This window comes from Ambystoma mexicanum, chromosome 3q (genome assembly GCF_040938575.1).
Source record: "Ambystoma mexicanum isolate Mex_15411 chromosome 3q, UKY_AmexF1_1, whole genome shotgun sequence".
Classification (NCBI taxonomy): domain Eukaryota; kingdom Metazoa; phylum Chordata; class Amphibia; order Caudata; family Ambystomatidae; genus Ambystoma; species Ambystoma mexicanum.
The window spans coordinates 152,958,747-153,080,642 of NC_090926.1; the positions used below are offsets into that span (position 1 = coordinate 152,958,747).

At 45.2% G+C, this 121,896-nt stretch overlaps 1 protein-coding gene across 1 annotated transcript; it reads left to right on the forward strand.

Annotated features, from left to right (window-relative positions):
* Positions 1 to 4,714: 4,714 nt before the first annotated feature.
* Positions 4,715 to 111,945, forward strand: TSFM (Ts translation elongation factor, mitochondrial). The gene is made up of 6 exons (XM_069653358.1): positions 4,715 to 4,907; positions 30,818 to 30,970; positions 70,703 to 70,831; positions 85,152 to 85,274; positions 95,288 to 95,372; positions 111,418 to 111,945. Exons 1-6 carry the CDS (start codon positions 4,842 to 4,844, stop codon positions 111,825 to 111,827), a joined length of 966 nt encoding a protein of 321 aa, XP_069509459.1. The 5' UTR covers positions 4,715 to 4,841; the 3' UTR covers positions 111,828 to 111,945.
* The last annotated feature ends 9,951 nt before the right edge of the window (positions 111,946 to 121,896 follow it).

Sequence of the window (121,896 nt, forward strand, 5' to 3'; positions counted from 1 at the left end):
GCTGAAAAGCGACGAATCCTATGGCAAAAAAGAGTACCAGGCCTCTTAAAAGGATTCTGGGCAGCAGGATAAGCATGCACCTTTTGTCCTGCAGGGAACCGTAACACACAGTACATGCAAAGGATTAGGGCTCTTATTCCTCTTCTTTCTTCATCGGAGATGGGACCTCGTACCATGCTGATATGCATCGGGTCAGCTTCGGTCACTGAAGTCGGCGTCACAGGCCCAGGTGTGGTATATGGTTGGACAGCTCATTATCTACGCCGTGCTAACTTCCGTTCTTGAAGACAGTTCTTGAGTCCTTCCCAGCCCTAGTATCCTGTGCAGTGGTAAGCGGGGTCCTTCAGTATTTGGTGCCGCAGCGCCGCCGAAGAGCAGTGTTGAATGATCTGCACCGTATTTTGTTTTTTCTCATCAGGAAACTGGCATGTCATGTCTAGCCGGCGTAGCTGTGCGTGATACACATCCAACGACTCTGCTGGTTTTTGGTGGGCCTGCCTTAGGCAAAAGCTTTTGTAATCTCTGTTAACTAGCGGGTGGAAGTATTCCTGCAAAGTTTCTATAGCCACACTGTACGAGTTGTCACGGGCCGCAAAGTCTTGAAGATTTGGTGTACCTCGCTGCCCATGTAGAACAGGAGCATGGTCCTCAGAGCTGTGTCATCGGTTTCCTTGGTGGTGGCGAAGTACATTTCTTTTTTTTTTTACTTTATTTATTGAGCTTGACATAACAATAGAAGAGCGAGCACTACATAATAGTTGGTAATAACATCATTGACATAAACAGTAGGTATGCGGTATCAGCAATCAGACAAAGGGACCATCCCACCCAACAATATCTGAACCCCACATACAATACAAGAATTAATGCCCTAGTTCAGGTGGGAATGTTGGTAGGAGAAGCCGACGCAGATGATCCATCCTCGTCGTTGGCTGAAATAGAGGCAATGTAAGAGCGGAACGGGGACCAGATATTCCTGGGTTTGGACATCAAAGGTTGCTGGACCGCCCAAGCCTTCTCTCTGTCAGAGGCCCAGGTCATGGCAATGAGCCACTGTGAATGTACAGGTGCCCGGGGTCGGAGTCAGCATAGCAATATACAGCGTGCTGCGAGGAGCATGCAGAGCCCCGCCAATTTTTGGGAATCATGACCAAGACCAGGGAATTCATGAAAGAGCCACTTTAACGGGTATGGGGTGATATCGCGGTCAAGGATATCAGACATAGTGGAGCAGATCTCCACCCAGAATTGTGCCAGGCTAGGGCAGGACCAAATCATATGTATATATGCTGCATCCTCGGATCCGCACCTGGGGCACTTGGGGGGGGGGGAGTGGTCCTGTGACATGCAGTGCAGTCTAATTGGGGTATAGTGAAATCTGTGTAAGATTTTGAACTGAATTAGTTTAAAACGGGAATTAAATGAAACATTGTGGGTGCGAGCACACATACGATTCCAGCATTGATCCGTCATATCGATCTCCAGGTCCCTTGCCCATGAGCGTTTGAGTTTGTCAAACAGAGGAGTAGCTCTGGACTGTAATAAAGCGTACTTTCTGGATAGCTTCCCTCTGGAAGCAGTAGTATTCAGGATTTCAGCAAGTATATGATATGATATGATATGGCATTTGTAACGCGTCTAAACACAAGTGTTTCAAGGCGCGACGAGGCAGGGGGGGGACAAGGGGAGAACAGACAACGATCCTACTAGGCCAGGTGTCATTCAGATCGCGCAAGTGCAAGGGTAGGGGGACTGGGAAAAGTGCAAGGGGAAGGGGGAGAGGGGAAGTGCAGTACATGGTTAGTAGAATACAAAATAAGTAATAGGGGCAGCTGGTGGCAAGTGCAAGGAGAGTGCAGTACATGGTTAGTAGAATACAAGATAAATAATAGGGCCAGCTGGTGGCAAGTGCAAGGTAAGTGCCGGGAGAAGGGGCTGTAGGATACAGAGACAGTCCCGTAGTGCAGGTAGGCAGTGCAGGGAAGAGTGGCAGGGCCAAGGACCGAGATCGGTGAGTGGCCAGTTGCAGATTCAGTGCAGGTTCAGTGATTTTAGCAGGGGAGAGAGGGAGAGAAAGCGGAGGCAAAGAGGAGGGTTTTGAGGTGCTTCCGGAACTGGAGATGGTTCTCCTCAAGTTTCAGGGAGGCAGGAAGGCTGTTCCAGAGGGAGGCCCCTGCTGCGGAGAGAGATCTACCCCCAGCTCGTTGCTTCTCCAAGCAACGAGCTGGGCCTGAGGTAGTTGGAGGTGGATGAGCGAAGAGCTCGAGAAGGAAGATATTTAGGAAGAGAGAGTTGAAGGTATTTTGGCCCAAGGCCCCAGAAGGCCTTGTGGACAATGCAGAGAGTTTTGAACTTAATCCTCGCGGCCACTGGGAGCCAGTGTAGCGATTTCAGTCCTGGAGAGATACCGTCCCTGGGCTTGAGGCCAAGGACAAGTCTTGCAGTCCTGTTCTGGATGAGTTGCAAAGGGCGGAGAGTGGAGGCAGGAAGATTTAGATAGAGGCTGTTACAGTAGTCCAGCTTCGAGAGTACCAGGGCTCTGGAGACAGTGAGCTTCTGGGGGAAGGAGAGGAAAGGAAGGATAAAGGAAGGATACCTCTGAGGAGGTGTAGCTGGTAGTGTGACTTCTTAGAGACGTCAGATATGTGAGGAGAGAAAGAGAGTGTGGAGTCGAAGATGACCCCGAGGCCATCAGGAGGTATAGTGGGAAAATTTGGAAAATTCCCCTTTAGAAATTGGCAGAGGCCTGAGTATTGAAGCCAAACTGATGGTTTCTGCTGTAAGGCTTCTGGTAGATCCGTCCATTCTAGGAACTTACCTTGATCGAAGACATTTTGAATAGTTTCAAAACCTGCAGTAGCCCAATGGCGCACTACCGACGGGGGGTATACAAGGGGCTCCCGGGAGGAAGTTCCATAGAGGTAAGCTGCTGTGAAAGGGACGAGATACGCTGAGCAAATTCCATATTTTAGTCAGAGCCAAGAATGTGGTGCCTACAGGATCCAGTGGGTTACGTTTAAGACAAGGGGGGGGAAAGAACCAAGGAGCGGATATCCCGTTCCTCGACCGCAAGACGCTCAAGCCTAACATGTGGGGGAGGATTTGTGATGGTGAACCAGTGTGATGCGAATTGTGCCTGTGCGACCAACCAGTATCTCCCAAAGTTGGGGGCTCTAAAGCCGCCGCCTTCCATGGGATTGGTCAATGTGTCGAGTTTAAGGCGGACTGCACCGGAGAGCCATAGGAATGTGTGGATTTTGCATTGTAGTGATTGGAAAAATTGGAGGGAGGTCAAGGAGCCGATAAAGAAGTTGGGGAGCATGATCATTTTTAAAAGACCGACTTAGCCAGCTAGGAAGATTGGGATTTTTGCCCAGACATTTCCTGTAAAGCGTTTTTAAATATTTCTGATAGACTCAAACACTAAATCGGATTGGTGGGTGACCACTACCCCAAGATAGGTGATTTTGGTTTGTGACCAGGTGACCCCCATAGGGTCGGGGAGGGGGAAGCGTGGCATCCGTAAGTGTAAAGAGAGTTCATTTGGAACAGTTGACCTTGAGTCCCGATATTTGTCCAAAGTAGATAACGTCTTCCAGGATCGGGGCCAGGTTGTGTGCTTGTGACGAATCAAAAGTAAAGCGTCATCAGCATATAAGGAAATAATGTCCGGCGCCCCTGATAATCTCAGACCCCGGTGTGAATGGGTCAGTCGCCATTATCCACATTCAACAACCCCTCTAAATTAGTTCCATCCAACTCCCCTTCCTTAAGCCCATCCAATCCCTCATTCATTAGTCCCATCCGGTAACCCACCTTCATGAGACTCATCCGATCCTCCCTCTTCAATGGCTTCCTTAATTTGCCGCCTCCAATCCCATTAATAATTAGCCCATCCAACCTTTTCATGAGACCACACTAAACCCTCTTAATAGTCCTTATCTGACCCCATTTCATAATCCTCCCCCATCCAACCGCCTCTACTTTTGCCCACTTTGGGCAGCCTTTCAATTAGACCCGTTCCATACCTCCTCTTCATTAGTCTTATCTGATCTTCCCTCTTGAATCGTCCCATCTCAACCTCTCACTTAAATTGCCAATTCCGATACCCTCTTTAATCACTCCACCTGAAGCCCCTCCATGTTACCCACAGCTGTCTCCCAATAGCCTCATCGGTGCCCGTCTTGACTAGTGTGGTCTGATCCTCTTTTTCATTAGCCCCATCCGACCCCCATCCTATCTTTCCACATTAGCCCCATTCAACACACCATCTTTATTAGACTCATCCGATCACCATCTTCAATTGCCCCACCCAACCCCCCTCTAAATAAATGTCCATTTGACCCTATATAAATTACCTCTATCCATCTATGTCGTAAGACCCCACCAGAACCCTCTTAATATCCCCCATTAATCAGACCTTCTTTAATAACCCTAACCACCTTCAACAGAGCCTCCCTCAAATGACCCTTTAAATTAGACCACACCCAACTCACTTCTTCATTAGGCCCGATCCCATCCCTCTCTAACCCCACACACCTAATCATTGTCAGGAATCAACTTCAGTATTTTCTTTTCTAACTCTCTCGGCATTGTCCCTTCAAACTCATATCAGCGAAAATATGAGCAAATTCCCCAAACACTTTCCAGGCTTCTCAGTCGTCCACACAGTTCTAATGTATTTCATTAAAACTTTGTGTAGTCGTCCAGATCCATGAAGAACGCGCATACAAGCCCCTTCCCGGCCACTCACGAGAAAGTGCACTAAAGATAGTTCACGTCTCGAGCTACATCGAACGTAACGTGATGAGGGTAACGCGTTGCTAAGGTCCTTTACTCGAATGGGAACTAGCAGCCGCCACCTTTTTGCAATGGCAGCGTCCGTACGCCGGGTGTTGTTTCTGAAGGTGAGTAAAGTCTCCTTTCACGTTTGGCCTGAGGTTCGTGGCGCTTTTTATTCCCTGGCCTTCTGGAAACGTGTCCCTTTTGCCCCACCTTCTGACGTCGTTTATTCAATGAAACTGCACAGACGTGGTAGGCTAGGCGAAAATTCAATTTGCATAATTTTTTTTTTTAGGTCTGACTAGTGGTGCTCGTATGGTCAAATAGACTGGGTTGCTAGGTAAATCATTTTCTTGATCTTACACCTCTAGTTTATTGTAACTAACTCGTTTTTAGTGGTGCTATTAGTATTCACATCATTCATAAGATGCACGACTGTATTAAACAACGTTGAAGAACATGTAACTGACAGATGTATAACCCAGGAGAGAGACCTTAAAGGCATCTCCTTTTGGTCCATTTTAAGTGGGAGGTGGTCATCTACTCCTGACGTGAGCTAGACATCTAGGAATTGCAGACCATCCCAACCCTCTCCTAAGGTTTTTTAATGTAATATCTTAATGTTAAAGGATATTTGTACCGTGCACTATCACCACCGGAGTGGTCCCCTGGCGGCTCTGAAAAATGGAAGGGGGCGGGTGAGTTAGTGGGAATAAGCTGGAAAAGTGCAAGAGAGCAGTGATGTGCTGTTGGCAGCCTCAGCCCGATGGGTCTGTTGACTGGACTTGGGGTGTTTTACAGTCGGTAGTCGTGTGTGGTTTGTTTGTTGTTGCAGTGTAGTGAAATTTGTGCGGATCGTTGTGTTGTAGGCTTGTGGTTGTGTTTGGTTAGAGTTTGAGAGGTGTATGCAGAGGAGTGAATTTGTTAGTGGATCGGTTAATTGGCATTGCTGTCTTTGCAGTTATGTCTAGGTGTGATGCTTGCTATCATTCAGGATTCCCCCTAAGTGTGGCGTATGCTAACATTCACAATGCTCTCTAGATGCGATGCAGGCCAATCTTCACAGTTCTTTCTAGGTGTGGCACTAGTTAGCATTGGCAAGTAAGTTGGTGTGTAATGCAATGCAACATTTATAGTCCAGCCATGAATAGCTTTAAGCTGGTGGTCACTAATTTCTCTAAGTATGCATGGTGTAAGTCTATGGCAGTCTAGGTTATGGAAAGGTAAGGTAGAGTGGCGGGGGCTTTCTCGAGTAGAGTAATTGCTGTACACCCCACCCATGCCACACTTACAGTTTTGTTGGTGTCTGTTGACTGATGGCTTCCCCTGCTGACACGTGCAGACATATCTTGAAGCTGCCAATGTAGCAGCCGACCCTTTGCCTTGGGGTCCTTCGCCACGGGGGCTGCCCTGGAAAGGTCAGAAATGACCAGAGGGATGTACGAATCGGGGGATGTGGGCGGGTTGGAGGGGGATGGTGGGACTGGGAAAAGGCCAGACACAAAGGACTACACCCCGCGACTGCACCCTCTGGATGCAGCCCAGCACAGAAAAACAGGCTCAGAAGCTACAAAAACACTAGACAGACACACCAGATTGGCACACAGTGCTCACCAAAAAATATATGTATGTAACTGTTATGTAGCACTTTCGATATGTTAGTCATGAGTTCCTATTACCTGTATTACCATTGATTGAGCCACAAAACCCCCATCAATACTGCTTTTGTCCCCCGTATGTCCCCCCGTCTCTCAACCAATCGACTATGGCACCGGGGGGGGGGCACTACCCCAGTTGTGTCTGCCTTCAGGGGCATACTCGCCTTCATCCTCGGTGAGGCTGGTCTAAACCCCAAGCTTGCCCCTGCATGTATTACTTTTAGTTTATCGAAGCTCCTAGCGTTTGGCCACCTCCTGCTCCAGATAAGGGGGCATGAGCCACGATAGATTAAAGGCTTTGTCAACTCAACCAGTAAACAAACTTGTGATCTTCAGCATGCACTTTCTGCAATACCCACATCAACCAACAGAGGTACCCTACACAATTTATTTATCTGTTCTAGGGATAGGTAAAAAAAAAACAGTTCGACACATGTGAAAGAGTTGAACAAAAAAAGCAATGCATGAGAAGCTTTAATAAGCACAACTATTGCATAGCTCTGAGATGGCTTCCGTGCAGTTTAATCCCAGTGTAACTGCTTTAGGATCCAATAAGTCATGCACAAATCGGTCTTGATCCAGGCACTAATGGGAGCAGTCCAGTACGATGTACTAGCCATGTCCCGTCTAGCTGGGATTAAAAGCATCCCCAGATCTGTTTCGTTTTTTGGGAATGCTCTGATTAATTACCAGTAGGCTTCATTACTCCTAGTCTTCGTCGTCACAGTACTTAAATATGAGGCCCTGCCGCTCCACAGAAACGCCCGTCCTTTTATTTTTCTTCCTGGAGGTAGAATGCCTCCTATTTACCCATAATCCTCAGTTAAAATGTCCAAGTCAGATCATTGGATCCGCCACACCAAGGGTGGGTATGCAGGCGGGTAGGGTCGGAAGTACTCTCACAAGAAAGATTAGGACCTAATGAAGATTGTTATCTTGTGAATATTGAGTTTGAATCCTGCTGCGTCCTAACATTTTCCCTGGGGTAACTGTGATTTTACGATTGATATTTATGATATTATGTGCTTTAACATATTCCCTGGAGTCTCCTCTGTCACATAATCTCTTTAAGAAGTTTGCATTCTTGTACAAATATGTCATTGACAGTGCAATTTCTCCTAGCTCTATAAAATACACCTGAAGGTATATTATTAACGGTAGAATATTTATGGCAACTAGTTGAAGATAAGGTGGAATTTGGTTCAGTTGGCTTTCTGTAAGTCCTAGTTTCCAATTTGCCATCCTCTTTATAGATCTGTAAATCCAATAAGTCAATGTCTGCATCATCACTGTGCCCAATCATTTCAATAACAAAGGAATTGGCGTTCAAATAACTTAAATTCTATAAAGCGCTGTTCTGAGACACACACCAGATCACAATCACCTCATCTATATTCTGGTGAAGCTTCAATGTTACAAGCAGCTACCTCTTGCCTTCATTTCTGAAACGTCACACTTAAGGACTGCTGTGAGAATGAGATATCTCATGTCACCACTTCCCTTCTAATCACTCCCCTAGCATGCAAGTGGTAACCCCACATCACAATTACCTAAAAATGTATGGATATGAATGCAGGTGCTAACAGTGAAATTACTTCTCATGGTCATGCTAATCCCTATGGCAATTCTTACCCAGTTCTTGCCCTCCCCACCCAAAACACCTCCTCACTGGAACTCTTTGAGCTAGCTTTAAACATGCCTTGCCATAAAACGTTGCCCTCAATGTGCCTGCAAGTGTTTCCTCAAAGGAGTCTTCTGAGAATTCATGACTTCATTGGAGTTGTAAACACGTAACTGGTGTAATAAAAATGTCTTAATCAGGTCTGCCTTTGGCCAATCAATTTAAAAACACCCTGTGTGTCTTTCACTGAAGTTCTTTTAAAAAATAAGCATTGGCAAAGCCAAACGTTTTGGATTGTGTATAAGTATTAGGCATTTACCAGGCACTGCTATTTGCTCAGGTACTCAAACCATTTTGCACTGGCACTAACAATGGCCAGCTAATACCAATACAAAAGTGTCTTTCACGTGCCTACACGAATGCCCAAACTGTTAGCATTGCCAGTGCTCTTTTTGCTTTACCCTTGATGCACAGGGCTATGCATCAAGTTTAAAGCAAACATACTAGTTGGCTAAATTGACCCACATTGAATGTAGGCCAATCTAGCCAGTAATAACACTTATGGTACACAGTCAGCCTGGATATACTTTCTGTGGCATGGCATTTTTACTGGCTTGGAGTCCGTACATGGTAATAATGGCATATATTGATGCAGCCTGCATCTCGCATGGAAAGGTGGCATGCAATGTATTGGAAAATGTTCCTATGCACAATTTGTGATTTGCAACTATTGTGAATTTCCATGTGCTTCCGTACAAAACCAATTGCAAACTGTATAGATTTCTCCCCAATTTTGAAAAGAAAGTGCTGTAAAATGCATACTTTTAACCCAATGTTTCAAACATTTTCTTGGGAGTGAGAACCCCCCTCAAGCAACCCTTGTTTGGTTTGGGCTCCCTCACTGTGCTCTGTTGATCCTGCCTAATTGGCACAAACATTTAAGCCTCTTAAGTTGAGAAATGTACCAGCCTCCACTGTACATCATTTGTCACTATGTATGATGTGTTTTAATGTGCACACGGGGGCAGGGTGCTCCTTAATGATATGATATGGCATTTATAACATGCCTGTACACAAGTGTTTCTTGGTGCGACTAGGGAAGGAGGGAGAAACAAGAGTAGGACAAAACACAGGTCTTACTAGGCCTTGTGCCATTCAGATTGCGCAAGAGTAGGAAAGGGGCGAGGGGAGAAGAGCAGAGGGTGGGGTAGGATGCAGAAGTGCAGTAACAAAGGAGAAGCAAGAGTGCAGCCAACGGATGGCAAGTGTGGGTACTCATAAGTGCAGCCAATGGGTGGAGAATAAGAGCAAGAGCGGGGACTGTAGGGTTACAGATACAGACCACAAGTGCAGGGGAGCCAAGAGGCAGTGCGGGATTGCAACAGGACAGGCTGGGACCTGGGCCCGAATTCAGAGCTTGACCAGGTGACCAGTGCGTGGATCAGGCAGGTGATCAGCAAGGGAGAGGAAGAGAGAAGGCAGAAGCAAAGAGACAGGTCTTGAGGTGCTATCGGAACCGGAGATGGTTTTCCTCAAGTTTCAGCGAGGCAGGGAGGCTGTTTCCAGAGGGAGGCCCCAGCCGAAGAAGGAGATCTGCCCTCAACTCTTTGCTTGGAAAAGTGACTGACCCTCAGAGAATTGGAGGTGGCGCAGTGAGTTCATGCCATTTTATATATATTTATTCATATGATAAAAAAGTTAGCCTGTCATGAACCTTTCTTCAGTAGAGAAATCTAACTCTGCCGTAGTTGATTTGGAGTTGTAGTAATAAACCATGTTTGGCATCCTGCACACAAACTCAAGGGTAGATTTCTTGAGTCTCCTGTTTGCGGATGTGCCGCCGCTGGCCGAGTGCAAATAATTGTAAGGGAGCCTCACCAAATGTTTTGCCCCGGGCCTCACCACATCTTCTGACATCCCTGTCTATATTGGTCAAAATAGACCCAAAGATGAGCGAACTGGCCTCCTCAGAATCGTCAATGAACAATAAGGGAAAACTCTTCAGGGACTCATTCATTAAAAACATGGTGAAATTTGCCAATACATACGCCGCCATAGATAAGGCCCAGGCATCGCTGAAACAAGTATTTGGACAGAAGGATTAAGGTAGGGTTGGTAGAGGAAGGGGCAGATTGGCCAACTGCTACACTACATACAGGTCCAACTACAGCGGCAGAGGAAACTGGAGAGACCAGGAAGAGCGCAGCTCCAACCCCTTCTTTCAGTAGAGAGGAAGAGGTAGAGGCTGGCGAGGAAACGGCAGAGGCCAGCAAACTAACGCAGGTGAGACTAAAGTAAAGTGTGCCTGAAGACCCAGTGAAACCTGAAATCCCAGTAATAGGGGGGATGACAGCACTGTTCTTAAAACAGTGTACTCAATTATCACGGGTTGCTTGGATAGAACAGACAGTACAGGGATTCTGACTAGAATTCTATCAGAACCCTGTACAAATCACATACCCGAGACCTATAAAGTTCAGCGAAGAAGACCGAAACGTACTAAACAAAGACATTTTAGATCTAGACTAGAAAGAAGCCATCACGCAGGTGACAGAACTAACACCAGGTTTCATGAGCAATATGTTCTCAGTAAAAGGAAAGAGGAAACCGGGAACTGTCATAAGCTTCAGAGAATTAAATGCATTCATTGTATACAGACATTTAAAGATGCAAGGAATCCATCTGTTGAAGCATCTTGCAGGCGGGAGATTGGCTAGTGAGGATAGACCTCACAGACACCTACCACTGCAAAAAACACCAGAGATTCCTACAATTCTGGTAGGGAGGTTAGACGTGGGAATTTACATGCCTCCTTTTTGGGCTAGCGTCAGTATCCTGGGCCAACGGTAGTCGGCCACCTGAGCGAGCAGGGCATCCGACTGATGGCATACCTAGAGGATTTCCTTATGGGTCAGGAGAAGGAAAGGCTGGAACAACAGGCAGAAGTTACCCTCCTACTACTGAACCTGGGATTTTTAATAAACTGGGAGGAATCCCAATTTGCACAATCCAAATGATAGAGTTTCTAGGATTTGTGATGGACACTAGAAAGGCCACACTCGGCTTACCTATAGCGAGTGAACTTAATCAAGAAAGAGCTCAGGAAAATCTTGGCGAGGGATAAACTATCACTGAGAGAGCTTGCCAGACTGGTAGTGAGACTGCCTGAATGGATGAGGCTAATCTTCCCAGGGTCACTACACTACAGTGCTCTACAGCGCCTAAAAATCCAACAACTACGGAGAGGTCTGTCATACTAACAGAGGTTACCGATAGCAGCACAAATGCGAAAATAGAACTTCAATGGTAGTTCTGTGATATGGAGGGTTGGAATGGGAGAGCGATATTCGTCTCATCCCCGGACCTCATCGTAGAGTCGGATGCCAGCTGTTGAGGCTGGAGGGCCCGTTGCGGAGAAATGACAAAGGGAGGCAGTTGGTCAGAGAAGGAGCTAGAACTGCATATCAACTGCCTGCAGCTGATGGCGGGCTCATTTGCTGTGAGTTGTGGCGGTTCCATGTGTTAATATCTCCGCAAAAACATTGCCATATTTTTTCAGCGATATTAAGGAATGGAACCTGCGAGGGACACCCCTACATTATTTTTAAAGGAGCGGGGGACACCTCACTCCCAAAATCCCCCAAAAATATTGCCTATGGCCGTTCCAGACGACCATATATACAGCGATATTTTTGGTGGGGATAATATGTAGTGATACCGGTGTTGGCCCCAGGACAGAGTGAACTGTTGCATCCTTTTGAGAACTGACAATGTGTCGGCAGTTCGATACATAGAATGCTAGCAGAACTGGCAAAAGATTTTTGGCACATGTGTCTACGGAAATGAATCAGTGTAACAGCAGAATATATTCCTGGACTGCAGAACTCGAATTCGAGACACTTGAAGGATGCCAGTGACTGGCAACTGGACAGAGAGGCATTTCAGACGTTGATGGTAATGAGGGGGCCCATGCAGAACAGGTCTATTCTCATACAGGCTGACCACTCAGTTGGATCTATTTCATTATTTATTTTTTAAGTAATTTGTTTACTTTTTCAGCTTGAGACCAGACCCAGTGGCGTATGCGACAGATGCACTGGAAGAGCCAAGTGTGGTTCCCGAAACTTTTGGAATTGTCCATAGAATAACCATTACTACTCCACCCAAGTCATTTGGCACTTTCAGGGGTCACTTTTTACATTAACAGAAGAACTAAAACAAGCATCGGGACAGTCACGTATGCGACTTTCCCGGACCAACCTAGATTATGTCCGGTCCGCTGTCTGAAGGAATACAACAGAACGACAAGTGAACTAAGACTGATAGGGGTGACACAATTGTCCATTGCAATTAGGAAACAGTTCAAGGCGGTGACAGCAGCATCTCTTGCTAGATGGGTCAAATGGTGCATGACTGAAGCAGGAATTGACATTGGGGGTTATGGGGTCCGTTCAAACAGAGGAGCAATGGCATCAAAAGCCTTTAATGCAGGAGCTAGTTTAGAGGAAATCCTTAAAACAGCAGACTGGTCTAAACCAATAGATTATATGTCTACATTGGTGGTAAGTAAGCTTTGAACTAGCATAATCCGAGCCTCCGGTTTTGACATAGAATACTGATTTTACGGTCTGGCTCAAGTCTGAGGGGGGGCAGGGAGGCTGTTTCAAAGGGAGGCACCCACGAGTAGACAGACCTGCCCCCTTCCCCCCTCCTATTTTGCTTGGAGAAGCGTTTGACACCTTTATCGGCCTCCTTGATAACTATGCTTGTCTGGGAAAGCTGTGCTTAAAGACACATTTTCCCCTTTGGTAAGATTATGCTATATCCTATTTGGCTTGGCATATCTCTTATCAATTTGTTGATGGATTTCCATTGCTAGAGCCTTGTGAAAGGTCTCAATCGCGCTCTGCTGAAGATTGTGGTGTTGTGGTGTAAATTTGGATTGCGGTTTTAGCTCTTTAATTTCCAGATTCATAGGATAGACTCCTAGTCATTACATATCTGCTCTTGATTGGTAGTTCTATTCTGTTCTAAAGAAAGTAGCAGATGTGTAATTTCTATATTGGAAATGGTTAAGTCACGTTTAGACATGAGTGTTTCTGGGGGTTTAAAGGTTCTAACCTTGAAGACTTTCTAAGTTTTAGCTTTCTTGTAAACCAAAGAGATTCATTTGAAAATTCATGAAATTAGTCCCTACTTCCGGTGCAAACGAGAGCTCCTTATTAGGCACTGATAATTCAGTATCTGTAAGCATTCTATTTGAAAGATTAATTACTAGGTTCGTACTGGGCCCTTTGTCTCCTGGAGCCTGACTTTGTCACTCTTCTTGCTGTCTTGTTCTTCGTCTAGCCCCTCCTCCTCTTGCCTATGATAGTATTTTTCGTGTTGTCCTTTGTTCTAAGGGTACCTGAAACCTGATATGTTTGACCGTCGCTCTCTGATTTACTCTCCTGTATCATTTGTTTTCTTCTAAAAAAAACGTTCTCAGGCTGGTGGCTCCCTGTGTCCCTGAATCCTTACTAGTTGACTGTATTGATGTGTCATGTGTCACATTACTCCAGAGTACTGTCTTATAGGAATTCTTCAAGGGAACCAATTGGTCTGGAGAATCAAAAGTAGCCCGTGGTTGAGCTAACCAGGCTATTCTAGCGAAATAGCTCACAGCAATATCAAATCCTGTGCAGAGTTTTTGTAAGTGGCATGACTTGAGGAGAACCTCTGATAAGATCATACGTATTAGAGAAAGGCTAGCAACAGGTAAAACAAGTTGTATAAGGAACAAAATAAGTATACAGCAGCTGTTGTCCACAGAAAGTGGGTCAAAGAAGTTGCAAATTATTTAGTGGCAGGGGGTAAACATTTAAATTGCAAGCTACTTGCCAACCACAAAGTCACTTACCATCTCAATTATGTACATATACACAGCACACCATTTCTTACTTGCCAAGGGTCAAATATCACTAGCCATTGGCTAGTGGCGAGTACAAGTATTGCACCCTGTTAGTGGTGTAGAAACACTGGCACAAGACCCAAGTAGTAATATGCTAATGCATAGCAGTGGAAATTTCTTATCCATGTAGAAATATGCTGGAGGAAGCATTTTTGATGGAGATAAGTTGCGAGTTTGGGTGTGAGCATAGTGTAAATCGTGTCCAATCCACAAGTCGATTTTAAACCAGTTTGTAGCAGCTGCTTTGGTACTTGGTAGATCAACACATTACTCTAACTTGTGGTAAGGCATTATGTGTTTAATCCAACAATTTACCTACCATGGCCAGTATGTGGCGCCATTCAATATTTTCAGTACTTCCTGTTGCCTTTTATAGGCATCTCAATGCAAAAAATGCTTTTTTAAAACAGTTGTTTTGGGCATGGCAACATTGATGAAAGTTGGCAAGATCAGTTGAATGGTAAATGTTATGAATGAGAAGTGGGAGTGGTTGTGATTCAAGTGGAACATTTTTATTTTTTACTCACCTGCTATAAATGCTGTAGACATCCAAAATGGCATTACAGCTCACTGCGCCCTCACTTCACAACTGCAGGAACACCAGACTGCTGCCATTAGTGCATCCCCTCTCTAGGTATTGCGCTCAGTAGTTCCAGCTTTATGTGCAGCAAGCGCATGGCCATGCTAACTTGCTTATTCCTCTGGTAGCCTAGTGTAGGTGATGCTATGGTATCTCATGAGATGGCGTGTTGTGGAACAAAGAACTACATGTCCTTGTTTGTTCCCGGCTTCCACTGGTGGACAGAGTTGCCCTGTTACATGTTGTCTTTCTCATTCCAAGGTGGCCATCAACTTTTTTGGTAAGATGGGCTTTTCTACTATAAAAGATATTCAATGAGAGAAATGTTGTGTTGCATGCATCTGAACTGCTTCCTGAGCCAATATGCTTGCCATTTCCTTTGTTGGTTGGTTTACTTAGTCTTACTGTTTTTATCTACCCTTGTTTCTTTCTACCAGCTCCTTCCTGACCATCCTGTTTTCTCTACTCTAGTGTCTTCTGCCTGGCCTCTTGCAGATCCTCGGTATTCATGTTTTGTCATCAAGCTGGTCCATTCTGCTTACTAGTAAACAGCACCTCATGAGGTTTTTAACCTCCTGTAGCCTACATATAGCAAATTCGTTTGGCCTACTGACCCTTTATGACCGATTATTGATCAGTGCTCCAGATACGATCTTGTGGTAGGAGTATTTTACTCCCTATTTTTAAACTTTGAGAGTAAATGCAATTTCATATGAGTAATATTAGTTTTTTTATAATGTGAAATCTAGCCCACACATCCAAAAGGTTAAAACTGCATGGCATTGTACGGCAGCGGTCCACATGACAGAATATCATGTTTCTTTTAAATTAACAGATAAATCAGTGTGCAGTAGAATAAGCGCCCCCTCACACCCTCTCGTAAAATGGAGCAGATGAGCACTAACACTGAGGTTCCCCTTTATGCAACGAATAGGTACAAAAGCGCATGAACTTAAAATGCTTCGCTCACCTGGAACATCTTGCCAGGTCATCTTGAGTAGGAGTTGATCAGGCATTCCTCACACAAACGGAAAATGTGAATTTGGGCACCAACGATGCAAACTGTCCACATGTAGAACAGGTTGATTGGATCCATGCAAGTTAAACAGGGGTTGGAGATACTTACACAGAGAACAGGTAAGGAATGGGTTTATAGAACAGCTGCAACACAGGCTTCAGGAGTGCACAAACCCCTCCTACTATAGAGCAGGTATACCAGGGACCTCCGTATAACATTCTTTCCTCGCATGTAACATGAATGTCATGGGTCTCAACAGTACAAGATTACGACAGAGCAGTCTGTCACAAGCATAGAGGTTCCACTCGCATAGAGAAGAAACTGCATGGGACGGAGCAGTGAAAGCACCCCCAACCTGAACAGGTAAACAAAGGGCATCAGAAATGCAAACTACACTAGCATAGAATGGGAACAGCATAGGCATTAGCAGTCCAAACTCCCCTCACAAAGAACTTGGGGCTAAGGGATCCAAGCTCTCCTCACAGAGACAAGTAATAGCATAACCGCAGTGGAAGCACCACCCAGATAGAACAGGAACAGTTAATTGCCTCTGCAGTGCAAGCTCCTCACAGATGGAACAAGCGCCTAGATGCCTCAGGGCTTGGTGCACTATATGAATGTACAAGTAAATAAATAAATGGAACCAATATAAATTGAATAGCGACTAGTTCAAATGCACTAAATCTGCTTCCGGAATCAGAATCCACATAGTAGACGTTTTAGTAAACGTCAATTGGAAGAAATTAACCCTTGGAACAACAAATGATTTGTGTACCATTTACCTGCAAATACAGCCGGTTCACTTCCTAAAGCATGTTGCAGAAGGGGATGTTAATAATGCAGGAGGATGACACTCAATATGCCTTTTGTTTTTCCTCTACAATGATCTGCACGTTCGGTCTCTTCTGTGTATATATTTTAGTCGGTCCCAAACAAACCTTGCCACTTGTACAGTAAAGCAAACATGACTTGTATTATGTGTTTTGAGGTTTGAAAGCAGAATTGTCTGTTGATGATTAATGAAAGCCCATGTTTACTGGAACGGTTAGTGCTTAATGGTATGCCAGTTGTGATGAATCGTGGGATTCAGTCACTTCTCCCCAGAGGGGAGCCTTTTCTTGTGAGGCTAGTGAGGTGAGGCTGCTACGCAGTAATCCCCCCTAGGGGTTGCGGCATGCAGACCTCACAGGGAGAGACTTCCCTCTGGGGGGACAAGGACCCGCTGTTCTGCGAAGGACCTTCTAGAGCCCTCACTTTTGGAACAACAGTAACTTCAGAGACATCCATCAAACCAAGCCAGTGTTTGGTATTGTGAAGATCCAAACTGAGGAACAATATAGTTAAAATACTGTGAAGAAGAATGCGGAGTGAATGTGGATTAACTTGGTGGTTGGAACCAACACTACTGTGATGAAGAAGAATTAACAAATAAGGAAGAGTGCTCCACTAAATGGAGAAACTGACTATAATTGTATTATCCTGTTACCTTGCTCCCCTGGCGAGTTCTGCAGGTAACATTGCCTATTTCCAACTGCTCCATCTCGTTGTAACTGTGTTCGCCTATGAAGCTGGGTACCCCCCCCCCCCATGGTCACCTGTGTTGCCCCCTCCCCATGGTCGCCTGTGTGCCCCCTACCATTTTCTTTCATGATCAAAACATATGGTTATCTGATAGACTGTAATTCTTTACCTGCTTCCTTTGGTTTAAAGCCCCCCCCGTAATGAGGTGTGGCTTGTGTATTCCTGTAATGCAACTAAGTAATCTTGTAACTCAAAGTAAGTATTCTTGTAATGTAATTAAGTCCTTGCAATGTAACTAAGAAACTATTATTTTAACAGTGCCACAATGCCACAATGCCTGAGGGCTGCTGTGCGCCTTATGCAAAATATTATGCAAAATAAATAAATAATCCTCTGCTGTGGAGAACCAACCTATCATAAAAAGGTATGATGCTACTGTCAGTGAGAAGTGAGAAACCTGGGAGTTTCAAATTAGTTGTGTCGGGAGTGCTTGGGAAGACCGGGAGATCCTCCATAGAGAGGAAGCCACAAGTTGCAGTGGGCAAGAAGCACTGAGGAAGCCGAAAGCAGATGATGGAGGGGGAAGAAACCCCAGGGGATCTAACCAATCGAGGGTGGTGGCTTGCCCCAGGAGAGGTGGGCTCTTCAGCCTGGCAACAATGCCAAGACTGCTGGAGCACTGGTGCCGCGGAGAAGACACCAAAGGTGTCAGAGCAAGAACCAAAGCTTCCCTGACTACAAGGGGAGTCCCTATCCTGCGAGCAGACACAGTGATGCCAACCCGCGGGCACCAAGGTAACTGGGACGGCGGGAGACCCGAGAGGGAACACTGGGATGAAGAGTACCATCAGCCTACTTGTCCCAGTGAGTGGCCCGAAAATAAGAAGAGTAAGAAACACTCAGGGACGCAGCCTAATCGTCCCAGTGAGTGGCTGGAGATTTAAAAAAAAACCTTTTTTTTTTTTTTTTTTTTTTAAATATAACGCTAGCTCACTTGAGGGCATCAAAGCACTGTAATAACAGTTGATATTATTACCCACTGCATGGTACTCAATTTATTGACCTCGGGAAGATGAAGGGTTGAGTTGGCCCTGCCGTGATTCGAACGTGCATCAGCAGGCTAGGCACAGATGTCAGAAACGAGCGCTCAGCTCACAGTGCTGTCTGAACGGCTTTTTAAGAATGCCATTTTATATATATTTATTCATATGATAAAAAAGTTAGCCTGTCATGAACCTTTCTTCAGTAGAGAAATCTAACTCTGCCGTAGTTGATTTGGAGTTGTAGTAATAAACCATGTTTGGCATCCTGCACACAAACTCAAGGGTAGATTTCTTGAGTCTCCTGTTTGCGGATGTGCCGCCGCTGGCCGAGTGCAAATAATTGTAAGGGAGCCTCACCAAATGTTTTGCCCCGGGCCTCACCACATCTTCTGACATCCCTGTCTATATTGGTCAAAATAGACCCAAAGATGAGCGAACTGGCCTCCTCAGAATCGTCAATGAACAATAAGGGAAAACTCTTCAGGGACTCATTCATTAAAAACATGGTGAAATTTGCCAATACATACGCCGCCATAGATAAGGCCCAGGCATCGCTGAAACAAGTATTTGGACAGAAGGATTAAGGTAGGGTTGGTAGAGGAAGGGGCAGATTGGCCAACTGCTACACTACATACAGGTCCAACTACAGCGGCAGAGGAAACTGGAGAGACCAGGAAGAGCGCAGCTCCAACCCCTTCTTTCAGTAGAGAGGAAGAGGTAGAGGCTGGCGAGGAAACGGCAGAGGCCAGCAAACTAACGCAGGTGAGACTAAAGTAAAGTGTGCCTGAAGACCCAGTGAAACCTGAAATCCCAGTAATAGGGGGGATGACAGCACTGTTCTTAAAACAGTGTACTCAATTATCACGGGTTGCTTGGATAGAACAGACAGTACAGGGATTCTGACTAGAATTCTATCAGAACCCTGTACAAATCACATACCCGAGACCTATAAAGTTCAGCGAAGAAGACCGAAACGTACTAAACAAAGACATTTTAGATCTAGACTAGAAAGAAGCCATCACGCAGGTGACAGAACTAACACCAGGTTTCATGAGCAATATGTTCTTAGTAAAAGGAAAGAGGAAACCGGGAACTGTCATAAGCTTCAGAGAATTAAATGCATTCATTGTATACAGACATTTAAAGATGCAAGGAATCCATCTGTTGAAGCATCTTGCAGGCGGGAGATTGGCTAGTGAGGATAGACCTCACAGACACCTACCACTGCAAAAAACACCAGAGATTCCTACAATTCTGGTAGGGAGGTTAGACGTGGGAATTTACATGCCTCCTTTTTGGGCTAGCGTCAGTATCCTGGGCCAACGGTAGTCGGCCACCTGAGCGAGCAGGGCATCCGACTGATGGCATACCTAGAGGATTTCCTTATGGGTCAGGAGAAGGAAAGGCTGGAACAACAGGCAGAAGTTACCCCCCTACTACTGAACCTGGGATTTTTAATAAACTGGGAGGAATCCCAATTTGCACAATCCAAATGATAGAGTTTCTAGGATTTGTGATGGACACTAGAAAGGCCACACTCGGCTTACCTATAGCGAGTGAACTTAATCAAGAAAGAGCTCAGGAAAATCTTGGCGAGGGATAAACTATCACTGAGAGAGCTTGCCAGACTGGTAGTGAGACTGCCTGAATGGATGAGGCTAATCTTCCCAGGGTCACTACACTACAGTGCTCTACAGCGCCTAAAAATCCAACAACTACGGAGAGGTCTGTCATACTAACAGAGGTTACCGATAGCAGCACAAATGCGAAAATAGAACTTCAATGGTAGTTCTGTGATATGGAGGGTTGGAATGGGAGAGCGATATTCGTCTCATCCCCGGACCTCATCGTAGAGTCGGATGCCAGCTGTTGAGGCTGGAGGGCCCGTTGCGGAGAAATGACAAAGGGAGGCAGTTGGTCAGAGAAGGAGCTAGAACTGCATATCAACTGCCTGCAGCTGATGGCGGGCTCATTTGCTGTGAGTTGTGGCGGTTCCATGTGTTAATATCTCCGCAAAAACATTGCCATATTTTTGCAGCGATATTAAGGAATGGAACCTGCGAGGGACACCCCTACATTATTTTTAAAGGAGCGGGGGACACCTCACTCCCAAAATCCCCCAAAAATATTGCCTATGGCCGTTCCAGACGACCATATATACAGCGATATTTTTGGTGGGGATAATATGTAGTGATACCGGTGTTGGCCCCAGGACAGAGTGAACTGTTGCATCCTTTTGAGAACTGACAATGTGTCGGCAGTTCGATACATAGAATGCTAGCAGAACTGGCAAAAGATTTTTGGCACATGTGTCTACGGAAATGAATCAGTGTAACAGCAGAATATATTCCTGGACTGCAGAACTCGAATTCGAGACACTTGAAGGATGCCAGTGACTGGCAACTGGACAGAGAGGCATTTCAGACGTTGATGGTAATGAGGGGGCCCATGCAGAACAGGTCTATTCTCATACAGGCTGACCACTCAGTTGGATCTATTTCATTATTTATTTTTTAAGTAATTTGTTTACTTTTTCAGCTTGAGACCAGACCCAGTGGCGTATGCGACAGATGCACTGGAAGAGCCAAGTGTGGTTCCCGAAACTTTTGGAATTGTCCATAGAATAACCATTACTACTCCACCCAAGTCATTTGGCACTTTCAGGGGTCACTTTTTACATTAACAGAAGAACTAAAACAAGCATCGGGACAGTCACGTATGCGACTTTCCCGGACCAACCTAGATTATGTCCGGTCCGCTGTCTGAAGGAATACAACAGAACGACAAGTGAACTAAGACTGATAGGGGTGACACAATTGTCCATTGCAATTAGGAAACAGTTCAAGGCGGTGACAGCAGCATCTCTTGCTAGATGGGTCAAATGGTGCATGACTGAAGCAGGAATTGACATTGGGGGTTATGGGGTCCGTTCAAACAGAGGAGCAATGGCATCAAAAGCCTTTAATGCAGGAGCTAGTTTAGAGGAAATCCTTAAAACAGCAGACTGGTCTAAACCAATAGATTATATGTCTACATTGGTGGTAAGTAAGCTTTGAACTAGCATAATCCGAGCCTCCGGTTTTGACATAGAATACTGATTTTACGGTCTGGCTCAAGTCTGAGGGGGGGCAGGGAGGCTGTTTCAAAGGGAGGCACCCACGAGTAGACAGACCTGCCCCCTTCCCCCCCCTATTTTGCTTGGAGAAGCGTTTGACACCTTTATCGGCCTCCTTGATAACTATGCTTGTCTGGGAAAGCTGTGCTTAAAGACACATTTTCCCCTTTGGTAAGATTATGCTATATCCTATTTGGCTTGGCATATCTCTTATCAATTTGTTGATGGATTTCCATTGCTAGAGCCTTGTGAAAGGTCTCAATCGCGCTCTGCTGAAGATTGTGGTGTTGTGGTGTAAATTTGGATTGCGGTTTTAGCTCTTTAATTTCCAGATTCATAGGATAGACTCCTAGTCATTACATATCTGCTCTTGATTGGTAGTTCTATTCTGTTCTAAAGAAAGTAGCAGATGTGTAATTTCTATATTGGAAATGGTTAAGTCACGTTTAGACATGAGTGTTTCTGGGGGTTTAAAGGTTCTAACCTTGAAGACTTTCTAAGTTTTAGCTTTCTTGTAAACCAAAGAGATTCATTTGAAAATTCATGAAATTAGTCCCTACTTCCGGTGCAAACGAGAGCTCCTTATTAGGCACTGATAATTCAGTATCTGTAAGCATTCTATTTGAAAGATTAATTACTAGGTTCGTACTGGGCCCTTTGTCTCCTGGAGCCTGACTTTGTCACTCTTCTTGCTGTCTTGTTCTTCGTCTAGCCCCTCCTCCTCTCGCCTATGATAGTATTTTTCGTGTTGTCCTTTGTTCTAAGGGTACCTGAAACCTGATATGTTTGACCGTCGCTCTCTGATTTACTCTCCTGTATCATTTGTTTTCTTCTAAAAAAAACGTTCTCAGGCTGGTGGCTCCCTGTGTCCCTGAATCCTTACTAGTTGACTGTATTGATGTGTCATGTGTCACATTACTCCAGAGTACTGTCTTATAGGAATTCTTCAAGGGAACCAATTGGTCTGGAGAATCAAAAGTAGCCCGTGGTTGAGCTAACCAGGCTATTCTAGCGAAATAGCTCACAGCAATATCAAATCCTGTGCAGAGTTTTTGTAAGTGGCATGACTTGAGGAGAACCTCTGATAAGATCATACGTATTAGAGAAAGGCTAGCAACAGGTAAAACAAGTTGTATAAGGAACAAAATAAGTATACAGCAGCTGTTGTCCACAGAAAGTGGGTCAAAGAAGTTGCAAATTATTTAGTGGCAGGGGGTAAACATTTAAATTGCAAGCTACTTGCCAACCACAAAGTCACTTACCATCTCAATTATGTACATATACACAGCACACCATTTCTTACTTGCCAAGGGTCAAATATCACTAGCCATTGGCTAGTGGCGAGTACAAGTATTGCACCCTGTTAGTGGTGTAGAAACACTGGCACAAGACCCAAGTAGTAATATGCTAATGCATAGCAGTGGAAATTTCTTATCCATGTAGAAATATGCTGGAGGAAGCATTTTTGATGGAGATAAGTTGCGAGTTTGGGTGTGAGCATAGTGTAAATCGTGTCCAATCCACAAGTCGATTTTAAACCAGTTTGTAGCAGCTGCTTTGGTACTTGGTAGATCAACACATTACTCTAACTTGTGGTAAGGCATTATGTGTTTAATCCAACAATTTACCTACCATGGCCAGTATGTGGCGCCATTCAATATTTTCAGTACTTCCTGTTGCCTTTTATAGGCATCTCAATGCAAAAAATGCTTTTTTAAAACAGTTGTTTTGGGCATGGCAACATTGATGAAAGTTGGCAAGATCAGTTGAATGGTAAATGTTATGAATGAGAAGTGGGAGTGGTTGTGATTCAAGTGGAACATTTTTATTTTTTACTCACCTGCTATAAATGCTGTAGACATCCAAAATGGCATTACAGCTCACTGCGCCCTCACTTCACAACTGCAGGAACACCAGACTGCTGCCATTAGTGCATCCCCTCTCTAGGTATTGCGCTCAGTAGTTCCAGCTTTATGTGCAGCAAGCGCATGGCCATGCTAACTTGCTTATTCCTCTGGTAGCCTAGTGTAGGTGATGCTATGGTATCTCATGAGATGGCGTGTTGTGGAACAAAGAACTACATGTCCTTGTTTGTTCCCGGCTTCCACTGGTGGACAGAGTTGCCCTGTTACATGTTGTCTTTCTCATTCCAAGGTGGCCATCAACTTTTTTGGTAAGATGGGCTTTTCTACTATAAAAGATATTCAATGAGAGAAATGTTGTGTTGCATGCATCTGAACTGCTTCCTGAGCCAATATGCTTGCCATTTCCTTTGTTGGTTGGTTTACTTAGTCTTACTGTTTTTATCTACCCTTGTTTCTTTCTACCAGCTCCTTCCTGACCATCCTGTTTTCTCTACTCTAGTGTCTTCTGCCTGGCCTCTTGCAGATCCTCGGTATTCATGTTTTGTCATCAAGCTGGTCCATTCTGCTTACTAGTAAACAGCACCTCATGAGGTTTTTAACCTCCTGTAGCCTACATATAGCAAATTCGTTTGGCCTACTGACCCTTTATGACCGATTATTGATCAGTGCTCCAGATACGATCTTGTGGTAGGAGTATTTTACTCCCTATTTTTAAACTTTGAGAGTAAATGCAATTTCATATGAGTAATATTAGTTTTTTTATAATGTGAAATCTAGCCCACACATCCAAAAGGTTAAAACTGCATGGCATTGTACGGCAGCGGTCCACATGACAGAATATCATGTTTCTTTTAAATTAACAGATAAATCAGTGTGCAGTAGAATAAGCGCCCCCTCACACCCTCTCGTAAAATGGAGCAGATGAGCACTAACACTGAGGTTCCCCTTTATGCAACGAATAGGTACAAAAGCGCATGAACTTAAAATGCTTCGCTCACCTGGAACATCTTGCCAGGTCATCTTGAGTAGGAGTTGATCAGGCATTCCTCACACAAACGGAAAATGTGAATTTGGGCACCAACGATGCAAACTGTCCACATGTAGAACAGGTTGATTGGATCCATGCAAGTTAAACAGGGGTTGGAGATACTTACACAGAGAACAGGTAAGGAATGGGTTTATAGAACAGCTGCAACACAGGCTTCAGGAGTGCACAAACCCCTCCTACTATAGAGCAGGTATACCAGGGACCTCCGTATAACATTCTTTCCTCGCATGTAACATGAATGTCATGGGTCTCAACAGTACAAGATTACGACAGAGCAGTCTGTCACAAGCATAGAGGTTCCACTCGCATAGAGAAGAAACTGCATGGGACGGAGCAGTGAAAGCACCCCCAACCTGAACAGGTAAACAAAGGGCATCAGAAATGCAAACTACACTAGCATAGAATGGGAACAGCATAGGCATTAGCAGTCCAAACTCCCCTCACAAAGAACTTGGGGCTAAGGGATCCAAGCTCTCCTCACAGAGACAAGTAATAGCATAACCGCAGTGGAAGCACCACCCAGATAGAACAGGAACAGTTAATTGCCTCTGCAGTGCAAGCTCCTCACAGATGGAACAAGCGCCTAGATGCCTCAGGGCTTGGTGCACTATATGAATGTACAAGTAAATAAATAAATGGAACCAATATAAATTGAATAGCGACTAGTTCAAATGCACTAAATCTGCTTCCGGAATCAGAATCCACATAGTAGACGTTTTAGTAAACGTCAATTGGAAGAAATTAACCCTTGGAACAACAAATGATTTGTGTACCATTTACCTGCAAATACAGCCGGTTCACTTCCTAAAGCATGTTGCAGAAGGGGATGTTAATAATGCAGGAGGATGACACTCAATATGCCTTTTGTTTTTCCTCTACAATGATCTGCACGTTCGGTCTCTTCTGTGTATATATTTTAGTCGGTCCCAAACAAACCTTGCCACTTGTACAGTAAAGCAAACATGACTTGTATTATGTGTTTTGAGGTTTGAAAGCAGAATTGTCTGTTGATGATTAATGAAAGCCCATGTTTACTGGAACGGTTAGTGCTTAATGGTATGCCAGTTGTGATGAATCGTGGGATTCAGTCACTTCTCCCCAGAGGGGAGCCTTTTCTTGTGAGGCTAGTGAGGTGAGGCTGCTACGCAGTAATCCCCCCTAGGGGTTGCGGCATGCAGACCTCACAGGGAGAGACTTCCCTCTGGGGGGACAAGGACCCGCTGTTCTGCGAAGGAACTTCTAGAGCCCTCACTTTTGGAACAACAGTAACTTCAGAGACATCCATCAAACCAAGCCAGTGTTTGGTATTGTGAAGATCCAAACTGAGGAACAATATAGTTAAAATACTGTGAAGAAGAATGCGGAGTGAATGTGGATTAACTTGGTGGTTGGAACCAACACTACTGTGATGAAGAAGAATTAACAAATAAGGAAGAGTGCTCCACTAAATGGAGAAACTGACTATAATTGTATTATCCTGTTACCTTGCTCCCCTGGCGAGTTCTGCAGGTAACATTGCCTATTTCCAACTGCTCCATCTCGTTGTAACTGTGTTCGCCTATGAAGCTGGGTACCCCCCCCCCCCCCATGGTCACCTGTGTTGCCCCCTCCCCATGGTCGCCTGTGTGCCCCCTACCATTTTCTTTCATGATCAAAACATATGGTTATCTGATAGACTGTAATTCTTTACCTGCTTCCTTTGGTTTAAAGCCCCCCCCGTAATGAGGTGTGGCTTGTGTATTCCTGTAATGCAACTAAGTAATCTTGTAACTCAAAGTAAGTATTCTTGTAATGTAATTAAGTCCTTGCAATGTAACTAAGAAACTATTATTTTAACAGTGCCACAATGCCACAATGCCTGAGGGCTGCTGTGCGCCTTATGCAAAATATTATGCAAAATAAATAAATAATCCTCTGCTGTGGAGAACCAACCTATCATAAAAAGGTATGATGCTACTGTCAGTGAGAAGTGAGAAACCTGGGAGTTTCAAATTAGTTGTGTCGGGAGTGCTTGGGAAGACCGGGAGATCCTCCATAGAGAGGAAGCCACAAGTTGCAGTGGGCAAGAAGCACTGAGGAAGCCGAAAGCAGATGATGGAGGGGGAAGAAACCCCAGGGGATCTAACCAATCGAGGGTGGTGGCTTGCCCCAGGAGAGGTGGGCTCTTCAGCCTGGCAACAATGCCAAGACTGCTGGAGCACTGGTGCCGCGGAGAAGACACCAAAGGTGTCAGAGCAAGAACCAAAGCTTCCCTGACTACAAGGGGAGTCCCTATCCTGCGAGCAGACACAGTGATGCCAACCCGCGGGCACCAAGGTAACTGGGACGGCGGGAGACCCGAGAGGGAACACTGGGATGAAGAGTACCATCAGCCTACTTGTCCCAGTGAGTGGCCCGAAAATAAGAAGAGTAAGAAACACTCAGGGACGCAGCCTAATCGTCCCAGTGAGTGGCTGGAGATTTAAAAAAAAACCTTTTTTTTTTTTTTTTTTTTTAAATATAACGCTAGCTCACTTGAGGGCATCAAAGCACTGTAATAACAGTTGATATTATTACCCACTGCATGGTACTCAATTTATTGACCTCGGGAAGATGAAGGGTTGAGTTGGCCCTGCCGTGATTCGAACGTGCATCAGCAGGCTAGGCACAGATGTCAGAAACGAGCGCTCAGCTCACAGTGCTGTCTGAACGGCTTTTTAAGAATAGTAAGATACATTTAGGGATTCAATCTACTCATCCCAGTGAAGAGTCAGAAGTTAAGAAGAACGGGAACAAGTACGAAACATTTTACTTCTCTCCGTAATGTAAGAACTGGACAAGAGAATAAGAATAACTATTGGTCTGCTATAATTATCTCAAGGAGAAAGACAGTGAATTGGAGGAGGGGGAATCATAATATTCAATGTCTTCTTAAGGAGTTAAAGAACTACAGAAACTCTGAGAACAAGTAACACAAAAAGAGGTATTCAGTATCCCTAGTAATCTCAGAAGGAGAGACGTTCAGAGATGCTTAGAAAGACATTGTATACATGTTCTCAAAGCCCATACCGCTGAGGAGGAAAAGTCTACAAAGAAAACGAGAAGGGAACCAAAGACTTGGAAATGTCCCTAGAGGAACTAAATAAAGTTAATCCAAGAGATAGCCAAAAAGTATCTCTCAATTGTCTACTAAGACTGAGGAAACCCATCAAGGAGAAGTCATTCTCCTGGTATTATTTTTGTCTTAGTTGTAGGGTAGGGACAGAGTAGCTTAGCTTTGGACAGAGGACAGGCTGTTTACTTTGGACTTCACAAAAGATGACGAGCATCTTAGTTTGGTTAGGCAGGGCGAGTCCTTTGTCACTTATCATTTTAACAAGAATTTCAAGAACATCCAAAAATGTGCACTTGCTCCTAACCATTGGCTAGTGATACATTTAAGTCTTGGCGAGCGGGAAATAGTGTGCAGTATGTATGTGCAGAATTGAGGTGGTGAGTGACTTTTTGATGGCTGGCTAGTAGCTTGCAACTTGATTTTTTTTTGCCCCTGCCTCGGGGCAATAAAAGCGTTTGTCAATTCTTAAAAATATCAAATGGCAAACCATTAAGAGGTAATTCCTTTGCTAAAAAGGTAGGCTTCATGACCACCTTGGACATGAAAGATGCACACTTTTTCATTTTTCCATGCTCCAGGCGCATTGGCAAAATCTGCTCTTCGAGGTCAACCAACACTAGCACTTCATAGTGCTTCCCTTAGGGATATGTTTATATAGCGCTTTACACCAAAGCGCTTTACAGAATAACAGGTACAGTAATTAATGAAGCATAATTAGAAACATGAAACAAACCAGTGGGACAGTATCTAGTACAATTTACTCAGAGGAGGGAGGGGAAGGTGACCTCCTATGCACTATGGTGGTTACATTATCCAATATGAGGTCATCGGGAGGAAGGGGAAGGGGGGAAAGAGGGTAGAAGGGGGGAGAGAGGTAGGGAAGGAGAGTCGGGGGGGGGGGGGAGTGTAGAAGAAGGGCTTTCAGGGAAGAGCGGAAAGATGGGTAGGTAGGGGTGGAGCGGATAGAGAGAGGTAGGGAGTTCCAGTGAAGGGGGGCCAAGAGTTGGAAGGAGCAGAAGCGTGAGGAGGCACAAGGGGATGGAGGTACAGTGAGAAGATAGAGATCGGCTGAGCGGAGAGAGCGGGAGGGAGAGTAAAATGAGAGGAGGGAGGAAAGATAGGGGGGGCGAGGTCATGTAGAGATTTGTAAACAAGGCAGAGGAATTGAAATTTCAATTGTGAGAGGAAGGGGAGCCAGCCGAGTTGAGAGAGTGAGGTAGAAATAGAGTCTCGGGGCACAAGAAGACATAGGGCCTCATTACACGGAAGGCGGTAAGGGTTAACGGTCACCGGTAATGGTACCGGTGACCGTTAACCCTTACCGCCTTACTATGAGGTCCCTTTGCGGGACCCGACATTCAACGCCTGGTGTAGAACAGCCGTTAAAGTAGGGACCCGCAAAGGGACCAGGGTGAATTTGCGGTACCGTAATTGGCACCTTCCCCATTCCCATTATGCCCTATGGGGCAAAACATGGGAATGGGGAAGGGCAATGGAGGAAGGGGGAATTACAGCCCCGCCAACCTTGGAATAGGGCGGTAATTCCCCTTTCCTCCAAGGCGGTGCCGGTAATTTACCGGTATGGACCAAGGTGCTAATAGCACCTTGGTCCACCGCCTACCGTGTAATGAGTGCGGATAGAGGAGTGGTCTATGGATTTTAGGGGAGTCAGATGAGAGACAGGGAGTCCAAAGAGAAGGGAGGAGCAGTAGAAGAGACGGGAGGAGATTAGGAGTTTAGAAGCATGAAAGGAGAGGGAGGACCGGATCTTGCGGATGTTGAAGAGGGGGTTGCCGACAGGCATGAGAGAGATGTGGTTGGAGGGGGAGAGGGAGGAGTCAATATGGAGGCCAAGATTGCGGGCATGGGTTGAGATGGGGAGATTGGACGGGGGAAAGTGGATGAAGGGAGGAGGGGCATGTGAGAGAGTGTTAGGATGGAAGAAAAGCACTTCAGTCTTGTCTGTCTTGAGGGAAAGAAAGTTGGATGACATCCAATTTTTTTATGGCCGTAAGGCAGGAAGAGTGTGTGTGGTGGAGGTCAGAGAGGAAGGAAGAGAAGGCGAGAAAGAGTTGGGTATCTTCCGCATAGAAGTGGTGGGAGATGCCGAAGGAAGCGATGACGGGGGCGAGAAGGGAGGTATAGAGAGAGAAAAGGAAAGGTCCGAATACAGAGCTCTGGGGAATGCCATAGTTCAGGGGGAAGCTGGAGGAGGTGCGGCCGCCCCAGGAGACAGTAAAGCATCGGTTAGAGAGGTAAGAGGAGAGCCAGGAGAGGACAGCGCCTTTGAAGCCGAAGGAGGACAGAGTGCTAAGAAGTAAGGGGTGATCTACGGTGTCAAAGGCAGCCGAGAGGTCAATGAGGATAAGAATTGAGAATTGCTTAGCATAGCGAGCGGTGAGGAGAGAATTGAGTACATAAGTGCGAGCATTCTCAGTGGAGTGTTTAGGGCGGACACCAGACTGAGAGGTGGGGAGGAGGGAGTGAGAGGAGACAAAAGCTGAGAGTAGGTTAGGCGCTCGAGAAGCTTTGAAATGAAGGGGAGAAGGGAGATTGGTCTGAAGTTGGAGGCAAGAAGAGGGCTAGCAGAGGATCGCATATGTTCACAGAATGGAAACCATAGACCTAGTTTGAACACTTCAATAGGGTAGATGCTCCATTGTACTAACGTCCCAATGGCCAAGTCTGCTGCAAAAGGTCAGTTGTCAGAACAGTTTATTACTTCATTATATATTTTCTAAGGAAGAGTGAACTGTTAGCTGCTCTTTCCCTCTTTTCATCCTTTCGCGATCAATCCGCTATGTTTTATACATTCCAATTATGTGATAGCTGCAGCATGACTTGGGACAGGGGTAAAAATGTTGCAAGCTACTAGCCAGACCAAAAAAGTCACTCGCCACCTCAATTCTACCCATTCAAACAGCTGACCATTTCTTAGTCGCCCAGAGTCCGTTATCACTCACCAATAGCTAGTGCAAAAGTGCATTGCTGAGCAGAATGAGAAATTCATTATTTATATGGGAGCGAAACAAAGTCTAAAAGCAGTATCATTTTTCAAAGCTTTTCTAACTTTGACAATTATTTTATAGTGTTTACAGAAACTGAAATGGCTCTTGGCACAACAAAAATATTTATCCACTGCAACAATATTCATTTTAAGGACCTCTGAAATATTGCTCAGCTGTGATTGCAACATGTAATCTGCAAGTTACATACTTCTCTGCATTTCACATGCAACCCAACGAGCTGTTTTGATTACAAAATAGTTGTTGATGTATTTGCATGGTGGTTCAGTCTGTACTGTGCTCATTATTAACCCCTTTATATAACTAGTGACATGTGCAGAACATAGCATGCTAAATGTTGGTACCCCAGTTTATCTTTATAGGTGAATCCCACTGAACCTTATAAGAGCATTCTAAAACATCATTGTGGTTTTGTCCTCGCCCCTGTGTTTTTATTTATTTTTTAATATTTCTCTCGATTCACTTTTCACTTATGTTTTTGCTTTACTCTTACCAGATTGTCTCCTGGCAGCCGACTGCTTTTTTCCATTCCGGCTTCAGACTTCTGGCAGTTGACAAAGACCTCTTGGTGAAACTCCGAAAAAGAACAGGCTACTCTTTTGTGAACTGTAAGAAAGCTTTGGAAAAATTCAACAGCGATTCAAAGCAGGTGGGCGATTTCCAAATGCTCCAAGTTGCAATATTATCCACCCAGAAGCTGACCAGTGCATACACTGCAAGTTGCAAAGTACTAGACGTGCATGAAAAATAAAAATGCACTCGCCCTACTGAATTTTCCACATGCACACAACACACCGTTGCTTACTCACTGACGGCTTCTTGTGAGTGCACTTGGGGCTGCTGGACAAAACCTGAACACTGGTCCATTTGGCTACCTCAGCTGGTGGTCGGTGTAAATGGTACAAATTACCTGATTTTAAATTTTCTTTCTTTGTGTGACAATAAATGTCTTTAAAAGCAAAGTTAGTGACCGAGTCCTATCCCAGAGGTAGATCAAGGGGGGATTGCATAGTTTGCTTGTGTGTGTGGTTTTTAAAATTTATTTTATGTCAAGCAATTTTGTGCACTGTAGATTTGTAGGATTCTTTTACTGTCTTGTATTTCCAAGAACAGTCTTTTACTTGTGTTACAGTAACCAGCAGTGTAATGTTGTCCCCTTCCATGTCATTGTGGTAGTTCCTGCTGCTTAACAGTGCGACTTCGTTATCAGGCCACATTAAGCAGGGTAGAACAGTTATCCAAAGTCCTTGTAGAAGTTCATTCCACAACCAAGAGTTCAGCATGGTAAACAGTACATGTTAATATTTCTTTAAAGATTATTTCTGTGTGATATACTTTACTATCCCAGATGTGATGTACCTGTCCATTTCACTTCCTTATATCACGTAAAATGGGGAGTAAAAGTGAACAGGTATCTGCCCCTTGATGCCACCTGCACTGCTCTGTTGATGTGTTTAAACCACAAAGGGAAAATCCAAAAATGTTTCCTGATCTCAAGAGAGCTTTTAAGATCAAAATAAAACGTCTATTTACAGTAATTACCAAATTCAAAAAGTTTTGTTCACTAACCAAATCTGTTTTTAAAATTCTAAAATCTATTTTTGATTGATGACCGGAGTATTTTTAATCAATGGAAAACAACTTTTTACCCCCTTAGAAGTCAGTTTTGATCAGAAACTTAACAAGCGATTTTCAACTAGCATCAGTGTGCCCTGAGAATGCATTGTAAATGGCTAGATTGATGGAATATTCATTGTGATGCCTCACTTGTCAACGCATGTGTCTCAGAATCTACCCCTTGCTCAAAGATGCCTTCTTCTGTATCTTACTTGCGTTATGTGGTTCGCATCCAAAGCCTTTTGTATGGAACTGAAATTCACAGTCAGTGGAGTTTTTATGGAGTTAATAAAAACCCTATTTTTTCCATTTTGCTAATTTCCAATGTGTTCCTCTCATTTTTGCTTTGGAAAAGTTGGTTGCGCAATGAACTTTTAGTAAATAGAAAAACATTGTTGCTCATATTTATTAAATTATCGCTTTGCTTTTATTCAGAACCTTATTTAGTTCACGTAAGGATGCAAGGTTCATTTGAACTGTTTCTTTTCCTGTAACCTGTGTGTGTGTGTGTGTGTGTGTGTGTGTGTGTGTGTGCTTTTTATTGTGGCTTTTGAACGATTTGCACCACTGCCATTCAGGTCTCATCCAAGATTCATACCCTTTAAACCCCCTGAGATGGTTGGTCAAATCCTTTATGGAACAGGAGCACACCCGGGGACTTCAGCTGGTAACTGGTACTTCAAAGGAAGCCCAGCCATTACAATTGCCAGGTTTTACCTCGGTTTGTTATACTGGAGTGTTTTGATGTAGGCGGACCAATGAAAAGGGTGGGCTTAGAGTACCCTCTTGGATTGTGTTGGAACTCCCAAACGTCCTGCCCCTACTTGTACAGAGAAAGCATTCGGAGTATGACATCAGAAGGCCATGAACATTTCGGTACAGCAACTGGATTGTATTCTTAACAGGCTTACTCCAGATCAATCTGCTGTGGAGTTTTCTCTATATAGTGGGGGCTGGACTCTCTCCTAAATTGATTTATCTTTGGAACACTCTGGAATTAGGATTCACTAAAATCCTATTGGGATGGGACTACAGTCCATTCCAAAGTCCTCTGCCAGTGTGGTGATGTCCAGGAGTTTCAAGGAAGAGGTAAGCTGTTATCCTTAACCAACCCAATGTCCTATTTGTGATGACAACCTGGCTGGACAATGCCTACTATAACTGAGTCCCTGGCACGCAGTGCGACCTGACAGAAGCTTCAAGTGATCTCTACAAATCCTCCTAGTTGAGAAGGGCAGAGGAAAGTACTTGTCTTGTCCCTGAGATACCGGTCTGGGTCTACCAGTGTCTGAAAGGCTCAAAAAGGAGCCCAAAGCCTGCATACTACCTCGCAATGCTTTTTAAAAAAATATATATATTTTTATTGGTTTTACATAAACTTGTAACATTCCCAACCCCCCCTCCCCACCTCCGAGAAGATCCAAGTATCAACTCTGTTTTCCGAGATGTCTCTTCTCCTTCTTATTTAAAGAAGTCCAATCTCTTTATTTTGTGTGGGCACCACGGTTCCATATAGTCGCTTTGAAGGTATTCAAGGGTTTCGGCCCAATCGTCTCTAAATTTTTGGTTACTCCCCTGTAAGTTGTTCGTGATGTGTTCCATTTGTTATATGGGACCATACTTTTCTTATCCAATCCATTGCCAGGGGTGGGTGCTTCTGCTTCCACTTTTGGACTTTTTCCAACCATGCTCAATTCAGTAGACCCATAATGTTTCATTTCTGTGTTTTAGTAAGTTTCTTGTCTTTCGTGTCCCATATCCCACATAGCCATACTTCTTCCCCCCAAGTCACCCATGCCTGGGTACATTAGCTGCATGTGTGCCTTCACGTCAACCCAGTATTGCTGCAGGTTTGGGAGTCCCACCAAATATGCCGCCAATCCCCTTTCCCTCCAACATTTATTAGGGGAGCCCCGGAAGGCTTTCTGGTGTGTAATGCCATTGCAAGAGGATTTTCATTCACATTTCTTTCGTCTGTATCACCTTATTAAGTTTAGGTATCTCCCATGTGTGTTCCCACCGCTCCTTTGGGATTGTTCTTTTCAGGGTCTTGTCACATCTTTTAATGTATTGCTATTTTATTTCCTCCGCATAGGTGTTTATGTATCTACGGGTGCTTGAAACAAATGTTTTCGTTCCATCATGTGTCATAATGTATGTTTCAGAACGAGTTGGCTCCCTCGTTGCGGCTTCTTTTATTCTGGGCGTATCTAACCTGTTGTATAATTGATCATATTAATATCTGTTCTTAGCGTTCAGGTTTAACAGAGCAGAGCATTCTTCAAATGATCTTATCTGTTGGACTTGGAACATATCCCCAACCATTTTGCATCCTGCCTCCTCCCACTTCTGGAATGCCCTTTTCTCTAGTCTGGGCGGGAATTCTGAATTTTTGAATAGAGGCATATAGGGGGCTTCATCTTTTGTTAGTGTACCTTTCTGTGTTGCCTTATCCCATATTCCTAGTGTCGCTTTCATAATTTCGCTAATTTGTAAATTGGGATGTCTGTGTTTCCTCCCCACCCATGGCAAATGTCTTGTGGGTGTAGTTGCCACTGCTCTATCTTGTGCTACCAACAACTTCTGTGAGTTGTCTGCTATCCATTCATTCAATACCCATAATTGGGCCAGCTGATAATATTTTTTTAAAGTGCGGGAGGGCACACCACCTGTCCTTCCTTGAGGCGGTAAGGACCATGTTCGATACCCTCAGGGTTTTCCCCTGCCATATGTATTCCGAGGCGGCTTTTGTTAGAGATTTGAAGAAAGCTGGTGGGAGTCTTATCGTTTACGCTTGGAATAGATACATAAGTTTGGGTAGGATGGTCATCTAGATCACTGTTATCCGCCCCACCATGATATTGATAAGGGGTTCCATCTCCCCAAGTCTCGTTTAATTTTTTGTAGTAGTTGGGGATAGTTTTGGGAGTATAGATGTTGTATCCTGTCTGTCAAGGTGATTCCCAGATATTTGACCCCCATTTTTGCCACTTTTAGGTGCAGCTCAGTTGCTACGGAATGAATCTGCGTGCTATTGCCCTCCAGTATCAGGATTTCTGATTTCTGTCTATTGATTTTTAGCCCTGACAGGGAGACAAATGTTCCAATCTCCTGCATGAGGATTGGGAGGGAGTTCTCTGGATCCCCCCCAGAATCACCAACATATCATCTGCGTATGCTGCAATTTTGTGTGTGCTACCTGCCATTTCTATGCCCTTTATTTCCTGTTCGTTTCTTATCTGCACCAGTCGTGGCTCCAAAAAGATAACGTATAATAAGGGGGGATAGGAGGCATCCTTGTTTTGTCCCCCTCACGATTTGAATCTTGTTGGATAGGCCTCCGTTCAGTGCTACTCTTATGTTTGGAGAGTTGTAGTTGGCTTTAACCATTCTTATGAAGGAGTCACCTACCCCCATTCTCCTCAGTGTTTGAAACAGGAGTGTCCACTCTACTCGATCGAACGCCTTTTCTGCCTCCAGGGCCAATATTATTGCTGGGGAGTGTGTTATTCCTATTTTCTCCACTATGTGGAGGACCCTCCTGATATTGTTGTGCGTTTTGTCTTTCGGGGAATAATCCTGATTGATCCTGATGGATCAACTTCGGGAGTACTTGCATAAACCTGGTGGCTAAGATTTTGATATACAACTTTGCATCTTGATTTATCAACGCTATCGGGCAGTATGAGGATGGAAGCTGCGGGTCCTTACCCTGTTTATGAATGACCAGCATATTTGCCTCATTGATCGATTGGGTGATATTAGCTTTATCTTCAAAGAAGTTAAATAGTAGCGTTAAGACTGGAGTCACTATATCGCTGTACGTCTTATAGAATTGTGCGGTATATCCATCTGGGCCTGGGGCCTTATTCCTGGGGAGGTCTCTAATTGCTTTGCTCACCTCTTCCTGAATAATATAATTATCTAGTGTTTACCTTTCTATGTCCGATAGTACCGGAAGATTCACACCCTCTAGATAGGTCTTTTGAAGGTTCTCGTCTGGTTGGTCTGTTGAGTAAAGACGCCGATAGAACTGCTCAAATATGACCCCAATTTCCGTTGTTTGTGTCTTTCTAATCCCTTTATCATCAATCAACGCCATTACTGTCCTATCCTAAATTTTCCCCTTTAGTTGTCTGGCCAGTAATTTATCGGCTCTATTTGCCTTTATGTAGTACCAGTGTTTCAGCCGGATCAATTGTCTTTCTGCTTTTTTTGTGCGAAGAGTCTAGCTGGCCTTGAACATGTCTAAGGGCTTTTTGTATCTTCAATGTGGGTTTCTGCTTGGATTTTGCTAATCTTTGCCTCCAACTCTTTTTCCCATTGGAGGTTGAGTTTCTCCCTTTCGGCCTTTAAATCGATTAAGTGTCCTCTCGTGACCGTCTTTAGCGCTTCCCATTGGGATTCTATTGATATTTCTGGGAGGTTATTATTTGATAGATATTCAGTGATATGTTCTCGGAGGGTGTTCCCTAACACTGGGTCCTGGATTATTTCCTCTGGGAGTCGCCACTTCCACAACCTGGGGACCCTTGGGGTTAGCGATATCTCGGCCCACAGGGGGGCGTGATCGGAGAGTGAGATGGATCCGGTCTCTGCCTTCTGTATTTTCCCCAGGATACCTGTCGAGGCCCAGAGGTATTCTATCCTTGACATTGTGTTGAGGACATGTGAAAAGTATGTGAAACCTTGTTGATTGGTGTTGATATGCCTCCAGATATCTCCCAGCGCTAGGTTGGACATTTTCTGTTTCAGGGCATTCGATGGGGTACCCTGCCTCTGCTGTCTGGTACCAGATCTGTCTAGTGTGGGGTCCCACACAATGTTCAAGTCCCCTCCCAGCACCATCTGCCCTATAGCAAACCGTTCTAGTTTTTCCAGAGTGTCTTTGAGGAATCCCTCCTGACCCGTATTGGGAGCGTAGAGTGCCGCTAACGTAAGGGGATATCCTTCTATTTCTGTGTGCACAAATAAATATCTCCCCTGCTTATCCGCCTCAGTGTGAAAGTATCTGTGCCTTTAAGGAGTCCCGAAATGCGATCATGACTCCCGCTTTTTTGTCTTGCGCGTTAGACTGTATTATCTGATTATACCCTTTCAGCCAAACCTTTTTCTTGTCCTGCCCTCTTGTTTCCTGGAGCATTATTATATCATAATTCCCTTGTTTTAGAAAATGTTCCACCTTTTTCCTTTTAGCAGGAGAGTTTAGCTTTAACGGGAGAGTTTAGCCCTCGGATAGTGTATGTCAGTATCTTGGTCCCCATCGCATCTCGGAGGTATGTCTCTGAGTGTATGCCCTGGTATGCTTCAAGGGCCCTATGGTACTTCCCGGTCTTACCTCCCCTCCTGCCCCCTCCAACTATGCAACCCCCAACTTGCCTATTCCTCCCCACCCCGCCCCCCCCTGAACTTCCCTGAGGTGAGCTCTGGTTCCTATGATCGCTCAGGCGTTGCACCGTGTCCACCATGCCCATCTTTTCTCAGGGTAACTTCTAGGGTGTTCTAAAACCATTTGGGTTTCAATACGTGTCTCAAGTGCCCTCCTCCGCACCTGTGGTTGTGGAAGCCTCGCATTCTGTGTGGTTATAGACTGGCTGAGGTGGAGTTTCAGTCAGGCTCGAGGTCTCTCTGTTGGTATCGTACATTGCCTCCTCGTAGATCTTCCTATTCCTTTGACGGTAGACCCATTCCCTTTTCTATCGCTGCTCTTCTATTGTCATTCTGGTCTCTTCAGGGGTGGTCTGTCTCTCCTCTTTCCTTGGGTATCTTCATCTAGGTCCTGTATGCCCAGTATTTGCCTTCCTTCTTCGCATGTCATTACCCTCCTTTGTTTCCCTTCCCACGTGAACAGAAGCCCAAAAGGGAAAGTCCATTTATATCTGATTTGTTTCGACATAAGGGCTCTTACCACCGGACCCATTTCCCGGTGCTTCTGTAATGTGGACTGCGCCAGATCTTGATAGAATATCCTCAGTTCATTCGAATGTGGTCCATTGTCGGGCGTTCCGTAAGATTGTTCCTTTTGGGGATATGAGGAGAGAGCAACTATGGCATCTCGTGGTCTTCTACCTGGCTTTCCTGTTCTCTTTGGGCCCACCCGATGTACCCTATCTATAGCGACTTCCTCCTCCTCCTCCTCCTCCTCCTTTGCATCAAGAATATCCTTAAAGACCTGTTGAACTGTCTCTTTCCGGTCCCTATCCTCTACAGATTCCGCCATGTTCTTTATTATTATGTTCGATCTTCTTGAACGGTTTTCTAAATCCTTGCATTGTAGTTCGAGGTTATGGGTCCGTCGCAGCAGTTCCTGGATCTCTGTGTATTGTTGCGTCTCGTCATCTAGGTTTTGTTATTTTCTCCAGGGTGTCAGTCCTCTCCCCTAGACTTGTGATCTCCATTCTTAATTCATGTACTGCAGTTCTCATGTCACTTTTCATAGTCTCAAATTGGGTCTGAATCGTAGTCATGAACTGTTCCTGAAATTCCCCGAACCACGTTTTCATGTCTTCTCTGGTCGCCATTTCAGTGTTCGATAATTCCATGCCCGCCTTCGCGGTTTGTTCTTCTTGAGTTTTCTTTCTTGAAGTAGTTGTTGGAGTAGGTACTTCTGAGCCCCAAATTTGCGGCAGGCACTGGTCCTGCTTCTTCAGGGGTGTCTGTTGGTTGGATTGCGCTGATCTCCCCCTGGATTTTGACATAGGTGCTGTTGTCTGTCTGTGTACTTCTGACTCTGCTTCACTGCCTGGTCCCACCCCCCCCCCCGGTCTGCTCCTGCATTGTAGGACCCCGCCGTGTTATAGAGGTAAATGCCTTTTCCGGATCTCGCTGCAACCTTGGCTTCTGCGTGGCCTTGGGAGGGGACACCCAGTTGTTATGTTAGTGGTATTTTGGCTTTCCAGTTGTCCCTTTTCGTCTCCACTGTATGGAGAAAGATATACTGCCTGCGGACCGCGTTGTGTGGAAGACTGCTGCTCCCTCCTGGGCAGGGGGATTGCCGTTGTATGTTGGGCCTCTTTGTTATGAGCGTTACAAGTGGCCTTATGTTAACCCTCAGTCTCTCGAGCGTTGGGGTCGGGGGTCCTCTTTGCTTTGGGGGCTCTTTTCCCACAGCCAGTGCCAGTTCCTGGGCTGTGTCCTACCCGTGGGCAGGGGGTGTTCTGGCATCCTTCACGCAGGCTAGTGTGCTCCCTCCGTTTAAGGGAGCGTCTTTGTGTTGAAGGAGTGGGGGGAGCACAGCCCGTTCTCTTTTTGTGTCCTCTGAAGCGCTGTAATGAGATATTTGGGGGCGGGGGATGGTCTCCCCCCTTCGTGGATCTTCTTCTGTTATTCGTGGCATTGCCCCTCCCCCTGCTTGTGCCGTCATATTACGTGGCTTGTTTCCCTGTCTCCACAGGCGCCCCAGGTAGTTATATGGGCTTATAGTTTGGCAGCTACAGCGGGGGCCCCCTAGACTGCACCCCGGGGTCGGCGTACCTGTTGGGGCTACTGAATGTCCTTGTGTCGCGCTGTCCCGCTTCCTTCAGCAGTCCCGGCTGCTGCTTATTTCTTCACTGCCTCAGCGTGCGAGGGCGCCGTCCTCCTCTTCCTCTCCTCGGGTGTTCAGGATCGAACTGCCCGTGCCTCCCCTCCAGTGGGTGGCCCGTGTGAGTCATGGCCGCTTCTTCGGGGGGGTGTGTGTAGAACTCCTTGTTCCCCACAGATGACCATGACCTCAGGTGAAGTTCCAGTAACTTCTTTATTTAGTTCCAGTACATTATGATGGTCATATAATGTCAGGTACATCTGGGTTCAGGGCAACATACACCTGCATCCTCCCAGGTAGGCCTACATCTCCCAACTGACCACATAGAACCCCAGTCACACATAAACATTCTAACCCTTAACACTCCATTGTCAATCAATACACTGACCAAAGGTTCCATTAGGATGCAGGATAATACCAAATCCCTACATATCTCCCTTCCTTAGGGACATAAAAACACAAGTAGATAACTTAACCATAATGGCTAATAACAACACGCACACAAACAACCTCACGCTCAATGCACTTGCCTCATCACTCCTAACTGAGAACATTCTGCTAGTCTCATTACATATTCCAAAATAGTCCACACAGCCGTGGGACACAATTACAATCAATGCCCCTTCCTCTTTCTACCAAGTGAGGAAAAGGCACCCAACTGCTCAAACATCCTTACTAAAACTTTTACAAATAGAGGCACCCATACCTCTCTTCCTAAACTTGACTTCATCGTCCCACAAAAGAACACACACACATCTCCCTCACACCCAACAATGCAAACCGGTATGTACCTAAATACACACCACCTCCAACTAGACTGAGTATCCCAGATACCCGGGTAAATACTTCACTTCTTGTGACACCAATACCCCTAAATTGCCCATGTTGAAAGTATTCCTAAATACAATACAGCTCCTATTAGAGAAAACCACACTTCATTCACACCAGCATCATACCAACATCAATGAATCTACTATAGTCTTTTCTGTATCATCATGAAACTCTGGTTTCTAAACCAAACAACCAAACAAAAAACTTTGTTTGACACTTAGCACTCTAAACTTTAGCATTAAATAAGGTCTTAATACATCTGCATTACAAAAGTCCCACCTGTGGAAATAAAACATTAGTGCACATAACTATACTTCAGATTCCACATACCAAACTCTAGCAATGTTGTCAATGCAACCTATATTTCATTAAATGTCCATCTGTGGAAGGAAAAGCGTGTTAGTTAAACATGACCGTACCACAATTTTTTGCCTTTGCATCATAACATTACCAAGTATTTGTTGACAGAGGTAACAGAGGCCACGACTTTTACACACCCCCCGTGCACACCTATCAAACATGCTTACTACCACTTGCAAGATAACTCTCATACCAATGTACCTACAACATAAATACCAAATAGCATTTCAGAAAACACTATTACTACGCATATCTCAATCTCTTTCTACTAATATGCAATTTTAACCTACTTAATAAAACCTCACATTTGGATCACTTAATCCCTTGGTTGACTAATTACAAACACCCTTGAGACCTAAATCCAATCTAAAAACTATAAACTTTGTTCTCTGCTCTTAAGCTTCAACAACTTCCATGAAGTACCCCTATTACAGGACAACCTATCCCACAAGAAACTACACCTGACAACATACAGGTTCACGCTCTCATGCACTCACGCTGTCCAAATGCCATTCAGGCCTCACATGACAACAGATTCTGAATCAATAACTAATTATAACTACTTAACCAATTCAATGAAGGCAAGACCAAATTGCTTCCTTTACTTATGCTCGTGAAAGCATCATCTCTTAACTTAAAAGTACCTCTGTTATTCATTCCGGCAATTAAGATCATTCACAACTTAAGCTTTTTGAAAAAAAATTCCAACGGGCGGAAATGCAGCCGCCCGCAACAGAAATGGATTTACCAATCCATCTGCCACACTTCCTTTTGTAAATATCACCTCCCGAAGCGTTCCTTTCCTGGTATGTTCATAATGCTGCTTTTCATTGCTGCCAGCCGCCTGCTATAAAAATTGTACTCCCTTTGCCTCCTACCGCATCTCTCAGTTCTTAAGTAGGCTCCAAGCCCCTCAGGAACTACTGACAACATGCCCTCAAAGATCCTCATCACCTCATATAAGTGATAGCTCCTACATGCACCTCCTTAGCGCTGCTGCAAATGGGCCCTTGCCCCTCCAGGCACTACACATGTTGTCTTGGGCAATATTCTTTCATCTCTGCACATGGGCTCTAAACCCCTAAGGTGCAGCCACGGGCTACAAGTCTCTTAGGTGCAGGTATGGGCTCCAAGCCCCCTCAAACGCTGGAATGGCCCCCCAGGACCCTCCTCTGCTCCAGGCGCTTTTCACATTCGCCACCAATCTTCTATTTAACATATAGGCGCAGCTTAGGTTCCCAACCTCTTCTATTGCTGCTGCCCCAACTCCAGGCCTCAAGCTGTACAACATAACTCCTCACTGTTTCTTTTCCCGGCGCAGCTTAGGCTCCAAGCCTCTCCTGTTGCTACTGCCTTGGGCTTATAGTCCTCAGTTGCACAGCATGCCTCCTCATTGCTTAATATCCAGGCGCAGCTTAGGCTCCAAGCCTCTCCTGTTGCTACTGCCTTGGCTATATCCCTCAGCTGCCCAGCATGGCTTCCTCATAATTTCCAGGCGTAACTAGACCCCAGGCCTCTTCAAATTGCTACTGCCATGGGCACCAAGCCCTCCATGCTGCAGCCAGTGGTCCCAGACCCCTTAAGCAATCAGTCTCTGGGCCCTCAGTCCCTCCTCAGTCTCTTGCTTTCCTCTTTCCCTGACCTGTCCTTCTAGTGACAGGCCAGCTGGCCCCTGGCTCTGGCGCAGCCCCTTACTTTCTGCCCCTGAGCTCCATGCGCTGGGCCCTTCTGCGCCTACATTTTAAGCGCTCGCCCTACCTGGGAGGTCTTCTTCTTGGGTTGGGGGGAGGTGTATGTGCCATCTTCAATGCTGTCCCCCCAGCACAGACGGCATCCTCGTCGCCAATGTAGAACTCCTTGTTCCCCACAGATGACCATGACCTCAGGTGAAGTTCCAGTAACTTCTTTATTTAGTTCCAGTACATTATGATGGTCATATAATGTCAGGTACATCTGGGTTCAGGGCAACATAACACCTGCATCCTCCCAGGTAGGCTTACATCTCCCAACTGACCACATAGAACCCCAGTCACACATAAACATTCTAACCCTTAACACTCCATTGTCAATCAATACACTGACCAAAGGTTCCATTAGGATGCAGGATAATACCAAATCCCTACAGGGTGCTTCCTGTATGCTGGCCCTCTTCTCCTGGCTGCCCGCTCTGTTCGCCCGACGTCTGGGGATTTCTCCTCTTGGACCGCTCTATGGGGATCAGACGGGCACGGTTTCCCCGGTGTGCAGGTTTCCCTCCTTGAGCGCTCATTCTCCGACCTCCTGGCTTCTTGTGGAGTGCTTCTTCCGCTATGTTATGAAGCTTTATTGTTGCGGCCTGGAGGGGGGACGGAGCGCCGCTCGGGCACGACCTCTCCCAGTCGCCGCCATCTTGGAATCCCCGCAATGCTTTTTTTTTTTTCAGCTAGCTCGGCCATGCTCGACTCACTTGCTGCTGCTACAAGACCTGCAGTGCTTCCTTTGGCACTCGCAATGTCTGTGAATATGCTTATTTCCCTTTTGAGTTGTCTTGATACTAACTCGACCCATAGAAGAGCATCATCGCGCCTCAGCTTGAACACTAGCTCTACTCCCTGGAAGCCACTGGCACGATACAACAGAAGCGTTCTCTGGACATGACTCGACACACTGGAAGTCATCGACTCGTCCATCTCAAGCTCTGCCTTGATCCAGCAGAAGCATCAGCTCTGCTTGTTGGAAACCATCTACTCCGACCCATCGCAAAAGCGGACTCCTTGCACTGGGAGCTCCATGTTGCACTAGTCTCTGTGCCAACCCGTCGTTGTGACAACACGGTTTGACAGTCTCAACAATGGCTCTGCTGCATGAGGCTATGATGTCTACCTTTTGACAGTTGGCCATCCTCGTCGCCAAAAGCGTGAAGTAATGACAGGCAGTACATATGAAGTTCTTTAGATAAGTTTATTTATGCCCAACAAATATAAGGCCCCAATCGAGCAAAGCATCTACAAGGCAAAGGCAAGTTATGAAGTGGCAGTTGACCAACTATCAAAAGGTAGACGTCCCAGCCTTGATGCGCGTGATGACACCAAGAAAGGCAAGGGTTGCATCTCGCGCACTGAGGCTAAGGGTACTGCATACGTTCCTCCTTATAGGTAGCCATAACAATAACTGGTAAAGGAGTACATATGCAAAAGGAACAAAAAAGCATTAGAGCAGTAACACACTTTGAATGAAGGCACTGGGATACAAATTACTAGGCAGGGCTGAAAAGACACAGGTTGCAGGCCTGGTCACTTGTAAAGTTCATAGTCATCAAATTGAATTGGTCTTTTTCTCAGGCGTCCTGTATACCCATCACCATAAGCATGCCACTCTGCACCACTCTGTTCCCTTTCAATACTAGTAGGGTGACTGTCGGTGCTTGGTGCATAATCAAATGAGGTTCTCTGTTCCCCCATGGTGCTCTGTTTCCCATCTGACTGCTCATTGCACTCTATCCCATTGTCGGGTGAACTTTTCTTACATTACATACAGTAACAGTACAGTACATTGTGACTTGAACTCTCCACAACACGTTCCCTTATGTCCGGGGGCCTCACAATGGCAACACAATTCATGCACCAGCGTTTGCCATCATGGTCATTATGTTTCTCCCCTACCTTAATAACTTTAATGGGTTCAAAATATTGTGAACACCCTTTCGGTACTTCAAATGGCTTTTTGATTCTCACATCATCAGCCACACATTCCTAGCTTCATCCCTGAACCCTCATGCTTTTCCTCCGCACAGTTATCAGTCAACCAATTGGGGTATAAATCGCAGGTGCATTCTCCTTCTCCTCATCATTTCGAATGGTGTAACTTTCAACGTGTTGGTGTCGTGGTGAGCCATCAACATTTCACGTGAACCGTACTTTCAATCCACATCATTTGCTCGAAACAACTGGATAGACTCCTTAATTATCCGGTTGGCTTGCTTGACCAACCCGTTAGACCTGGGGTTATATAAGGCTATGCAATGGTTCTCAATGCCATTTTTTCTCGAGATACCGCCTCATTCATTCAACACTAACTGAACGCCATTGTCAGATATGATAATCTTGGGATAATCTCCCTTTGAAAACAGCCTTTCCAAATAATCAAATTACAATGCTGGTTGAGCTGTTTTTCTACAAATTCCACCTCTAGGCATAGTAAACCACAGATATACCACAAACACAGCTGTTCTCTCTCCCCACTATGCTCATCGGGCCCATGAAATCAATGGCAACCTTTTCCCACGCAAACCCAGGAATGCATACATTGCCAAGGAATGTCTTCATTGCCAATCTCCATCTTCAAAGTTTTGAGGGATTTGTCACTTGGAGAATAAGGAATGCACAACCCCACTTCGTCATCTTCCATGGCAACCATGCCCGGCCATCAAAACCCGCACCTCTCCTCTTAGTTAAGCTTTTGCCTAGGTGACCCTTGTGGGCTCTTTTAGTCAACTCACGATAGATGGAAGAAGGGGGGACTAATCTCTCGTCACAAGCTAAACCCCACCTGGAACAGCTTGATTCGTCCCTGAATTTATAGTACAGAGACCTCATGGATTGATCAGACTTCCATCCCTGCTTTCCATTGCTAACCCCATCTCAAGATCCTCACCTACCGTGTCCAGTCAAACATTTTTTTGAAAAGACATCGTAAACTGTAGCTTCAATCTGCTCAATCCACTCATTACATATATCGACTACGGAGTCGCACCCATTTAAAGGAGCTCTAGATAAACAGTCAGCTACAGGATTACATTGTCCAGGGACATACTAGACAATGAAATTAAAACTCTGCAGGCCCGCTAACCAACTAGCAATCCTGGGGGTCGCCAACCCCGAGTTTTTCATAGAAAACAAATGTGCCAAGGGCTTGTGATCACTTTTGAGCTTGTAAGCTAAACCCCAGATATATGTCTTAAAGTATATAGAGGCCCAATAGACTTTCACGTTCTATGGTGGAATATCTAGATTCTGTATCCTCCTCTTCGTGTCCCCAAAGAAACTGTTTCCTCTCTTTCAGCAACGCATGTAAGGGGGGACTCTTCATTGCAAAATTCACCACAAACTTGGAATAGAATTCTAACAGGCCTAAAAAAGAGTTCAACTCATCTTTGTTAGATGGGGATTTCACTTTTAAAAATGGAATCCACCATCTCGGGACATGGTTGCAAACCATCCTTGGTAAGCCTGTGACCTAAGTAAGATGCTTGGTGCACCTTGAACTGGCACTTCCCTATTTTGACAGTCAATCCCGCTCTTTCCATTTGCCGTAACACTTCATACATTCGAGCATCGTGCTCGCATTCATTCTTGGCACCAATCAAAATGTCATCCTGAAAGCATTTCACCTCAGGTACATGTCCCAAAAGATCCTCCATTTACGGTGGATGCCGATGCCATACCGAAGGGCATACTCTTGAACTGGTAGGCTCCCATCGGGGTGATGAAAGCTGTTAAAGGTCGTGATGAGGGATGTAGGTCCACCTGGTTATATGCAGATGAAAGGGCCAGGGTACTATACCACTCTGTCCCATCCATTGTCATGAGCATCTCACTAACCTTGGGCAAAGGATGCCTATTGACCCAAATAGACTTGTATAGGTCCCTTAGTCTACATATAGTTTAATCAGGGCATTGTGTCACCACAATGCGGGACAACCACTCGCTGCTCTCTATGGGTTCAATTACATCCTGCTCACACAACCCACGAAGCTCATCTTTCTCTCTGACCCTTAATGGGAGATTCCACACTTTGTGCACACACTGCCTTGCCTGCTAAAATTACTGGATTTTATGAAGGTATCCCCTCAATTTCCCTACACCCCGTCTAAATGCTTGTTTGAATCTGGACCCCATCTCCTTAGGGAATTTCTCTGCTCTGTTCACACCCACAGATCATGCATGTAGCTCTTTACCAGGGTGCAATTCAAGTCCCAGTTTCCATTTGTGGCGCCACCCCAATAAACAATGCCCCTTAATGGCAACATACATCTTTTTTCTTATGTGTTTGGCACCATACGCAATGTCACCCCAAACAAAGCCCATTATGTCAATTTGACCTCCTCCGTACGCTCTAGTCCTTATGCCAATCACGTGTAAAACATGACACTTGTCACCCCATATTTCCTTGTTTTATGTCTCAGAAATTATTGTATACAGGGAGCCCGAATCAGCTGATGCTTTTACCGGACATCCAGCTACTATGATCTCAACTTCTCCCAAAATATGAATTCTTTTGTTTCCCCATTCTCCCTTTTCCTTCCCCACAAACTGGATATGTCTTTCCCCCTACTGGGACCTGCTATTGAATTTGCACAACCTGGCGAAATGCCCCATTTTACCACACCGCCTGCCTTTGACTCTCATGGGCGGACATTCTTTGGCATTCATACAATGTTTTTCAAACCCACACCTCATACATTGCCTCTTGCAAATGTCTTGTGCAAATGTATTGCTCCCGCTTGCTGTCGGGAGCCGATTCCCTCCGTTTGACCCCATTCCTGCTTTTTCTCACTGCACACACCTTAGCCTCGTCGACCCTTAGTTCTTTTTTTACCTACGTTTTCAGCTATAGCATGCACTAACTCCTTGTTCACTTTCGAATTGACCTCCTTGAAACACATGCTAGTTAATTCCATACCTTTTTGGTTATTGCCAATATCTCCTGTAATGGTGGATGCTTAGCCTGCCACAAACGTTCCTGAATTTTTGAGTTTGACGTGTGCATCATAAACTGATCTCTAATATATTCATCCTCCCTGCCCTCCTTCCCCTCCCTCCCTCCCTTCCTGCCTCCCTCCCTGCCTCCCTCCTAGTGAATTCACAAGATGATAATAATATCCAAAGGTCTGCCACAAATGAGTCCACAGCTTCACCCACCCCCTGTTTCCTTGAGAAAATCTTGTACCTTTCCAACAGAATGTTAATCTATTTCCTAAACTGCGCCTATAATATTTTCATGGCCTTGCCGTACATCCCCACTCGTCACCTCTATCCCCATTTGCCTCGCCTTTTTCCAAGACCATAAGCAATTTTTTTATTATAACAGCCTCTCCCCCTAAACGCATCAATGTAGAACATTTTTGCTCATCATAATATATTTCAGCCCCAGAAGCGACTAAGTAAAATGTAAATAAATCTTTCCAGTCTTCTCAACGAATAGGTTGTTCACCAGGTGTGGCTAAAAACTTGGGTGGATGCTCAAGATTCTGCATGTTGGTGTCTCTTTCCCAAATGGATGCCCTCTGTGACTCAGCTGATTTCAGACATGATACTCGCCCTCTGCCACTTACTGATAAAGCGGAGGATGTCAAAAATGTTAAAATGGATCTAAATCCCAACAGAGGTTACCTTCCTAGATTCTGCTGTGCAAAGAAATAAATCTGTGTGTTCAAGTTCCCTTAATTGATGAAGCAGATGGAATGTGTCTGACTAAAAGATGGCATCCTCCTTAGATTGGCACAATGTGTCCCAAAAAACTGCCTGACTCCGAAATGGCGGCAGAATTATGCCAGATAATACACCAAATGTCTGTCTGAATAATGTCCTTGGTGACTAGCCAGCTGCTGCCTGTAACTAAAATGGCAGAGATCACTTTTTCTGCACTTGCCACAATAACAAAATTTATATGAATAAATCGTGCTCGTCATGTATATGCTGATGACCGCCACATGGGGGAGCTGGCGCACAGCACTGCCAGTTGAGGAGGACGCTCTCTCTATTGCGCTTGCTGGTGTCCACCCCTGAGAGGCTCACAACACTGCCTGCTCGGGTGAGTGCTCCCAGTAGGCTTGCTCCGCACGGGGAGGGAATCGCCCCACCATCCCAATTGGGTCATCCACTCCTCATCTCTGGAAGATAACGGACCTCACCTCTGGAAGATTACGGACCGCTTCCTCCACACTTTCCGATGCTGAATGAGGATGAGACCGCCCGCACCGGAAGACGGGCAGTTATGTTGCGGTGCGATGATCACCCCTCACAACAACTTCAACGGAGATGTATGGTATTTACCCTGCCACCACACGGGTACAATGACCACCACTGTGTTTCACCGCAGATCACTCCAGCTGCGCCCCGGTACCACGGATCACTGAAACCTCTCAGCTGGGTTGTGTACCTTGAGCCGCACCGCCAAACCTCTCCCTTGCCGATCCTTATGCTTTGGGTGATGGGAGTACAGGACACATGAGAAAAAGACAGATTTAAATTTGATGACTATGAACTTAAGTGACCAGGACTGCAACATGTCTCTCTTCTGCCCTGCTTAGTAATATGTATTACAGTGCCTTCATTCAAGGTTTGTCACTGTTTAGTGCCTTTTTTGTCCTTTTCCATATGTATTCCTTTACCAGTTATTGTTACGGCTACCTATAAGGAGAAACATATGTAGTATCCTTAGCCTCAGTGCGTGAGACGCAACCCTTGCCCTCCTGGCTGTCGTCACGCGCACCGAGGCTATGACGTCTACCTTTTAACAAAGTTGGACATCATGGAGCATTTAAGTGGATCAACTTCTATCTCTCGGTTGTTAAATGCATTTTATTGCACCTAATGCATCGTGCATTTTATTAGTAGCTATGACAGACCCCCTGATGGGGCTCGTGTTAAAGGTGTAAGGAAAGCATGGTTATCAGAAGTACAATAGACAAAAGAAGTACCATCCAATAGTGTTTATTGAACAGCATATCGGTGAGAAAAATGCCTAATCTAAACCTAAATCTAAGATGGTAGCAAGCTACGACCATCAAAGTAACGAAAACGCTGGTCTAGTGATTTTGTGTCAAAACAAAATGGCCTATACTAACTATTGCCAAATCCGTACTCTATATAATAAAAGGGTGTAGGACAATGATATGTATAACAAGAGTGTAGTGCAAACTAAAATGTCCAAAACCGTTTCGGTGGTTCATGACGTTATATCACTGGACAAGGCTGAACAGTGTCATGTCTGGGAGCACTCCTTGAGTCTGTAGGCATTAGAAGCAGCTTCTTCCGAAAAGGTAGGATTCCCTCATGAAAATACATCAGCTTGCGTGAGATTTGGTGACCAGTGACAGTGTACAGCTTTTTTCGAGACCTTTCTGGGTGTACGCCAGGGTTGTGTTGTGGCACTGGTGCTTTTTGCATTGTATATAGACGGTGTATACCAGGCCCTCGTTAACTCTAATGTAGACTTCATTAGAATAGGAGGTGTTCCCCTACCTGTCCTAGGCTTCGCCGATGACATGGTACTTATAGCGCGTACCCGTATAGCCTTACAACGCCTGGTGGATGCTTACACTGAATTTATGGCCACTCACAAACTCTCAGTGAACTCCCAAAAATCTGCCGTTATGGCTTGCAGGAGAACAGATCCCTCAAGATGCGGAGGATATTGAGTGGTGGAGAACTAATTCCCAGGGTTACTAGTTTTGTATATTTGGGAATCAGCTTTACCGAGAACTGGCAAGGGTTTGGCCACGTGGACAAACAATGTACGAGGATGAGACAGGCCTTGGGTGGCATATCCCGTTTTCAAAATAACTGTCTAGGGCATCCACTCAAGTTTATCCTTGAAGTCTACAGGGCACAAACCAAAACAGCCACTAACTATGGGGCTGCACTGTGGGGCATTGAAAATATTCCAAGCATCGAAAAAGTTGAGAATAGTTTCTTAAACTACTTGGGCTTCCACAGTCCGCGCCAAATTATGGCACCCATTTGGAACTAGGGTGCCCCCATATTGGTGATGAATGGTTACTGGCCCCCCTTGCGCATTGGCTGGCGTTATGGTCGAATCAGAAAGCCATTCTTTCACATAAAATCATAAATGCATTGGTAAGAAGTCCGGCTGGCAAGAAAATACTGTGGCTTATTTATATTGAGAAATGTGTGAATCAGTTAAACTGCTAGCCTCATCTGCCCTCCAGCCTTTTTGACTCTGTGTGTTGTAAGGGCCCACAAGCAATTGTATAAATCCATCCCTGAGTCAAACAGAGAGTCTGTTGCACTAGGCACTTGTGCTAATAGAAGGCATGTTGTTTTAACTATCGCAGACACTATCCAGCCGTACTTGTTATTTATTAATAAACCTTATGACCGTTGGGCACTTGCAAGAGCACGATTTGACTGTTTATGGCTGGGGGCCTGTACACAAAACTGGTCTCACAATGCTCAACCTCAGGCTTGTCCTTGCTGTCAGTACCCCGTGGAGGACCTTTTGCACTTTGTGTTGTTTTGTCCAACATATATGGACTTAAGGAGGAAAACGCTTTTGACACTACTGAGGTCAGCTGGATTGTCTCAAGCCAGACCAGCCCTTTGCGATTTACTCTCAGCTGCCACGTTGCCAGTGGCTCGGACTATTTGAGAAAGGATTGGCACAGGAGAACTAAAATCATCTCTCAAAATCTGACTGAATATTGACAATCTAATGACTATTCAGGCATTCCCGCTGAGGATATTAATCGCCATTCACACATGCACTTTTAAAGTTCTGCCATTTTTTATCTAATGTGTTTCTTTTTATGTCATGTATTTTGTGTCATGTATTTTGTATTGTATTTTATCTTGTATTCCTGTTTATGGAAATTTGTTTTTGAACAAACGTATTAATGATGATGATGAATGTCTTTGGCTTGGCCTTACAAGACTTTTTCCCTGCTCTCACCATGCGGGATTCCCCTCTTTTTCCGGCTTTCTCGTGACACCCCTTTGTTGGGTTCACCTTCGTCTTTACACCACTGTTCAGTCACTTTATCAAAATGCGGAATTCACTTTCAGGATCCCCTCCTCTGGGCTCAGACCTTCCTCTGTAGGCAGTTCTGGCTTCCCTCGATTGGGGGCAATCCTTAAAACCGCTTGCATCACACTTGTTACTTTGCATTCTTTCACGTTTTCACTTCAAAGTACTTGCCAGGTCAATACAGAGACCTCCAATAGGCGATCGTTTCTCACCGGGTCATTCTGTTATTTTGTAGCAAGTTTACTTTCAACAATCGGGCTTCTCTTTCTCACGGCTGCCGTCCTACACACAACCCACAATACTGGATACAGTTCAAAGGTTTGTACCGGTCTCCTCTCCTGAGGCCTTCTGGTATCTGCAGTTGTTAGCATCACATGGCTAATAATTCCTTAGGTTAGCTTCTTCGTTTCACCTTTTTGTCAAAGATTTTCGACTGTACGAGGGGGGTGGGGCTTGTACCCTTGTATGACCACTTTGACTATTTGCCTCCTTTCTCTGTTATTTTCTTTTGCGGTTTCTCTCACACGCACAATCTTGGCATTCTTCATTCTTGCTACAATGTGCTTTCGCTCGCAGTTTCTCGACAACCCAACAAGCACTTCAAATGTTAATGTCCTTTTAATTTATCAACACAAGCCGGTCTCCCATTTCACTCAGTTTATCGAGACCTGTGTAGTCAAGGCTTTTGGCCCAGCGCGGCTAGCTCCCTTTCAGGTCCACACACTGCACATGAAGGAGGTACTGCTGTGACCACCTTCAGTAGCAGGGAGTTGCCCCTTTGGCACTCTGCAGCGACCTTCACCCCGCAGCTGGTAGAACCCCAGCCTTTCATTCGCCTCCTGGTTCCGCTTGCTCTGCTTCCATGGTCGCGTCGTCTTCCCAGGATTTCCTGCCCTTCCATTCTGCTGGTCTTGCTCGCTTCGGTTGCCCTTCTCGCCTTGCTCTCCGGGTGCTCTCATGCTCAACCTTTTATGCCAGTGGGGAAAGGTAACAAGATTCAGGTGCAAGTCATTAAGGTTAAGATCCTGACTCTGCCTGACCCGGATGTTGGATCATGTCAAACAGACTGGCTGTGTGTGAGTCTCTTTCCCCAAACCGGGGGGGGAGGGGGGTGTGTGTGTGTGTGTGTGTGTGTGTGTGTGTGTGTGTGTGTGTGTGTGTGAAAAAGGGGGGGTAAAGTTACAGGGAAATGGGGACAAGGATACTGCATCTCTCCTCCGGGTGCCCCAATCCCAGGGGATCCCTCATCCAGGAGATCCTCCCACACTGGTACACCCACAGGGTCTGTATCCAATATGCTTCTCTCCTTTAGTCTAAAGATTTAGTATCTGTTTTTTAACCTCTCCCAGTGCTAAGCCCTTTTTTTGGACATTTTGGTATGTCGGTATTCGATCCCTTGTAACCTTTTTTGTTACAAATGATATCCTGGCCTAATTTGCAAACTCTTCCTCGCACATATAGGAGGTCATAACACCACCAAGGATTCCTAGTTTGCTGTAGGGGGGTGTGAGAAAATAACAGTGACAACATTTTGTGTTTTGTCAGACCATGGCAATAAAATGATGCAGGTGTTTTTTCTTTTCTTGTTAGAGCTAGGAACAAAAGGTTTGCAGTAATGAATTTGCTATTTTCCAAGCTTTTAAGAACTGGTTGAGTGTACCTTCAGTTTTGTGGGAGGTAGGTGATTTATCCCCTTTTTACTTTATTTTTTAAATAGGACTTGCTTGCACGGAATGGAAGTGAAGAGTGGGAGAGCTCAATGGGAACCCAGAAAGGCATACAAGTAGATAGAATTCCAAGTTCAATAAGGGGTCATTTGCATGTTTGCACTAGTAAGGTAATGGCATCTATGAATATTGAGAAAAGCAATGCACTTCTACGTTCCCTGATGCTTCTAGTTGGGAAATCTCAATTTTTCTGTAAGGTTTCACAAAACCAGCAATACCACGAGCCAAAACCAAGCCATGGTACACAGTATTTTTATGCTGATGGCCTAAATTGACTTACTTAGCGTTTTTTAAATAAGGAAAATCAATGTGGTGAAGAATGCAATTTTTTGAAAGGGCACAGGTGGACCTTTTGTTACCTCTGCAAGTCACCCATCCTTCAAGAGTACAGTGAATAAATGTAGGGCACATTTGGGAGATTATAAGGTTGTCACAAACCGCAGTAGGAAAATGTATGAAAACGTTATCACAACAAAAAGAAAACCACACATGTCCTACCTTTCCACGTTCTCACAGGTGTGCCGATGAAAACGGTATCTCCTATGTGTGGGTGCCCTGACTTGGGCACAAAGGGAAGAGGCTAAACCACTGGTATACCTAACACCATGGGGAGACTATATTTATAGTGTGTTTGTTCTTCTGTATAACCCACAGTTTTTGGCCTGGTGTCTTGCAGCCACCTAGGAAAACGGGAAACCCTATGCATTTCTGGAAAGACACCCATGGGAATCCAAAGAGCTCTCATTTACATGTGTTCGCGCTACAATGTATTACCCAGAATGCCTTGCAAATTCCAAAATCTAGGGAAAAAGCAAATTTCTGAGATTTGCCACCAGCAAACCAAAGAAACGCACGTGCAACAACACATGTCATACCTTCCCATGTTCCCACAGGTGTCCCGATGAAAACGGTGTCTCACGTGTGTGGGTGCACTGACCTTGGCGCAAAGGGAAAAGGCTAAACCACAGGTACACCGAATGCCCAGGGGAAGACTGGATTTGGCGTTCTGGACAACCCACACATTTGGGTCTGGGGTGTCAGACACCAAGGAAAACAGGGAACCCTGGGAGCCACGGCAAGGTCCCCATCTCTCCCTGGTGGGAAAAGCATTCTGGCAAACCTGCCAGAGCTCCAGGACGGCCGTGGGTGCTACCCCCGGCATTGGGCACCTGTCTCAAATGTGGGTTGACAAACCACAAGACCAGCCGTGGTCCCAGGGAGCCCTGGCAAGGTCCCCTTCCCTCTCCATAGGGAAAAGCTGATGCAGCCCAGCCAGAGCTCCAACATGGTCAGGGGTGATGTCACTGGCTTTGGGCACCTCTCTCCCATGTGGTCGATGGTCCTAAAGTCCAGTGGCAGTCCCAGGGAGCCCCGGCTGGGTCACTATCCCTAACTATATTAATACTGTCACTAGGAACCTTGCCACATTGATGGTTCCCTTGACTCCAGACCTAGCATCAAACCTCATAAATCTTGCTACACCTCCAACCTTATCACGGACCATTTGAGAATCTCTTCCCAGGCTGTACCAACTAAACTGACCACAGCTATGCTTCAACTTAACCCACTAGCCAACAATCGCAATCTTTGACACGGCCAATTTGAACTCAACATGTTCCTTAATGCCTGACCAATGTATTCGATGATTTGCCACTAGACCTACTCCCAACCAACCGTGCCCCACCAATATTAGAAACTATAGGCTGGGATCTGGACGGCAAAACAAATACACACCCTTTCCTGATCTTAGGGAAACAAAATTCTGCCGAAAAAGAGTTTTAAACCCAAAACCCACCATACCTCGAATAAGCCTGATCAGATGACTTCACTTAATGTCCCTATCAATAAGCCTCCTTACATTAAAGGTGCGCTTATTAATGCGAGATCTATGGTTGCACATGGGCTAGGTATTGCAGACGTGATAACAGCCAATCAATTGGACTTTCTAGCAATTACAGAGACTTGGCTCCATGCACCCGCAGGCCTGGCCCTCTCTCTTGCCATCCCAGACAATTTGACCATTCTGAGGCTTGACCAAGGTACGGCCAGAGGTGGTATCGCCTTCATTGCTAGAACTAATCTAGAATTAAGAATCTCATCCCATCCACCTTTTACAGCAGGTGAACTGTTGACAGTAAAACTGTCACTGTCAGCCTCACAGACTATAAGCATGTATCTGCTATACAGACCTCCTGGCCCCATCAGATCTTTTGTAGAAGAGATCACATTACTTTCAACTAATACTAAACCTACTTCCCAAATTTTAATATTGGGAGACTTCAACCTTGGTCTCAGTGACCCAAATGATCAACACGCCTTGGCACTCGCCAATACTATTGCAGAATTCTGCTTTACTGAAAGGGTTCATACACCAACACGCTCTAAAGGCAGAACCTTAGACTGGTTGGCTCACATTAACTGCTAGACTACATTATTGTCCAATGAACCTTGTACTTGGACAGATCATCACCTACTAATATTATTCATCAAGGATAGCCCACAAATCACAAGGACTAACCTCTTGGCACCTCCTCTACTCACTAGAAACAACGAATATTACAGTGAACAATTTACTGCTGTTTCTCCAACCCATTACCAATCTCATGATTGCCAGCACTGATCCGGCAGCTATAGTCAATTTATACAATTCCACTATCAATCAAGCCATAGATAACATTGCACGTTTTAAAAATGTGCAGAGGTAAACCTAGAGCCCACCTCAATTCTTGGTTTACCCCTAATCTCAAAGCCTTACGAGTAGAAAAAAGGAAAGCCGAATTCCCTGTGGAAAAATTACCCATCAGCTTTAAATATGTATAATCTCTCCAAAATCTCACCCCAATATAAATCTGAGATTCTCCAAACCAATCGTGATATTTACAATGACCGGATCAACAAAGCGAGTTCAAACACAAGAGAACTCTTTGTTTCCTTGAGAGAACTTGAGTCCCCCACCCCTCCAACTGATGCATGTATCAAAGATAAGACCTGGTGCACCAATATTCAAAATGCTCTAACAAAACATACCTTCTTCAAGATAAATCAAAGCTAAAAAACTAAACATTCAGAACCTCCTTCCCTTTCCCCTGCAGGGAAATCGGCCAGACCTTACTAAACTAGCTAATTCAAATGTTTCCCCTGTCTCTACCCTGGATGTGGAGAACATTATAATTTCCGTCAAACCATCCAGATGTCAGGGAGACACTTGTCCGGCTTCCATTATCAAAGAAGCGGCTAGGGACCTAGCCCCATTCATCACAACTTTAATTAATACTTCATTTGACTCCTGCTCGGTTCCTAATAACCTAAAGGATGCCTGGGTCCTCCCATTATTAAAGAAACCTACTCTAGACCCTAAGATCCCACCTAATTACAGACCTATTACTACAGTCCCATTTCTTAAAAATTATTGATAAAGCTGCTTACATTCACATTCAGGCCTATTTAGATACTTGCAATCTTCTGGAGCTACGCCAATCTGGTTTTAGGCCCAAACATGGCACGGAAACGGCCCTAGTCGATTTTGAAAAACCAAATAGATGACTTAAAAGATAAGGAAAATTGGCTGTACTCCCTTTACTAGACCTCTGTGACACATTTGATTTGGTGGACCATAACGTGCTATGTAAGCACCTATCCACTGCTGCCCATTTCTCTCCAGAGACAACGGCTTGGATTCAATCCTTTCGAGATAATCGTTCCGTAAGAGTCTTCTCTGCATCAGCGGAGCCAACTCTAGTAACTTGTGGAGTTCCGCAAGGGTCATGTGTATCGCCATGATGTACATCATCTTCACTAAGCCCATGTTTGATGACTTAGACAATCTGGGTGTCACCTACACTAACTATGCAGATGACACCCAGATTCTCATTCCTATGTCTGGCGATTACGAGGCCGATTCTGCCCTGTTGAATAAAATCTATCTCCTCATTCACACATGGATGGCCTATGTCTGAACGATGAAAAGACTGAGCTCTTGCTCATTGGAGCTGCAGCTAAACTCAACAAATTAAGCAACAGGTTCCATTCGTTCAACATCGATAGCATAGACGTTAAGTTGCCACAGATGTAAAAACGCTGGACTTTTACCTAGACTCTGCTCTTAACCTACAAAGGTAAGTCAATGCTACTGCTTCGGCGACAGCATAAACTTCCAAGCTTATCCACTCCTGCAAACCGTTCCTGTCCACGGCTAGCTATATTACTCTAGCGAGAGCGTTAGTTCTTTCAAAATTAGACTATTGGAATGCACTTTGTCTTGAGTCCAGCAAGCAAAACGTCAACAAATTACAAATTCTACAGTATAATGCTCTAAGAACTGCATTAAGCATCCCGAGAACGCATTATAGCTCAGTGGCCAGATGCAACACCAAGTGGCTAGCAATTAATGACAGAATACAACTTAAAGCATTAACCCATAACCGCAAATGCCTAGCCAACGCAGCACCGAATACATGGTGGCTAAATTTACTAAAAAGATATTGGCCAGACTGACCAGGATTATGTATTCTCGCTGCATTCGGGTCCCGAGGTACAACCTTAAAAAGATTGGGGGGGGGGGGCAGTTTTCCAGTCATGGCAGCACAACTATGGAATTCCTTACCCACAGCATTAAGAGCTGGCCCATCACTCTTCAGCTTTAGAAAAGAAACAAAAAGTTGGCTTTTAGATGGGGATCTTTAACTAGTATAGGATGACTACACTTACTCGTCCGACTATCACCTGCTGTTGCCTGTATAGCTTTGTAAATATTTTGGCTATCTATGCATTTGTGTGACCCATTCCTGTCCTGTAATTGGTTGATTCTTGTATTTGAAAATAATGTAATTTGTAAAAGGTATCATTTGCTGTGGCCAGTTTAACTTTGTAAATATGTAAATTTCGGGTTTCCAACTATGTGTAATTCCTTATGCATTCCTGCTCTTTTTTGTAGATATGTGTACTTGAAACCATGTAAGGTGAAAAGTATTTATATGCAACATGTAACGCGCCCAAATACCTTAGGGTTGGGAGCACTTGATAAACCATCCCACCACAGAGAGAAAAAAGCAGTAACGCAGCCCAACCAGAGCTCTAGGGTGACCTTACGCATCTGCCTCGAACATGGGTAGACGGCCCCCTGCCCTCACCCCAGCAGCGTTCATCGGACGACCCAGCAGGGCCCTCTGTCTCAGGTGGCAGCCCATCCAGAGCTCTAGGACGGCCAGGAGTGCTGCCCCCCGCCTTCGGCGTCTGCCTTGCACATGGGTTGACTTACCGACAGCCCAGCGGCAGCCATGGGTCAACCCGGCGGGCTACCCGTTCCTCCTCGGAGGGAAAATCTGTAACGTGGCATGGCCTGAACTCCAGGACGGCCGGACGTGCAGCCCCCAGACGTGGGTGCCTGTCTCTCACATGTACGCCGACTGTCCCCAAGCCCAGCGGTGGTCCCAGGAAACCCTAGCAGGGTCTCCCTCCCTGGAGGGGGAAAAACTCAGAGATCCAGGGAATCCGGGGGCACTGCGACGGGCAACAGCCGAAACCACACCTAACCCCAAAATCCTTTCCCTGGTGGCTTTGTGCTCCTTACTGCTTCCTAGGGTTGGCAAAATGGGACCAGGCCCTTCATTTTGTCCCCCGCGCCCCCTGCCCTCGGGACACAGAAATGATCTGCCCCTCCAAGGGGGATTTCTGGGGGGGCTGGCCATTCAGTCATAGGAAAATATGTATGGGAGGGGTGATGAAACCCTCTTTTTTTTGTTTTGTTTTATGGGGGCCTGATTCTAGACGGTGGACAGGTACAAGTGCAGAGTCAAAAGGCTACGCCCCTCATAGACGCACAGGAGGTGCAGACCGACTACAGAAAGCTAGGTTCACATATATACTAGCCAATAGATCACATGTCAAAACAGTAATTACGTAATGTTAATGGTCTAGCAGTACATGCAATTTCACCTCTGTTGTTACTAACCAACACACACAACGTACATAATTTATTGCTTTTTCTTTGTGCAAAACCACAGGCACGGGGCCAGCCCCAAAACAGCACCCATCTGCCCCCAAAGAAGGTAGTTTCCACTTTCCAGCAAGCCCTCACTCAAGGAAATTGGGCTAGAAATGCTAGAGCAGCACGCAAAAGTGTGGCTGCTATATTTACGTGCCTTTTTGGCTTCAGCTTGTAAATATCACTTCCTGATGTCGGCGCAGGTAGCGTGTGCCGATGTCATCAGGGAGACCCCCGGGCACGGAAGAGGAAGCCCTCCCTTTCACTGCCTGGTGTTGGGGAGGTTAATGCTGCAAAGGGGGTGGGGGGGTTATCTGTCCCCCTGGAGGTGAGTAGTGTGGAGGACAAGCCATCTCATCCTCCGCACTGTGAACGGAGAGCGGAGGACGAGATAACTCGTCCTCCGCACTTAAGGGATATATATCTAAAGTTTGTGTTTGAATGATCCTGATTAGTTTTTCCAGATCAATAAAACACTTTAAAAAACATTTGGCTTTGAAGGTTTTTGTCCTGATGAGCAATTGTATAAAATGCTTTGCATACCCACAATGTTCACGTGGCTCTGAAATGGAGGTGAATTTACAGCAATGGGAATGTGTGACTTGGCTCAAACGACTCTTATCTATAGTTTTCTTTCACTAAATATCGTTTTTACAAAATATTTAAGGTTAAACTAACAACCAGTCTACAAACAATCGGAAATAATAACGTTAAGGTAACATCAACTTTATTAATACATTTAAACAAATCTTATATTAAAATCCAATATCATGGTAACCTTAACGCACCCTATTTTTAGTTTGCAAAATTGTTTTTGCTCTAAAATGCTTTATTGAGAAAGTAACGTGATGTGTTAGTGTGATTATTTGTTTTTAATAAAAATGTTAAACATTTTATTTGTGCTGCTTATGTTGGTATTTACAGTTTGCATCATTTACAAAATTGAATTTAGCACACATTATATGTTTGCATTTTTTTATGCTTATTGTAATGACTGTAAATGTTGAGTATATATTACATTTAATGTACATTTGAATAATGTTACATTTTATTGAATTGTTTGTGTGTGAAATATTGTATGGTTTTAAGTGTGTGGTTGAGTTATGGTTACAATATTTTAATCTTTTAAATGTATTAATATTAAGTTATTACCGTGACATAATTATTTCTGATGTTTGTTGGTTTTACCTTAACTCTTATGTAAATAAAAAGATATATTTCAAATCACTGAAACCTTTTTTCTTTTATTGTTATGTGATTGACTGTTGAAATGTGCGTGTGTTTCATAAGAGCTTGTTTCATAGTAGAGCGTGGCATAAGTATGTTTCGTAAGAGCGTGTTGAAGGCTTGCCTGTCGGATGGCACGTTATAGGAGCATGTGTCGTACGTGTACATGTTGTAGGTTCAGGTGTGATATGTACTTGTGTTGTAGGAGCATATATCGGGAGGTTGGGACTGCCTACCTACTCCTACAGAAACAACTCCACACATAAGTTTGAATCTGTGGTACTGTCGGAGCAGTGGCACAGAAAGGAGCCAAATTATTGCTTCTTGATTTGAAGCCAAACTTTAATGTAAAGTTGTATATTTTGACTTGCGTATATTATGTTCAAATAGTATGGATTATAAAAAATACATTGGAGTTAAAATACACTTGTATATGCATAATAAATGCACCAGGAATTGCTTTTTACTTCTCAAAACCAAATGTATACATCCAACTTCAAAATGTTGTCTGGCGCCCTGCTCCGTATGCACAGAGGAACAGGATAAATGCTAGATTTGGAATCCCATAAGACGTGAATAAGGCTATTGTGGAGCATGGCAGAAGTTCACTGGATGATGGTGCAGTGTATAGCCCCAGAAGCAGAGTCTGCATTGGTTGCTGCAATGGTTCTAGACTATAGGGCCTGAATACAGAGCTGCTGGCGATGAGGACCAGGACCAACAGTGCAAATAATGAACACAGCTGCAACAATGGCTAATTTGCAGAATGCATACCCTTGATTTGAGCCAGTGCATAACCTGGTCTGAAACCAATGCTGCAGTACGGAAGAGTGAAGCTGGCCTTGACGCAAAGAGTTCAGAGGTGGAGCAAGCATTTTCTGACTGCAGAAGCAACACAGTGGTTTATCCAACAGTAAAACAGTGCTCCCACCACTGGGGCGCTGATGCACATGGTCCATGAGCTTCATTGGGCAACCCAAGGCAGCACATAATTACACTTGCAGTACTCGGTGAGGTTTTGGATTAAGCCTTACTGTGAAGAAAAAGGTCAGGCACATACAAAGCCAGCAGAAATGTTTTCTGGCACTGCAAAGGACATACTTCTCTTATATCAGGCTTATTAGCTTTCTCAGGCCCAGTAGTTCTTGCAGCCCACTTCAGTCCTAACTTCTCAGGACCATCAGTTCCTTTAGGTCTACAAGTTGGTTGTCTTCCTAAGGTCTGGTAACAGCTCCAACTGAGTTCCCTTGTTCGATTTCTTGCCACCCTGTTTTCTCCCTCTGATCATTTTGATTCCTCCTTTCTGCATTAGATTCTTGCCAACTCCAGCTGCTTTAATGGATCATCATTTTGTGGTGATTGGTTGGTGGTTATATATGGGCGTCTCGGTTTTTTGGCGAGTAAGTAGAGTGCTTGTAGTTTGTGGTGTTTTTTTTTTTTGTGGGGAAGGTATGTGTCCGGTTTCTTCAGTTTTGGAGGGTGGGTATGCAGAGTATTAGAGTGTTTTTAGTAGTGCTGGTCGGCGGACGTCCGAGTCTTTTTCTGTGCGCTGGGTTTATCCGTTCGGTTAATTTTATGGTGTTTCTGGGAGATTTTGTTTCTCTGGGTGATTCAGTTTCGTAGTTTCTTATGCTGTTGCATTGGTGGTTTTCCTTCACCTATGTTCCCTCGTTAGCTTGGTGAGCTGAAGAGCCATGTTTTTAACAGTTCTGAAATGTAGTTGATCTTCTGTTTTTTCGTATTTCCTTTGGGAGCGAGTTCTAAAATCTCACCGCTATGCAGGTGAATGCTTATCCCACAAATTTGTGTCTTGCCTTTTAGTTTTGTTTCGAGGCGAATGACGTTGCTGGACCTTGTTCGTTTGTAGATGGAGATTTTTCACTGTGGATTTAGCTCCTTGGCTGTGGATTGCTCTGTGTTATGCATAGTGTTTTGAACATTCATTTTTTTTACTGGTAACCCATGCAGGTCCTCATTGCTGGTTCGAGTCAGAGTAGTCGTCTTGCTGCTGCTTTCTGTGTTCTTTGTAGTTTTCTCATAAGGTATTCTGGCATTCCGAGATGGATGCTGTTGGTGTAGTCTATTCTTGACATGACTAGAGAGATGGCGGTGAGTGTTCAGTGCGAGAAGGTGAAGAAGGGGAGTATCCTCTTGATTAAGTGGAAGAAGCATTTCTTAACTACTGTGTTGACTTGTGATGCTAGTGTTATTTTGTTGTCCATTAGTATTCTGAGGTTTTTGACCACCTTGGATGGTTCTGGTGGCTTTCCAAGTTTGGTAGGCCATGGAATGTCACGATTGTTCAACCAGTTGCTGTGTGCGAACATGATTTCTGTTTTGTCCGGATTGAGTTTGAGGCTTTACGAAGTGCTGGCTTGAATGGTGCTATCCAAGTTTTGGTTTTTTTTCCAGCCAAGAAGGATTTAGCCAAAGGAGTACTGTGCTACCAATTCCAATACCTTTTGAGTCTTTTGATAGTGTATTGTGGTGGACTATGTCGAAGGCTGCTGACAGGGCGAGTAGTATTAGTGCCTGTTTGACGTTGGAGTCTGTGTTTTTAGATCATCCCATATAGATATAATGCAGTTTCCGTTCCTCTCATGGGTCTGAAACCTACTTGTTCCTGGTCTAGTATCTGATTGTTTTATACATGTTGCAGGATTTGTTCGTAGACTTGGCTTTCTAATCGTTTTGCCACGTATGGGTTGTTTGAGATTCATCAGTAGTTGGTTAGGTCTTTCGTGTTTCCTGATGGATCTTTAAGGAGTAGCTTGATGTACGCCGATTTGAAAGCTTCTGGCATGGTTCCTGTTGCTAGTGAATGGTTGAGTAAATATTCTACAGGTGTTTTCCTGGTGAGGATAGTCTTGTATATATCTGCTAGGTAGGGGTCTGCTGAAGAGCCGGCTGTTGTTTTTGCTCACCAGGCTGTTGAACTTTTCTGTTGATCGGTGGGAGGTGGTTTAGTAGTAGATGGTTCCGGTGTTGGACGGTTGATGGTGATTTTCGGCTTGCTCTCAATGATTTGCTGGTTTCTTGACCCGTTTATGATGTTGAACATCTCTTTCTGGGTGGTGATTGTGAGTTTGTGATCTGTTTTGTTGTGGAATTTCTTTTTTGATTTGAGTATTTCGGCTTTGTATAGTTGTATCTGTGTATTTGTATTTTTTTTTCTTTTTTCGTTGGTCGTAGTTTTTCCTCCATATCTGCTTCCGTTTTCTGTTAGTTCTTTTCAGTGCTATGAGTTGGGGTTTTCTTTATAGAGGGGGTGAATGGTTTTTAAAAAAAAAAAATGTTTTCGCAATCCATTTTTGGATTGTCTGTTCTTCTATGCTGGCTGAGTCTAGAACAGTGATTGATGGTTTTTTTTGGTACAGTCTAGTGTTTAGGTCCAACCTGTTAATGGATTTTCAGTTTCTTTTCAGAATTTGTGGAGGTTAACCAGTATCTCTGTTGGCGGTGAATCACAAAGGGTATAATGAGGTGAATGAACAAGGTCAGTGATGAACTGTGGGACACTTGATTCTCTGAATGGAACATGATGATTCTGAATGGTAATATGAGTAATGATGTGGTCACAATATCTACATGGTCCAATGGAAAGGCCTGATGGTTTGGTCTTCCCTTGTGGGATTCTGTATAGTTATCTGGTGAAGAGCTCTCTGTAGTGGTTGCATCCGATGGGGTTTGGGAGCCTAAGGTTGCTGGGGATTTGTAGTTGTATTGGGTTTACAGTGGCAAAAGCCTCCCTGTGGTGCTGAAGCTTATTTTCCGCAGTTCGTAGTGCTTGTGAGCTCCAGTATTGCATTAGAGGTATTAGAGGCTGGGTTGATGTTTCCAGAATGAGTACTAGAGGTTCTGAATGCTGAGTCCAAAAGGTACTGATTTTATAGTTGCGATATTGGATTGAATCCGTAGTCATGCGGCTGCAAGGGTTTCAAACTACAGACATTGGCCAGATTTACTGTAAAGAAATGCAGTGTGGTGGAGTACAACACTTGTGAGGTTGAGAAGTCTGAATCCAACCCAGGGAGCACTGTGGAAGGAAAGAGCAATATAGCAGAATACAACACTATCGCAGTGGCAAACATCAAGGCGCAGCAAGTTTTAAAGCAGAGGCAAACTTAGAGATCACCTGGATTCAACACAATGGCAGCACAGTTAATTTAAATGGTTCTATTAAAGTAGAGGCATGATTTTAGATGTACAACTCTGGCTCTGCTCCAAGATCCTAACACCTTACCAGATAGTTCCTGTACAGTGGCTTTGGAGGGTGCGCAGGTCGAACAGGCAAATGGGTGATGGAGCTGCCTTTTGCCGTGGCCCTTCGCCAGCTGCCCGATGTAAGGAACTAATGTTATCCACAGTAAGACGACAGACACAAGTGATCACAGTTCAAGGGTGTTTATTGAACTTCAAAAAGGGTGTGGAAAAAGCCTATCTAATCCTAAATCTAAAGGTGGGAGCAAGCTACAACCATCAAATGATAACGCAGTCCTAGTAGTGTCTTGTCAAAATAAAAGGGCCTATATTAATAAAAATATTGCCAATCCTTACTTCTAAATACAAATGGTGTGGGGAAACCATGTTAAGCAAATGTGTTCAAGAAAGGATATGTCCGGATATTGAAGCCATTGGCTTCCCGGGACGAGGCGGCACACTCGAGCTAAGCAGTCTCTGGCTTCTCTAGCACAAGGATGCAGTTCACATCTCAGTATTGGGGCCTTCTGAACCAGTCTCTTTGCCATTCAAAGTCTCTTACTTCAGAGGGCCTGATATGACAAACATTCAAAAGTTCCTTTCTCCTCATGATTCTCATGTACAATTTCTTGGGTGAGTTTCGATTCACCCCGGGTCCCCCTCCGCGGGGCTCAGAACCACTTTAACACAGAACCTTCTTTGGTGAGTCACTGTTCACCCCGGGTACCCCTCTGCTGGGCTCAGACCAGATTCACGTATTTTTCCAAACTTTCTCTATTTTGTTAAAATCAAGACTTGCGACTGTGCAAGGGATTTTGCTTGCCCTGTTGCAGGACCACTTCGATTCACATTTATTCGTTAACTTTCAAATGATCTCCCTGTGCTGGGCTTGGATTAAATGCATGTACTTTTGTTACTCCTCAGCTGGATACCTTAGAGACTTTCGATTGAGCACCCACGCGCTGCGGACCACTCTGTCAAAGCTATTGTAGCTTGCTTTAAAGTTCAATCACTCATCAGCAGTTTAACTATGCTCAGGCTTCCCTCAGTCGGGCTCGAGTCTGTCCTAGTTTCAACAGTTCATTTTGGACACCTTCCATCACAATTCCCCTATCTCTTTCTCTGTCACAGTTTTCTAGAACTACAGGTTCCATAATATAACAGTCGCGTGTTACGGTAATTACTTGAAATGTCACACACCGGGGTCTCTAGCATTGTACACAAGAACTCACTGATTGTCTCTGCCTTCCTTCTCATCAATCCTTGCCTTTACCGTAGGTCGGGGCCTCCGGTGCCATCCTTGCTCCTCGCCAACTCTGTCGTTCAGCCAGGGGCAAACCGGGCAGCCTCCAGGCACCCGCGGCAAGAGAAGACACACAGTTCAATGTAGGGGGGGAGGGTTTGGAAGCCTTCACACTCTGCCTCCACCTCTTCTGCCTAGCAGACCTTGCCGGGAGCTTCTGCTCTGCTCCACATCCGTCCCTCCACCAGTCAGTCCTTGGCTGAAAAGGATCTGGGGTTCTGCTCTCTGCACTGTGGCTCCGCCTCGTGTTTCACCTTCTTCTCCCGGTTCACACACTGCCAACACTTGGGGATCCTCTGCTGGTCTCAACCGTGTAGCCTCCCTGTACCAGTGCTGGGGTCTGGTCCCCTGCTTTCTCCCAGTGCTTGGGCTTCAGGTAGGGATCTTCTGCCGGACTCAGCCTTGCAGCCTCCCTCCTGGTGTCCCAAGAGCAACTGACCCTTCTTGCTCATCAGCCTTCCTTTATACACCTGGAAGATCTTAACAGGCTGCAGGTGTTGAGTCAAGGTTGGGTCTGCCTGATCTTGCCTGACTCATTAGTAGGACAGCCTACTGTCAAGGTGTGATCGTCTGTTTTCTATTTCCTAAGGGGTTTTTCCTTGGTAATCCTTATATTCTTAGTCCTTTTCCTTCGTCTCAGTCCTTGGGTATTTCAATAGGGCAGTGGAATTATGGTAATTGTGGTGTTCTACAAACAAGGGATAAAGATGTTATAGATTTTTGTCAGGAAAAGGGGTTTGAATGTAGGGTTAAAGTGGGTTTTGCGGAAAGAAGGGTAAAACTCATGTTGGAATTTAGGGATGGTCTTTGTTTTCCCTGATGGTTTCACCCTTTCTTGCAAAAAGGTATTGGGGATGATGGGACTCTGCTGACAAACAATATTCCATGACAACTGAGGGGATGTCGGGTCGGGGTGTATCGGAACAGGAGGAATACCATGTCTCGCCCGAGAGCGTGTCTCCCATAGTCCCCAAGAACGCCCTGCCCAGGGGATCCTCCCTCGCTCGTCCGCCCCCAGGGTTGGGATCTAAGAGCGCTGGCTCTCCCCTGGCCGCCTGAACAAAGGATCCCCGGGAATGCCTCGGGTTTCTCACACCGGGCAAGGCTGCCCTGGGGCTCACAGCTTAGCGTGCTTCCTGGATGTTGTGGCCAATCAGTGAGGGGGTGGTCGTGTGTGGGGAGGAGAGGGCGGGCCGGGGGAGTGCAATGACTCGGGGGGGGGGGGGGGGGGGGGGGCGGGGAAACGAGCATGGATGGCGCTGTGATTCAATGAAAGATGGATGAGGCCTGTAGTTGGAGGGACTTCTCTGCCTGCATCGGCCTTACCGTACAATTGGGCGGGTCCTGGTCCTCTGGAACTACCAGTGTTTCATCTGGGTGCCATCAGGGACCAATTGCCCAATTCTAACCTTTAAGGTAATGAGGAGTTCTGCACATGGGGTCCTGTTGGTGATTCAGGCCCAAAGAAGACCTCCAAAAGGATAAGAGAAGCCACCAGAGCAAGCCCAGCAGTATCTCTTTCACTCTACAGCCTTTGAAGAATGGAACAAAATCACAGATGAATAAGATGACATTCTAACCAGAGACCATAATGGAGACCATAACCTGCTCTCATTTACTATCTGGAGCTTTTTCACACAAACACCACGGTTCAGCTGCGATTGGACAATGCTGGTAATTTAACACATCCAATTATGCAGTTGGAGAGTTGTAAAGCAGGGATGCGTTACGGCTCCCCTGCTTTATAATCTTTTTGTTTCAGATGTACCCGAATACCTTCGGGGAACATGGAACTGTCCAGTGTGTGATTTTAGCATATGCAGATGATATTGTGATTTTCTATCATACTTTCAGTGGACTCCAAAGGATGGCCGAAAGACTCTGGCAGTATGCAGAGGTAAACTAATTGGTTATCAAGCATAACAAAACTGAAGTACTTTTGTATACTGCTGGTAAGGTAGCAACCCCCCCGCCATGCATATAGGTATCCTAGAAATCAAGTATACGCACTCCTATAAATATCTTGGAGTAGAGTTTGACAACAAGGGTAATTATATAATCTGTATACAGGCACGTAAAGTAAAAGCAGCTCAATTAACTGCTTTGATATGCAGGTTTACACGAGTCCAGAGTGGCTATTCGATCTGGGGTACGCAGCAACTTTACATCCAGTGCTTTGTACCCATGGTCACCTACGGCTTAGAATCTTTGATCGATATGAACTTAGACTGGCTACAGATTCTTGAGGGGAAATTTTGGAGACACATACTGGGGCTTCCACAATGTATACCTGTGGCAATCCTGAGGCTTGAGTTAGGAATTCTCTCTCAAATCTGTTGTGCTACGTAAAAGAGCGGAACTATATATTAACATTAGAAGAATCTGTCCAATCCTTTACTGAGGTGTGTGAAAGAAGCTATGGGAGTCGCTAAGCAATCCAGAATGGAGAGCGACATGGCAATTTTGTGTGAGGCAAGTGGCTGGACACCACGATTGGGTCAAGATCATCAAAGTATGCTATATTATCTACAGAAGAGTATAGCTCTATGGGATTGGCAGAACAATTATGTGCGCATGGCAACCTTAAAAAGCTACAGATTTGTGTCTTATGTCCTCTATACCTTTAAAAGGAGCCAACTGTATTTTAATTTTTGTCCCACCGTAGCACTGAGACGCTTCATTCTGCTAATGCGTATCAACCACCTCCCCACATTAGTGACCTGAGCACGGGGTTCTGTTACTCCAGAACCTGCAAAACACTGTAGACTTTGTGGGGATCCTTTGAAACGGCAAGGCATGTGTTAACCTTATGCTCCAGGATGATTAATCATTACAATAAACATCTCAGGAGTTATGTTCACAATTCGGATTATATGGGGTCTATTGAGTTTTGGTTTTATTGTATCACCACACGTAACCCCAAGCTACATATAGCACTTTTTAGAATATGGTCTATTGCAGAAAAACAAATGTGCACTTGAGGGTAGTAGGAGGAACCATCAGGCTCTGGTTCTGGTGAAAAGAGTTAATATTGGGCAAATTTTGAAACCTTTAATCTGGAAACCCTCAGGATGGTATTCAAATCTGAATGATGACATTTTAATAGAATGTATCCTAGCTCTAACTAACTTTGAGTATGACGGTGAACAAAGACAGAGCTCTAGGAGTTGAGTTGGGATTAATGGGATACTTCCCTCGGATTACTTGTTGTAAAATGTTTTTTTTTCTTTCTGTGCATGGTTTTACTTTTAATATGTTACTAGTTATGTATGAACTTGATATGTATATGAAAGGATAATTTTGTGATTGGTTAATTGCTGTTAATTAATTGTAACGAATATTTTATCTATGATATTGTTTGTTTAAATGTGTAAAGTTTTATTTTATAGAACTGTATCACATTAGAATAAATAAATAATAACGGAGAATTGATCAGAGTCATTCTGGTGATGGTCTGTAGATTGAATGCCTTGGAGCAGATTCAGGAATGGTTACTGTTGACAGCAGGATAGGCAAGGTCAGCAAATGAAGACCCAAGCCCAGAGAAATGGACCAGTCAGTCCAGCTGCTGTCAGAGGGGAGAGCCAGTGATAGGGACCCTAGACAGGCCCCAGATCAGGGTTTGCAGAAAGTGCAGCTATAAATGCCACTGGATGTTTGGCTTATAAAATGCATTTCTCAAAGGTTGATTAGAAACCAGGGTATGTTTAGGTCTGCCCGCCTCCATTACATAACCATTTTGAAATGCAGCATCTCTCATTCACTGGAGAAAATGCCTCAAGATCATCTCTCTACTGCACCATTGCTTGCTCTCACCCTCTTTCACCCTTTTAGCGCCTGCTCTTGCTAGCCCCCATTTATAACCGCTCTTGCTCGCTCCCTTTTGTGCCTGCTCTTGCTAATCCCCTTGTGTTGACCCTTGCACTCTCACGCACTTGCTCATTTGCACTTTTTGAATAATGCTTGCTCCTGTCTGCTTGCTCTTAGGCGCATGGTCGCTAGCGCTCACTCTTTTGCTTGTTCTCTTGTGCTTGCTTACACTCGTGCTCTTACTCTTCTTTTGCACCTGCTCTTGCTCGCCCCCTTCTGCCGACCCGTGCACACTCACATGCTTGCTCTTTTGCAAGTACGCTTGCTCTTATGTGCTTGCTCTTTGGTGCTTGCTCTATTGTGCTCGCTTATTGTCATGCGCTCTTGCTTGCTCTGGTGAGTTCTTGCATGCATTCCTTTTGCACACTCTTGCTTGCCCCCTTGCATGTACCCTTGCACTCTCGCCCTTGCCCTCTTGCTCTTTCGCAAGCACAGTTGCTCTTGCATGCTTGCCCTCTCCTTTGCAAGTTCTCTTGCTCTTATTCCTTTGCTTGCTCTTTCTCTCTCTCTAGCGTGTTTGCTTGCTTTTGCATCTTTTTCTCTTGCATGTTTACTCTCTTGTGCTTGCTCCCTTTTGCTTCTCTCATGCGCTCTTGCTTGCTTGTATGCTTATTTGCTTTTGGTCCCTACTTGTGCACTTAAACATGCTTTTATGCTCTTGCTTGCACACTTATGCTTCCTTGAATGCTTGCTTGCTCTTGCGTGATTGCTTGTGGTTTGCTTGCATGCTTGCTCTTGGGCACTTGCTTGCACAGTTGTTTTTGCACACTAGCACGATTGCCCCACATGCTCTCTCTCATTTCCTCCATCCAACATATAACACTAGATGTGCTACCGTTTTTCCTCAAATATCTTCTGCCCTTAGAGATGATGCATTTGGTAAATTGGTGGTAGCTTGCCTGAACATTTAGAGAAATGTTAATGGATTGTGGTATGATCTAGTATGTTTTTTAAATGGTAAGGAAGCATGTACTTTGCTTTGTTTTATTTGTAAGGCAGAAGAATGGCTCCACAAGCAGGCCCAAAAGGAAGGCTGGAGCAAAGCATCCAAGCTCCAGGAGCGCAAGACCAAAGAAGGGTTGATTGGTGTGCTGCAGGATCAGAACTGTGCTGTGATGGTGGAGGTAAGGACTTAATCATGCATGTTTGTAAATTATTTTAAGAGTTCTAATATAGCAAATCTATTTCTATAAACTGTTTGGATGCCAAACATTCACACAGCACAAGGTAGACTTGAGATGATGTTAACCCATAGAATATCTCATTAGATAAAGGTGAACAACCATAGTTGTCTTATTGTAATTTTAAACAAATGCTGTGTATATTGTTTTGGAAAACTGCAGTTTGTGAGAATTCCAAAGCCTGATCATTAGCCATTGTTTAAAAACATACACTTATCACTCAAATCCAAATATTGGGCGAGGTGGGTTTCTACGGAGCATCCAGCTACTTTCCATATCTAGTCTAGGCTGTCTTGGCCTCTTCCTGGAGTTAAGATGACCAACTCCATACGTGGCCCCATCTGTATCCTGTTTCCCTTCGTTATATAAAATCCAGTATGGCTGTGGAACATCTTCAGAATTGCTAATACAAGTGTGTGACATGGGGACTCTGTACAAAGGAGTTGGTATGATGTATAACACAACTGTACACAAGTGTTTTCTAGGCGCGACAAGATAAGGGAGGGAAGACAGAAGGGGGACAAAACAAACCATCTTACTAGGTCTTGTCATTCAGTGCGATATGCAAACGTGCAGCTCGGGGGAGAGGGGAAGTGCCAGGGACAGGGGAAGGGGGAGTGTAGCTAGGGCAGCGCGACTATGGGTAAGTGCAAGGAGGCAGGGGACTGTAGGCTTCCAGATAAAACCCCTAAGTGCGCAGGAGTCCTGGAGGCAATGGAGGGGCTACTGGTCATGGGGAAGCCTGGTACCAGTAGCCAGGCAACCAGTCGGCGCAGCAGACAAGTCGGTCAGCAGGGGAGAGCGAGAGAGAAAGCAGAAACGAAAAGGGAATGTCCTGAGCTGCTTCAGCAACTTAAGGTGGTCCGGCTCAAGTTTGAGAGGGGCAGGGAGGCTATTCCAGAGGGAAGCACCTGCAGAGGAGAGGGATCTAACCCCATTCTCTGCCTGGAGAAGCATCTGACCCTCTGAGAGTTGGAAATGGCTGAGCAAAGGGCTCGTGAACGAAGGTGTTTAGGAAGAGAGAGTTGGATGTAGTGCGGGCTCGGCCCCAGAAAGCCTTGTGAACGATGCGGAAGGTCTTAAGCTTGATCCTTGCAGCCACTGGGGCCAGTGGAGAGATTTCAGGGCTGGAGAGATATGGTCCCTGAGGCCAAGGAAAAGTCACGCAATCCTGTTCTGGATTAGTTGCAGAGGGCGGAGAGATTAGAGGAAGGTAGGATGAGAATGAGGCTGTTGCAGTAGTCCAGCCTAGAAAGAACCAGGGCTCTGGAGACAGTGAGCTTCTGGGGGAAAGTGAGAAAAGAAAGAATACCTCTGAGGAGGTGCAGCTAGTAGTGGGCCTTCTTGGCAAGGTCCCTGATGTGAGGAGAGAGTGGAGTCGAAGATGACACCAAGGTTTTTAGCCTTGCAGCAAGGCGAAGGAAGAAGGCCCAAGGAGGGCAGCCAGAGTGAGAGGGGGGAAAGCGGGAGTCTCAATGAGAAGAATCTCAGTCTTACTGGCATGAAGGCAGAGAGTTTTGCAGGCCCAGCACTCCTGAATCACGGATAGACAGTTGGGAATGAGCGAGAGAGGAGAGGAGGCTGAGGGCAGCCTGAAGGTGTCATCCGCATAACACTGAAAGGTAGAGAAGGTAGAGTTACGGTGGGCCAAAGGGGCCAAGTAGACATTAAAGAGCCAGGGTGAGAGGTTGGAGGCCTGCTGAACACCACATGTGGAGAGAGAGAGAGAGAGAGAGAGAGAGGTGGTGGAGAGAGAGAACCCAAATTGGACCTGGGAGGATCAGTCCAGGAGGAAGGAGGTTAACCAAGCCTGATCCGTGATGCCCGGGTTCTCACAGAGACAATTTATCAGGATGGCATGATTGACTGCGTCAAAAGTAGAGGAAAGATTAAGGAGAATGAGGACAGAAGGAAGTCTAGAATCAAGATTAGCGAGCGGATCTTCACGGGTGTTCAGGAGACCACTTTCCGTGCCTCTGGCTGCTCTGAGGCCATCAGAAATGAGTCTAATAACCACTAGCTACCCACCTCTAACACACCCAAAGGGGGCTACTTATCAGAAAATACCCTCACAGTGGGGATTTCATGAGAATATATATCGATCACCACGATCAAGGTAGTCCGTTTAACATATTTTAATCATTATTTCTCAACACTTAACAGTAAAAGAAAGGATAAAAAACCAATAACAGCGTTCATCATTTGAAAACAACAATGGACAGAGAGAGAAAATACCATTTCGTATTTTAGCTGTTAACACCAATGTATTTCCAATTTATAAACATTCATTGGTTTGTGTGATGTTAGTAATAGTGCGACTTAATCACATTACAATTATACGTCAACATGGTATAATAGCGTCTACAATCTAATGTGTTTCTGGGGCAGGGGACAACACTGTTGCGGTCTAAAGCTCATCAGTGGTGGCCCAAGACCCGTCTTCAGGACGCAGTAGGATAAGGTACAGGTTACGCTGGCAGCATGGCGCCTATGTGTCAGTATGGTAACCTAAAGGATGGATAAAAATTGAAGCAAATATAAGATCAGATTAAATAAAAACCTTGTATTAGTGGCATCATAGTGATATGGCAAATAAATCAACTTGCTAACCTTAGTGATTTCTTATGGTGTGATGGGTGAGACGATTGCATTCGTCAATCTTTTTCTGGCGGCTAGAAAGTCCGTCCATCTTTTTCTGGTGGCTAGAAAGTCCGTCCAAAGAGTACAGGCTGTGAATCAATACACAGTGTTTTCTAATACGAGTGTGACGTTAAAGAAAATAGCCGTCGTGATTAAATCTACAAGACCATATATTTACCGTTTAATATGGATCTCAATGAAGTTTTTGGCTTCCCATTCTGGGAAGGGGGCCTTGCACATGGACAGTGTATTGGCCTTGAACAAGGTGGTGTAGTTATATGAACGCTACGTTTCCCACAATGCTCCTCAGGGTCTGTGAAAATTAAAAGCACATGTCAGTTCCGACTTGCTTTTTTGTTGACTATGGGCATGCAGAGAACAGCAACCAAATTAAACACCACTTACTTAGCGGTGAATGTCCCAGATGTTATCTAAACTTTGGTATCTTGTTCAAGTGGTTAGATTATCAACTTGCATGTCGCACACAGTAGGGGGAAGAATTCCTGCATGGGTGCAAGAAAAACAGGAAAAAACGGTAAACCCTCTGCTCATTTAGGGCTAGCCTTGTTTAGCATTGTTTCCCAGATACCTTACCTTTCTTGCCGATGTTCGCGGTAGAAGACGGAGCCACTGTAGAACGCGGCTGTCGTCGTGCGATGCCTGTAGATGCTAAAAGGCTCACTTTGACATCAAGGAAAGGCTGCCGACAATGTAGAACGCGGCTTTTGTCATGTGATGTCAGTGTGTACGAGGAGCTCGCATTGACATCAAGGAAGGACTACCAACAAAAATATGTCCACAACCTTCGGTTAAAAAAATCGAGGAAGGACTATCCACGTTTGAGTGGAGAGGCCATTTTGAAATGGAAAAATGTGCTATATTACAAGCACTTAAGGCCATTCGGTACCTATGGGCAGGCAAAGAAATAACATCTCTCAAAGATATTATTACAAACACTATACTTTATTATTTCACATGCTGACCGTCATTTATGGAATTAAAATGACAGCTAGTCTTAGCTTTCAACGGCTAGCTAGACACAAGGCACACCTGTTAAAGGCAGTAACCAAAGGTACACCATGTTGGTCAATTGGTGTCATAGTTATCAGTTTAATTAGGGTGGGTCGTAAATAAATGATCATACAATGTGGTTTTCTGTGGCTATTGTAACTGCCCGCTGGGACTATGTGCTCTATTGTATGGATCTACTATGCCCCTAGTCTGTGTATAGGCTGTTAGTGGATAAACAGATTCCATTCAACGGCGATGTTTAGGCCAGATTGGACTGTTCAAGTTATAAATCCATTTTTGTTCCAGTTTTTTGAGGGACAGATCCCTATTACCACCTTGTGGGTGGGCTTTTGTTGTTTGAATCACGAACCAGAACATCTCTTCACAAGTGTGTTTGGCCTCTATATAGTGGGCCACGAGTGGTTTGTCAGGGGTGCCATTTTGAATGGCTGAACGATGTTCTCAATACGTACTTTGACAGGCCTAATAGTCTTGCCTACATAAATTAACCTACACAGGCATTTTATCCCGTAAATCACCCATTTTGTCAAGCAATTTGAAAAAGATCGATATTTCCACATCCGGCCATTGAGGTCAATTTGTTTCAATTTTTGGTCAGATGACACACTGAGCATTGTCCACATGCGTAGTGTCCGCTGACTGGTGGCAGGCCCCATAATGTGGGCTGAGTAAGTGACTCATTGTTATTGAAATTGACAAACAATTGGGAAATCAACTGTGTTACCGCAGATTGGCAGGCAATCCGACTGCTGGACTGGCGGAAGAAATCATGAGCCTTATGAATCATGCACAGGACCAGAAATGGATCTGCAAAGATTAATTTATGTTCTTGACTAGACCTAATCCTACTACCCCGGCTTTGTATCTATTACCTAAAATGAATCCTTCCCCCAGGCCGCCCAATTGTGTCAGCAATAGGCTCTTTGTTAGAGCCCCTTTCCATCTATGCAGATTCCTTTCTGAGACCATTTGTGGCTAAGATGAAATCATACATACAAGACACGACAGCCATGATCCACACTATTGCCAGTCTACACCTAGGGGCCAATGACATACTGGTTACCCTTGATGTTGAATCATTATATACCAACATCCCTCAAGACCATTGCATAGAAGTACTATATGAATATCTCGAAAAAAGGACCAACCTTACAGTGCCCTCCAATTTCATCATTGAATGTGTTAGGCTGGCTTTAACAATAAACTTTTTCTTATGCAATCAAACCTTTTACCAACAAAGACAAGGCACATCAATGAGGGCCACATTTGCGCCGGACCTGGCAAATTTGTATATGGATCATTATGAAACTAATTTTATCTATACAGTGACCAATACTTTCCATGAGCACATCAGCTCATGGCACTGTTATATTGATGACGTTTTCATGCTCTGGCATGGAAGCCACGTTCAGCTGGTTCATTTTCTTGTGTGGCTCAACAGCCAAACTCCAACTATCAAATTCACTATGTCTCATAGTAGTGAAAGCATAGCCTTTCTCGATTTGAAAATCTTCAAAAAAGATGATCACCTGGGCACCACATTATTCAAAAAAACCCACAGATAAAAACACGTTACTACTCTACAGTAGTTTCCATCCGTCCAGGCTACGGGAAAATCTGCCCTATGGACAATTTCTAAGAATCCTACGGAACTGTAGCGAAATCGCTGACTTCAAGACCAATAGTCAGAAACTCAGTGAAAAGTTACGACACAGACAATACCGTAGGAAAATCATTAAAAGATCCATGAAAAGAACATGCAATGCCAATCGTGAGGTCATCCTGCAAAAATTTGAAAAACCACAGGATGAAAGAATCACGTGTCTCATCCTTTTCCCCCCTGAGTAATGATCTCAGGGTAATATTAAAAAACTGAAATTGTCCAAACCGAAGATTTCCAACCGAAATGTCCGAGATTTGCCTTCAAACGTATGCCAAATCTCCGAGACAAATTGGTACACACCTACCCGATGAATAACAATGAGTCACTTACTCAGCCCACATTATGGGGCCTACCACCAGTCAGCGGACACTACGCATGTGGACAATGCTCAGTGTGTCATCTGACCAAAAATTTGAAACAAATTGACCTCAATGGCCGGATGTGGAAATATCGATCTTTTTCAAATTGCTTGACAAAATGGGTGATCTAAGGGATATAATGCCCGTGTGGGTTAATTTATGTAGGCAAGACTATTAGGCCCGTCAAAGTGCGTATTGGAGAACATCGTTCAGCCATTCAAAATGGCACCCCTGACAAAACCACTCGTGGCCCACTATATAGAGGCCAAACACACTTGTGAAGAGATGTTTTGGTTCGTGATTCAAACAACAAAAGCCCACCCACGAGGTGGTAATAGGGATCTGTCCCTCAAAAAACTGGAACAAAAATGGGTTTATAACTTGAACAGTCCAATCTGGCCTAAACATCGCCATTGAATGGAATCTGTTTATCCACTAACAGCCTATACACTGACTAGGGGCATAGTAGATCCAAACTTCCTCAATAGAGCACATAGTCCCAGCAGGCAGTTACAATAGCCACAGAAAACCACATTGTATGATCATTTATTTACGACCCACCCTAATTAAACTGATAACTGACACCAATTGACAAATATGGTGTACCTTTGGTTACTGCCTTTAACAACAGGTGTGCCTTGTGTCTAGCTAGCCGTTGAAAGCTAAAACGAGCTGTCATTTTAATTCCATAAAATGACGGTTCACCAGGTGAAAGTATGGTGTTTGTAATAATATCTTTGAGAGATGTTTTTTCTTTGCCTGGACATAGGTACTGAATGGCCTTTAGTGCTTGTAATATAGCACATTTTTTCATTTCAAAATGGCCTCTACTCTCCAACGTGGATAGTCCTTCCTCGATTTTTTTTACCGAAGGTTGTGGACATATTTTTGTTGGTAGTCCTTCCTTGATGTCAATTCGAGCTCCTCGTACACACTGACATCACATGACAAAAGCCGCGTTCTACATTGTCGGCAGCCTTTCCTTGATGTCAAAGTGAGCCTTTTTGCATCTACAGGCATCGCACGACGACAGCCGCGTTCTACAGTGGCTCCGTCTTCTACCGCAAACATCGGCAAGAAAGGTAAGGTATCTGGGAAACAATGCTAAACAAGGCTAGTCCTAAATGAGCAGAGGGTTTACCGTTTTTTCCTGTTTTTCTTGCACCCATGCCGGAATTCTTCCCCTAATGTGTGCGGCATGCGAGTTGATACTCTAACCACTTGAACAAGATACCAAAGTTTAGATAACATCTGGGACATTCACCTCTAAGTAAGTGGTGTTTTATTTGGTTTCTGTTCTCTGCATGCCCACAGTCAACAAAAAAGCAAGTCGGAACTGTCATGTGCTTTTAATTTTCACAGACCCTGAGGAGCATTGTGGGAAACGTAGTGTTCATATAACTACACCACCTTGTTCAAGGCCAATACACTGTCCATGTGCAAGGCCCCCTTTCCAGAATGGGAAGCCAAAAACTTGATTAATATGGATCTCAAACGGTAAAAATATATGGGTAAATATATGGTCTTGTAGGTTTAATCACGACGGCTATTTTCTTTAACGTCACACTCGTATTAGAAAACACTCTGTATTGATTCACAGCCTGTACTCTTTGGACAGACTTTCTAGCCGCCAGAAAAAGATTGACGAATGCAATCGTCTCGCCCATCACACCATAAGAAATCACTATAAGGTTAGCAAGTTGACTACTTATTTGCCATATCACTACGATGCCACTAATACAAGGTTTTTATTTAATCTGAGTAAATCTTATATTTGCTTCAATTTTTATCCATTCTTTAGGTTACCATACTGACACATAGGCGCCATGCTGCCAACGTAACCTGTACCTTAACGTACTGCGTCCTGAAGACGGGTCTCAGGCCACCACTGATGAGCTTTAGACCGCAACAGTGTTGTCCCCTACCCCAGAAACACATTAGATTGTAGACGCTATTATACCATGTTGACGTATAATTGTAATGTGATTAAGTCACACTATTACTAACGCCACACAAACCAATGAATGTTTATACATTGGAAATACATTGGTGTTAGCAACAGCTAAAATACGAAATGGTACTTTCTCTCTCTGTCCATTGTTGTTTTCAAATGATGAACGCTGTTATTGGTTTAAGTGTTGAGAAATAATGATTAAAATATGTTAAACGGACTACCTTGATCGTGGCGATAGATATATATTCTCATGAAATCCCCACGGTGAGGGTATTGTCTGATAAGTAGCCCCCTTTGGGTGTGTTAGAGGTGGGTAGCTAGTGGTTATTAGACTCATATTTCTGATGCTTCCTTCCTCATATACCACAGCCCCCTTGACAAAAACTGAGGAAACTTCTTTGCTCACAACTCTTCTTTATGCTCTGAGGCCAGACTGATGATCATGGAGACAACCAACAGATTCAGTGTGGAGAGTAAGCTGGGAGATGGCCAGCTTTTCCAGGAGTTTGCCCAGGAAACGAGTGATGGAGATCGGGCAGTAGTTTGCTGGACAGAAAGGATCGACGGAAGACATTTTCAAGAGGGGGTGCACAAGGGAGTGCTAGAGTGGAAAGTTCCAGTGGCAAGATAGTGATTGCAGAAATCAGCCAAGGCTAGAGCGAGGGTGTCATTGTGGCTCTTGATGGTTCTGGAGGAGCAGGGGAGCACCTGCTTGGATGACACTTTCATAGATTGTATTTGTCTAGAAATATTGTCAGGAGTGGTAGGAGAGAAAGAGGAAAGGGAGAGGCGGCCAGAGGGGTGCCAAGAGTGGGACAGGGACATGCAGAGAGAGAGGGGGGGGACAGGATGTACTGAGCTTTAGTGGTGAAGTGAGAAGCCAGAGCCATACAGAGGGCCTGAAAGGGAATAGGAGAGGTGAAGACTGCAGGAGGGATTGGCCAGCTCCTTGCAGAGTTCAAAGAGTTCAGCTGCGTTGTTGGAGGCCACAGGGACGCTGACTTGGATGTGGGCTCTCTTCTTGGACAGGACAGAGTCTGTATTGCCTTTGGAGCAGGCGGCAAGCCAGTTTGCCAGAGGATGCGCCTGATGCCCTCCACTTCCTCTCAGCAACCCTACACTTGTGTTTCAGGGTGGCGAGATCGGAGTCATACCAAGAGTTGAACTTGCAGGTAAACTTCAGGCGGATTCTCATGATGGGGCAAGGACATCCAGATTGTTGGAGATAGAAATATGCAGGTTAGAGAGGGCTGTGTCAGAGTGTGCGTCAGCCGCAGGTGTAGGAGGAGCAGAGAAAGTAGCTACAAAGGCCTCCACAGACACGCTTCATGGGCCGGATGACTGAGAAAGTAGGTGGCAGTGTTGGGGCCGGCTTCGCCTGGGGGACAGAGAGCTTCAGGTGAGAGGAGAGCAGAAAGTGGTCACTCCAAGAGAGAGGAGCGGTGAGAGGGTCCGAGAGGGGGGATGGCTGAGGAGATCAGAACATCCAAGGTGTGCCCGGCAGAGTGTGTCAGACCTGAGGGTAGAATGGAAAGAGTGTCGCAGAGGTTGCGGAAGAGCCCTGAAGAGGGATTGGAAGCATCAGATGGATTTTGAGGTCTCGCAGGAGGAGAGGTTGAGCGGTAGAGGCAAGGAGAGAAGGGGAGAGGTCAGCTCACTGAGAAGAAGAGGGCGACCTGGCCAGGTGGACTGTAGATGGTGGCTACAGTCGGAAAGGGGCCAGGAGAGATAGACAGCCGGCAGACCATGCATTCAACAGAGGAGTAGGCCTGCGTAGGAATGACAGAGGCAGGGACCCACTCTGGAAAGATAACAGCTATTCCTCCGGGACGGTTGATTCTGGGTTTGGAGAGGATCTTGTAGCCATCATGAAGGAGAGTGTCAAAACATATAACACAGCTGGCCGTGGACCATGTATCGGTGAGAGTGAGGACATCCAGGTCAAGTTCTTCAAAGAGGTGGCAGATGTCAGAGGATTGTTTGAGAGCAGAGCGAGTTGAGAGTAGCGACATGGAGCAGGTTGCCATATTTGAAAGACTTCCGTGGAGGGGTCGATGCTTGAGGTATGCCCCTGCAACAGTGGTAGAGGGGCCTGAGAGTGGTCAGAGGAGGTAGGAGAAGGAAAAGTAGCCACAGAGGATGAGGATGGTGCCAGAGAGGTGGAGGCAGAAGGCGGCGGAAGAGGAGCGAGAGAGGTGCTGGTAGGAGTAGCAGGAGAAGGAAGGAAGATGAGACACCTATCTTAAACCGGAGGAGATTCAGCTGGGGGCCTTGGACCAAGACAGTGTAATTCAGATAGACATTAATGATGGTCTTGGAGGAGTGGAAGGAGGCCAAGAGGACCTCCCACTGAGTGCCACCAATAAAGGGAGAGGAGGAAAAAGGAGAGGGAACAGAGACGATATGAGGGGTCCATACGTCTGGAGTGGGAACGACAAAGAGGATGTCGGTACGAGTCTGTCTGGAGGAAGCACTGATGTAGGTATCGCCTATAAGAAGGCCTTGGTTGGAGACCAGGATGTCCCTCTTGAACTTCTTCCTTCCTGACTTAGTGAGAGGGGTAGGATAGGAGATATAGTAGCAGTTAGAGAATATGGGGGAGACTGAAAGCACCATAGAGGGTGAGAGGAGAAGGTAGGAGGGAGTGAAAGATAGTGGGGAGAGATGAGAACCCCATGCCATGCAGGATGCGCAGAGTGGGCTGGGGGTCACACAGTAGCAAACCCACAGAAGCGGCAGACTGGTACGCTCAAGAGTACAAACTGTACCCCCAGCGGGTTGGGGTTGTAGAGAGTGGGAGAGAGCCTAAAATGACACAGATCTGTAAGGAACGCATTGTGGCAACAGTAAAGACAGACACAAGTGATCACAATTCAAGAGTGTTTTATTAAACGGTATGAATGGGTGAGAAAAACGCCTAATCTAAACCTAAATCTAAGATTGGAGCAAGCTACGACCATCAAATAATAATAAGGCACTCCTAGTGGCGTCTTGTCAAATAAAAAGGGCCTATACTAAAAAGAAAACTATTGCCAATCATTACTGCTAAATTACAAAATAGTGTGGGATAATGTTCAAAAGAAAAGAAGTGTTCACAAAAGAAGTCAGGATGGTATAGCTGAGGTATTCTTTCCCCATGTTTATAGCACAGGACAAGGCGGGATTCTTGAGCACAGCACACAACTGGGCTTCTGCAGCACACGGTTACAGTTTGTTTCCGCGATATCGGGACCTTCTATGGCCAAGTCTTCCATACAAAGTCTATTGCCTCTGAGGGCCTGATGTTTCCACAATAACGAAGCAAAAAAGTTCCTTTCCTTAATCTTTTACGTTGGGTGATACCTCTTCACCCCGGGTTCCCCATCAACCAGGCTCTGATCCCTCTTGTATGTTAGCCTCCCTCCGTCGGGTTCACTACCGCCTTTTACTCATATTTCCACCTGTAGTGTTCATGAGTCTCAATGTCTTTTTGAACAATATTTCACTGTGGACATCCTTCAGCCAGGTTCACTCTTGTCAACACAATGTTCACTGGGTTATTACGCTTCCTCAGCTCGGTTCACATTTGCCTCACTCAACTGTTCACCTTGGTGGTTTCAACACAATATGGGATTCCCTTTCCATAGCTTTCACCTGGCAACCCTCCGTCAGGTTCACATAGCTATTCTAACACAGTTCATATTCTATCATCTCATCAGAAAAGCAGGGTTCCCTTCCCCTAGCTTTCTTTCGGCGTCCCTCAGTCGGGTTCACACTTGCCTTAGTTTGCAATTTCACAATCTCATCAGAAAGCAGGGGTTCCCTTCCCCTGGCTTTCTCTTGGCATCGACGGAGGGATACACTTGCCAGAGTTCACAGCTTTCCACTTGGCTACGGGTCAAAGACCTTGTGTACAAGGGGCTTTACTCCACCCTTGTATGACCACTTTGACCTCTTTTCTTCGGGCTCTTCTAGGGCCTCCTGGTCACTGTAGTTTCAACAACAGGGGGACCAGTCTTTCGAATGAGCTCCCATGTCGCGCCGGACCACTCTGTAGCTGGTCTTTTCTTATGCTATTAAAGTTCAGTAACACACCAGGTCTTTGTTCACAGGTTCTTTCATATCATTTTGCTATTTGCTACCGTCGCTCAACACAGTTTGGTTTACTATCGACTCTTTCTCCGACTCACCGGCTGTGATGAACCGCTTGGCTTTTCTTGTCTCTGGAGTCCAGAACGGTACCACAGTAGCAAGCGTCTCTCCCTGCCTAGGTTGTCAGTTTCAGAGTGCACCGTGCACCCTTGTCAGCTGTTACACCACACGCTAGCTGTAGTTCCCGGTCTTATGATTCCTTTCATGGAGGCTTTGTGGTTCTGGGTCGAAAAGGGCAAGGGCAATTCCCTCCTTGTCGTCCTTTTAGCTCTCGCTGTCTTTCTCCTCCTTTTGAACTGCAGCCCTGGAATAGCTGCCTCCTTGTGCGGTTTGCCTTGCTCAAAGTGTGCTCTTGTGCTCCATCTTTTAACCCTGTGGGGAAGGGACAGGGCTGTCCGGTGTGTGTAGTTGTCAATTGCCTGACTCTGTCTGACCCTTGTGTTGGGACATAAACCGCTCTGGTATTAGTCTGTTGTCTTCCACGGTGCAAGAAAGTGTTTGTGGCGTAAAAGGGGGCACGGGTGGGTAGAGCTTCTAAATATCCTGCAGGGTAGGATGGGAAAAGGAAGAGGGTACCATGTCGCAACCTTCGGTGTCCTACTTCCACTCCCCGAGGAGCCCTCATCCAGGTGATCCTCCCGCACTGGTCCACCCCCAGGAACTGGATCCAATAGGGATGGCTGTGTCCTGGCCACCTGGATGACAGATCCCTGGGACTAGTAAGTGAGACACCTTCAGGTTTCTCACAGATCACAGTACATCAGTAACCACCGTTGGGGATTGGGGGGTGGGAGGCTAGAGAGTGAGAGAGCGAGAGAGAGCCTAAAAAGACACAAGATCACAATACAATAGTAATCTCAAATGAGGGGACCTTGAGAAAAGACAGAGAACACAACAGATAACTGCTGGAAGTGGAGAGCCTAGGATTGCTCAGGGACAGAGTACTTTAGACGGTTAAGTGGAAGTACGTCCAAAGGCCGTGAAGTTTAGTAGAAAGCAGTAGTGGCTGCTTCCCCTACCCGCACCCCTGTTACCTCTTGGAGGCTGATGGTTGGCGGCTGCACCACGCGATCACTCTCTGTGCTGCCTCTTTGCCGCCAATCACCTGCATTGTACAACACTGCGGCCTTGTCCTTAGAGCTTTGCTGCAGAGGGTCCAATCCTCGGTTTTTAAAGGTTTGGATACGTGGATGTAGGCGCAACATGTTACATGTCCACGGGCAGCGTCCCCTGTGCACCTGCGTCGCACAACACAGCAGCCTTGTCCTGCGAGTGCTTTGTCGCCAAGGGTCCGATCCTCAGTTCTTAGGTTTCGTGGTCTATTCTTTAATTTGGTGTGTCTTGGAACTTTCTGGTAATTTCTTCAACTTCTAAGCTCACTGCTATCTAGGCCGGTTTATTTGCCTAGGAAAGCACAGCATATTCTTTGGGCACCCCACTGAGAGAGGCCTAATGTCCCACAGAAGACACATTACACAGAGAAATACCCTCAGTGAAGCATGTGAACAAGCATGTGATTATTCAGGAGAATAAAAAGATAGGGGCACGTACGTCAAAGTCGCCACTTAATTCCGCCCCAACACCGTCTATGGTAACAAGTTCAGAAATGTTTACTGCCACAACTGAGAACGCCATGCCTCCCATTCTTACTTGTAGAATACTTAGTTGTAACTCTTGTGCCGCTTGTAAATGTCTAGCGGTGGTATATCCAGTGAGTGTTTTTAGGGCTTGGCAGCCAACCGTTGGAAATGCTGGTAGTCATTTTACAGAACAGTCATGGGCCTGATTTTTAATGCTAATGATGATAGTATGTGAGCACATTATGGCAATTCCTTGTATGTGTTTGCAGTACCTTCAGTAGAATGAGTGCCTGGGCAAATTTACAATATGTAGCAAATGATGGCTCTTCCATCCCACAAGGTTGCAGCATTTGCCAAACTTTCTACGTATAAGGGCATATGTCAATGCCTGGCAAATGCCTATCGGAAGGCATACCTTTGGCATTTCCAATGCTGCTTGTATTAAGATTACCTGTTGACTCATTTAGATATTGCTGTGCTTGTATTTTTATTAATTGAGCCAATCATATTAACTGCATTAGGATTCCATTTTAAAATGTTAATATAGCTGTGAAAAATCTCCCAAGATTCGTTGACATTTGAAAATGTCTTTTAATCCATATTCTTTTCATAGCGCAATGTTCTGAAACGGCCATTTTGTATTACTTGTGAGAATTTTGAAATGGTTTCTGCTTGCCATTCAAGACCGCTATTGCGGCATAAAGTTGTTACTAGATTTGGAGTCTACCATTTTGCAGTTTCCTTTGAGAATGTTGATGGCTTGTGTTTTTTTGCATATACCCAAATGTGTAAAATTGACTTGAGCAATCGCACTGAATAGTGGCTAGAAAACTCAAATTGTAGGAAAAATACTGAAACTACAAACAATTTCCGCCAATGTAATTTGTTGTCTTTTTGAATCCAGGTCAACTGTGAAACCGATTTTGTTGCTAGAAATATAAACTTTCAACAGCTGGTTCATCAGGCAGCACTGGAGACCATGGCTCACTATCACAATGCGCAGGTGGACGTTCCGACCTACATCAAGGTTAGTACTGGGTTCATGTCCGCCAGTTATTCTACAGGGAATACAGGAAATTCATCACGTTTTGTCAACAGGTGCTATTGGAGCATTTAAACTGGGACCCTTTGTGCTTCTGCATAGATTTGTTTTTTAAATGGTATTGCTTATAGCACAGACCTAGCTCAATCAGGGAGTTTACAACTGGCAGGAGCCAGCATTGGGATTGGCATTTTATAAAGTAGCACAGTACTGGTGGTGGAGGGAAAGGGGGATTTTTATTAGTCTAGTAGGTATTGTTGAAAGACCCACGTTTTTATTGTCTTCTATTTAAAGGCTAGCTTAGACGCCAACCTTTTGATAGGTTTGCTACACAAGGTGCAACACAGATCTCAAGGAGCACTCACTCGCAGAGAAGGTTCAAGGATTATTATTGCACTTTTTTCCAGATCCTAGGGCTGTCCCATTTTCTTGCCTAATTGCACCAATACCTCCCTATGCCAGGGTGTCTCTACCCAGGTCAGCATATACTGCCGGTTTCTCCCTTCTGTTTAAGGTCTGGCTTCGCTAGGTTGGAGGACCTAAAGGCTAATGACTTCACTAAGTTCCCTCGGGATCATTCTAGACTGACTCTACAATGTCCGTGGTGTTAGTTAACTGAAAAGGAAAATAGGGTATGCTTTTTCAGACGTGCTGCCTGCCCTGACCTTCCTAGCACACCTGCATGTTCTCTCCCTTTCTCTGTCTGATGATCTCCACTCACTACTCCTTCAACTCCATCCAACTTCTTCCCTGCTACTCCCCATGTCTTCCTCTTCTGTCCCTTTAATGTCACTCTTTCACCTGCCTCTACCCTTCAATGTTACAACTCCTTTCTGACACACTACTTCTCCCTCCTCCACACTACTTCTCCCTCCTCCACACTAATTCTCCCTCATTCACACTACTGCCACTCCTACCCCCTATCTCCTTAGTCACTCCTTTCACTCTCGCAACCACTTTTCATTCACTCAACACTCTCTCGAACACTTACTCTTGCTCACTGACCTTCCATGCACACTCGCCACTCAGTACCACTTGCTCTCACCAACCAATACCTAATCTTGGTCACAAAAAGTCTCAATTCTTGAATCCGTCACCCTTCCTACTGCCGATCTCCTGGTCTGCCACCTCTTTCTCATCTGACCTAACCCGAACAACCCAAAACTTCCTGTTTCCCCTCTTATCATCTCCCTCTTTCTCCAATTGAATTACTGCTCCAGGCCAATCTGGTTAGAACATCTTGTAATCACAGAAAATTACAAAAAGCAGGTTATGACCCACCCCTTGTCTCTGTGCGGTGCAGTCATGCTGCAACATTGGCAACTCGCAATACAAAGTGTCATATGTTTGTGTTGGGCAACTGTGACACGGTCTCCCCCAAGGTAAGTGCATTCCTACCGAGCGATTGCCTCTCTGCTATAAGTCATTGGTGGTCTAAGCCAGCTACAGCAGTTTTTCTGCCGTGCAAACTAATGCTGGGGAGCACTGTGTGGCATTTGGGAAAGCTACGTAGGCGCTCCGGTTCATCTTTTGTCCTCTCGCTTTCTCTGTTCTGAACCTGCAGTTCAGATGGGTGCAAGCAGATCGCATGGGGCGCGGATTGGTTTCCATCCTGCGGGTAGTGTCTCTGCATGGTTGCAGCTTCTCTGATGGTTCTAGAAAAGAAAGAGAACTTGGCCTGCACTTTTGTCAGGCGGCATTGAGTGATGCAAGTTGGTACTGGACAGGTAAATGCAGGCACTTAGGGAGGGGGACAGGATATTGGGTCCTCTCAGCTGCCATTGTCTCCCTCTGGGGAAGGCTTGCTCTGGCTTCCACCCTGGTAAACTAAGGCTGAGATCGGATTCCTATTCCCTCGTGATGGGTGCGAAAGCCTCCAGTGGTGTGGCATTTAGCTGCCAAGGCTGTTGGCATTCTGTTCGAGACTGCTTTATAGGTTATGCTTGCTATTTTGTATAATTTCCTGTCTATTTTGTCATGATTTCCTGACTGCAGATCATGTAGTGTTGCAGAGATGCAGTCGAATTTGCGGGTGCCTGTAATGATTGGCAGTTTTGAGACTGGCACACAGTATACAATCGTAAACAATAAAAAACAAATGTATTTGTTTTAGCATTTTCCATAACATGAAGATTGAGCAGACATAAAATGGAGTATAACATTTTCAAAAAGCTGAGTATGAATGGATGGGGAAGGCTCTACAATGGTGAACTGCAAACTGTCAGGATAGTATCTTTAAAAAAAATAAAACGTACTGGATGTGTTGAAGTGCAACTAATGACTGTCCTAAGCAGGACAAACTGATTAATCCAGTTAGATGCAGTCTTTCGAATGGATTGTGTCTCCCAACGTATTACTTATATTTGACATGTTACGTCCAGTTTCGGCTGCTTTGGAAAACCTTTTCGGCAGAGGACGCCCTGCGTCGAGATAATGTCGCTCGAAGGCCTCCGTCGAGGTTGATGTCATCAGAGGTTATATGTAGCATGCGCGGCACCCGTTGGCCTCAGTTCAATTTTTTCCATAAATGCGTTTGCTTTGTGAGAAACTCTGTGCCCCTCATACTTGAGAAAGTATACTTCTTTATTGTTTTTTCGAACACAACTCGATATGTCTTCTCGGTCTGGTGTCAAAAAATGTAAGACTGCGGATCGAAGATGTCCATTACCGACCCGGATCTAATGTGCCTGTGGTGCCTCGGAGAGGGCCACAAGACGGATACTTGTTGCAAGTGTCAGTCCATGACGGGAAAGGTCTTAAGGGAACGAAAGGGGAAGCTTCAGGTAGGCAAAGTTTCCAAAACCACTAAGTCCCGACCTGCTAGGCCTTCGACCGATGAGTCAAGGGGCGACTCTCCTCGGAGGAAGGTCAAGCGCTGTAGGTCTAGGAGTGGTTCCCGCCACTAATAGTCTTCTTCGAAGAGGTCGAGGAGAAGGCACCACCGGTCACCTTCATCGTCTTCGTCAGACGGTTCCCCCGAGATGGTGGCATGTCTGTCCAAAAAGTCGACACCCGCAGAATGGGAAGCTTTCTGTGTGGAAATGCTGAAGATCTTTGAAAAACAAGGTCATGCTCCGACCAAGCATTCTATGGAAGCAGGAAAGGAGAGATCTCGGCTGAAACTTGCGTGCCCTCGAGCCCGGTAAACAGCGTGATCCACATCGAGGGGCCTCGATCTGAGAAGAGGTCAAAGGATCGCTCAAGGCATGTGGCGAGATCGAGGTTGCCGATGCCTTCGAAACCCTTGAAGCCCTCGACGCCCATCGGGTCCTTGACCCCTATTTAGGCCGTCGACGCCAGTGTCGACATAGACGCCAAAATCGTCGACTCCAGCTGCGCCACTTTTGCCAGCTCAGCCAACAGTGCCTGCTCACTCTGAAAAAAGGTAAAACAAAGTCGACGACTTCGTCAACGTGGAAGCCTCTGGGTTCTAAACCAGAGATGATGTATACTCCTGTATACATCAAGTCCCTGACTTCCATATTTGAGGAGTAAGAGCGGTCAGATGAGGAAAATGCCACTTTTGGGCTTCAATACGGTACTCCAAATGTGCCTGAATGCCTTATTTCAGAGGAGAGTAAAACGCAAGATCTGTGTGACAATTTTCATAATAATAGTGGCATTGACGCCTCTCCTGAGCTGGAGTTCAGCAGGTCAGAACCAGGGGAGCATGCAGACTCCTCGTACAGACAGCTCATGTCTAAGGTTGTAGAATACTTGGGTTGGTCTAGACCTCCAGCACCATATGATCAGGATGATCTAACCGACATTCTGGACAAGGGTCTGCCTACTGATCCAGTTTTGCCTTTCCATGTGGCACTTCAAAAAAGGGTGGCCAGGAATTGGGAGGCTCCGGAAGCTAATCCGGCAGTTGACAAAATTCTTACAAAGAAATAACTCCACTCCAGTCGTGACCTCGGCTACCTGTCAAAACGCCCCTGTGACAATGAGACAAACAGCCGGTGTTAAAGTGAAAATTAAAGCTTGTCTTTATTCAGGCTCAACAAGTTTGACAGCCAAGTCAATAACTCAAAGTCCTTTCTAAATTTCCTTCTTGAAGTTCTACTTAAAGTTTTCTCTGTTTCTCTTGTAGGGCACAACATAAGGACCTCTTTCCAACCTTTTCTTCTTAGTCCTCATACGCCCAGGTGCTTCCTGTAGCTCCTGACTCCACGTCTGGTCCGATCTGTCAAGAGAACAAGAATGAGCACACCTTGTCATACTTCCAGGCTCCTTATATAGGCAGCACTTAACTGTCCAATCAGCGTCTACTTCCTGCCACAGACCATAAGAAGCCTCCCAAGCCCCGCCCCCCTTTTCCTGGGAGTATGGCGTCTGATGAGTTCCTGCGGCTGGGTCTAGTGACGCCCTCTCGTTGCCCCGGTATGTATAGAGTGAGGGAAGGTATGGTTTGTATTTCCTTGTTTTTTTAAGATCTTTGTTTTATGCTCCTTTGTGGCCGGCCATCAGAACTGTGTGCTTCCCCACTGCATTGTGGTCTCCCCTCGACCGCTCTGCGGCCGGAAACCCTGCCGCCATACAGTGTGTTCGCGGCTCAGCCTTCAGCTCGAGCCTCCCCTCCCTCCGTCCTCCGGGGTCTGTGTTCAACACGCGGCCTCCCTCCAACCGCGACCGGCAGACCGCTTCCTCATGCCGGGAGCTCTGGAACACCCCTTGGCATGCTTGCTCGCACAGCCGCGAAGCCGCCACTCGGCACTGCATCGGCTGCTCGCGGATGCAATATTCGCCGTGCCGCGTTCCCGTCCAAACTCCCCCTCCCTCATGGGTACGGGGGGAACTGGTCTCTCCATGGGCTGCCCCTTCCATTCCTCCAAGGAAGGTTCTGTCATGTTCCGCTGGCCACGGCAAACTGGGTCTCGGCTTGGTGGGCTCCCCCATCCCTTCTCTGCGCTGGCCGCGGTACGTTCCTTTTCTCTGTTTTCTTTGAGTGATGTAGCCTCGTCTCCACCGTCCTTGCGTTTTTCATAGGGGACTAAGCTGTCTTCTCCACTATCCCTGGAAGTTTCACAAGGGTATGGGTTGTTCAGGTCTTCACAGCCCCATTCTCGAGAGTCTGGTGGTGCAGGCACCTATAAACAGGCAGTGTACCCTACCATCCCCCCTAAATAGGGACGATAAGCGCGTAGATGGATGGACGTGAAAGGTATTTCTGCAGGGAGCATGGCATTAAAATCTACCAACTCCACTTGTGCCCATGCACAATTTTCGTATACTGTTTGGGAGTGAATTTCTATGGTGGCAGAACATATTCCCAAAGGGGATGAGAGGGACGGCTCCTTAGCTATTGTTAAGGAAGCCATGTGAGTCCCTTCAATCTGGATTGGATTCTGCAGATAGCATCAGCAGGTCCATGGCTACAAGCGCTGTGATGCGCAGATTTGCGTGGTTGCGAAAGTCACGTTTTGCACCTGATGTGCATGCTAGACTGCTCAACATGCCATTTGAATGGTCTCCTCTTTTTGTCAGCAAGGCTGACGAGAGCCTTGAAAAGTTGCAGACCTCAAAGGTGGCAGACAAATCTTTAGGCGCCGCTGTTAGAAAACCTCAGCCTTTTCTTCCTAGCAATCCTTGGAGGGATACATCTTTTCGCTACTACTCCTCATTTGGAAGGGCGAGAGGAATGGCCGGTCAAAGAGACCAACGAAAAAGTCCTTGTGATGGACGAGGTAGAGGTGCCAAGCCAGCTCAAGCAGCAGCCTCTTTACCATCGGACTCTGCATCAGCCACTTCAAAACCACTCTGAGGGCTTGAGTCACAGCTCCCCAGGGGGGGCAGACTTTCTCAGCATCTAGAAGATGGCAAGACATTACTTCAGATGCTTGGGATCTGGAAACCATAGCCCACGGTTACTGCCTTCCTTTTTATAAAGAAGCCTCAGACCAATCCACCGGGGAAACACACGGAGTATTCCAGATCCACTCCTTGTGCTGGAAATGTTGACCATGCTAGAGAAAGGAGCTATAGAACCGATGCCGGTAGCAGAGAGGAACAAGGGTTGGTATTCCCCATATTTTTTTATTCCCAAAGAGGACGGAGGACTGAGACCCATCTTGGACTTGAGATACTTGAACGAGTTCCTGAGGAAAGACAAATTCAAGATGGTCACTCTTTCTCAGATCCTTCTGGCCCTCCAACTCCAGGATTAGTTCATTGGACCTTCAGGATGCTTATTTTCATGTGCCGATCCATCTCAAGCACAGGAAATACCTGAGGTTCGCAGTTGGCGGCTCGCACTATCAAATTTGAGTCCTGTCATTCGGGCTGACGTCCGCCCGAGGGTTTTTACCAAACTGATGGCGGTGGTGGCAGCGAGTCTCAGGAGAGGGGGGTGGGGGGTATTCACGTCTACCCCTACCTGGACGATTGGCTGATCAGAGCACGTCCTCCCAAACAAGCCCGGGATCATCTCAGCGTTACCTGCCACTCTCTTCACAGACTGGGCTTCTCCCTCAATTAGAAGAAGTCCCATATGACACCTTCACAAAAGCTCCAATACATTGGAGCTGTGATGGATACATCCTTGGGAAAGAGCTCGCCACCCGAGGTGAGGGCTGAAGACATTCTTCAGATGGTAACAAAATTCCAGAGTGCCCAGATTCTACCAGCCTTCTAATTTTTGACGTTTCTCTGCCTTATGGCATCCTGCATTTTTCTGGTACCGAGGCCTGCCTGAGAATGAGATCCCTTTAAATGGCTCTCAGAAAGCAATGGTCTCAATTCTCAGGAAAGATGTCGGACCGCCTTCAGATTCCAACCAGAGTCTCTCACGATCTTTTGTGGTGGGCCTGCAAGGAAAATATTCTGAAGGGAGAACCCTTTGGCAACCATGGGCGGAGATTACAGTAGTGACGGACGCCTCACTCACGGGTTTGGGAGCTCACTGCAATGATTTGACAAATCAGCGGTCATTGGTCTCTATTGAGTCCAAACAACACATCAATCTTTTGGAGCTGAGAGCAATCGGACTAGCGCTGAAGGCCTTTCTGCCCTCTGTACGGGGAAAGAATGTCCTGATAATGACGGACAATACAGTGGCCATGTACGACCTCAACAAGAGGGAGGCGTAGGGTCACTACCACTGTGCAGAGCAGCAATGCAGCTCTGGTACTGGGATATTCAAGAGGGAATCTCCCTATCGGCAGTTCACCCAGCCGGGGAGGCGAACACAGTGGCGGATTCTCTGAGCAGGCAGGGCACATTCTCCCACGAATGGGAGCTAGCCCAGGAAGTCCTTCAAGAGATCTTCGCCCTTTGGGGAACCCCCTCAAGTGGATCTGTTTGCGACCAATGTCAACCGTAAGTATGAGCAGTAATGCTCAAGGGAATATCCCCCAAGAGGAGCTCTAGGAGACGCGTTCGTGGTGGACTGGGATTTCCTACTCGTTTCCTCCAGTCCCCGTCAATCCTCATGTAATCCGGAGGTTACGAAGGTTCAGGAAACACATGATCCTAATGCCCCGGATTGGCCAAGGAGGATGTGGTACCCAGACCTTCTGGACGTGTCCATCTGTCCTCCAAAGCGTCTTCCCCAAAGAGGAGCTTCCCTCACGAGGGGAGGGTCAGCTTCTCCATCCAGAGGTCAAGATTCTGAACATTCATGCTTGGTTTCTGAAAGGCTGAGATACAAGGATTGGGACCTTCCGGCTGACGTAATGGAGGGGTTGCTTTCAGCAAGAAGGCCAGGAACAAAATCTCTGTACTGTTGCCATTGGAATATGTTTTGTGACTGGTGCAGAGAAAATAATGTTAATCCTTTTCAGTGCAACACTCCGGATGTTTTGGCCTTTCTGCTTTCATTAGCACATAAAGGTCTTCAGGTTGGCACCATTAAGGGCTACTTGGCAGTCCTATGTATCTTTAAGCGCTCATCAGAAGAATGCTCCTATTTCAAGATCCCTCTGGTGACTCAATTTCTAAAAGGGTTCACTAATGCATTTCCTCCATCTCCTTTTCAGGTTCCGGCTTGGGACATTAAGGTTGTTAACCTTCAAGACCGTTCTGTTGGTTGCTGTAACTTCAGCCCGTAGAGCGAGCAAATTGCAGGCACTTTCCTCCAAGCCACCCTGTACTTTATTCCACAAGGACAGGGTTGTGTTGCAGGTAAAAACCTCCTCCTTCCCTAAGGTAGTTTCTGACTTTCATTTAAGTCAGAAATGTGTGCTACCGGCCTTCTATCCTCCACCTCATCCTGGTAAGGAAGAGTAGAGGCTCCATAGGTTTGACCCTAGGAGAGCGTTAAGCTTTTACATCCAGACCTTGTCTAGATGGATCATTCTCGCCATATCTGAATGCTACAGACTGGCAGGCAAAGACCCTCCTGAGTGCTTATGAGCTCATTACACCAGGGGCATGGCTACATCGGCAGCCCTTCAAAGAGGTGTCCCTATTAAGAACATCTGTGATGCTGCAACGTGGTCCTCAATACACACGTTTACAAAGCATTATTCTTTGGATACTTCCTATGCTCAAGATGTCACTTTTGGTAAGGCAGTACTTTACTCTGCCCTTTAATCTATACATTCTACACCTTCCTCCAATCATGGATACTGCTTGGGGAGTCTGTCAAAGATGAGGAATACGTTGGAGGCCACAATCCATTCAAAGAACAAGTTACTTACCAAACTGGTAACTTTCTTTCGACTGGATGTTCCTCCAATGTATTCCTCATCGCCCTCCCAACCTACCCCTCTGTAGAATTTCCCATACTGTTACAGCTTTCGTTCCACCAAGGCTGAGTAATGTCATGCCCGTGTTAATGGGAATTTGTGTTGCGGGAGGAGGGGAAAAAGGAACTGAGGCCAACAGGTGCTGCACGTGCTACGAATAACTTCTGATGATGCCTCCGTTTACGGAGACTGTCGAGGGACATTGTCTCAATGCCATCGACGCAGGGCACCGTCTGCCGAAATGTTTTGCTGAAACTGGACAACATGTCAAAGATGAGGAATATGTTGGAGGAACATCCAGTCGAAAGAACGTTACCAGTTTGGTAAGTAACTCGTTCTTCTGTAGCGGACTGTTAAATTCTGTTATAATTTACATAGAAGTTTACATTGAATGTTCCCACTGTATAGCGTGAAAGGCATTTTAACCCCTTAACTGCCAGGCTATTATGCAAGTCTATGCAAAAAGTACGAGCATACTCGTCTTTGGAACTTAATTAAAGACCAAACATTTCTTCCCACCCTTTTTCAAGGATTTCCATCACAGCTGACCAGTGTATTGACAAGTTTCTGTGAACAATGTTTAATCGTCGCAACTTAAGTTTTTTGGAGAAATGTTAATACTCTTTTTAATATCCTGTCTTGATTTTAATATATATATATATATATATATATATTTAACTACTTGTTTTGTTTATCTTCATTTTGTGTTATATGTATAAAAATGTTTATTTTGAATCTTAGTTATCAAGAGATTAGTTATCAGATTGAACTTGTATGATAGTTGGCTGCCCATTGGTAAGATTACACTCATACTTTATGTGCATAAAACATATTCCCATAGTACGCTATAGAAATTGCAGAGAGATCCTGTAAATCCATGACCTTTCACACACAAAAAAACACAAGAAAGTGGGAAGTGTGATTCCTAGCATTGGGTGAAACTGTGAGGGGGCCAAAAAGATGTTTGCATTTTTCTTTAATTCAGCATAGAAGTAGCTCATTTGTATTAATCATACAGCCAATTTAGCTTAAATTTAAACAGCAAAATATTGAAATCTTTAATTTAATGCACAAATTCTATTTGAAAAGCTGAAACCCAAGACTACACAGGATATATGTTCCATTTGTACGACAAGGACTTGTAAGTTAATGGTTAAGAAGTGCAACAGTAGGTCCATTTAAGTCTATAAAGCTCCCCAAGTGTGGTGTTCTTTTATCTTGTTTCATTGACAAAATGCTTTTTCATTTGTACCATGTTTGTGCTGTTCTTTCTGGAGGAAGATTGTAATGCTCTGTCTGATTTGTGTTTAGAGATTTCTGTGTGCAGATGACCTATCGAAGTTAAAGACTGGATCTGGTGACTCCTCACTCAGTGATCTGGTTGCATTATCAATTGGTGAGTAGCTGTGATTGCCAATAACATATTCACACATTTTGTTGCTCGTTTTACGAGGAATGGGATGTTTTAAAATACTATCATTTGGCTACACGCCCGATGATGCCTAAACAATAATTCACTGCTGGCATCTTGTCCACTGAGTGTTGCCCAGAGCAATTGCCAGAGGTTAAGATTGATACTAAACATTCAAGCCATTACCTGTTTTGTGTTGCTTAAACCTCTCGCACACTATCATTCTATATTTCTCTCTCAGCCTTCCATTTGAAATGGGATGTTGCTGGCCGAATTTTCAATCTATATGTTTGAAAGATGCATCATAGTGTGTGTGTGTGTGTTATGTTACGTTGATTTATACAGCAGTCTCCAGGCATGTGCACAATATATAACTGTAGCTAGTTGCAATGAACAAGTTGACAATCTACACAGGCCAGCAGAATAATCTGCAAGGATCTTTGATCTGTCCAGTCCATGTCCAGATCCGGTCCAAAGAGTTGAGGATGACTCTGGCACCACGGAAGCTGGCCTACCATGAACCTCGGGCCATTGCTTTGAGCTACCTGGCGGTGGGAAGGGTTGAGCTTCTGAGTCCTCCTCCCAGATCCCATATTACCTCCTTCAAAGTGAGAATTTAAACCTCTTCAGTGACATGGTTCACCAGCTATTCATGAGACCAGTGACATCAACCCTAGATATAAGGATGAGAATCCAAACCCGAGTTCTAGAACTAGCTATGAGGAACACATTGCATATATTTACATCTACAGCTGATATGCGAGTATCTGGACCAGAAGACAACGCTTTGCCATGAATCCCACTTTAATATTTCTAGTTAACAGCCACTTGAATAAACATCACGCTGCAAGGCTCTGAGCTTCCTGGGTTGACAGTGCGCCACAGATCTGGGCACCACAGGTTAGAATCTACCTGGCTTCATAATGCTTACCAGACAATTAAAGCCTCAGCAATGCAAGGCAAAGGCACAGGTGATACGGATTACAGTTGGGCAAGTTAAACAATCCAAAACAGGCTAAGTGGGTCCAACTGGACCCAATTAATACAAGGCCTTGTTAGTTGGACATGACCAGCTTGATCCTTTTGTACGAAGGGAAGTTGCTGTATGAAGTAATATTATGGTGCAGGCATTCACCAGGCGTCTAGCGAGAGAGGGCAATATTTAGGAGGGGAGAAAGAAAACGAAGGAAGAGAAACCAATTTTGTGCCAAGAGACTGATGATAAAGAAGCTGCAGACTGGGGAGTTGACCATGGTCACAATCCAACTCCAGGGGAAGAACTGTGGTTCTCTTCAGAAGCAAGGATGGCACTGTATCCTGAAGGACAAAGTAAGGTGCAGTTTACAAATGGTAAGTTAGGTTGTATTACCCTGAACCTGTCAAGGAATGAGGTACTATAGCAATAAGACTGTCTTTGGAGCGAAGAACAGTCCCAAACGAAATAGCTTTGAAGGCTGAACCCTAGATGGGGAAGCAGAATCTGAGGCAGACCAGCATCACTCTCAACTGAAAACGTACGTGCAGTATAGTCCCCTCTCTACACCTTCTGTTTAAATTGTTCAAAGAAAGCCCCTGGGACCTATAGGCGTTTATGCCGTTACCCTGTTTTAGCCATACATGCTCCCATTGATGTCCCTGAGATTTGTCAAAAGAATAGTTTTTCAACTCGAAATAAAGTATTTTTTGGGTTTAATCTTTATTGCAGAAAAACAAAATACCAAAGAAACTGCGACATAAAAAACAGTCGCACATTTTCGATGTAGTGGCTCAACCAAAGCAGATGGGGTCATTTAGGAGTTATAACAAGTTGACATAAGGTAAAGGTTTAAAGCATAAGAGTGATGTATGTGGTATGGTAAGGCATATTGTGCAACTCTTCCAAGATGTCCATGCCAACAACTTCCTTTAGTCCCACTAATCGGGCTTAGGGCCTAGATGCACCACAGATATTGCTACCATCGACGTGCAAAACGCTGCCCTTACCGTCGTCAACCTTTCAGCCGCGTTTGACACAGTAGACCACCAGACACTTACCGACATCCCACATCGCTGCATTGGGGATTCTGGAGACTGTTCTTAGCTGGTTCAAATCCTACCTTGCTAACCACCACCAATTCATCCAAATGGATACCTCCAGATCATCAACTCGACACATCACCTGTGGATTCATGCAAGGATCTATCCTTTCCACTTGATATTCTCCTTTTACCTGGAACCACTCGGGGCCCTTCTGGTTCCGCTATACATCACCAATATGCAAATGGACAGCAGCTATTCCTGAAGATCCCCATTTAAGACCATTACATGCTCAAGGTCTACCTCACATTGATCCAGTGCTGGATGTCCAGTGCTTACCTGAAGTTCAACCCCACCCAAGACGGAATTCCTACTGCTGACCAACAACATCGAACACCATGACATCTAGGCCTGGCTCTCTGCTATGAAGCTCGATGGCTTCACCACACAGCTGACCACCTATGCCAAGTCCCTTGGGTTCAACATGGACAGACACCTCCACTTCAAGGAGCACATGGCTAGGAAGACAAACGCCTTGGTACCTCCTGTGGCAAATTAAGCCCACAAAACCGCTTCAGATCTGCAGTGCAAGCTTTGTTCCACACCCACCAAGATGGTAGCAGAACCCTCCCGGAAGGCCTTCTGGTGACCACATTAGCACTCTGAGATCTCTTCTGCATGCTGCAGCATGACTCATTAAAGTACTGTGCAAATTCAACCACGTCATCCTAGTGTAGAACGGTAAACCAAAACCTGATATGATAAACGGCTCCAACAAGAGAGTGAATGCATGTTGACAAAAGGCCAGAGGGGGTTGGTCTGCTTATTGACGTTGAAAACTAACAATTCCTTTTTGTGCTCAACAGCCATATCTTTTATACACAACCGTACATAATTTACATAATTCAACATACCAATTACGTAATCCCACAATCCCCATTGGCTAACCCTATTAAAAAGAAAATCAACCCCTACATTCTCTAATCCCATAGATACATTTACTAAGCGCAATCCCCTTTCCACATGGTCTCATTCTAATCCTAAATATAATTAGTTTATTAGCTAAAAACAATTCAATAGTTAACTTGCTCGATTTGTCAGAGCAACTTTAACCCAGTACGTGATGTGCATAGCCTCGATAAGATTTCCTAAATTAGAGGGAGGACAGTGATCATTCCTTTAAACCTCCTTATCGCCCCAGACAAGCTGGCGTCCCAAATTGCTCCCTCTACATTTGTTCACGTCGCTTCATTGCGACTTCCATCTTAAATCATATGGCCTCTATCACATTGTACTTCTGATCTTCCAATGTGTCCATCTGGAACCATAAAGCACCAGTCAAGCTCTGCCTTTAAGCACCCACTCAGTGTATTTATTGACTAACCCCAATTCAACCCTCGCAACCTAAAAGGACCCCCCCACTGGTCAACCAATAACAAGACTTTGTACTCTCAGGAAGATTGCCCCTTGTACAAACATATCCAACTGGCCATAAAATCCCAATCTAATAACAAATCATTTCATCCTCGTCTCTAGTGACCATTTGTTTGTTAACGCCATCTGCCCAATGCAGTTTGCTTCCTCCCCACTCTTTGACCCAATCATCCAAACTCCCAGAGCTAAAGAAAGTCAGCCTTTGCAAACCAAAGATGCTATGGCCTACACAGGCCCTACCTACAAAAGGACTGCAATTTGCAAAGTTCTTATGTGTATGTGATAAAACTCATAACTCCCTAATATTCTAACAGTATCTCCAACCTGAATCATGTCGAGTCCCTACATGTTTATTACATGTTATTACTGCATCCCCTTACAATTGCTTACAAAGTTATTCAGAGGCTTAGACCCACTTCTTGTAAGGGAGATATTTTCCCAGCAACACTATGTAAGGATTTTCCTAGTACACTGCCCCGTGAGTTAGAAATTTTGTTAATCGATCATTTGAAGAAGCCTTTATTCCATCTAACATTAAGGAGGCCTGGATAACCCCCTTTATTAAAAAAGGAGAATCTGGATTCTACGCTTGCTGGTAATTATAGACCGATAACAAATGTGCCTTTTCTTGTTGAAAATAATTGATAAAATAGCTTACACACAGTACCAGCACTTCGTGGAACGTAACTCTGTTCTAGCTAATGAACAATCCGGATTTCGCACAAACTATGGAACTGAGACCGCCTTGCTGGATTTAACATCAATCATAGCAGAAATCATTGATAATGGTAAATCTGCTTCACTTCTTTTGCTGGATCTTTCCTCCGCTTTCGACTTGGTCGGTCATGCTCTTTTGGAGGAAAGATTGATTAAAGTTGGGAAATGTACCACTCAGGCCACAAGTTGGTTCAGGTCCTTTCTTGGACCGAGGATGGCCCATTTAGTGAAGGGTAATGCTCAATCTCTTAGAACCCTTCTGACTTGCAGTGTCTCTCTGGGATCATGTTTGTCTCCTCTGCTTTTTAATGTTTACTCAAGACCTTTGGGCAATCTTCTTGCCTCCCTTGGAGTTTATTTCGCAAACTATGCAGACGACACACAGATTGTGTTCACACTATCTGGTGCCTATACTGCAAACTCTACTAGGGTTAATGAAGTTTTTCTGGCCATACAAACATGGATGGCTTTACTCTTTGGCCTTGAATGACTCCAAAACGGAGTTGCTAATTGTTGGCACTCAACAAAAACTGAGGAATCTTGACAATCTATATAACTCCTTTGTGATTAATGGTATGGTATTTGCTGTATCTGAAAACGTTAAAACTCAGTCTATTTTGACTCCCATCTCACTTTTCAGAAACCTGTTTCATCTGTTAAATCTTCATGTGCCTTTCTTACTAGCTTACTCTGGCAAAATCGTCCTTACTTGTCTGAGGATAATCGTGCCCTTATTGCTGCAGCGATCATCAATTCAAAATTAGACTACTGTAATTGTCTCTTGGTAGGTTTTGCCATTGAATATCCAGAGTCTACGGGTCTCACAAAATGGAGCTGTTCATGCAGTATGTGGGCTTAGTCAAATTTCTAAGGTTTCAGAGTCTCGTAAGAAACTTCATTGGCTACCTGTTGCACAGCAGATTTTCTTTAAGGGTTCTATCCTGATTTTTATGTGTGTCTCAGATCAGGCTCCCCATGCCTCTCCTCCAGAATCCAAAGAACTCCCATCAGACGCACTCTCTGTTCCAATTTTGATTTATTTCTCTTCCAACCTTGTGGTGTTCTGAAAAAGTTTGGTAGTGCAGGCTTTAATGCCTGGGGACCCACCATTTGGAATTCTTTGCCTTTGGAACTTAGAGTATGCGTTTCAATAACCAGATTCCAGAAACTACTCAAGACGCTCCTGTTTGATAGGGGGATAGGTCAAACATACAGATCTTTTTTCCTCTTTCTGTGCTACTGACCTAATCTTTCTGCGCCCTCTGTGTTGAATGTCTGTCTGTCTTGTGAGCACCCTGAGGTCTACGGGCGTACAGCATGATATAAGAAATCTGTAGCTAGATTGCTTTCTCAATTATCAGAACCCCTTCTCTCACAAGCACATAGCTCCCCACTTCCCTACTCTAGGCGCTACAAAGTTAAAAAGTTCTATTCCACACAATAACATTGTGCTTGCACTGTGGTCTATTATGTTGCTACATAATGCAATCTAAAATGTATCCAAAAGCTAAACAGCAAGTAACACTCATATTAATTCCTCTAACTATACCGAATATATGTTGATTGCAACATCGCATTTAAACAAGCTGCACCATAGACTAATACAATTTACGTAGTGTAAACCTCTTTTCCCTGTTGGGGCACTGTATGTGCATACCAACACTGACCCTCCTTGAACTGCGCTGGCTTCCACTGCATGCACATTTCACCTTCAAATCCTAACTATCTACAAGGCCATCACCCTCAAGAGACCAAGCTACCTTGCTGAGAATTTGAGTGCGTTTGCATCCTGATACCTTGCGCTCGAAAATAATTCTTACTCTTTAACTCCTTGTTTGCAGTGGTTTGGTGGTCAGACGACACGCGTTTCGACCTCTCGGGGTCTTTATCAAGGCTATCTTGTGGATATTCGCTGCCTGCTGGCGGTACTCGGTTGGACATTAGTTTACATTGTTTGTTCCCATGGTTGTCACCCCGTTGGGCAAGATGTCTGGCCGTATGGCCCGGTCGGCTCCTCTAGGTATTCCAAGCTGAATGGTGGCCGTAGGGAACTAATATCCTCCATTGAAAACTCCTAAGCACCCCAAGACACCGATTGTCACAGGAAATTATCACTCTACAGGATCTGAATGGTATTATTTATAGGGTTGTCTTGCAAAATTAGTGGAAGAATGATCTCATTAATGCCCACAGGGCCCCTGTAGGCATCCGCACGTGTGCGCTTTCATCTGCTTTATTTTTTTCATTTTTTGCCTGATGCAAAGTAATTTACCTGTGGCAGACGACATGAAGATCACCACGCTTAAAGTGCTTGCTTGCTATTTTCTTTTCCTTTCATCTGTATTGACCTGCGAGCTGCCATTCCAATATGGTGGTCCGCATACCGAGCACTGGAGTGCCTGGTGTTATGCTCTCATTGGCGGAAGCTTCACACTAATCAGCCAATCTACATGCCGGCAGCCTTGGCCGCCCCGCCTCCAAAGGCCCAATCCTGGCCCTTGTCACCTCTCCCTCTCTCATCCTCCAATGTTCCTGCTAGGAAGCAGCTGCGGGGTGCTTCAGCACCCTGACCCTGTACATCGGATGACCCCTGGTGTCTCACCATGGAACATAAGGTAGCCCCTGCCTTGGGCCCCTGTAGGCATGCGCACGTGTGCACTTTCATCTGCTTTATTTTCTTCATTTTTTGCCTGATGCAAAGTAACTTACCTGTGGCAGACGACATGAAGATCACCACGCTTAAATCAAGCATTTGCCTTCTGTTTTTATTTCCTTTCATCTGTATTGACCTGCGAGCCGTGATTACAAGATGGCGGCCCGCATGCCGAGCACCGTAGTGCCTGGTGCTATGCCCTCATTCGTTGAAGCTCCACACTAATCGGCCAATCTACATGCCGGCAGGCTTGGCCGGCCCTCCTCCGAGGCCCGATCATAAGGCCCCTGTCTTCTCCCTGACTGCCATCTGAATGCGTCTTGGCGCATATTTCAGTGAGTAAAACTGTATTTTTGATCCCGCCTGCCTCTCTAGTTATATCAATGTGTCTTTGTATCGTACTCCTCATCCCAATGTCCTCCATGTGTCTATTTGCCATCCTACATCTGGTGTGCAGCTGCTCTGCAACATGTGGTATGGCTCCCCAAATATATTTGCCTGGTTTACTACTGCATCCTGGTGTGCAGCCGCCCTGCAACATGGGCTAGGGCTCCCCAAATGTATTTGCCTGATTGACCTTGATGCAACCTTACTTTGTTGCACTCAAATGTAACTAATACCTGCAACATTCGTCACTTACCATGTAACAGAAGCACTGTAACCCCAACCTCTTAAGCGCCTAGATATCTCAGGGTTTGGTGTTCTATATAAATAATTAAATAAAACTAAATAATAATAAAGGGCTTTTATTGACTATCCCCACCCACCCAAGATCGTTTCCCTCCTCCGTGTGTTCCGAAAGTCAGGGACACATACAGAAAGCATGTAGCATTGTTGCATGAATATTTTCACAGGCTCATCTAATTTGTAGCAATGCCTGAGCAGTCAAGGTCAACTCTTGGGTGGTAAAACTCCTAATGACGGCCTGTTGGATTATGGGTTTAGAGTTACTTAAAGCGTGCCATATTCAATAGGACCACTGCATGCATTGAATAATACAGAATTGTCACGTTGAATACATGCAACAAATTCTCAATTTTTAGGTGGAGGTAAATATTGGAAAAGTCCCTTCAAGATTTCCTTCACCTGTAATGAAGGAAAGCGCAACCGGATCCAATTTTTACTGTGTAATAAATAAATATGCAAGGGGACCCTAAAGGAGGGTATGAAAATTGGCAAAACAAAAGGTGATGGGTGGAAGGTTTAGAATTAATCTTAACCTCTGGCATTGCTCTGGGCAACCCTCCAGACCATCGTTCTTCTCCTGCTAGCCCATTACAAAAGGGGAAAGATCAGATTTATTCAAAACCTTCACTTTTTTGGTTATAGTTTCTCCTGTGTGAGAGAGGGTATATCTAGACGTGGGTCCCTTGCTCGCTGCATCCTTGGAAACCGAGCTGCTCCTCACTGATGTTTCTCAACAAGGCCGAAACATGTCTGGGATTGCATGTGTTTCCGTGTGAAGGGGGTCCTATCCTAGCAGTTCGTGCTGGGCTGCTCCCATTGGTGTCAGTACCCGACTGATTTGCATGTGGCTGGATCCCTTTTTGCAATGACGCAGACAGACTAAAAAACGGTGGTGTGGAAGGTTGCCCAGAGCAGTGCCAGTGGTTCAGATTTATTCAAAGCCTTCTACCCATCAAATGTTTGGTTAGGGTATGAAATTGGACCTCTTTGATATTCAGCTACTCAACACCTTGCCAATCTTTAACTTTTTCTTCATAAACTTTACAGTAGATATATACTGAAGTGAAAAATGGTGAAAATAATACATGTATATTTATGTGGCACATATGAAAATCGGCTTCTGTTGAAGCGGATCAAGCAAAATTCTTGTAATCGACAGTATTTAAAGAATTTCCCCACTCTATAGCCCTAATTATCACATGCAGTATTTCTTAGAAAAAAATGACCAAACTCCTGATGAGGGCTTAGAGTGCGTAGAAGCGTGGTTTGAAGATGCAGTTTTACACTTTTCCCATTAACTAAGGGAATGGTCACTGTGCGGGATAGGGATACTGTCCTGATGTTGCAGGGTTCACAATATTAAGTGTTTGTCACAGATAGAGCTGTGGTTTGGAAAAGTTCGGCCCTCTCTACAGAGGGGGATCAAGTGTAGGGCAACCTCGTAGTGGAACATCTTAAGATGTTTCCTGGTGTTAATATACCGCTTACACGCAAGGGTGGAGGTCCGTAGTGGTCGTTTTATTTTTTTGCTGTTCGCCTACTGCAATGTGATGATTACTTCGAGGAGCTCCAAGAGGATGGGAAGGGAAGGTTATACAACAAATTAGGCACTGTGCATGTAAAAGATCTTCATAGTTCTTGGGACATTAAGACCAGTATAAATGGTAGGGGAACGGTAATTGGATAAGGAACGGTAATGGGATAAGTAAAGTGCTCAGCCCTTTGGGTGCTGGTAAGCGCAAAAGGTACCTTGGAGAATCAAAACATGAAAAAGGTGAGTCCAGCACATACACAGACAGGGAACTCTGTGAGTAAACTTCAGGGAGCAGAGAACAATGTAGAGAATACAGAGGCCAAGAGGTCCTTTACAGGAAGGGGCATTCCGGGGGGTACACCATATTGAAAATATGGGAAATCAGCAGCTTTCTGAACTTGCTATGTATCTTACAAATCCTCCTGAGGATTATTCCAGAGAGAAGCACCACCAACATCGCCTTCTTGTCTTGGAAGATCTTAGTTCCCATGGGTGTGGTGGTGCTTGTTAAAGGGTTTGAAGTAGACTGGTTCACTCCTGTGCCACTCTTGTAAATTACACTGGGATTTAATGTCTGTTCTCTTTTGCAAAGTAAGCCAATGCAAGTGCAGGAGTGGTTGTGGGGTTTCAATCTCTGGATAAGTCATGCACCTATATTTTGGACCCTCTGCAAGATGTGAATTTGGTTTGTTGAGAGGTGGTTCCTAGTTTCCTATAGTGCAGCAACGGTTTTGTTGTTGATGAAAATCTGCAGGCAAGCTGGTCTGGAGAAGTTGCTATTTAGGGGGAGTAGATGAACTGGTGGTGGTGGTAGTGGGGAGTGGTGTAGCTTGTTTAAAGGGACAAATCGCAATTCCAGGACAGTGCAGGCTCAGTACAGCAATTAGTTTAGTTGGGACTAGGTGTTTTTGGAGCCCCAACAGTTCATGCAAGGTTTGTCAGTTGTTGGTTTCTTTTCTACCAACAGGCCTTGTGCTCTGACTGGTGCCTGTGCTCAGTTTGTCCAGAAGTCCAGCCACCTTATGTTTGTTACATGTAAAATAAACAATCATTTTGCTGGGAGTAGGCCATCTTTGAGGCTTCTCATCCTGACTGTTGCCTTTGGGACAAGGCAAAGGAGTGTGGTTGTTTCTCTGATCTGTCTGGTCGGTTGTAAAGTCCAGTGTCTGCAGACAGTCTTGCTGCCTTTACATCAGAACAGTGTTGGCAAGATTTAGTCAGTCAAAGCTTCTGCATAGTCCTCTTCAGTTTGGTGCTGTTTTCACTCATGGGCTCATTGATCAAGCAAGTAAGGAAGCACACTATCGGGTTTAATCAAGTATTTGGAGTCTGAGGGAACACTTACCTTTCAGTTGGAAGTGCCCATCGTTTAAGCCTTTGCTACCACATGCAAATCATTGCATGCTTATTCCCAGCAGGATTGCAGGATTCCAAATACACATTCACACAACCAGTATTGCTTTGCTCACTGCAGTTCGGCAGCTGTGACTGTATATTTCTACATCTGTACGCCACACACTCATAGGAACAAAAGATAGCTGTTGGACCTGGTACTGGATTTCGTACAAGGACTCCCAGTAGGTTGTGTCCCCACTAAAGTTATACATATACACCATAGACACCAAGTAGTGGAGCCCATGCAGCTAACTGTGTGAGGTCACAGGAAGCATGAATGCCTCTGGACACACTAATCCAGAGATGCTTATCGTGTCTCTAGGGCAGGGAACTGCAACCTTGCACTCTCCAGATGTTTTGGACTACAACTCCCACCAGTCCTTGCTAGCATAATCAATGGATGAAAATCATGGAAGTCATAGTTCAAAACATATGGAGAGCCAAAGGTTGCAGACACCTGCTCTAGGGGCTCATCAGAGATGCTTCCCTGATAAGACCTCAGATTGGGATTTGTAAGGGAAAGGTTGGTAAACCAGTCTGAGAAAAAATGGGAAAGTACAGGGGCCTTGTTTCCGAGGTAGGGGTTAGTCATTTTGACCCCATAAAGGCCCATCATTTTCTCCAAACACTATAGCAGAGTCATCTCTTCACTCACTGCGCTAACATATCATGGGAAGTAATTTGCTACAGGAATATCAATCCGGCTTCAGACAAGGAAGAAGCAAAACATCCACCATGCAAGTACTCCTCATGTGGTCCTCCAAATGTTTTGGACATAAACTCCCATCAGCCAACATAGTCTTTGGTGAAAGATCATGGAGTTTGTTGCCCAAAACATCTGGACAGACATAATACAGTGACATAAATATCCTTGACTGAGGAGAGAATTGCCTTCTCATCCTCCTGAGCGACTTTGCAACGTTGAAAGCTATGGAGCATATAAGGGCAGTGTTGTGAAATGATTTGCCTCTTACCTGCAAAAACAGACATACTGTAATAGATGATTCGAAATAGCCACAGATGCCACCATATAATGTACCCAAAATGTCTACTGTGTCCCCTCGATAGATCAACATCTGTTTGAGTTCAGTGCATTAATTGGACACCTGGGCCTAACCACACAAGCATGAATCTGCAATACAGCTCTATACCTTGGTTTTGCAACAGACCATGCTGTTCTGCAACTTGCTATTGCTGGGAAGAAATCCAAAAAGGAATGCCTCCCACAATCCATGATCTAAACCCTGGTACTATCAAGCCTGAGCTGCGTACAAGCCCTTCAAAATAGACCTTACAAACGAAGGGTTTGTGCCTTAATGCATCCAAGACAAGGTAGCCAGTCTCCACTCGTGACAACAAGAAAATGTAACCCTTTCACTCCTATCCCGATTTTTCTTGACTTGCTTCCCATAAACCTTGATGCTTGTTAAGGACTGTCCATCATATATTTAGCAGAGCTGGTAAACGTACCATGTTTGGTGAATGAAGAGCCATACACAGTAAAGAAAATCTTGTGTTTTTGTTTTTATTTTTTCCATTTTTAATTGAACATTATTTCTTTTAAAATTACTTGCAAACCATCTGAATATCAGGCTCTAGAATTGGAAACATCTTACTTCTGGAGCTGTGCCATTTTCCCCATCATATGGAGAGAACTAGAGACTCTCCTTTCTGTAGATTTATTTTACCTGACCAAGCCAAACTTAAAATCGGAGATTGTGAGTCTTCCCACTTCTCCTTTGCATGTTCACTAAGCCATGTTTGACAGTACTACCACAATCATTTCCTCATCTTTGCTGCGCCCACCTCGAAAATCAAGGCTTTGTCATTCCCATAGAAACATTTAACATCTTGGTCATGTATTGAGCATAAATATATCTTGCTTTAGTAAAGTCTACGTTTGCCACTAGCTCCCAAACCCCCTTTCACTGAAATCCCTCTTCCACATCGAAAATGAATAATTTATGACTGAGCACTACTCGTTGCAAAGGCATTTGTGTTGACTCCTCCCTCTGTTACTGCTGTAAAAGAAAGCATCAACTACAATAAATTTGTTTTTATTTATTGGTGAGTGTTCCTCGATCTAGCTGTTCCCGGAGATATCGGGGTATACCCTAGAGCAGAGAAGAAAATGTAGGCCGCTTATGGCGTGGCTGCAGTTGGAATTGGTTAGATACAGATTGTGTTATCCCTTTGCGCTGTCCTTCGAGATCAAGGGGGACTCGTATATGCTTAAGGGGATGAATCGGCATAGCAGCTTCTGCATGAGCTTCAAGGGGTTGCAACCCACTCCGGGTCAGAAAAACTGTTGCAGATGAGAGGTTTAAGAAGGCCGTTGCTCAGACTGGTTGAAAAAAGAAGGTGACTGGCGCTCAAAAGTTTGGAAAGATGAACTCCTACCCGCAGAAAAAGACTTGATGTTTGGTTGTTTCTTATTACTTTTGTTTTTCTAGGGGAAGCGGGGAGGGGGGTTCTGCATTGCCTGCTAACGTGAGAGCATGGTTGGGCACAGTGCCTCATCCTGTGTCTGAAATGCTTGCGGACTGGTAGCGAGGTGGTGGTGCTATCGTGGGGTGAATTTTCAGGAGCTCAGGGAAATGGGTGAGCTGTACTCCTAGTGGCCTCATTGTTTGGGGGTTCTTAGATTTTATGTTGGTATCTCTTTTGTGGTTTACTTCCAAAAGATTTCGGAAAAGGCTTTGGGGGAGGATTGCAGGGGGTAGGGGGATTGGGAGCAGGGTTCAGTCTTTGTAGGCAGGGATGGAGAAATTTACTTTTCTAGGCTATTGTGAACGGTCAGGTCATTATAAATTTACATTGTTGATGGAGATCATGGGTGAAATCGGGGCTGCAACGCTGAACGTGAAGGGGCTCAACTTGCCACACAAGCTTTCCTTCTTGCTTGGGTTGTTCCAGAAGTTGCGTTTGTGGGCTTTGTTTGTGCAGGAGACGCACTAACGGCAGGGGCAAGAATTTAGTTTAACTGGTGGCGTGGTGGGGCAATCCCTCTTGGCCCTTGGAGGGTGAAAGGAAGAAGGAAGAAGGGAGGAAGTGATATGGGCGTACAAACAAAAAAAAGAACTTGGGGCGGTGGGGTTGGTTTAGGTTGATCGTGGTAAGGGGTCTCCTGATTTTGTCAAGGATTGCTATGGCAACCCTCTATCCCCCAATACAGACCAACTAGCATTTGTTCAGTTAGCTTTCTATATGCTTCAGCAATGGCCTGAGAGTTTCACAATAGTTGGTGGGGACTTTAATATGATTCAGGACCCGTTGTTGGATTGAAAGTTGGGTAGAAATGCTGCCAGAACGGATAGGATGAGGGGTAATGTAGAGTTTGCGAACCTCATCAAATGGGTCGATACACTTTATTCTCCTACTCATTTCATGTGCACAATGATGACCCTTCTGTTGCTATCCAGGGAGTATGTTGGGCCCCTGTGCACTGTGACACAGAAACCTATAGCCTGGTCGGACCATTGTATGGTGGTCATACATTTTAAGTTCGACTCGGGCACTGTACTGAGATCACAGTGGCGCTGTAATGATGCCCTTCTGAGAGACACACAGTTTCGGAAATGTATGGAAGGGGAAATTGGTTCCTTTTTTGAGACAAACGACACAGGGGAGGTGTCGCAGCAGCATGTTTGGGAAGCGGCAAAGGCCATCTTTTGGAGGTATTTTCATTGCAGAAGGAGCAAAGAAAAGGAAGGAGTGAGGGTTACCGGAGAGGAGGTGATATTCAGGGTCTGATGGATTTAGTCCTGCAGGCGATCAGGGAAAAAAGGCCTGAGCTTCACTTGTTACTAATGGGGGGGGTGCATAGGAGGATGAAACAGAAATACTGCAAAAAGGGGTGGGTATGGGGTAAGGCATTAGTCTTGCCAATAAGCTGAAAGTGGTGAGGATTCATTGAAGAGTGCAACTGGTAAGGGATGTAGGGGGTGTAGTTGTCAAGGTTTCCAAGGGAATTCTCCAGAGGTTCGTAGAATTGTATACATCTGAATGAGCCCTTGCGGACGGGATACTAAGGGATTTATATAGAGAATTATTGTTGGCTGAACCGACGGTGAGCTGAGGGCTGCGATAAGATGGGTGTAGAGATATGAGTAAGGATATCACTGATGCCCTGTGGTTTCGAATTTGCTGGGAAGTATTGCAAGCCCTGCAATATAGATGGCCAGTGATTAATTTATTACACTGGTGGCATTACTGTCTGGATAAATTGACCAATATGTACTTGGGAGTGAGTCCCAGGTGTTTGGAAGTGTGGTCACAGGAGAGTGGATTTTTGGCATATGTGGTGGAAATGTCTTTGGAATGCAGTAGTTCTGGAAGGTCATGCATTGGTTAGAAGAACTGGATGGGATTCATAGAGTTCTCACCTTTGCCGATGATGTTAGGTGTGGCTAAGGAGGGGGAGGAAGAGTTCTGCTCAAACCATACATCTCAAACTGATAGCCCTAGAACCTGCGTTACTCAGCAGTGGAAGAGACCCACAGTCCCATCTAAGAGAAAATGGATCCGGAAAGCACGGGACGTGGATTCAGTGGTATAGATCGCGTATTTGATTGATGTGTCCCTATGCAACATAGAGGAGTGTTGGCGTCCCTTTTTTGGTAAATATGGTAGATTGCTGTGAGAACTGGTAATCGCTGAGGTTTGACCTTTGGTTCACTGCGGCAAACAGATAACTGTTATAACGATGATGCCTAGACTGGGGTAGAGGGTGTTAGCTACTTAAGGGAGGGGGATAGATTGAGAGTTTCTGTATGAACGGGTTTGTTGTTTTGGTTATGTTTTTGTAATTCTCTTTGAAATGCTAATAAATACTTGACTTGGAAAAATAAGTAAGGGGCTTCTGGTCTTTCTTTCGCCTAATGTTGCATTTCAGAGTTCTACTTATGAAATAACTATTTAACTTCACAGCCTGACTGGCTTATGTTGCTTGAAATCTCATTGTGGTTGGTGTTGGAGCTAATCTTTACCTGTTGATTCATTTTGGAAGCCGAGGAATGACCATACATTATTTTGTAAAGCTTGTAACAGGTAAGTAAATACTTCTTTGATCAGGATAACCATGTTTCTAATGCTTGTGAATCTGCTTAGAATCACATCCTGTGCATATAGTCTGTCATCTAGTGGTATTCGCAGAGTATTGCATCTTTTTTTCAAAGATCGAAAAGGTTCACATGCGCCCACCCTTCCTCCCCTCTTGGAGTAGAAGGAACATAGACATCTTACACCTTCTTTTCTTCTGTGCTCTCACACACTCTGTAAGGCTCCTGCATGGCCGAACAAAAACAACCAGTGGTTCCTTGACGCGTGAAGGATTTTGGGTAAGCTACATGTCACGTTAGGCATAGTGTTGGACACGCCCATGTCGATGTCCCTTTTCAATCTTTGAAAAAAAGATGCAGTACTCTGCGATTACCACTAGATGTCAGACTATATGAACAACATGTGAATTTAAGCAGATATAATCTTCAGAAATACGATTACGGTGAGTAATGTCTGTCATATCGCACCATATTTTAAGCAAAGCAGCCGTTATTTTGAATAGCCTTTTAAATTACTTTGTTTTGTTTTTTAAGGGAAGCTTGGTGAGAACATGACCTTGAAGAGGGCTGCCTGGGTTGCAGTGCCATCCAACATGTACATTGGATCCTATGTTCATGGGGCTTTGCCAGTTGAAGACCCATCCTTGGCCAGCATGGTGTTTGGAAAATATGGGGCACTTGTGATCTGCCAAACTGCTGATCTGAATCTGAAGGCAGAGCTGGGTCGCAGACTGGGCCAGCATGTGGTGGGGATGACCCCACTTTCAGTGGGGTCTTTGGATGACGAGCCAGGAGGAGATACTGAGACCAAGATGTTGGCACAGCCATTCCTTTTGGAACCCAGTGTCACAGTGGGACAATATGTGCAGCCCATGGGGGTGTCCATACTTGACTTTGTGCGTTTTGAATGTGGAGAGGTAATTGAGTCAGTGGCAGCAGGTTAAATGAAAACCCACGCATCCCTTCAGAAGATCAACCCTGAAGCCATTGAAAAAAAGATTTTAAGATGTATCATCTTGGTTAACGAAACGGGAGGAAACCAATAAATGGATGTTTCCTAAAGTGTTTGAGTAGATTTTCTTTGTGGCTGTGTTTTTATTCTTGTTTTACATTTGCAGAAACTATTTTCGAATGTATTTTTTGTGTGATTACAAACATGAAGAAAATGTTTGTCATACTTTCAAAATACTTAAGCGTTTGTTTATTTTTGTTTGCCAAGTTGTCTTGGGCCTAATAAGAATACTTCCTTTTATTCGAAATGCCTGAATCAACCATGAATCATGAAGTCTCATTGAATCACCTGGCCATTAAAAAGCCTACTACTGAATACACGATGGGACGTGTGATGGAACTGGTTAAGATATTCGTCGTTGTTTGCTTTTCCTAATGACTAACCCATTTTTTTCCTAATGACTAACTTATGTTTTATTTTTTAATTTTTTAATTTTTTATTAGCATTAGGTTAAAATACAACCTTTTACAAAATTCCAGTCATCCAATTAATACATCATTTCCATAAACTAAAAAAGGAAGAGAAGAAGCCAAAAGTTCATTTTTACACAATATTCTTCCATTATAGCACCACTAAACTCCCTGGCTTCACTTCCATTTCCACATCATTATGAGCCATCATAAAATAATCCTGAAATTAGTATCACTACACACATCTGCCAATTACATTTGACCCAAACTGGCAAAGATTATGTAGTTTAGTGGTGCCAAAGTTAAGGACAAGCTCTCGCCCAGAATCAGTTGGTCCCACCATTGATCCACTGACAGTGATGGAAGGGCGTTGATACAGGCGGCCAGCCACTTCATCCCCAGTTCCGTTGGAGCAAGGTAAATAAGAACCAGGTGCTGCAGAGTTTCAATTGCCAATTCGGAAGTTCACAGTCTGCAGATACAATCCATCTTTGGAGCTCCATGTACTCGTAATTTCTCTGGTTGGAAAGGCGTTTTAGCGGAAATGCAGAAATTGGTTGCGAAAGTAGCTACTCGGTAATCTAACCAGATACTTTGGCAAGGAATTCAGAGCTCGTGCTTCCGTGGAGGATCTCCTGTATAGTTTACATGATGATCTTTCCTCTTGTGTTTAGATCCAGGCTCTTTCCCACAGCTTTCTTTTTACTTTGCATGGGTTTATTGTGAGTAGATCAACTGTGGCATCACAACTCTGTAAGATTTCCTTCCAGATTTCCTCCCATTCTCGCAGCACACCCTCAGATCCTTCCAGGGTGGCGTGTGGTACAAGTTCAAAACCTCTCGGAGGAGAGGGGGGGCTATGCATTTCTGGTAAGGAGACAAGGATGTCCACACCACCATAGCATAGAGGGTATTTAGACCTATTTCCATTCTAACTGCTTGGATCCGCATTCCCTGCGGCAGATTCAGCACCTTTTTCCAGAATAGACCCTTCAGGTGGGGCCAGATGTTGACCGGAAGATCGAAAGAGGCCTCTGTGCCAAAGGTGATGATTAGACAACCTTAATTTTATAAATTTGAATTAGGGGCTTTAAAGTGAAGTTGCACTAGTTTTTTCGTGTGTGTATATGTATTTCTGATGTTTGTTAATCTGCTTAGAATCACATGCTGTGCATAGGTCCAACATCCAGTGGTCACTGCGGAGTATTGCATTTTGTTTTCGTAGTCGAAAAAGGGGACGTCGACAAGGCGTGTCTGTAACACTATCCCTATAGTGACGTGCGTTGTACCCACAATCCCTCACGCGTCGAGGTCCCTCAGATTGTTTTTTTCCGCCCAGCTTCTGGTCGCCTTACGCGGAGCTCCTAGAGAGACATTGCAAATACTTACTATGGACCTCGGTCCTTAATTCTACTTATTATATTATTAAAGATCCCTCCCCTCGACGTTAGCTGTGAAGCTGTTTCTCCGCCGAGCAAGTTTTCGACGGAGGGGAAGAGACGGAGGAGATCCTTCGGCGCTGCCGAACACGTGGCCTGGCCTCGCCGGCCAACATACAGTAGGGAGAGTGGGGGTTCAAACTTTTATCTTCTCTTTGAGAATGTCTTTCTTTCTCCCCTATCTTTCCCTTGGGGTTGTTATCACCAGTTATTATTGCCTCAGCTATGGAGAGGACACCTTTTAAGTTTTGCCCATGCTGTAGGGGCAAATACACTTGGAAGGACAAACACAAGCTCTGTAATCTTTGCTTTCCCCTCGATCATAAGGAGGACAGCTGCGCGGCCTGTAAGCTCTTGAAACCAAGAACCCTTAAAGAACGCAAAGTTAAGAGGTGGGCGGACTACGCTATGTCGAAGTCAGTTTCCTCACCCGCCGCCGCTGTTACAGAAAGTGACGAGGAGGGTGATAACTCGACGTCCGTTACGGAAGTCATTAACCCCCAGAAGGAGCGCTTGCGCTCCTCGACGTCCGTCCCCGGCCCCGACGGGCTCGGCTCACGCCCTGCTTATGGGGATGAACACCCCGGCGACAAGGACGCACATAGACCCCATAGGCCTAAGCACACAACCCATGGCTCTTCTTCGTCGAAGACGAAGGATCCATCAGCGCCGAAGGGGACGCAGGGCACTCAGGCGTCTACCTCAGACCGTAAGGGTCTCAAGCCCCACCCGCAACCAGCGATTGGGCTTTCATCAAACACGGGCGCTACCCCAAAATCATCCGACGTAACGCTCCATACAGCGGCCGTCGAGGAACAACGCGTAACGCAGGCAACGTCGACACCAGAGTCCTCTACTGACAAACTCGTTGTCGAGAGCCTGGCGAGAATTGTTTCCGAAGACAAACGTAAGCGGACGACGAAACAAACGTCGAATACCGCACAAAAAGCTATGGAAACACCGAAAAAGCACAAGAGTAGCCAGGAACTGCCCCCTTCATCTAAGGGCACTTCTGAACTACCGGAGGGCTTTTCAGAGGGCGACGGAAACCTTTCTTTGACGTTGTGGGAGCGTTCTAAGCGTTTTGAAGGTGAAAACACTGATTTCCCCCCTCTAGACTATTCAGGGGTCCCCCATGAGACCCTTGAAAGACTTCATTCTTGTATGGAGAAAATGGAAAGGTTTTTGGGAAACCAAAACCCACCCACACCCAAAAGACCAAGAGAATGGCCCCAGGATGACCCTAGGGTCAAGATTCCTAGGCTGTTTCCCCCTTCTACAGACGTATATGACCTCACTGAAGAGGAGCAATACCTCCAGGAAGATGAGGAGTGTTTGGGTGGAGAGGAAGAACATGAGGAAGAGGGGTTTGAAGAAGATCCTTACACTAGTGCAGGAGCTTTCGAAGAAGATACAGCTACCTCGCAGCCCTGGCAATCCCCATCAGTGCAGCCTTGGCAATCCCCATCAGTGCACTCAGACCCTGATGTCTTTCACCCTTCTCCTCCCAAGGATTCACCTTTTGGAAACACCTCTCCCATAGATGACCAACCTTCACTTAATGCACTATTGCGCAAGGCAGCAGCGCATTTTGAAATGGACACAGGGGAGACTCTTCCTGACATAGACTTTGTAGAGAAAGTTATTAAAGAAAAAGCCCCTGTTAGTCAGTCTATTCCGCTCCTGGCTTCTATAAAGAGAAGAATAACTCCTTCCCTTTCCGATCCTGCCTTAGTCAGAGGGGTCAATCCTCGGATAGAGAAACTCTTCAGCCCTTCGTCCTCTGACCCTTTGTACATCAGAGGACATTCTATTCCGGACTCCCTCGTAGTTACTAATACAAGGAAAAGAGCGGGGGTACCACTATCCACTAGTGAGGCACCACCTGACAAAGCGGGCAAGAAGCTCTATGCACTTGGGAAGAGAATCACGACGTCCGCTGCCTTCTCAACTAGGATTGCAAATAACATTTCCCTACTAGCTAGCTACGCAGATGCACAGTGGAGCAAGCTGCGCAGCGAAGCAGAGGACGCACCAGAACCCCTGCTTTCACGCCTGTTAGCTATAATCTCATAGGGAACTCTTGTAAACGAAGGCATCGTAAAGAACTCCTTAGATGCCGCAGAGACGGCTGGCCGTTCCCTGGTTCAGGGAATACTTCTCAAACGCCATGTCTCACTGCGCAATTCGGGATTTAAGCCGGAAACCCAGGCTTCCCTGATAAATAAACCCATAGAACAAACACATCTGTTTGGGAAAGCAGTTGATGAGGCCCTAGAACATGCGAAGAAAGAGTTTGATACCATCAAGACTCTTGACCAAATTTCTAGGCCCCCTAACAGACGCGGCTATGGCAATAGACGCTCCTTTCGTGGCCAACGCCAGCAGCAAAACCAACAGCAATTTTACTCTGCTACCAACTGGCCCTCTAACCAGGGTAACAACACCCAGTTCAGTCAAAGAGGCCAACGCCGTGGCAGAGGAAGAGGTCGCGGCTCCAGCCCCAAAGGTTCCACGCCCAATACCAACAAATGACCCGAAGATTCGGGTCCCCTCCCATGCATCACCGGTCGGGGGCCGGCTAACATAGTTCCTTTCAGCATGGGAGGGAATATCGTCAGACCGCTGGGTATTATCCACCATAGCCCACGGATACTGCATCGAATTCAACGGTTCCCCGAAGTGCAGACCCCCACGGAACCGACGCATGACACCGGAACACCTCACCATTCTTCAAGAAGTAGAAGAGCTACTGAAAAAAGAAGCTATAGAGGATGTCCCCCTATCTCAGGTAACAGAAGGTATTTATTCAGTGTACTTCCTTGTACCCAAAAAGGACTTAACCATGCGCCCTGTATTAGATCTGCGCCCAGCGAACAAGTTTGTCAAACCACAAAAGTTTCGTATGGTGACCTTGCAGGAAGTAATCCCACTGTTATCACAGGGGGATTACATGACAACACTAGACATGAAAGATGCATACTTTCATATTTTAATGTTGCCAGCGCACAGAAAATACCTCCGGTTCAAGATAGAGAACAAACACTACCAGTTCAGAGTACTACCCTTCGGGATAGCATCTGCACCAAGGGTATTCACGAAAGTACTGGCAGTGGCAGCGGCCCACCTGCGCATGTTATCCATCCCGGTATACCCTTACCTCGACGACTGGCTCATAACGGGGGATTCTTACGAAACATGCTTCTCCAATACCCAAAAGACCGTAGACCTTTTGTCCCAACTGGGCTTCTCCATCAACGAAAAGAAGTCCAGCTTAGACCCCAGCCAAATCTGTTATTAGGGAAAACTTTTGCCACACCCGCAGTGGAAGCCACTCTAACCACAGACGCATCCCTTACAGGATGGGGGGGCTCACCTATCCCATCAGACTGCTCACGGAGCGTGGACTCCGAGCTTAGCATCCAAGCATATAAACCTGCTGGAACTACTAGCGGTGTTCAAAGCACTGAAAGCCTTTCAGGAACACTTACAAGGAAAGACAGTGATGGTCCTCACAGACAGCACCACAGCCATGTACTACCTCAACAAGCAAGGGGGCACTCACTCTCCCGGACTGTCCAAGCTGTCCCAGAATATATGGAAGTGGGCTCTCAAACACAACATGTTCCTACTATCACAACATGTACCAGGGGAACTCAATCTGCTAGCAGACAAACTCAGCAGAGACTTCCCCCTGCCCGAAGAGTACGAATGGCAATTGCACGAAGACATCGTCTTAGACGTCTTCACGCAATGGGGATTCCCGGAAATAGACCTGTTCGCAACTCTGGAGAACTCACAATGCCAAAGTTACGCCTCCAGATACCCCCAGAACCAGTCCAAGGGGAACGGTCTGTCGAGTCAATGGTCAGGGAAATTTGTTTACGCCTTTCCCCCGACTCCCCTTCTCAACAAAGTGGTGCACAAGATGCACCAGGAGCAGGTTACCATGATACTAGTGGCCCCAATGTGGGCCCGGCAGCCATGGTTCGCTCACTTGATGGAGATGTCCCTATCTCCCCCAGTGAAACTTCCCTGCCCGTACAACATGCTGTCACAGGACAAGGGCAGGACACTGCATCCATGCCCTCAGACCATGAATTTAGCATCCTGGCTCCTGAGATCATAGAATTTGGACATTTACAACTCCCGCAGAGATGTATGGACATCCTCAGGGAAGCCAGAAAACCTAATACTCGCCACTGCTATTCTAGCAAGTGGAAGAGATTTGTCATCTGGTGTAGAGGTAAGAGCATCAACCCGGTTGACTGCTCTCCCACTAACATTGTTCTGTACTTGACCCATTTACTGGATTCAGGTCTAGTGTTCAATTCCATTAAAGTCCACCTAGCGGCACTTTCTGCATACACCACTTCCCAACTTAAAGTGTCGTGGTGAAAGATACCAGTTATCAAGGCCTTCATGGAGGGGGTAAAGAGAATACACCCTCCGATAGCTAACCCAGCTCACGGATGGGACTTAAATGTGGTACTTTCTAGACTCATGGGCCCTCCTTTCGAACCCATGCACAAGGCAACTCTTAAAGACCTCACTCTTAAGACTGTTTCCCTAATAGCTATCACCTCCATTAGGAGAGTAAGTGAACTACAGGCTCTTTCTGTACTAGACCCCTTCGTAACAGTTCACAAGGATAAGGTGGTTCTACGCACACACCCAGTGTTTGCACCAAAATTCATCTCGAAATTTCATGTAAACCAGTCAATAGAACTACCAACGTTCTTTCAAAACCCTTCCAGCTTGGGAGAAAAAAGTCTGCATACACTAGATGTACGCAGAGCTGTCATGTTCTACATGGAAAGAACCAGACCACTAAGAAAGACTAATCAGTTCTTTGTCTCTGTGGCAGCAGGAAGAGAAGGAGATGCAGTTTCAAAGTCCACTATATCTAGATGGATTGTTCAATGCATCACTCTCTGTTACACTCTTTCTAAGAGAGAACTACCCTTGAAGCCAAGAGCACATTCCACTCGAGGCACTGGGGCTTCCATAGCGTTCATTGCAAATGTTCCCCTTGAGTCCATCTGCAAAGCGGCTACCTAGAGTTCTGTGCACACCTTTACAAAACACTACTGTCTAGATGCACACTCTAGATCTGATTCCCAGGTGGGACAGGGAGTATTAAGACCTTTTTTCTCTACTGTTCCTTCTCATAACCCACCGCCAACTCCGGGTACTGCTCGCTAGTCTATTCACAGCATGTGATTCTAAGCAGATTAACAAACATCAGAAGACAATGCATTACTTACCGTAAAAGCATTTCTGATGGTTGTATCTGCTTAGATTCACATGCGCCCACCCTTCCTCCCCGCACGGATGGAAGGAACATAGACATCCTTTTCTATATTTCTCTCTTTTCTGTACTCACTCACGTCTAGAAGGCTCCCTCAGGGCAGAAAAATACAAACAGAGGGACCTCGACGCGTGAGGGATTGTGGGTACAACGCACGTCACTATAGGGATAGTGTTACAGACACACCTTGTCGACGTCCCCTTTTTCGACTACGAAAAACAAAATGCAATACTCCGCAGTGACCACTGGATGTCGGACCTATGCACAGCATGTGAATCTAAGCAGATAGAACCATCAGAAATGCTTTTACAGTAAGTAATGCATTGTCATATTTGATATTAAAGTATAACTGCCCTGCCGATGGCTCTCAACAGAGCATCACGACTGCAAAACCAATGTTGCACACAACGTCTAGCAGCTTCTGAAATCGGCACTCGACTACAGATACAGGCCTCGGCCTTCACAGTAGGGAGAGTGGGAGGGAAAGACATTTACAGTCGGGGAGAATGCCGCCATACATTTGCTCTACAATATTTCTTATCTTGCTGTTCTCCGGCTACGGACATAGAAAATACCCCCTTTAAATTGTGCCCCATGTACAACAAAAAGTTTCAGTGGAAAGCCCCACATAATGTATACAATTATTGCCTTCCTATACGTCAACAGGAAGACCGATGCCAGTTCTGTACACTTTTTAAGCTGAAAACACAGATCGGTGGGCGAAACACTGGGCTGCTTTTGCGATGCATGATGAGGCATCTTCGGACAACCCTGCCAGAGAGGAAGAGTCCAAGCCAGAACAGGGCACAGCCGGTTCCGTTTCGGAAACCAAAGAGAAATCTGATCGGGAGTCTCCGTGTTCCTATAGGTCAGTCCCCAGCTCCAAACGGCAAGCATCACGCTCTGCTATGGAGATTTCACTAGGCGACAAGGTGGCTCTTGGCAACATTTCGGCACCATCCGCAGGAACGCAGAGCAAATCAAAGCACATTATGGGGGCAAAACCCATTTCGCCAACTAGAACTTGTTCCCTTCCACCGAGGGTCTGAAATCCTTATTGGATACAGCAACCTCTGCGCCTTCTAGGTCGGTTGAACAAAGGACACCTGTCCCTAACGTTTCTCAGTCGACACATGGCACAAAGCCTGCGTCCATGCTGACCGCCTCTGCACCGAAGGATACTGCAACTACTAAAATAAATCAAGACATGCTGAAAAAAGAAAACCTATGTATGTTGAAGGTAGTTCTTTATCCGAGTCTCGAAAAGAAGAAACCACAAGAACAGGGCGAAACACAAGAACATTTTAGTTTTCCACCTTAAGAACCCTTAAGCTCTGGGGGGAATGGACAAAAGAAAGGTTTCCGGTAACCATGAAAATGGCTTCATTTATAGATTTTTTTTAGAAAAATGCCCTTTTAAACTCAAACGGGGGCTTTTAGAGGAGGTGGTACCAACTAAGATGTTAACTGAACCTTTCCACATAAGGAGCCAGTAGAAATGGAGCTTTACACAGATGAAGAGGAATGTTTTGAGAAGGATAATGCAGGTACAGACCTAGATGCCCTTGCGGTGCCCTCACCAGAGTTCGTGGACCCATCTCCTCTTCTCCGTCAGATAATGACTGGCACATTTTATTTAAATGGACACGCATGAATTGGAGTAAGGCACAGATTTCGTTGACTTTCTCAATGAGAAAAGAGGGGTTAGCCAATACATCACATTGCTTAAACACACATTGCTTGTCAACCAAACCAGTTTACCCATGAGTAGAAAAAAGATTTAAACAAGCGCCTACCGACCTGCTGTTTATCAGGGGTCACTTAAAACCAGACTCTCTAGTCATAACCACAACACATCGGAGGCCCCTCCTGATAAAACGCTTTTTTCTTTAGGCAAAAAAGAAGCAACCTCAGCGGCATATCAAATGCGCTTTACCAACAACACAGCCTTAATGGCTAGTTTTAATAGAGCTCAGTGGGACCATGCAGAGGAATTTACTGCTAACATCCAAGAGCCCCTAAAGTCCGAAATAAAGCCTTGTAAGAGGGGAAACAAATTGCTAATGCAGTACTTAAAAACACACTAGATACTCGTGTGAGGATCATTGATGAGGGCACATTATTAAAAAGACATGCTTGGCTCAGGAGCTTAGGCTTTCAAGGAGAGACTCAAGCTACCCTTTTAAATACGCCAATAGAAAATGAGGTTCTATTTGGCAAACAGCCGATCAGAACCTAGACATTTCAATAAAGGACCATGAATAACTGAAGACATTAAAATCAGATTTCAAACCATCTTTTTCAGCTGATGGGGAGCACAATCAAGCTAGCAGTGTTTTCGTGGCCAAAGCTATTCAAGGTCTGCAGCTCAGAAAGCCTACTCCTCTGGTGCAGGTTCCTCCTCCTGGTTTGGAAACCAGGGTCAATTGTCTTCCTCTCAGTCCTCATTTCCAAAGCAATTCAGAAGGGGGAGAGGCCAAACCTCAAGAGGGTCAGCCGCTTCTGCAAAACAATGGCTCCCTGTTCCAGATCCCCTGCCGTAGTACCCCAGTGGGGGATAGAATAACATTGTTTGCCCATGTATGGGAGCGGGATCACCACAGACAAGTAGGTGCTGTCAACAGTAGAAAAGGTGTATTGCATTGAGTTTCAAGAACTGCACAATCACCTGCCAAGACACAGGAGGATACCAGTAGAACATCTGCAAATTCTACAAGACGAAATACAGATACTGCTACAAAAGGAAGCTTCTAGAACGTGTTACGCCATCAGAGGTAAACAAAGGTATTAACTCTGTGTACTTTCTTGTGCCAAAGAAAGATGAGACAAAACACCCAGACC

Excerpts from the sequence above, each read along its gene's own strand:
- TSFM (XM_069653358.1), top strand. The coding sequence starts at position 4,842 with ATGGGAACTAGCAGCCGCCACCTTTTTGCAATGGCAGCGTCCGTACGC. Across the intron at positions 4,908-30,817 it reads GCCGGGTGTTGTTTCTGAAG|ATTGTCTCCTGGCAGCCGAC; the intron begins GTGAGTAAAGTC and ends TACTCTTACCAG. Across the intron at positions 70,832-85,151 it reads ACTGTGCTGTGATGGTGGAG|GTCAACTGTGAAACCGATTT; the intron begins GTAAGGACTTAA and ends TTTTGAATCCAG.